We start from the raw sequence: 144179 nt of genomic DNA, 5'->3' as shown, positions 1-144179 counted from the left end.
AATAGAATGGTCTGAATCTAAAAGATTAGTTAATAAACAATTTATAATAGTTACACAAATATCTGCTCTAAACTCAATAAAAAATTATAACGTATTTGCATACTTGACATTGTATTTTATTATAACTACATTCGGATATTTTTGGAAAAATGATAATTAAATATCCGTTTTTTCGTTTTTCTTTGTTATGTACTGTTCAAATTTGAATAACGCTTTATTAAAAGTTCTTCAATAGAGGACTTGTTTCACTAAGAATGCTATTACATGAAAAGAAAAACTTTTTCAATCAATGATGAATTTCCAGTAATGAATATATACCACAAGTTACAGTTTTTAATAAAAAATATACTAAGATAATAAAAATAAATATTCACATCTTACTAAGTATCAAATCGATATTGAAATTTTTAACAAATCGTTCAATTACAATTACATTCAGTTAAATTGAGATATAAATATAAAGAAGAATTGCTGAGCTAGTCCATAAAATTATTCTATTTTTCTGCCGTTATTAAAAATTTTTTTGAAAAATTGAATGAAAGCTCAGCGGTTACTTATACAAGAATATAACCAGTTTTGCACAAGAACTTGAGAATTTTTAACTTCCCGCTCAGAAAATCGACGATTTTCAAAAAATTGGGAAGTTATTGTTTTCACCCCGATTTGCGAAAATCGAAATTTCATCAGATGTCGACGTTTAGAGGTCCTAGGAAGCTATTCTGACTATTTTCAGAATGATGTCCGAGTGTCTGTATGTATGTATGTATGTGTGTGTATGTATGTATGTATGTAAACTCTTTGTAACTTTTTAACTAATGAACCGATTTGGATGGTTAAGGCGGCAATCGAAAGAGCTTGCTGGCCATCAACTTTCCTAAAAATTTCAGATAATTTAATCGAGTAGACTCGAAAATATTGGCGAATTACGAAATTTTTTTTTTTCAGTTTTTTATTGATTTCTCAGAAACGACTTAAACGATCGACCTCAAAATCTAATCAGCTCTAGAAGTTAATAAAACGCATCGATTGCCGCCTTAGCCATCTCAATCGGTCAATTTGTTCGAGAGACATCGTGGGAGAAAGAAATGGTAAAAAACAGTTATTTGCGAATATCTTTGAAATAACTCAACCAAACAATTACAAAATCTGATCAGCTCTAGAACTCAATAAAATGCATTGATTGCCGCCTAAACCATCAAAATCGGTCAATTGTTGGTGAGATATTATGGGAGAATGAAATGCTAACAATCGGTTTAAATTCGGCCAATAACTCCCCGAATTTTTGAAAATTTTCAATTTTCTTAGTGGGAAGTTCAAAATGGTAAAAAAAATTGTTTTTTTAATATCTTCCTCCTTGAGCTTGAAAATAACGGAAAGTTTTGAGGCTCTTTGAGCTCAAAAATTTGTTAGGCCGGTAAACCATACCTTTACTGAAAAATTATAATTTTTGTCCGACGATATCTTTGGATGAAATGAACCGATTTGAACGCTCTTGGTGGAAATCGAAAAGGGTCAACAAGACTTAAAACTGATTACATTTTAAGGTGAATCGGGCAAGTGGTTTATGTTATACCCAAAAAAACAAAAAAACTTTTTAATTTTTATTCTTTGTATAACTTGTAAACTACATGACCGATCTACCCCAAAATCTTATCAATTCTAAGTTTTAGTGAGCTCTTTCGATTGCCACCAAGAAAGTTCAAATCGGTCGATTCGTTCCAAAGATATCGTCGGACAAAAAAAAGATCACACACACACATACACACGGACGTCCATCCGGGAATAGTCAGAATAGCTTCCTAGGACCTCAAAACGTCGACATCTGATGGAAATTCGATTTTCGAAAATCGGACCAAAACCAATAACTGTCCTTTTTTTGAAAATTTGCAATTTTCTTAACGGAAAGTTAAAAAAAAAAAGGTTTCAGGTATTTGAGTCTCCGAAAACTTGGTATTTCCTCAAGTACCCCGTTTTACCCTCCTTCTCTATATGTATAGTCAGTGGGAGACTAAAAAACTAATAACGATACGAATTAAATAGATAAGTTATAAATGTTATGAGAATAACATTTTTTTAATATTCGTATTGAATAATGAACTGCATAGTTGAGCGAAAAGTTATAATGAGGTCAAACTTTATTTTTCAACTTTAGATTTTTTCAGGTAAGGGCAAATTTCCATGTGTACTCTTATAAATTAAATCAACGAAAATTTAGTATACATAGAAAGAATTTTTACTGATTTGTTGAAAGAGATTCGTGAGCCTTTTTTACACACTATGTATTATAAATATATTGAAACTTTATCTCAATCGAGTCTTTCTGAGACGCGTCGGAACTTATTCCTTCGTGTACTTCAATTTTTTATTTATTCGGCAAATAAGGATGATTTAGATTTCAAATTATGGTGTGGTATAAATGTTTTAAAACATGGCTGTTACCTGATAAATGTTTTTTTTTTTTTTTTATTTTAATTTCATTACCAATAGGTTAATTAGGAATAGGTAATATAGGCATTGAAATATGAAATATTGTTTGTAATAGTTTATAATAAAATTACTTCCTGCATATTTTTAGATTAAAATTTTGGTCAACGAAAGCAGTAAACGGAAAGAAAATGCAAGACCAGTTGAACACGCTCTAGAGAATTAAATAAAATCAAAATAAGATGGTATCTTTGTTTATGTTGTATACCTTCTCAAAATTTAGTTATCGTTAAAACTTGCTAATTTTTGAAACATTAACCTCCTTTAAGCAGTATCTAACGTATCTTTAGAATAAAGCAGTATTTCAATTTTTCCAGCTTTTCTTTTTTTCTAATATATATTAGAGTGGCCCATGCAGGAGCTGCCAGAGTTGAACGACGGGGCCCTATTTGGCTCAGCACTGGGGAACCTAGCTTTGGCACACCTACATTGGCCCATGCTCGGCTCAAGATTGGGTACTCAGTCCTGGCCGTTACAATGATTACCCGGGCTTGGGCCAAAACTGAGTTTTCTTTCTTGGCCGTCCAATGGCAACCCAGACTTGGGCCAAGGTAGAATTACCCAAGTTTGGCTATACTTATAGTTAAACAAGTAGATCATATAAATGTATCAGTTCAACATTAGTAAGTTCGTCCAGTAGTTACCGTTCAGACCCAGCAATCAGAAAGACGGCAGTTTGCGCCCAGAGCCCAGCAGAATTTTCACCGAGTTTTTTTCACATCATTTACCTTCCTTATATAGTTTAAACGTTAATGTTCCCTCGATGTATGGGTCAGGTCTGGCAACCAGGACTGGCCCTATGTTATCATTCAAGATTTATTCCAAGGCTGGCTTACAAGCTTGGCCCAAGGTTTTACATACTCGGGCCAAGCCTGGGCTTGTCGTACTTTCCTCTCTGGGGACCCGAAAAAAAATCGACTCATTTCTTTCGAGTGTCAGGAATTTGTTGGTTTAATATGTTTTAAGAGTCCTCTCCAATATGTTCGATAATAAATTTTCGAGGGGTAGCATAAGAATTTGGAAAATTCCAAAAATCATTGTAATTCGGTTTTTTTTTTAAATCCCTTCTTTTCTTCTGGCGGGATTGGGTTTACCTGTAACATCAATACCATGCTGAAAATTTTAGCCCCAGATGTTGACCATGGAACGTCGCTCAAAAATTTTGAATATTAATTCATAATATGTAACTAATGCATTAAATTAATTTTTGTATCTTTTTATAACTCAATGATTAATATTCCACTCAAATATTATTTTTGCATAACCGAAAATATAATGGGCAGTCTTGAACAACAAAGTTGGGTTTCGATTTAAATAACCAAGAAATCTCAAAATTTGATTTGAAAAATAAAAAAAAAGTAAATAACTAATTTTTTCTATGTCTCGGGTTCTAGTTTCATTCGTTACGATACAAATTGCTAGTGAATAAATCGAGAAACCTTAATAATACTCTGTAACAAAAAGCGGTGTTCAAAAAGAATAACACCGGTGTAGTGGTGCCACTTAGTGGTGTCAAAACGGGTATACATGTGGAACAATTCAACTTCGAACGGAGTATGAGAGTATGAGTATAAGTGTTTTAAAGTCTACAAAACAGAAATAAATAATAAGAATAATATTTCGTTAAAATTACGAAATTATCGTTAATTGAGATAAGAACAATTATATTACCTATAAAATAAGAAATGTCACTTTTATTTAACTTAACAAATTGCCGAAATTTTTGATCACTTATTAAATTAAATATTTAGGAACAATATTACATATTCATTTTTACTGTTACTCTGATGTTTCCCATAAGGTAATAACTGATTTAAAGATAATACATTATAATAATTGATAATTTTATTTTCTTTTTTTCGCTGATTTGGTTTGCAAAGAGGCTTGATCCATAAAAATCTGTTTTCCATATTTTATACAATAGCAATAATATGACATAGTGGACAAACATTCTTTAGACTTTTTCATTAATAGGTAAATTTGCCGTATGATGCATTTTTGGAATTTCAAAATATTTTTTTTTTTTTTCATTTGAAATACAATTCGACTTCTGATACTTGAAAAACAAAACTATATTTTTTTTTTAATACTGGGAAAAATCTTAACACCGCTACCGGTGTTATTTTAAATCCGGTTTTGGGATTAAATTTAACACCGGAATTACGTGAACTTATACGGGTTTTTTTTTTTTAAATGTAATACTTAAGGATCGCACCAAAACTTTCAAATACAGTGCTCGGAAGGATTCAAAACTCTTGAGCGATGTTTAAATATTAAAATTTTCAGCATATTCACGATTCTTTATGTACAAACTATTGCTACCACAAGAAAAACAAAATTAGCAAAAAAAAAAAATCTGAGATTTAATCATTTTTGAATTTACGAAATTCTTGAGCGACCTCTTACAAATTTTTTATCGAGCTGATTTTTGGAGAGGGTTCTCAAAACGTATTGAACCAACAAATTTCCATATGAGGCTCAAAAAAAAAAAAAAAAATGGTCAGTTTTTTTTTTGAGCTACTCATATATATCAAATGCAATACATACTTAATGTGTTTGTAAGTAATGATAAATTCTCATAGCTGTATGAATATGGTTTATACTTGCCTGTACAACTTTCTCGCAGAATTTATTCATTCTCAATAAATGGAAATTCAATAAAATATCATGAGAGTTTCTATGATGTGGAAAAATTACAACTTTTTTTGATGTGCTAAACTATATTTCGATCAATCGTAATTTTTATATGATGATAATAAACTAAGCACTTTTTTGATAACTTTTTCTGTTGGTACTTGAATCATTGAAAGAATAATGAAATCTAAAAAGTATGATTTATTTTTTACTTTTTCGAAAACATACACTTGACTATATTTAAGGAAACTTATTAATATAAAAATGATATGGATGTCTATGCACATAATAATTTTAAAGGAAATAACATTTGAGATTAACTGCGAGATGGAATGTTAAGTATTTTGTACACAAAAGCTTACAGGATTGATCGAAGTTGTTCAATCTATTAGATATATACACACTATAACTCTTATACAACTAACAAAGTGTCCAGCTTCATCGACAACAGTAAACCTGATGAGGGTCTTTGCAGTTTATCCGGAGCACGTGTTTCAAAAGCAGATGTGGTTCAATCTCAGCCTCGGGTAGTTTTAAGTGCGGAGGATACAAACCCGATACGACCACCCAAGCAACTTTTGACCCTTTGAATACTATCTAACTACCCTCTCTTATTGACAATCAAATATTCAAAAGATTCACTTAAAGATTATATTTTTAAATTTATCTAATAACAAAATTATTTTTATAAAATTTTTTTTTACAAATTTTAAAACATTTTGAATTTTTTGTCTGAATATTATAGCTATCAAATTATATCAACAAGTATTATAAAAGGTATTAATATTCCATTTAAAACTTTTTTTTCATTTAATGAGTGTATGTACGTATGTATATACAAATAAAGATTTTCATAATTGAGAGAGTATATAAATGATCGTGGTTACAATAATACATCTGTATATATAATTTAAAATTTTTAAACAAATAATAAGTTATTTAATTTCTTTTTAATATCGAACTGAAACAAATAAATGAACACATTTTTCTTTTAATTCAATTTTTATTTGGAATATTCACATTAATATGCGAAGTATTTTTAATGCATATGCATATATATATATATGCATATATGTATAATAATAATAATAATAATAATAATAATAATAATAATAATAATCAGCCTCACAACTTGCGAGACATTTATGTGCACTTGAAATTTTTTATTTGTTTCTTAAAAATTATCGTATCATATCTTTATCGTTTTTTTTTTCTTTTTTTTTTCTTTTTTTTATAATATACAAACTATTGAACATTTCTACACGCAAAGAACCGAACATGAAAATTCGTGACCGCTCAATAACTAATAACTACATCGTCTATGTCCAATATTTTATTTCTACATAAATAATTATAATGATTTAATTTAAATCTATTTTCTATTTATTCACATTATTTTGAATTAAATATTAATTTTCTTTTGTATAGACTATTAATAAATATATCTCAGTTCTTTTATGAACATACTGGTTATAGACATTTTCGTAATATAAATAAAACAAAAATGATTACTATAAATATAAAAATTAAATGCATCATTAAATAGATAAATAAATAATTAATGAAAATCAGATAAAAGCTCCATAACAATTGATAAAGGAATGACTTTGATTCGTCCTTTTAAACGCATTTTTTTTTACATCCGATTCTTCATGATATCGAGACAGACGATTGGTAAACAAAAATTTAAAAAAAGTGTCATCACGTTGATTTATTTAGTGCCATGTTGTCCTCTATTTACACAGTTATTATTTCTTACACTCGACAAGTATAACAAGAAAAAAATTAAGCAAGATCATCGATATGATGTAGATAAGGTGATGGTAAACCGGAAAAGAAAGAGTATCTGCAGATTCAATGTCAGTATAATAGCGTACGTATTTTAAAGTATTGTTTGACTTAGGTCAAAAAACTCGTATATTAATAAAAGCCTTCGGAAACCTCCAGTTTACACAGTTGTCATATCAATCTTGACCTTTAAATTATATTAATTACTTTATTCCACAATGTTACGCGCAAATATATACTTTTTTTCTCTTTTTTTTATGTGTTTAACATTAAGTCACGTATAACTTATCAGTGCCATTCTTTTGGAAGTTCATCAGGTGAAATCCACTCTTGCTTAATGTAAACTAAATATGGATCATAATCTTCATGCCTCTGTTGATGATAATGATTGCCACTTATCGATGATACAAGGTCTCTTTGAGACCTTGTTCGATAATCTCAGTACTTATGTAACGTTATTGGAAGATTACCACTAGTATTAACTGCATTGCAATCCTGATAATATCTATGACTGTGATACAATGGCGGCGAAGGAGCCGCACTTGAGGATAAAGGAGTAGGTGGGCTCGACCTAGAACCAACCGAGGAAATACTTAATTTTATTATTTCATCTATTAAATTATTCGGTTATCCTAATTATAGAATAATAACTACCTGTATAATTGACAGCTCGGTGATTGTGTATCCTGATAAATAGTTGCGGAATCGGGACTTGCAGCCTCTTGATACCATTGGGAATGTGGTGGATTATGGTTTCTGGCCGCAGAAGCATTGTAATCCGTATGATCCATTATATATCCCGAAGAGCTTGGACAATAGGGAGAATACATTGTCCCAGATGGACTAGAATTACCTCTCGAGGGTGTTACATGACTGTACCCAGTGGAAGGCATCATTGCGACTGCAGCAGCGGTTGTCGTGCTAGTTGTAGTGACCACTGATGTAAGATCTCTGGTACCGACGGTAGTATTAGGATCTCTTGATGTCGTCATTATAGACGAATGCGAAAGCCCAGAATGCCCATGAGAATGCTGAATTGAATGAGGATGTTGTGAATGATGATCACGGTTCATTAAAGCACTATTTTCCCTCGAAGTCATCAACGCATCAACACTGAAATTCGCTGGATCCAAACCAATATTTACATCAGTTACTGCAACATCTTGATGCACTTGATGTGGTTGATGTTGAATTTGCAGACCAGATGCATGTCCCAAATTCGTTTGAATTACACTTGCAGTTGTTGTTATTGCTTTACTATCTTGAATGCTTCCATATTTAGCGACTGAACCGTTATTACCCATGCAATGAGGCTGGTCATTCAACGGCTCTCTTTTCGGCTGCTTGCACTCTGATGATGACAATTTTTTAGTTGAATCTATACTGTGATTAGATTTGATGTCATCACGTTTATCTAATACGATCCCTTGGCGTTTTAATGCTTCTTCTTTTTCTTTTAATGCATCTTTTTTCTTAAATCGCCGTCTTCTTCTTAAATAAGATCCGTTATCAAACATATTGTAACTATCAGGATCCAATGACCAGTAACTTCCTTTTCCTGGTTTTTTATCATCCCGTGGAACTTTCACGAAACATTCATTGAGACTCAAGTTATGTCTTATTGAATTTTGCCAACCTTGCTTGTTTTCACGATAATAAGGAAATCGCTCCATAATAAATTGATAGATTCCATTTAAAGTTATTTTTTTATCAGGTGCATTTTGTATCGCCATAGCTATCAATGCTATATAAGAGTATGGTGGTTTCACCATATCTTTGGCTGGATGATGCATATGCTGCTGTGATATTCCAGCGACGGGATAACCCGCTGTTGCATAACCACCATAACGATATTGCTCGTAGTAAGCCGGTGCTGCACCAACTCCTGGATACGACGAAGTACTCATACCAACTGGAACACTCGTTGCATGCCTGTAATAAGCATTTTGTTCACCAAATAAAGTATGCATCGTATTGCTGTTTATATTCGTTCAACAACAACTTAAACTTCACTCACTAACCACTAAAATTATCTTTTAATTCTTATATCACCAGCATGTTATTAAATATCGTTAAACATTTAATTTAAATTATTTTCATTCACATAATAATCACAGTTCACAATTTATAACGAGATTCGAAGGAGGAGTGTTTTCTTTTTTTTTGGCGAAATAGAAAGAAATGAATTTTTCGCGTTTAAGTGGACGGAAGAAACGAGTTAGAGTCAGTTAGTAGGTACAGCAGCAGGCGTTACGGGTATATTATGATACACAACAAGCGGCTCGTTTACTCAGCCCCGAGTAAAAACACACTGGGGGCTCGTCGTTGCTCGTGGCAGAAACGTAGAGTGTCGAGTTGCCTCTTTCTTCTCTTAGCTAATGTTACTTGCTAGTAGAGTGAAGAAGATGCGCGGGCAGAGCCTCCTTCAATTCTCCTAACCAACACTTGAGTTGTGTTTCAGGATCATTCAGGCATTTTAGAGGTGGCACGTTACGAACTAACTCAAGGAAAAATTTGGAAAATCCTGAGAGACGCCCCTTTGTAGTGGGGGTGCGCTTTATCATTGGCTGAGATATTTAGTTAAGCCACGCCTATGTGGTTAAATTCAGCAATCAGATTCACCAACAGAGGATTATTCGCAAGAATATGCAACGCCCATTATAGTTGATGCTATGGAAATGTAAAAAGTACGCCCTGCAGTTATTTCTAACATCTTCGGATCTTATAAAGATGTATACGTAGAATAGAAGTATGTTGCTTGAAAAGATTTCTGGTATTTTGTAATTTTTTTTAGTCGACGCTGTGATGTATTTGTGGATTATATGTGTGGAAATTTTATTTTATTTTTATTTAAAATTATGTAGAATGCGAATACTTATGTTGTGATTTATATTATTTTTAATAATTATAATTATGGATACAAATGTGATTTATTATTTCGAAAAAAGAAATAAAAAAATTTAACGCGACTATTTTTACCACAAATAAATTTTTTATGAACATTTATTTGGCGATAAATCCGTGAATTAAATTAAAATTAAGTTCATTAAAATACCGCTTTCATAGAGAAAACTCCAGTTAAAAATTAAAAATTGAAATAAATCAGAACGTGAGTCTAAAAATAAATTTAGTAGTATAGAAAAAATGTTTATGAGGTTATATATTAGTTGTTAAACAAGACATAAAGTCATCAAAATCATAAACCAAAAGTTTAATAAAGTATAGTGAAGCAGATAAATAATGAAATGTACCGGAAACACAGATAGTCTCAAGTGCAGAAAAGAGAAAGATAATAAAAAAAGTTGAGAAGAGTATTTCATACTCAAGGGATTCAATTTTGACAGTGTTATTTCAAGGGTTCGAGTCCCGACTTGCACAAACACTCAAAGGACACTTGGTCCTAACCACACCATCTTCTTCATCATCCTTATTTCCATCCCTTCGTTTTGATCTTTGTCTTCTTAACTTACTTCTTCACTGTTATTCCATACACCTACTAAATTCTCTTACATGTAATTTCGTACCCAAGTGTCTCTATTAATGTAACGTCTAAAGTCGCCATCAACAAACTTTTGGAAATAAAGAACTTGACTCACCCATCGTCGAGTTTGTAATATAATTTCAAAGAAAAACGTTTTTATTCAAGTTTCTCACCAAAAACTAATGAGTGAAAGTCAACTGATCACTTACATCAAGTCCATTCGAGTTTAATCTTTTTTAACAAAAACAATTTGTTGCTTTTTTTATTGAGTATAATCAAATGGCTCATGGTAATATAAAAGTTCTATCAACTTTCATTTAAATGAAAATGTTCTCGAAAAGGTTCTAATAGAGTGCCCTTGGGCTACTGGCTAAGTATATTGAATTATCAAATTCCTTTCCAAGTTTTAAACAAACTTTAATTGTCTTTTGCTTTTGTATCATATAAACTATATCATTTATGTTTATATCTTAAGAATAAAATTTAGAGAAAGATAGCCAAGCCATTTACGTCCTTTTATTTTAATTTTTTCAAAACATCTATAAATGGGAGATCATTATATTCTATTATAATTGTAGACATTGACAGTCCATTAATGATAAGAGCAATTTGTTATTATGTATACTCTGGACATTAATTTTTGTTTTACTTTACATATTAATTAATAGAACTTTAAATTAATTTAACGTTTACTTTGCAATAAATAAATATTTGTATGGATAACAGTTCAAATGTCGTTAAAGAAAAGTTACCGATAGCCGTGCAGTAGTCCGATGAAGTCATGAAAGTTCATATTTAAACAAATTTTTAGGTGAATTAATTGAGTAGTTCACAAGCTATTGAAAAAAAATAAAAAATTGAATTTAATAGTTTGTTTTTTTCGTTCGCGAAATCTTTCGTGTGAATTATTAGTATATTGCACAATAAGGGAGGAAAGTAGGACATTTTAACCCATGTGTGTAATTGCCTACCTGATCGAGCCAAAGACATCCTACCTTCCTCCATGGTGTGCATATTTTTTTCCACTAGATCTGCACCTGGAAGTTTAAATTTTTATTTCTGTTTGTAAGAAAAAGGGCGCATGTGCTAATTTTTATCATTTGTTTTCAATGTTCTCATAAAGGAAAAGAACGATTTTCTTCCCTCTGTAAGCAGGGCAGGAATTCAAACTTTTGACGCAAGTATGTATGGTGAAAATAAACTTGAACCGTTCTTATAATTCAAAGATAATCTAACTATAGTCAGTATTTTTTTTTATTGACGCAATAATAATAAGCGGACGGCGTGCACAAACAGGGGCTTTATTTTACAAATCAACCCAATGTATACAATGTTATTTTTTCAGTTTTCGGATTATGACACTTCTCAAACATATTTACCGATCGGCCTATAAGTTCTTACAGCATTCAGTCTATTAAAAATTTATAATTGATCATAATTACTATTTCACTGGACTAGTAAAATTTAAGAGAATTGAAAAAAACTTGTTTTCTGTAAAACTTAAAATGTACATTGCTCTCCAAACCTCTGTGAACGTATACCTGCACAGAAAAAACAGATATCTTGAGTCAAGAAAATATTTTTGAAGACAAACGTTTTCGGGAACCGAGTCAAGATTTTCTTGAGCCAAGAGAATTCGTCTTGGTTGAAGAAGATTTCTACTTTATCTGAGAAAATCTTGGTCTTCAAAAAAATTTTCTTGAATCAAGAATATTTACCTTCAGTCGAGAATTTTTTTTTTTGTGTGTGTGTAAAAAAAATTTTGATCAGTTATGAATTTCATTACGAAATTCAGATTGTGAAACAAATATGACTTTCAAAATAAATTTGTGAGAAAATAATTATAACATTTTCTAAAAAAATTACAGGAAAAAACAGTGAGCTGGATTTTATAATTTTCTGTTTTCATTTTAGAAAAAAATAAATGATTTTGTATCAGAATCTAGTTGAGATTTGCGTAGAATTTGATAGTGGTTAATTCAGTGTGGCTATTAAAAAACACAAACTGACTTTGCAGGAGAAAAAACGGGAATAAATTTGAACCAATATCAAAACAATTCATTAAATGAGTAATTTTTATGAACTTACCTTTCTCTTCAGATGAATGATGAGTATTTTAAATAATTATTTACTCTCGTCACGAGTTAAATAAAAGGACATTTTCAAATTTGTAATATGAATTTCTTAAAATCATAGAAATTCAGACAGCGAAAATAAGTAATGTATAATAATAACTGATAAGTATGTTAGAATATTGTTACCATAGTTCAATATTCATATTGAAAAAGTAATGAGATAAATATGAAATTGACTGAGAAATAAATTTTTTTTTTTCAACAATGATAAATGACGAGGAATGGAACTTTTTGAAACTTCTTTCTATTGTAATAATATATTAATTGCGCTTTCAATACTAATCTTTAAAAAAAAATTAGAAATGATTGAGCTGAATATAGAGAATGTTTGTGATCAGTTTTTAGTGTAATTTAGCATTAAGACAATGTGAAATTCATATTGAGCTAATAATATCTTGATTAAAAAACTACGATTTTTAAAATATCATATCATCCCTTGGAAAGCATTAACGATTGTCACCAATTGACTTTATTGAAGTATACCAATTGTAACTATCTTCTGAAGATGGTTTCAGTAGATGTTTAAAAAATAGAATATTGTGCTAAATTCTTTAACGACTTGTAATAAATTTAGTTTAATTTTCAGTTAAGAACGTAAGTGGTACGTGTTAAGTTAATCCATTCAGCTCACTATTTTTCTTTATGAAATTTTTTTAAAAAGTATTATAGTTATTTTTTCACAACTTTAGTATGAAAGTCATATTTGTTCCACAATCTGAATTTCGTAATGAAATTCATAACTGATCCAAATTTTTTTTACACGGGTAGCGAAAATTGTCCTAATTTTATAAGTACATTTGTTTGAAAGACATATTGATTATTTATATATGAATAACATTCAGAAAAGTCGTGTTAGAAATATAGTTGAAAAAAAAAATCCCATAAACTTTAAAGTACTGATATTTGCTAAAAATCGTAAAACTGAAGAGACCCAAATCAATAAATTTGTGTCAGTACAAAACATCTTCATTTAATATGATTTTACAGTTGAATTATTTCTAGCTGACTCTTATTGATAACACGAATATTAAGATCATGATCTTAATATTCATGCACAAAGCAGCAAGTGGAATTGAGTCAACAGTAATAATTGTACATTACACACTATTCAATGTAAATGTATATATATTTTTATATATAAATATCGCGTTACAGATGCCGTCAGGGCGTATAAAAATTTTTTTTTACAGGAATTGACGTAATTATATTCTATAAGTATAATAGGGACAAAAAAATTTTTTCCCAACAATCACATTTTTTAACTTTCCGCTAAGAAAATCAAAGACGGCAATCGAAAGAGATTTGTTGGCCATAAACTTTCCTGAAAACTTCAGATAATTTAATCGAGTAGAACCGAAAATATTGGCGAATTACGAAAAAATAAATTTTTTTTTTTAGTTTTATATTGATTTCTCAGAAATGACTCAACCGATCGACTCCAAAATCTAATCAACTCTGGAACTTAATAATAAAACGCGTCGATTGCCGCCTTATCCATCTTAATCGGTTAAATTTGTCTGAGAGATATTGCGGGAGAAAGAAATGGTAAAAAACAGTTATTTGCGAATATCTTTGAAATAACTCAACCAAACAATTACAAAATCTGATCAGCTCTAGAACTCAATACACGGAAAAAAAAAATGTTAAAATGTACTCAGATTTTCACTACTTTTTATTGTTTCAAATAGTAAAGCGGCGCCCGGGTCGGATTTTATTGATTATTACTAAGTATCAAGTAAAAAATTTATAAGTGATTTTCTATAATATACTTATGTTACAAGATAAAAAATATAGATAAAAGATGAAGTTTTTAAAGTTTCAAATAGTAAAAATCACCATCTACATGTATATAATTTCATATGAGAATCAGTAACTTGTTAAAGTCACTATAGTAAAAACTCAACCTCAAACTTAAAATTTTATTATTTCAAATAATAAAAATCCCTGATTAAAAACAATGATTAAAAATGATTTCACACGTTAAATGTCCATAAGAGACAGGATTAGACATGATTTGAAGGATTAAAAAGTATTTAAAATGATTAAAAAACAAATCATTTTAAATACTTTTTAATCATTTTTTTTAATCAGGGATCGCCACCTAGATTTATATAATTTCATAAGGGAGCTAGTTATTCATTTAAATGAATATAGTAAAAACTCAACCTCAAACGTAACATTTTATTGTTTCAAATGGTAAAAATCTTCATATGAGATATGTATAATTTCTTATACATTATAGTATATTTCATAACGTAACTATAATAAAAATTCAGTCCCAAGCGTTAAATTTTATTGTTTGAAATGGTAAGAATCAATCCTATACTATTTAAATCTTTACTACGTAGAACTTTAATAATTAATGATTAGTTCTAAACTTTTTTAATTCTTACCAGTTATTTTTTAATAATATGTTTGACATAAAATAAAATATATTATTATAAATTTAACAAATGCGATTAGTAAAAAGTAAGTTGTCTATTGGGTTGATAAATAATTAACTTACGAATGATATTTTTGTTTTTTTTATTTTTTATTTAAATAACATTAAAAACTATTACATGTTTAGTTAAATACAAGTAAAAACAATGTTCTCAATCGAAAAACATTAAATTATAATAAAACTTATACACTACAAACAATTTATGAAATGAAATAAGTAAAATAACGTGAGCTAAATTAAATGAGATTCTCAACAACCTTTCTTACCAATAATTAACAATATAATATTTTCCATTACACTGTTTAACCTTATACGAAATGCCATCAATTTCATCCAGTGCGTGGCAATTAATAATTCCAATACCAGGATCTACAAAATATGCTTGAATTTTTTGCTACAAAAAAAAATACATAAATGCTGTAAACAACTTAGTATGCAACGAAACTATATAGAGACAAAAGGGATGATGAAAATAAAGTGATCAGTGTTTAAACAATAATACAAAAGTATTTTCGAACTCGCCCAGAGAGGAAAGTACCACGGGCCCAGGCTTGGCCCAACTTTGTAGAACCTTGGGCCAGGCTTGTAAGCCAGTCTTGGCCCAGCCTTGGTAGAAGCCTGGAATGATAATCTCGGGCCAAGCCTGGTTGCCAGACCTGGCCCATGCTTGGTTACCAGACCTGGCCCATGCTTGGTTGCCAGACCTGGCCCAGGCTTCCAGGAAACGAATAAATTTAATTAAAAAAAATTTATTATTATCAACCTCGTAGAATTCATGATCATTAACGTTTTAATTATCTAAGGGAGGTAAATGATGTGAAAAAAACTAGGTGGAAATTCTGCTGGACTCTGGGTGCGAACTGCCGTCCTTCTGATTACTGGGTCCGAACGGTAGCTACTGGACGAACCTACTAACGTTGAACTGGTACATTTATATGATCTACTTATATAAACCATAGGTATATCCAAACTTGGGTAATCCTACCTTGGCCCACGTCTGGGTTGCCATTGAACGGCCAAGACTAGGTTACCCAGTCCTGGCCCAAGCCTGGGCCAATATAGGTGTGCCAAAGCTAGGTTCCCCAGTGCTGCGCCAAGTACGGGCCCGTTGTTCAACTCTGGCAGCTCCTGTATGGGTCGAAGAGCTCGAAAATGTCTTCACAACAATGTTTTCAAGCTCAAGGAGCTCCTTGAGCTCGAAAATAGCGGGAAGTTTTGGGGCTGGCCCGCAGGGTCAACCGATAGACAGATTTTTTTATACGCCTTTATGGCTCCCGGCATCGGTACCGGGAGCCGTAAGGGCGTATAAATAAGTTTATTTTTCCGGAATCGACGTAATTATGTTCTAAAATTATATTAGTAAAAATCAAAATTTTCTTTAAAATTTCATTCTTTATCATACTTAAAAAAAAACTTTTCATTTTTCAAAATTCACATTTTTTTTTAACTAACGAAAAGTTTTTGTTTTTAGTCCGAACGTTTTATTTCTTATACTCTTAAGTCATAATTACATGGGTTGTGGAAATTAAATTTTTTCCTCTCTATTGTACTTATAGAACATAATTACGTCAATTTAAAAAAAAAAAAAATTTTACGCCCTTATGGCTTTTCAGCGGTATATTTTGTAGGTATACACCCTTATGGCATCTGTAACGCTATCTATATATTTTCATTTATATCAAGGTTTATTTTAAATACCTTTAGTATCCCAAAGTTGCTCTCTCCGTCCAGGACCATTATCCAAAGTTGCTTTTCCCCTTATCCATACTCTACATGCTTTCTAATATAATTGTTATCCTATGCGCGTTCTGATGCGTCATAGAAATGGAAATCTTTATCGATATTCAAATATAGCGCGCGAGAATCTCGTATTCTGATTCGTTGTGTAAATATTGCAGTGTGCACTCCCGAATAAAAATTTTGGTGAGGCTTGTCGAAAAATCAGTTTGGCCCAAACTAGGCTTGCCTAGTAAGACAAGCCTAATTCGTACCTTATCAGATCTTCATGAGGCAAAACAGAACATTGGCATGCCGAAAAAATTCCAAATTCGATTGTGAACACGAAACCCTGTGACATATTTCCGAAGTACGGCATACTATTGGAATTCCTATCTCGTAAGTAGCAATGGTAGCCTAAGGTTTGCCGAAGTTTGATATGCCAAAAGCAGACGAAACTAGGAACATTCATGTAAAGTTATTACAGTGTGAGATTTTAATTCCTAAATTTCTAAGAAATTTGTTTTACCATAAAAGACTGAAAAATGTCTTATTTGATAATGTAATAGTTGTTGCAGCGACAAATGTTGTGACTTTTACAGTTTAATTTGCGAATCAACAGTTACTGCTTCGAAATGTAATGAATCCCCAGTTGCAACATCAATAGTTCTAGCTTTATTTTTTCCGTGAACCCTTATCTTTTTCATTAGTAGCAGGTAAAAATAATTAAAATTTTTTATCAATGTCAAATACATGTATAATACTTAGATATGTAAGGATGGTTTTTTCTCTTTGATGTCAAAATTATGTTTAAGCTGTAAAATTCATCTTAAATCTATAACGATTTTATAAGTTGAATCTTGATAGACACGAATAACATTCTGCTTAGGGTGTGTGAAGTCAAAGAACATTTGTTTGTTATCTTGGTATGTCTTTCGCGTCATATCTTTTGCAGTCTGAACATAGAACATAAGTAAAATACAGGAAGGTTAGCATCAGACTTAATAGAAAATCTTCAAGTTATGAAATAAACCGTTGAATAATGTCGAATCAAGACATGAGCCAGATATTTTGACTATTTAGAAGCCACGCAGAAATTTTTCTGATAACTAATAAATATAGGGGAGGGAGGGGCAAAACGGGGTACTTAAAGAAATACCAAGTTTTCGAGGACTCAATTACACTAAAGAATCAAATACACTAATTTTTTTTTTTTTTTAAGATTTTCAAAGTAAATAGAAATAATTTTCAGTTACCGTTAAAAAAAAAAAATTTTCCATTTTTGCGGGCAAATAGGGGTACCCTCTAAAAAAGGTAAAAAAAAAATTCTGGATTTTAAATGACTTTGATTCAGTCAAATTTTTTTATAAGTAAATTACATGAAGAAATAGTATATTACATCCCAGAGAGGAAAGTAGGACAGGCCCAGCCTTGACCCAACTATGTAAAACCTTGGGCCAAGCTTGTAAGCCAGCCTGGGCCCAGCCTTGGTAGAAGCCTCAAATGATAACACGTGGCCAGTCCTGATTGCTAGACCTGGCCCATATATCGAGGAAACGAATGAATTTAATTAAAAACAAATTTTATTATTATTATTAACCTCGTAGAGTTCATAATCATTAACGTTTAAACTATCTAAGGGAGGTAAATGATGTGAAAAAAACTCGGTGGAAATTCTGCTGGGCTCTGAGCGCGAACTGCCGTCCTTCCGAACGGTAGCTACTGGACGAACCTACTATTGTTGCGCTGATACATTTATATGATCTACTTATCAAACCATAGGTATAGCCAAACTTGGGTAATCCTACCTTGGCCCAAGTCTGGGTTGACACTGGACGGCCAAGGCAGGGAAAGTCAGTCTTGGCCCAAGTCTGGCTTGCCATTGGGTAGTCAAGACAGGGGAATATAGTCTTGACCCAAGCCTGGGCAATCATTGTAACGGCCAGGACTGTTGTTGTGAGTACCCAATCTTGGACCAAGCATGGGCCAATATAGGTGTGCCAAAGCTAGGTTCCCCTGTGTTGGGCCAGGTAGGGCCCCGTTGTTTAACTCTGGCAGCTCCTATATGAGTACCCCAAAAATTTTATAAAAAAAAAATTTTACATTTTAAATGGTTTTTAAACATTCCACAATCACTTTTGTAAATATATTTGAGCGTTCTTTTAAATTGTTTTTGTTAAAATTTTTCAAAACTCAATTGTCAGTTGAAAAATTTTAATGACTTTTGTTTTATAATAAAAACTACAAAAAATTTGTTTTTCGTCTTTTGCATCCAATAATCATGTGAAATATAATTTTTCTCCATGTAACTTACTTATGAAAAAATTTAATTAAATTATTAAGTTAACTTGATCAAATTCATTTACAATCCAGAAATTTTTTGTTATTTTTCCCATGCAGGAGCCGCCAAAGTTGAACGACAGAGCCCTACTTGGCCCAGCACTGGGGAACCTAGCTTTGGCACATCTATATTGGCCCATGCTTGGCTCAAGATTGGGTACTCAGTCCTGGCCGTTATAATGATTACCCGGGCTTGGGCCAAGACTGGGTAATCTAGCCTTGGCCGTTACAATGATTACCCAGACTTGGACCAAGGCTGGGTTCTCCTGTCTTGGCCATTCAATTGCAAGCCAGGCTTGGGTCAAGATGAGGTAACCTAGCCTTGGCCATCCAATGGGGAGCCACACTTGGGCCAAGACTGGGTAACCTAGTCTTGGCCATTCAATGACAACCCAGGCTTGGGCCAAGACTGGGTGCCCCTGCCTTGGCCGTCCAATGGCAACCCAGACTTGGGCCAAGGTAGAATTACCCAAGTTTGGCTATACCTATGGTTTAGTTCAATAAGTAGATCATATAAATGTTCCAGTTCAACGTTATTCCAGTTCAACGTTAGTAGGTTCGTCCAGTAGCTATCGTTCGGACCCAGCAATCAGGAGGACGGCAGTTCGTGCCCGGAGCCCAGCATAATTTTCACCGAGTTTTTTTCACATCATTTACCTCCTTTAGATAGTACAAACGTTAATTATCATAAATTCTACGAGGTTAATAATAATAAAATTTTTTTTTAATTAAATTTATTCGTTTCCTCGAGGCATGGGCAAGGTCTGGCAACCAAGCATGGGCCAGGTCTAACAACCAGGTCTGGCCCAATGTTATCATTCCAAAGTCCTACCAAGGCTGGGCCAAGGCTGGCTTACAAGCTTGGGCCAAGGTTTTACATACTTGGGCCAAGGCTGCGCCAAGCCTGGGCCCGTCATACTTTCCTCTCGGGGTTACCTTTTTTAGGAGGTACTCCGTTTTGCCTGCAAAAATGAAAATTTTTTTTTACCGGTAACTGGAAACTTTTCCTATTTACTTTGAATACCATTAAAAAAAAAGATTTAGTGTGTTTTAGTCCTTGAAAACTTGGTATTTCCTTAAGTATCCCACTTTGCCTCTCCCTCCCCTATAGCTTAGTCATGTTTTGACATAAATCAATAATTTAATGACCAAACTCAATAGTTTGCTCTCGTTTTGTGATTGATATACGAATATTATTTACATTTTTCTAGGCAGCCAATTTCAAAGCTGAAAATTAGAAAATAAATAACGAATCAGGCTTCATTTTTTTCAATCTTCAACTAACTTCATGATATGTACTTTTATTCAGCAAGATGTTTATTCACAATATTTGTTGTGTACAGAATAACTGATTTCAATGGTTTCTGTGAGAATCGGAAACTTTTATTAAATTTTAAAACTGTAAAGTTTTGTAATTTTTATGGAACCAATTTAAAAATTTACAAAATATTAAAAGAAAAATCGGTTTTGTTTTTTTATATTTTTGAAACCACCCATTCATGTTTAGATTGTATTACATCTGTTTATATCGTAATATTTGATCTGCAGATATACCCATGGAGATGTATACGAGTATATATTTTTATATATTTATTTAAAATCTCCAAACATATATATTTAGATCTTTTCGGATAGAGCTACGGGTCGATATACACTAGGGTGTTTCAAAAAAATAAAAACAATTTTTTTTTTTTTTATGGTATCCAAAAATTGGAAGTATAACTAAAATTAAAAATTTTGGTACCATTCCGAGCTCTTGATAATCATATTAAGGTTTGCCTCAATCCATTTTTCTATTTTCCATTTAAATAACACCGGAAAAAAAATTTGTTTTTTTTAGAATTTTCCAGCTCATAAACCAATCAACGGATTTTAATGCACTACAAAAGTTTTTGTAGGAAATTGAACGCTCTACAAAAAAAGTCTTTTATCATTTTTTGATAAATCCCACTGTTCAAAAGTTATTTAAGTTTCAAGTCAAATTTATAGTAAATTTTGAGGTCTTTTCACTTTCTGGCGAAACTATCAGTCTTATCAAAAAATATCACAGGAACTGTTTTGTAGATAATTTTATTTCTTACAAATTATCAGAAATAAAATTTTTCGAAATTCTGCGTTGTTTTCAAGTTATTTCCATTTCAATGTCAAGCTCTTAAAAAAATAGATTTCTGATTAATTTTAAGAGCTTGACATTGGGATGAAAATAAATTGAAAACAATGCGGAATTTCGAAAAATTTTATTCGTAATAATTTTTAAAGAATAAAATTACCTTCAAAAAAGTTTATATGACATTTTGTAATAAGACTGATAGTTTCGCCAGAAAGTGAAAAGACCTCAAAATTTACTATAAATTTGACTTGAAACTTAAATAACTTTTGAACAGTGGGATTTATCAAAAAATGATAAAAGACTTTTTTTGTAGAGCGTTCAATTTCCTACAACAACTTTAGTTGTGCATTAAAATCCGTTGATTGGTTTATGAGCTGGAAAATTCTAAAAAAAAAAAATTTTTTTTCCCGTGTTATTTAAATGGAAAATAGAAAAATGGATTGAGGCAAACCTTAATATTATTATTAAGAGCTCGGATTGGCACCAAAATTTTATTTTCAGGTATACTTTCAATTTTTGAATACCAAAAAAAAATTTGCTTTTTTTGAAACACCCTAATATACATATACATATACATATATATATATATATATATATATATATATATATATATATATATATATATATATATATATATATATATATATATATTAGGGTGGCGCGAAAAAAACGAATATTTTTTTTTTTGATCTTGCATAAAAATTTGTTGGTTTCCGATGTTTTGAGAAGCCTCTCCAAAAATCAGCTCGATAAATAATTTTCAAGAGGTCGCTCAAGAATTTTGAAAATATCAAAAATAATCGAAATTCGGATTTTCATTTCTAAATTTTTTCTTTCTCGTGGCAGCAATAGTTCATATTTGTGAAATCATGACTACGCTGAGAATTTCAGCCCAAAATTTAAATATTTAAACCTCGCTCAAAATTTCGAATATTAACTGATAATATGTAACTAATAGTTTGAATTAGTTTTTATAACTCAATTATTGTCATTTCACTTAAATATAACTTTTGCATGACCAAAAATATAGCGGACAGTCTTAAACAATAAAATTTGGTAAGTTTTGAATAAAGCGAAAAAACCTACAATCAGCTTTAGAACTTAATAAAACGCGTCGATTGCTGCCTTAACCATCTCAATCAGATAATTTGTTCGAGAGTTATCGCGGGAGAAAGAAATGGTAAAAAACGGTTTTTTCCAAATATTTTCAAAACGACTTACCCGATTGATTTCAAATTTTAATCAGCTCTAGAATTCAATAAAACGCGCCCATTGCGACCTCAAACGTTAAAATCGGTTAATTAGTTCAAAAGCTATCGGCGTTGAAAAGTCAAAAAAATATCATTTTATGTTGTTTTTTCCGGATAAATCATAATCATCATATAATGTACTAACATGTATTTGAAATCATACAAACTTTTCCTCTTTGTAGTCTTTTTTGATCATCATACATATAATGTCATCTAACTTGTTTTTTAGTTTAAATCATATTATCAACAAAAAAATTGAAGAAACACAGTTTTTTTTCTCGGATATTTTATATTTTATTGCTCTGACATGAGCCAAAACGTTTGTAAATCTCGATTTTGATCACTGACAGTGATTTCTGCCTCAATACATTTATTTCATTGAACATAACCACGAATACAAATTTAAAACTGCTACTTCATCAATGATTTTCGATTCTTAAATTTTCAAACTTTAGCATAGAACATAACTTGTTAGAGCTTAAAAAGCTCATAAAAAAACAATTCCATGCAATAGGATTTTCGAGCTCGAAGAGCCCGAAAATATATTCGCACTAATATTTTCAAGCTCTTTGAGCTCGGAAACGGCGGGAAGTTTCGGGGCTGGCCCGCAGGGCCAACCGACTCTCGGATTTTTTTTTGTCTCTTTCCACATTGTTATGTCAATAAATGAAATTCTTCCTGCTGAAATTCACGAAATTACATTATTGCTGAACTTGACTTACGAAAACAATTAAAAAAAAAAATTTTTTTTAATAAAATTCAATAATTCATATTTTTAAAGTTTTAAATTTTTGAACAAAAACATAGTTCTTAAATCGATCGTCATTTTTTACGATTTTCAAAAATTCAAAATTTGACAAATTTGTCATATTTAAAAATTTTTTTTTGAATATTTTTATTATAGCCCCGAGTATCTCCTTCAAAACAAGATTTGGATCATTTTTGGTGACTATCATAATTTTCAAGATATTTGAAAAATAAAGATGGAAAACTGGAAAAATCGCGAAATTTTGAATTTTGCATAACTTTTGAGAAAGAATTTTCAAATTTTTCTTCGATTAACATTATAAGAATATTAAATCAAAATCAATTCAATTTTAATCTGAGTAAAATAATCTTGATTTAAGAATTTTCGTTTTGTTTTTTACCAAACCTGGTATAAATGATTTCAAGCACTTGACTAGACTTTATATAATTTGCCCAATTTAAAATATCGTTCCGAGCATTAGCTTGACTAGAATGTAATGCGTTTTGAGATAGCCTCGGCAAAAAAGCCCGGTCGGGTAAGTAGTCGGGCAAACAGAGGCTAACAACATTCTCCCTGACTAGTTACCTAACTGGGATTTCAATAGTTGGGGCACCCTCTCAGGTACATGTCATCGGGCTGTATTTTTACTTCCCGACCGTATATTGGTCAACAGTCGGAGGCAGTTGTCGGGCACTTTCTATCAGGGTAAGTAAATAAAAAAAAAAATTGTCTCAATTTTTAATTTTAATCTTGATTTAAGTAAATTATATTCTTAGTTTAATAAAATAAATTTTCTTGAATCATGTAAACATTTACTTAACTGAAGACATACTATTCTTACATTTAATGTAATGATAATTTTAGATTCGCTAAATTATTACAATCAGTAATGTTCGTGTTATTAAGATTATTGGTATTTCTGTAATGATTATTTACTTCATCTAAATATTCTTTAGTATTGAATACGTGGATCAGCAGATTCGTAATAGCCTCGACTGACATGCAGTAAAGGTATCTATATAAGATCGAGCCTCATTGAACCTGAATAATTTTTATTAATGAAAACAATGATTATAAAGATACAATCATAAATAAATAAATAAATGAATTGTATTCTGTATATCTTTCTATACTCTCTTAAATTAAAAATAGTGAAAATAGTGATTATTCACTATTTACTAGTAAAAAGTATGTCATTAATTCAAATAGTGGTTTACTTTTTAACATAGCAATCAGTGATTATTTACTGCTAAACAGTGATTTTTACTAATTCGTTTTTAGAGAGTAGATCAGATTTGATCTCAACAGATATTGAGAAAATGCAGATCTGTTTAGGTCTAGAAAATTAGATCGAATTTTATCTGGACATCTAAACTTTTTTTGCCGGGATATGCATACAACTTAACGCACACTATATTTTGATGAAAAATAATGAAGTTAAATGAAAAAATTTGTTTTATTGTAGTTTATATAAATGATGAAGTTGAATGTATACTATGACGATGTATGTATGTTCTTTGGAAGCTGGAGAATGGTGATAGGATTGAAAAGTAATGTTGAAGGGAGAGGTTAGTGCATTAGAAAATTTCCACAGTGATATAATAAGCAGAAAAAAAGCATAGAACAGAATAAAACAGGACAATGTAGCGTACCGACAGGCAATTTCACGCGACAAGTACGAGCATCAGCATATCAATAGCCCGACTAGGATTATCTGGATGCAGAGTAGATATACTCTGCGGTTGGTGAGACCAGATAGGGTTGCCTATATTAAAGCTTTACATTATATACCACCCTCTTGCATATTTTCTTCCTGTGATGAATTTGTCCGAAACTCGTCAATTAAAATTGCTATAACCCTATATATTATTTCAAAAAATTATAGTTATATCATGTACTGATATTATTTTTATTACTAATACCGTTATTCAGATAAATAATTGTGACATCTTTAAGTAAACTAGATAATTATAAAAGGTATTATGTATATAAAATATACCTATTGAAAAATAACTTTTGCATTAAAAATAATAAATATATAAAGATAACATTTCAAAGATTTCCAAGTATCCTTGAACTTAGTATAGCTGATAAATGACAAAAAAAAAGTTATCATACGACATTAAAAAAAATATTTTTTTACTGTATGTTTAAAAAAATAAATAATGAATCCGACTTGAAAATATAAAAAACGACGAAAAAATGACGCAGGCGAACTCTTTTGCACCTGTGCACATGTACATAACGTATGTCGTCATTAATTTATTTTATTTTTGTTATATATCTATCTCTTAAAATCGAATACTTAAATAAAAATAAGCGTAATCCATATTTAAGAGAAAATGCTTTCATTACTTTAAAGTATAGTTCTTGTATAATAATTATACTACGAAAGAGTTTTTCAACAAAGCATTCTCATGATACTCTTTAAATAATTGCTTGTTATGAGAACTGATCAAGCTTTCGTCGCGTTAACTTTATTATTTATATGGATTATTATAATGTTAATAGTTTTTATATTTTGTAATAAATCCATAAAGACTTTTACCAGTGACGATGTGTTGTCAGTAAAACAATTTTAATTTAATCTGTATAAACACATACATTGTAAATTAAAATAAAACAATTGGCACTTTTCAAAAATTGTCTTGACATATTCTCTTACTGTTTAAAAACCCAACGTTCGTCAGCCCGCACACCATTTATTTGTCTTGAAAGCCAATCGGCCATGTTTTTTTTTTCATTGTGTCTAAAAAAATAAATTGACTGTCAATCAGATAAGATCGTCATCTCAATGAGACTTTACTCATTTACGTAGCGTGCAAACATTTAACTAAATATTTTCTTCTTGTTAATGATTATATTTATGTGTTTTAAATATAAATTTATGATATATATTCATAAGTACAGTTTTTTAAAAATAGAAAAATAAAATATATATAATGATGAAAGTGAACGATTTTTAGTTGTGAAGCAAATGCCGTAAAATGGACACGCTTATATTAAAATACTAGAGTCTTATTTTTCAGTTGAATTTAAAATTAAAGTAATAATATTGAAAAAGTAAATTAATATATAACTTTAAAATATATATTTTGGTTTACGCATATTCTAATGTTGATAAAATTTCTTGAACGAAAAATTTCGTTGTACCAGTAAACCTGTCATAGTATACAAAAGATTAAAGTTGCGGCTGAACAAACATTCTGTTTATTCTTTCTTTTTTCTTACTTATTCTTTCTCTCGCCTGCGTCCCTAGTAAACTACTGAAAGTGTTGCGTGACTGTCAATCGTACTAGTTATACTGTGGGGAAGGGAAAAATAAATGATTAAATTTAAATAACATAAATAATACAAAAATACTTCTTTCTACCATTATAGATCTGATGAGATTTTATTAGATTGTTATAAAAGCTTTCTAAATTAAAATGTTATTGAAACGCACTTGTGATAAATAACATCAACGCATCATTAGTTTACCGACGGCATGCCGAAGCCGTAAAGATGCTCTATTTTGCCGAGGGGATGGATGAAAAAGTACTTGGTGTTCCTAATTTGAGATGTTTATCCAAGAAACCGACGTTATACCTTCAAGGCTTCTTTTTGTACTTTCTTGCCCTCTTTTTCTTCCTCTCTTAATTCATAACCCAACACTGTTATTCCAGCTTCAGCGCCAAATTTATTAAGACAGTTTCTGCGGCATGACAGTTTTACTTTAATATTAATCATAATTATTAAACTTATAATCTTTATAATATTACAAATAGATTTATAAGAAAAAAGTTATATTCAACCTGATGATGTCTAGAGTTTTAGATTGTTAAATTCTTTTAATAATAAACAAAATTATTGCTTACGTGAATATGGGCATATATGATAATAGAAAAAATCTAAATGTCTACATCTCAATATGACTAAACTAATTTATTTAAACTTGTAAATAAAGCCTTGAGGACGTTAATTTTATACGTTAATCATTTTTCGTTCGATAAACATTTGACGTCATCCACAAATTTGTTAATAGGAATAGTTCTATATTTCATTATTAAAACAATGTGATGTAACTATACTACATTATGAAAAAAAGTGATTAATGATTGATTTTAACATTGCAATTATGTCCTAATTCTTACAATTTCAAAATTTATCTAAATAGTATATTACATACCTAGGCCAGTAAAATAAGAAAAGTCTCAGAGCACATGTAATTGTTGGCCGAGGCGAAGCCGAGGTTGACAAACATGTGGTCTGAGGCTTTCTTTTTTACTGGCCAAGGTGCGTATACTATTTTTCTGCTCGACGAAGCTGGAAAGTTGCAACTTCGTTCAGGGCAGCGGCCCGAAAGTTGCCACTTTCCGGCCGGAGGGCAGAAAACATTATTTTTAGAATAAAATTAGAAATTTACCTTTTCCTTCCAAGTATGGCTGAATGACAAATTTTTTGTTATTAAAATACGTAATGATTTAAGCAATGAAATTTTTACAACCCGGGACAAAAATTTTTTTACAAAATTTTTCAAAATTTAACAATCGTTAGGAAATTGTATAAAATTTCGTGAAATTTAAAACTATTTTATGACCTAAAATTTTTAGAGTTCTTTAGAAGTATACAGAATAGATGTTCTATAAATAGAGTATATATTTTTTGTCGTTTCGTAAAATTTTGCGACCCAAATTATATAAAATCCTATAGGACATTAATGTCAATAACATTTTATCTAAATTTATATGAAATGTTATTGAATTCCATAGAATAAAAAAAAATTCTATGTTTTTATAGGAATTTATAAGTTTGAATCCAGTATTAAAGAAAATGAGTTTATAAAAATGCTGTAATATTATACAGTTTCATGGAATTTTATAAAATTGTAATTTGAAATTTCGTATCTCAAAAAATATACTATTTATTCTAGTATACTAGAGCTAGTTCCGAACCCAGCAGTTTTCAGAATTTTTTCATCAATACAACACATACTTAATCCGTCTCAGTAATTCCCTCATCCATTCGATCAATTTACCCGAGTCGAATTGAAACTTATAGTTGACCAGCCCGTGGCTAACAGATTTGAGTCATATATGAGGTATACCTCAGCACTGCCTGATAGAATTAGCCAGCCATAACCTCATCGCGTAACGACATCTCAGCCTATGGCTGACTGATCAGAACTAGTATACTAACCAACTAGGGCAGTAAACGGCAGTGTTGCCAAAAGGTTACATTTTTTAAATTTTACGTAACTTTTGATCATTCCATGTAACATGTATGTAAAAAACAATTTTATTTATATATAAGTAACTTTTCAAGGATCACATAATAGGTAAATATAAAAAGAAAATCTTTAAAAAACGAACAAACATAATGCAATATTTACGGCAGCATTAGAAAATTCATAAAACCCGCTTAACTGTTTTCAACATTCTATTCGTGGTTGTCACGCAATAGAGATGGTACTCCTGTTAAAATACTGAGTTATGTATATTTTTATAGGACTAAATCACACCTACTATATTTAGTGCTGAAGAAATAATTATAAATAAACAATTTTTACGGTACTGATTAATTTTGACTATACAACTCAAAGTTTATAGTATAAGTTTATACACATTGCTTAGTGATAATTATCTTTTGATTATCTGTGACAAGTTAGATTAAAAATACTAAAATAGTAATAGTTTCTTACTATTTAAAGTAAGTGAATGACTTTTCAAATACATTATGTTTCTGAATGATGTAGTTATTTAAAATACTTCGAAGTAAACTTTAGTAGATATTTTATTTTATATTGAATATTTTTTTTTCTTTATTTGTTCCATAGTTGACAGATGAATATCTAACCAATCGTTTTCAACGGGTTCTAAACAAGATGAAGAGATTTTTTTATGCCTCCATCGTCTACCTCATGTGTTGATAGTTATAATAGTAGTCCTATAGACGGGGCCCTACTTGGCCCAGCACTGGGGAACTTAGCTTTGGCACACCTATATTGGCCTATGCTTGGCTCAAGATTGGGTACTCAGTCCTGGCCGCTATAATGATTACCCGGGCTTGGGCCAAGACTAGGTTCTCCTGTCTTGGCTATTCAATGGCAAGCCAGACTTGGGCCAAGGTAGGATTATCCAAATTCGGCTATACCTGTAGTTACTCATTCTTAGACCAGAACTGGCTAACCCAGGTTTTCTATGAATTTGATAGTTTAAACGTTAATGATCATGAACTCTACGAAGTTAACAATGATAAATTTTTTTTAATTAAATTTATTTGTTTCGTCGATGTATGGGCCAGGTCTGGCAACGAAACACGGACCAGGTCTAGTAACGAAGCATGGGCCTGGTCTAGCAAACAGGACTGGCCCAGTGTTATCATTGCAGACTATTACCAAGGCGAGGCCAAGGCTGGCTTACAAGCTTGGCCCAAGGTTTTACATAGTTGAGTCAAGCCTGAGCCTGTCATACTTTCCTCTCTGGAAAGACTGTAAATATTTTTTGAACAATGTCAGCTGTTAACTAAGACGAAAATTAATTTTTCAGAAAATTTTTCTGCTTTTAAACTCAAATTATTGACTTATTTGATGTTCGATCTATTGATACCAGCATTGCTCGTGAAAGTAAATTTTAAACGAGTGTTCGGCTTGTAATCCGAAATAAAATGAGAATCTCTGAAACCGCTATACTCTCAACGTTGTAGCATAGAAAGATAGAAGAGGGGAGCTCAATGGATTTTGGTCATACTCTGGCGCAGTCTGGCACAAGTTTTTGAAACAATAATCTGGAGCAATAATTGTTCAATTCTTGTGCAAGAAATCTGTTTTCAGAGTCTTGTACAAAATTTCAGTTAATATTGTTTATCCTATTTTCACAATATTGTGAACGATTCTTTTGCAAGCATCGATCGATATTGCTACTAGGAGAGTTTACAGTGAGTCGTTTTTTGAATTGAAAACTGTGTTATGAATAAATTATTATTGTGAGCCAGCTGTAATGTAATAACGAGTCAGGATTTCATTCTCGTACAGCGCCATCTGTAAGTAAGAGATAATGACCGCAGCCATCAGCTTATACTGAACCATCGTTTGATTTGAAAACAGCGCCATCTAAAACCAATTATTTTGAGCCAGCTGTGAGGCAATGGAGTTAAGATTTTATTCTTTTACAGCGCCATCTGTAAATAATAAATATTGTTCACTCACGAGATATCGGTGAGCTAAAAACGTTCTTGAAAAAAAAATTAGCCAACGAAGAGCTTGTTATTAGCTAAATCTACTAGCTACTAATGCTGAGCTATAGTGCATGGTTCTAAATTCATCACCCGACTAGAAATTCCAGTTAGGCTTGCCGAAAGACCAATTTGGACCGAATAAGGCTTTCCGAAATACGGCAAGCCTGATTCGCACCTTATTCTGGCCTCATAATAAAAACAAAAATACGGCAAGCCAAATTCGAACCTTAAGGTATTTGTATGAGGAAAATCAAAGCTCGAAATGCCAAAAACATTCCAAACTTGGTTGTTATTGGGAGAAGGTGTGGCATGGTGTTAGTTAGGAATACTTTTGGAATTCCTGACTGATATTTAATAGCGATGACCAAATGCTTGCTGAAGTCCGGACTGCCAAATCAGGTAGTTAGTAACAAAGTGAATGGCTAAGTTAACTTCGGCGTATCTTCGGAAATTGATACTGCTGCCTTATGGTGATTATCAAAGGCTTGCTGCAGTCTGGTGTGTCAAATGAGGGCCTGACTGGAATTCCAGTGCGGCATGCCAAAATACCAATTCGGGACAAATGAGCCTTTCCAAAATACAGTAAGCCTAATTTGGACCGTGCTCCGTCCTTATGAGGAAAACCGAAACTTGATATACCAAAACTTTTCCAAACTTGTTTGTCATTAGGAGTTTTCGAAAGGTGTAAAAGTTTAGTGAATCTTTGGAATTCCTGACTAAAATCAGATTGGGATGACCGAAAGCTTGCTAAAATTAGGTATGCCAAATTTGGCTACTATTAGGAAAGTCTTCGTCATTGCCTAAGTTAGGTATATCTTTAGAATTCCTGGCTGATACCGAATAATATTTTAATACCATAACCAAACTTAAGAGCCACAATCGGTAGAGTAGCGCAGTAGTTAAAGCGTCGGTCTTTCGTCCGTAGGGTCCTGGGTTCGAATCCCACAACAGCGGTTGTTAATAAGTTTCGCGTTTTTCCTTGAATTAAAAATTTCTAATTTGATTGGAAATTAATGTAACATTAAATTGAAATATCTAATGATATACTGCTTTGCAAAAATACTTTTAAACGATAAAATTTTTTTTTTTTTTTTTTTAATGTAGTTAAACAAAATTATATTATTACAATCATAAATGACCATATATTGCTAATTTCTATGTATAATCATTTTTCACAGATAGATTACGGTTTTTCGGGGTGACTTCGGTTTCTGAATTTGTGCCGAATTCAGCTTTCCTAATTATGCAGGGTTTCGGACGTGCGTTGTTTTTGTGATGCGAGCCTTATGCAGTTGCCTCATTAGGCGCGAACTCGGAATTCGGCATGCCTAATCCGGAGCTAATAAAAAACAAACTGATATTTCTAGTCGGGATCATTTTGATTAACCAGAACTCTACCCGGGTATAGAATCTAGTTGAATTTTGTTTTTTCGAGATTTAAAATTTTCATTTTTAATTATTACTGCCTATAAAATTTCATAAAAAGAATTTTTCACGAGAAATGGTATGAATAAATAAATACGTACACAGAAAAAAAGGATTTCTTGGCGCAAAAAATATTTTCTGGGGCGTGTAAAAAGTTTTTTGCGTCAAGAAAATTTTTTTTTTTTGTGTAGATAAATGAATACAGCACAATGGAGAATAATTATATATATATATATATATATATATATATATATATATATATATATATATATATATATATATATATATATATATATATATATATATATATATATATAGATATATATATATAGATATATAGATATATATAAAAAAAAAAAAAAAAAAAAACGATTTTACTCGTGTAAGTTAAACATGATTCTGCATTTCTAAGTCGCGATTGCTATGTTGCTTTTGGAGATGAGTTGCCTGTTCCAAAGTCAATCGCGTTTGGTTCATAGGCTGTTTTGTGTCCAACGACAAATGTCACTGTTGTTGTACGATAATAAATCACGAAATATTTGTCGCGTTGATTGAAGACTTGGTATGGATCTTCGTTTGGAGATAAAAATAATGGCCTGACTCAGTCGTAGTGGACTAAGATGTCAGAGCAAGTACTCACGTTCCTGAAACAAAAAAGAAAATACTTACCTTGAAACGACATTTTGGCCGATGTCAATTAATCGAAATGACATTTAAAGGTGTCAAGAAGATCACCTAGTAAAGTTGTGCTTCTGCAAGTGAGTAACTCACCAGATAACCGAGTATGGGCTCGATATATACCAGTTCAGCTGAAGCCATCTCGATCTTGTCTTTCTATGCAGCTTGCATTTCATGTGAAGCTGTCGGTAAGGCATTGTGCCAAATGTATAAGTGATTATGATTATGAGCTCGACTTTATTATGAAAATGTATATGACCATGAATAGTCTAGTCAAGCCATACGTAATCATATATGGTTTATTAAATAATATAAAAATAATATATGGGAATAAAATATATGGAATTTCTACTTGAAAGGAAAGGACATTGAAAAATATTCAAATGGTTGATGTCTGTATGGACGATTAAAATAAAGCTTGTGTACAAAAGAGAAGCAAAAATAATGGAGTAAAAAACAATTACGATAACAAAAAATAAAAAATACGAGAGTGAAGGGAATGTACAGAAAATGGTTTGTGAAAGTGTTCGATGTTGCGAAGACTTCAAAATGCACTCAATTTGCAAATCGGTTTAACAAACATACTAGTCGGTATATATCTATATCCTTTACTACATACGTTTGATGCATAGAACGAAATAACACTAGCAAAAATAAAATGTTAACACTGATGTTAATTCAAGGTAAGCTCAAAAATAGGTTTTTATCGGGAGAAAACTCACATGATACATAGCCTGTAGGTGAAAAGTATTTTATATATACTCTATAAACATGAGTAAGTGAAATAAGTGAATATTCACTAATTCTGAGTGCCAACCGAACCACTTTTTGAAATTAGTGGTTTGTTTTTACAAATTTATATTCCTTTTCTTTTTAAACTTAACAGGTACAAATTTTGATATTGCACGGAAAGAATTTTTTGATAAAAATTACTCTGTAATTTCGAGTAATCCTGGGCCGTTGCAAAAAATTGGTATTTTTTGTTTTAAATTTAATATTTTTTGTTTAAATATTAACGTTGATAGACCATGTTTTACTCTACTACTGAGTAATTTTTTAAAAGTCTTATATTTAATCGATTATTGTGAATATCTCATCTTAATCTATTAATTTTTACTCCATGTGATTAATTTTTACTCCCCAATATACCATTCTTTTAAACCCATTAACTTTTTGATGATAAACTGCTTATAACTCAAATAAATTTTCTTATCTATGAAAATAATTTTTACTCTAAACTGCAAAGTAATATTTCAGTAGTTTCCGTTTTTCTTCGGTTAATATCGGCTTCAATTAAATGTCTTTTATTTTGCTCGCGACAACTTACATGTTACGCACACAAACGTAGGGCTGGAAAAAAAGACGATCTCTGTATCTCTTTATAACTTAATATTTATTTTAAAATTAAAAAAAAATTTGTATCTTTTCTTTTTCAACACAATAAGAGTAATTTTTTTTTTATTATTTTTCAAAATATTTATTTTAAGTCATATTCTAAAGCAATTAGATGATTCCTAGATTTTTTATAAAAATTTCAGCCAATTAATTGTAATTTTTATTGTAATTCAATATAAATTTTATAAATTGAATCATCAACTTTTTATCATAACCTACGAGTAAAAATTGAATTAGAGAGAATTTATTTAGACAGCCGCTAGGTGTAATTTTTACTCGTAATTGTGAGTAAAAATTAATCTGATTGATTTTTACTCACTGAAAGAGTAAAATTTCGTAACTCGAAAGTAAAAAGTCGTAATGGCCCAAGATTACTCGATTTAGAGTAATTTCTAGAATAAATAACATGACAATATTCATACGAAAATTCTTTCCGTGTGGAACAAATGTTTTTATAAATCATCGAACTGGAATATCAATCAGTTTCCAAATTGGAAATATCACAACAAAACTGATCTTTTATCGGCTGATAATCTATAATCACGCATCAAAAAATTAATCGATATTTTATAATCAGAGCGGCTTTATAGAATATCAAGTTTGAAAATGTGATTTATTCTAATAAAAAATGGAAGTCTATTATTGTTTTAGTTATTAGTTAATTTTGATAAAATACTATGAACATGTTAAATTTCACACTCGTATGGAAAGACAACAATAGTAGGTTTATATATATGTATATACATATATAATAAAAATGAGCTTGAAAAATAATTTCCTGTCAACGATATATAGATCGTGTGAGGGGGAGAAATATGCTTGAGGCTATCAAAATATTATTGGAAGGTGTACAAGAGATATAGCTAGAGTGCAAGTATAATAGGATAGTTGCGCATTTTCACACTAGTCATATAAAAAAAAGCCAACTGTTTATAGTTAATTGTCAAATAAAAAAAAGAAAATTGTTCAAAATCTTCACTACCAAATTTGTTTTAAGTTTAAAAAATTTTCATTTATTTGGCGAAATTCTACATAGAAGGATAGGTGAAATTAGTGAGTTTGTTGTTGGAGGGTAAAGGGGTGAAGAAAAGAGACGAGCAAAAGCGTGACTCGGTCGATACGTGGACACAATGGAGGGTGTGGCGTTCGACAACGAAAACCTAATATTCACTTCGGTATTTCATCCATTGGTTCCCCAAGTAATATTACAAATATGTGGCCTTGTATATTCATTATATTAGACCATGTTAACATTTTTTTGACTGGCGATTCTCGTATTAACAATTTTATATCTTATAAAACAATATTTTTTTATAAAATTTAAACTTTTGATGATATTGTTCAAATCCATTGTTGCTACAATAATTTTCAAATAATTTCCTATTGAAAGAAAATATCCAATTTACTCTCGAGAACTGAATTAGTGAATTAATATTCACTATTTGCTAGTGAATTTCGCTTATTCATTTTTAGAGCGTAAGTCTGTTATTATTATAGATTGCCTGCATAACTAAATTTATGAGAATCTGGGAGAAATTGAAAAATTTTTGGATATTAACTGAACAATCAGTCTTTACAAGGAAACAATTGTTATATCCTGACTAGAATTTTTCATAAGGACCTGACGAGGTCCTTATCGGGTTAACCTTATTTCAGATAAGGTCCCGATTAAGGTATCCTGACGCGAATCCTAATGTGGATGTAACGCTTAAGACCCATGAGGTCCTTATCGGGATTGCCTTATTAGTAATTATTTTAAAAAAAATATTAAATTCCAAAAAAAAAATAAGAGAATTTTAATTCGATCGAGAATGTTATCTATTGTATTGAGAGCATTAATTAGAGGAAGTGAACATATTTTTCATTGATGAAAAAATCCTGATGACTGCTGGACTCGAACCTGCGTCCTTCCGATTCAAAGTCCTTGATGCTATCCACTGCGCGGACATACACATGTGATCTTGAAGTGTAAATATAATATTCATTATGATGTCAAAGAATGACTGATGAAGAAGTAAAAAATCTGTGCTGCAATGATTGACGTGATTTTTTATATAATATTCTTTTGTACTTTGTTTAATTTTTAGCCTGTGAATGAAATATTTAAAGAGATGGGATAACTTTTTTTTTAATAAGGATATCCTGATGAGGTCCTGACAAGGAACTTGGCAGGTCGACCTGATAGCAAATATCTTTTTTTTGAATAAGAACATCCTGACGAAGTCCTGATCAGGAACTCGTCAGGTTGACCCGATGGCATATAACTTTTTTTTGAATAGGGATATCCTGATGAGGCCCTGATCAGAAACTCGTCAGATTGACTCGATAGCAAATAACTTTTTTTTAAAGAAGGATATCCTGATGAGGTCCTGACAAGGAACTTGTCAGGTTTGCCCTAATAAGGCGAACCTTATATTAACCTGATAAGGTCCTTATGGTACTTCAGGCAAATCAGGAAGAAATTCTAGTCGGGATGTAGTAAAGTGCTAATCCTCGTACTCTAGAGGCTCCAGGTTTCACTTCTTGATGAGCTCAGCTTGATTTTTTATTCTCTATTATAGCACGTCTATTATAAGTTTTATTATTTCTAAAAAACTTTTATTCCTCGTTTAATTAGTTTTTTTATTCAACGCATGCATAGTTATTCTGTTTTACCATAGCTACACAGCGAACCCTAAGGAGCCGTTTATCAACCAGCGAATTTCTAAACTTTCCATCGGTGTAACATAATGAGCTCATTACGGCACTCTGTTGACGTCAATATTGAATATTTTTTTTTCATCTCATTTCTCAAGTTTCAATGCTTTATTTAACAGTTGAAACAAGCCAGTTTTAGACTACTGCGGTTTATCGGGTAGAAACTGACTAGTTTCTTTCCTTATTGGAAGGCCCAATAAGTTTTAGTATTCATTTCTTTTCTGTCAGAATCGCATTTGTTTATTAAAAACCTTTAAATATTTATGTCGGTCTATAAACCAACCAAACTGACAGTTGTGTTTGACAAATTTAAAAAGTAAAGTAATAAAAATGATAAAAGTTTCATCAATAAAAGAAAAAAAAGTGATAAGAACATTTCTTGTACAGTTCAACACCTTGTTGATAAACCTCAAGTTCCATCCCTCAACTTATTGCCAGAGATATCCAGAGAACGATATTTATTCGGCTATAATACATTCGTAAACAGAAAGAAGCAAAAGAGACTACATCATCATTTAGTAAGCTATTTCGATGATCGACCTACAAAATATGCACATCCACGGAGAAAAAAATATTGTTCCTCGAACGATCTAAAGTATAGCAACTCGTAGATCGTTACCACAACAATATGCAACTTATGGTAACAATGCCGTATCGTTCCTGTAACTATCTATTAGATAGCTGTGAGCCCTATACGACTTTCCGTAGTCGCCACCTCACACGGCACCACCTAACCTATTTAAGCATCCATTTTCGCGTGTATTTTGTGTATCGGGTATAATTGTTGCTAGCAGACGCTTAATAAATAAAGTATTTTATTTAATCGAAATTATTTATTGATCATTTATTTATTAATGATAAAGATTTTTAAAGGTCTCATATCATTTGCAACGCAGGTGACGTCAGATAGGGCTCAGAACGATACGGTTTAGCTGTCAGAACGATACGGTATAGGTCTCAGAGCTATCTACCGTATTGTTGTCAGAACGATACAGTAGATCGCTACAGTAACAAAATCTAGTAGATAACTTTTTCGTATTGTTACTGTAACTATACAGTATACTTCTCAGAACGATATTTTTGTCTCCGTATACTATTTGGTCAATTTTCCAGATGTTTAAGACAACTATAGATTCAGAGCACATTATCGACGTTAATGAATATTCTTAATTACAGGCTTTAAAAAAAAAAAAAAAAACTGGATTCCAGAGTGAAAAATCCAATGCTTCTTATCTACTGAAATAAATAAATCTTTTAAAAAAACGCAAGATCAACAATATAATCTTTAATATTAGGAAATATATGCACTTAAATCATTAATTTTATAACTATTATTTTATTGAACTACGCATTTATTACAATATCAAGTTGTAGCAATTCTTAGAGTTGTTGAAGCAATGTAGAGGAAATAGTTTATTGTGTGACAAGGGATAAAACAAACGATTTCAGACTAGGCGGGCTCTAATCTTTCATCGCTGACATCACCCGCAGTCTGAAATCGTGTTTCATCCTGAATCACACTCTATATTTTTCATGATTGCCTGCATCGGAACTTTAAGATTCAGTGTCAGCAGCCAGTAAGAAACAAGTTAATTTCAAGCCGATGATGCGGAGAACTGTTAGAGAATGAGAAATCTGTTATTTACAGTCACCGATTAAATAGTAAATAAGACAAAAATATTATTTTCACTCATTTTTAGTAATTTTATTTGGTTAATTAAAACTGTCACTTAAAAAATGAAATGAGTAAACCGAAGTGACAAGTAAACAAATGAGAGTTATAAGGCTGCAAATGAACATTAAATATAACTTGCACCGGGCAGAAACAATTGTGTTTCTTCCCAAGAGAACAAACACGCATGTTTCTGCCCGCTGTATGAAGGTATTTGTGAATGACGAATTCGCTAGCAGTTGTTTGCGGCATCGGGTTGAAATTAGCTTGTTTCGGCTGGCTGTTAAGACACTGAAACTTTGTTTCGATGCTGATATCATGAAAAGAATTATGTGTCATGACACTGGATGACTTAGAAAATCTTGAAGGTAAACTAATGAAAACCCCAATTCCAATGAAAAAAAAACTCATATGAGTAGGTTATTCACAATTGGAGAAAAATATTACAGCGTTGTTAAAAATTACTTACATTTAAGACCAGTAAACTTCGAATACTCCTGCCGCTTTCTTTTTTAATTTTCAAAAATGTAAGTGTACTTGACAAATTGCTGGCAAAAACAAAATTGCTGAGTGTTCGAAGCAAAAATCTCAGAGTTTTTTAAATTGTCGAATACTAATACGGAGCTCCCTTGCTCGCTGACTGAGTCAGCCTAACTCTGGAGCTGATGCAACAACCATTAAATGCCATGGTGGTTGGAAGTCAACAACTACTGATGAAGGCTACATTCAAGACTCGACTAGAAACAAACGAAAAATATCTAACCACAAATAACAGAATTTAGTGGTCAATTGTCATTACTTTCAGCAAGAAATAAATCTGTAACACTAGAAAAGAAAATCAAAAAGTAAACAACTAGAAGATGATTCTGCAGAACGGGAAATATCATCATCAGGAACAGGAAGGTCCAAAGCCGTGTACTTTTTTCACAATCGTTCAATCACTATTTAATTTTAAGCTAACTGTGAAACAAAAATATGGAAAACGGTTGACCCCGTAGGCTATCCCCAAAACTTCCCGCTGCTTGAGCTAGAAAACATTATTGCAAATAAATATTCTTTAGTATATTGGTCTCTTCAAACTCAAATGAAAATGTCTTCCGTTCATCTTCAAAAGTTCAAAAAGTCTAAGATAATTTAAAAATAAGCAGTTCTTAAATTTTTGGTTACGATTATTCTTTATAAAACACTCAGATTCGGACAGAAATAAATATGAAGTACTTCAGATAAAGAACTAAAGAAGTTTTGAATAGAACCACACGGTCAAATCCTGGAATATTTGAAAAAAATTAAGAAAAGAGTAATTTTTCAAATGCTTCGGTGCCGATACCCGACTAAAAATTGTCCCAATACATATATTGGGTCCCAATTGAGAATCGCTGTGGCATGCCCAGTAGGTTTACCCCAGTCGGAACCCGATCAGGAACTTGTTGGGATAGCCCAATGCAAAAATGATTATTATTTTAATAACTTTTATGATTCATATACAACCTGAAATGCTCAAAATTTGTTATTGAAATTTTTATTTTCAAAAAGTTAATAATAAAACAAATATATTTTTTTCGCTCGTTCACAATATTTATGTTAAAATTACTTTTTTTATCTAAATTGTTTATAAACAATTTCATTTTATCCGATTTATTTAATTTTCTAATCAAATTATTTTTCACTTCTTCTGAACAGGATATTCTGTTTTGTGTCCCTCCCTCCTCTATTTTCTATTTTTCCTAGTATAAATTTAATTGATTGAAATTTTGATTAAATTAATTTTTTCTTGATTTACTTGAAGTACCCTGAGGTTTTAATTTGGTAATTTCGATACAGACTTTGTGTAACCCTTTTTTAACACAAAAATTATGTTGAAATATCGCCATAAGAGGGCGCAAAGAATTCTACTGTAACACACAAAATGTGTTAATAAAGAGTGTATAACACATTTTTTATGTTACAAAATAAAGTGACACAAACTTTGTGTTAGTTTAACACACTACAATTTTTAACACAAACCGTTTTCGACGCAAATACACAATATTTTTTACTGTGTATATGAGAAACAAATAGTTAACAAAAAGCAAGATTATGATTATCACATACAGATGGTAATGGTGATAGTTAGCATTTTTTTCAGCGTGTAACTTTTTACCTGTTAGAATTACGATAAAACCATTTAAAAAAATTTTTTCACATGCTATTTATGTGTAAAAACAAAAAATTATTGAGCGCCTAGTAGAATTGAAATATCAAGCTTTCCTTTGGTGAGGATTTTTTTTATACCATAGAGAAACTTTTGAGATGATAGAACTAGAAAAAAAAAATGTTTTTTTTGGACCAGTCTAATACATATTAGTATATAAGAAACCTAATTATGCGTAGTTTAATACAGTAACTTCAACAACAGTATATGTATTTGGATTGACTGTTAAAGTATTTACATGAATTATTTGATAATATAGAAAGTAAAAAAGTTACTTATACTTAGTTTATTGGTGGGAATGAATTAAACAGGTATTGTTATTATTATTGCTTAAGCGTAAGTTATGAGAACTAATATTTTCTATAGTTAGCACAATGAAATAAAAAATTTTAGTAATATATAGTTGATACTAACTATTTTCGATTAGTTTCTTGTTCAATTTTACTAAAATTAACTCCTTATAGTACAGATACTTAATGAATAACTTTCAAAAATGTGACAATGGAATTAACCGGTGGACCAGTCCCAAATATCAGAAATAACGTTATTTTTTGAATCTATCGTCAATAATATTTCTCGAATAAATCAAAAGGTTTAGTTATACACAGCATCAGATTAGATTTTGAAAACAATCGATTAAAGAGGTTACAAGCCAAGCAAAAAGAACACTTATATTGAATGTGTTTTAAATTACTGTAAAAATTATTTAGATTCGGTAATGTTTTGAGACATAAAATAAATGAACATTCATTTATTGCAATATTCATACTCAGACAGTCTTGTAAAAAAACTTTATATGTATTTCATTTGTTTTATTTTTTAATATTTTTACCGGAAAGTTAAGAATTATTTCTCGTATACTATTATTTATGATATGCTGTCAGAAAGATATGCACACGATGTGAATGTCAATATAGTAATATTTTTTCATACTTAAAACGTGACGACAAATTTTACTATTTACATTTCTCTCTACCCATAAAACTCTTTTCTGCAAGAATGAACTAAACTTCGGTCAAACGACATTCGAGTTGAATTGGCCAATTGTTCGATCGAAAAAACGCAATGTTATTGTTATAATTCAATGAACGCCCTCTCATTCCCTTATACTGGGGAATCGTTCCATTCTCCAGCTATTCGCCCTTTTGTCCTTTATGCGGTAGGGAGTTTGCGCAGAAAAGAGGGAGAGAATGAAGAGCTGGAGTGTTGTTTTTATTGGCCGCGTTTAGGGAGAAAGCTAGTGAAAATGGGCTGTTGTTTCGCCCCATTTCACCCTCTTCTCGATCTCTCTCTCTCTCTCTTTCTCTCTCTCTCCCTAGATATATATATATATATATATATATATATATATATATATAGCTTCAAGAATCGAAATGCCTTGGAGAACGTCCTTGTCTCTGTGTAAGAATTCGTAGAGTATAGAGAAGACGATTGTTAATGCCGCTCAGTTGTTATTTCAGAACAAATTTCCATTCTCCGTCTCTTTATCTTCATTTCATTTAATATTTCTCTCTTATTCGCCTCTATCGTCAATTTTCAATACACGACTTGAAACTCGCAATGTGAAAGACATACCATACACTATAACGTTTTGTCAACAATCGTTATCTTGATTCTTAACTAGAGAAACGACCCAGTTATTAATAGGATGTCAATTTGTCAGTTGACACTTTGTAATTTAATTCAATTATTTACTTAACTTCCTGCAACATTTTTAGAAGTTCTCAATATTTTCATACATTTTTTGAAATACGTAAAGTGCTGAAAAACCTCACTTTTAGTTTATAATACAAAAGGCTATATGATCTGCAGACGAAAACACGACAAAAGCACAAGAAACTTGTGAATTCCATATTAACGGTTATGTAACGTGTCACTAATTAGTACATTTGAGTGACTATCTAAAATGCTCTATAGTTATTACAAAAATTTCAGTGATTATCCGTACAAATAATTGATTGATTGATTATCAGCTAATATTAACATTGAAAAGTTATTTTAAAGAGGAAGAAGATAAGTTTTAATTTAGTGTTTAAAAATCAAATTTTTGGAGATTCCCCATTTTGGTAATAATACATTTTAAGATTAGATTAAAAAATCTAACAAATGGAAGAAATAGTCGTCACCTTCGAATAAGATATATTTTTTTTATTGTTATTAAAATTTTACGATACCGTTAAAATTGGTTATTGAAAAATTTTCATTCTTCCGGTTCACTATCATTATATGGGAAAAGTTTCTTTGTGCCTGAAATACACCCTAGGATCTAGCAAGATGTGGCATCTGTAATAACAACCGATGAGATCTTGTTCGTTTCCCATTATGGACGTCATCGTCGTCACTGTTATAGACGGCGACGTCAAGTTGATGCTTTCGTTTAAGCAGCCTCGGTGACTAGTTTATGAGCTCAAAAAAATTATTGACAATTTTTTTTTTAAATTAAAATATTTAAAGATATGTACATAATCAGAATCTTCGAATCTATATTAATAAATAAGAAAGCGATTTTTATGTTCGAATCAACTGCGAAAAACTACTGAATACATGAACAGAAAATCTATACTATTCGAAATTCAATTTGCTTTGGAAGAAGATTGAGTATATATTTTATCGTAAATTTCTCATTAGTATCAGATTTTGTTGAAAGTTTTTTAGTTATTTTCATTTAAATGCCAATTTGTTCCAAGAAATCGTATTTTAACTGATTTTAATTAATTACTTTTAAATACAAATAATTTTCTAAAATTTTGAAAACTGTAATAAATAATATGTGCAAAATAAAATGATCTCCACACAATGTCCTATATCATTTTGAGACGTCTCATAGTTTTGCCGGAAAATGTCACATAAAACTAAAATTTACAACTAATTCAACTTTGACCTAACATAACTTTTGAAAAAGTAAAATTTTCGGAATATAATAAGAAAACTTTTTTGTAAAGCGTTTAACTTCCAAAAAACTATATCATCTCGACCTTTTCAATACACTGATTCGCTGACGAGTTATAAAATTCCAAATAAAAAAAAATAGATTTTTCCTTATTATTTGAATGGGAAATAAAAAATTACGATGAGCGATTTATTAATATTAATTATTAAGCGCTTGAAATTTAAGAGAACCATTTATATTGGTATTTTCTACCAAATTATGTATTTTAGATGGCCGTAAGGAGTCTCGACTCTATGGCCAATTAAATAAATGAATAATAATAATAAAATTTTAAGACCATTCATAAAAAAAATTAGTTGGTTTTTGTGGCACGGTCTAATATATATATATATATATATATATACAACAAGAAACGTTTGAATAGCATATACAGCACTTATATACTACTAAAGTATTGTTTTGGTTATTTTAGCAAACCTAACACAACACAGTTTGTTATTTAACAAAATAAATGATGTCGTAGCGTTCTTTTTTTTTTACTTATATTCTCTCGCGATTCCGCTACTTAGTACATATACAAAAATAAATTCATTCAAGTTTGTATGTTAGTTAGTACATTAGATTGAGTAGATTTCTAAATCGTTCGGTAATATCGATATGGCTTCTGTTTGTCGACTGTAATAAATTTTGTACTTAAAAAGCTCAATAATCAAATAGCCAGTAAAACTTTACAATAAAACTTTTCGTGATTTTAATGCTATTTTATTATTTAATAAAACATATAAGATGTATGAGTCAGTGAGTGATTGAAAATAAAAATTATATGTTGACCGCTAAAATGCAAATAGCTAATACTTTAAACACCCATAAAAAAGAAGGAAAACAATAGGATGGAATTAGCCTATAATTGACGGAAACTACATATGCCATTTAATTTAAGCAGTAAAATAATAAACGACAGCTATCTAAATTACGATTTTCAATAGAACTCTACTTGAGGTTAATTATCACCACCAAATGTAGAAAGAACAGGTATATCTATTGATTAAACGCGGGTATATTTCTTACATTGCATATTGGGCTAATTGCTATTTGTCTATAGATCTTCAATTTTTGGATTATTATTTTCGTAACAATTAAAATTATTTCCTTTATGAAACTAGTACTATGATCTTATAAAATTATTTACTACAAAAATAGTAACTTATCCTCTGATATTCCTATATCTTTTCTTAGCACGGCAGTGTATTAAATTTCGCTCATTATTGTATGTTTATTTATTAGAACAAACAATTAAAATTTTAATTCATCAAATTCAAGTTGAATAAAGTTAATTCGATTTTTTAGACGAGTATATACGTTATCTAATGTATGCCAACTCCGTCGCATAACTAAATAAAAGTTACCCTCTGCTTCATGCATGATATATCTTAGACAAGATTTATGGCAACTATATTTCTATTGATTCAACTGGATATTAGCAAATTCCTGGCGGCATTAATGAATTTTTTGTTTAGTGTAAAAAATACGCAAAATATTGCATTATTTACAATTTAATTCATTTCAGGTACATCATTAAAGAAGTTAGATTTTTACAATTAAATTGAGTTACCATCAACAGTTGCTGAATAATAAAAAATGTCAAAAAAAAGATTCAAGTATTATTTTAAAACTTAAGTGCTAAAATTACAGTTCATGGATACCTTTTTTTGCTAAATAAATTTTAAAAACTCTGGAATGGCCTCTATGATATATTCGTTCCTTTAATTCATACACTCCTGGGAAAAATTGCACTAATAGAAGGATTTTTTAGCATTTAAATAGATTTCTTAATATATAAGAAATTATTTCTTAGACATCATTTGTTTGTATTTAACAAATATGTCTTCAATAGTAAGAAGTGAGTTAATTTAGATACTTAATTAGATATAGATTCATGAATCGATGTATATGAATCCAAACAAGATTAGATCTGGTTTATTGCTGATTTGGTGTCGAGTTATAGGTGTATTTAGTCACTGATGTGATCTTATGATATTATAACTGAGATAGGATAATATCTGAGTATACCAGAAGTAGATATGCCCAGATTTATTCACATATAACTTTTTACCTAGACAGCCATGATCTAATTATAAAACTACATAAGTATTCTTTATAAAATGTAAAGTCTTGAAGGATGCTAAAGGCCTATATGTTCTATAGGAAGCCCTGTAAAAAATCTATCTGATGCGCTATAGCTATAGCTATTCAAAATTTACAAGTGGTACTTACTATCTAAATTTTACCCTTAAATTTCATAAAGTGGTTCTCTCCCGTTTGAAAACTCTCTATAATTTTGACAACGAGGAGCTTGCGATGCCTGAAATCAAAATTACAGAATGCACAGCAGTGGATTAGGGGTGTGCGAATCTTGTTCGAATCGAATCGAATCGAATAGTTAGGTTCAATTCGATATTCGAGTCGAATATCAAATAGTTCGAAAGATTCGAATAGTTCGGAAGGTTCTAATAGTTCAAAATTTTTCTGAACCTTCGGTAAATATTATTATTGCATCTGACAAATTTAGTATTTATGGCTATATTAAATTAAAAAACTATTATATTATTATATTTGTACCTGAAAAATAAAGTTAATGAACGTGAGATTTAAAAAAGTTCAAATCTTTCGAATTATTCGAATCTTTCGAACTATTCGAATATTCCGAACTATACTCAAACGTTTCGAATCTTCGAGGCGAATCTCGAATCGAATTGTTCGATTCGATTTGCCTCGAATAATTCGAAGTTTCGAGTATTCGCACACCCCTACAGTGGATGGACACCTTCTAATTTTTTGTAAGGAATAGGAAGAATCCAAAGTCGGGAGTATAAAAGTGAAAAATTCCACTATCATTATGTGTGGGATGCACATATAGCCATATATGAACCTGTACACTGTCTACTTATAAGTTACGAGCTCATACTAGCTCTGTATTGTCAGATTTGATTATGCATGAGCCCATATACATGCAATTATGTATCAATCTCGATATGATTATGTATACATGATAAGGCTAATTTGTTTTCTCCAGTCGAGTCAATATAAATATGTTATTGCTTAGTATGTGTGTTCGACTTCTTAACACAATAAAACTCAAAAAGTAACAAAATTATAGAGTAAATTTAGTCACATTATACTTTTTAATTAATTTTAATAATTAAATTTTCTTTTGTTTACATTTAAAATATTTTATCATTGTTAATTATTGACACTAATATGATGATATCTCAATTTAGGATACTATATAAGTGGTATTCACTTTATGAAGGAACAAATGTGAGTGACGATCCATTAGCTGGGAAGCTTCATCTGACGCACTTCGACGTTATCAAAACACTGTCTTAAAACTTATATTCCAGTTTGTATTAACCAGTAGTAGTGGAAAATCTATATGGGTGAGATAGAATAACAATGTATAGATATAACAAGTATGTACTAAAAATATTCCTAATGTCATCAAGTTTCTCTTATTTGTTATTATTTATTTATTTTATTTTAACTAATAATCGAAAGTTATAAATATAATTATTTCCATATAATTAAACTCTATTTTCAGTTTTAAAAAGATGTGTCTTCTTTTCGTACCTCACACGTTATACACATACGTATAAACAAAACATTTTTTGTTTTACTTATACCTGGGTAAATGAGAATTTTATTCAAGTTGTTTTCTGGATAAATTAAAGTTTGCAAGTGAATAAAAAATTTATTTGATAATTGAGATCTTCATAATTTAAATGACATAATTTTATATAATGGTTTAGGGTTTTATCTGCGAGTACGTTCAAACTGACTAGTTTCTGTCTGCTAAATCGTATATTGGCCTGAAATTGGTTTGTTTCGACTGGTAAAACGAGCATTGAAACTCGCAGTTTTACTAGGCAGATGATATGAAAAATTCAAATTTTAGTAAATAGTATGAAGAAAATTTCTTTAATCGACCGGCACCCCTGGACTACCCGGGTACTATACAAGCACCATCACGTGAATGATTGAATTTTGTTAGACAAATAAACTTATCAGTTTTTAATTTTATAATTCAAAATCATTTATGAATTTCTGTTCATTATTGCGCGTTTCAATTGAATATTGAATTAGGGTCTTGACCATTCTGATTATTTTCGACAGAGTAGGATGACTTTAAACGTTTAAATTGACTTCTAACGCTTAAAACTTTTTTGAATCTACGAAATGTCTAGAAGTCGATCTGTTGACGTAAAAATTTTGAAACAAGAAAATGACGTTAATACTAAAATTAAAGTTTCTGGTAATGTTTGAGTCTTTTTCGAACATACAGGTCTATTCAGCGATTCCTCATTAGTCCCCAGTAATCATCGCAACTCTAAAACAATCTGATAATAGAAAATGAGTTTATCTTTCGATTCAGAGTGTACTGTTCGTGATCCAACAGGAAATTCCTTAAATATTGCATGTAGACCACGGGAACGGTCGTAAAAGGCTCCTGAATCATGAAAACTAGAATGTTTTCTTAAAATCTAAGAAATTTTTTGTGATGACACGTTTTTATCGACTAAATAGTACGTCTGCGTGTAAGTCTTATATTAGTTAACCGACGTCGCGACAACCAAGAGGCATCAAGCTATCAGACGACCCTGAGTCGTTTTCAATGTTAATCTCGCTCCCATTACTTCGTATTAAGCGAAGTCTGAATATTCTCAGGAGGCACACGCCCCACCTCAGAGCCCTTAAATCGACCCACTGGAACTGACTTTGGTCCGATGCTCTGCAGACCACTTTGCCGAGACATACGCGGCTGGATCATTAAAAATGAGACCAGTTTAGCCTATGTAGCGCCATCTCTGAGAGGGAAGTAGATAAATATAAAATTGATTTACTTCCCGAGCGACAGAGCGTGGATTTGCACAACGTTGTTACAGATCACGACTCAACCAGAAGTGACTCTACCAAAAATAAAACTGGCACCTTTAAACGTCGACATATGATGAAAACCCGATTTTTGAAAATTATCGATTTTCTCAGCGGGAAGTTAAAAAAAAATTCGGTTAGAAAAAAAATTACAAATTTATTTAATATCATTTAATTATATACATTAATTAACTTATTATAATAATACAATTCAATTATTTAATTTTAATTTATTTCAATAAAAAATGTGGACTCGGTATTAATTTACTGTACTAGTGCGAGAAAGAGAGAGTAAGTTAGAATTCATTCCTTAAGAACAAAATTTTCTTCAGCCAAGAAAATTTACTCTTTGCTCAAGTCGGTCATACAGCTTGTCTAGAGAAACTATATTACCAACAGGAGAACAGAATTTTGTTGGTACAACGAATTTATTTTCTTCCGTCAAAAGATATTGTTATTGAATGAAGTAAATTAAGGTTCTTGTTTAAAAAAAAAATTATTTAACTTAATAAATGTATTTACTTCGAATAAATAAGTTCACTTTTAATACAAGTAAATAGCAAATCTTGGATGAATAAAATTCTTCTTTAATTGAGAAAATCAAGTATCTTGAATTAATAAGTAAGTATTTTAATTCAATCGTAAAAGAGTTTTTGACTTAAGAAATGATTTATTGACGTAAGATTTAAAATTCAATACTTGATTGAAGAAAATTTATCTTCAGCCAAGATAGTTTTTTTTTTCTGTGCAGAAGTTCTACATTAAAAGTATAAATTATATGTTGGCGCGTGTAACGACTGAGGCAACTGAGGTGACCTTGATCATGAGACAAGAAAATGCGTACAAATGATGGGAAAAAACCGTTGTTTTTTTCATTGTAAATTTACTTAAGGTGTTGTCACTATCAGTTATTGACATATCATATCTCTTAATTATGGCTTAGTGATAAGTTTTGAGAAAAATATTTCATATATTCTTTTAACTGTTATTGATATTAACAACTATAAATGTCGGCCACCACTATAGACAGTTGGCAAAACAATTAACAACATATCTACTGTAAACTATGACTCCTGTCTCATAATAATAAATTTTTTAAAAATGTGTCTAAAAAATTTATTGATTGTCGTGGTCGTAATGTCGTTCGCCGGAATAAAGGTAATTAATTAAACAATTTAAATAAAAAATATTGTTAACATGTCCTACAAACAAAATAAAAACAGAAAAAATAACAGATCATTGCTTCAAACTAACGACTGAAAAAACGACAGTTTCCAAAAAGAATGTCAGGATTTTACTAAAATATTAACAGAGTCCATTTTAAATTTTGAAATTATTTTTTGAAAATTGCATTTAATTAAATTCCCGTGAAAAAAAAAATTCATATAATTACATGTTAACTTTAACACGATATAATTTTGTAAAATTATACAAAGAGAAAATATGTTGACTGAGATTAGTTTTACGGTGACAGTAATTAGTCGTCTTTATCGATGAATAAATCGCGGCGTCTGGACTCGATACTGGGTTGTCTGGGTCTGAAGTCTAAGCTGTTTACCACTGAGCCAAACTGCGCACGTGAGGATGCGGTCTCAATTTAATATTTATTTTGATACTGAATCTTGCATGTATGATTTTTATAAAATCCCTTTATCTCAGCGATTATTTCGTAACTGAATTATTATACAAAATTTCACAAAATTCAAGCACTCAAACGCCATGATATGGACTCAGAAGTTGTCATTAGATAGAGTTCGATAAAAAATAATTATATAAAATTCTATATGATTCTATCTGATTACATAAAATTTTTTTACCGGGTTCATTCTGGAAACTGTAATTTTACAGAATTTTGACACTTTTTCAAAGCGTCATGCTACTACATAAAATTGTTATTTTACCTGTTTCTTATTTTACGAATAAAATTCTGACGTAATTGGATAATAAAAAAATTTTTAATTTATTGAAGGCATATTCAATTGATAATAATTCAGAGGGAGAAATCGAAGATTCTTTGTGTACCGCAGAATTATCCAATGTCGGACCAGTTAAAAATAATAAGATAAGAAGTGTTGCTGACAATAATCGCCAAAAAATAATAATTCATAATGTTGCATATGAAGTTATAACATTAAATATTCCTAATAATGATGCAGGAATGTCTATTACAAATGGATATAATAATGTGAACACCGTCATTATTAATAAGAGTAGTGGTACAATTACTATTGATAATAATACTAACAATGTAAATACATTTACTATCCAAGGTACTAGTAAAAGAATTATTATTAATAATAATAGTGATAATGTGAATACCTTTACTATTAATGGCGATAGTGTATCGATTACTATCAATAACAAAATGACACGAAATGTGAATATCGTTACTGTAAATGGAAGAAGAGGACGGATCACTGTCAATGATAGAAATCCCTCCAATAATGTTAATACAATTACTGCCAATAATTATTACTGACATACTTGTGAAAAAAATTGTAGATATCAATAGTAATATTTTTGACGTCATAATTAATACGGAAAAAAATAAAATGACTTCTATTAAAGGTAATAATATTAATTATTGTCATTATTATAGTTATTAATTATTGTTGCAATAAATTTTTGTTTATATTAACTATAAAAAATATATACTTATATATATAAAAGTATATCATTGTATTTTGGAATTGTAGTTAATGAATAGATAGCTACCACAGAAAGTACTGCAAAAATTATTTCATTTTTCAATCTCCTATAAAATTTTTTTTTTTAATTACGTACACGGAAAGAAATGTATGGTGCTTATCGCCATACTCTTATTATAATATTGCAGCAAGTACCATAAGTATGGCGTTATCTACTATACTGTATAGTACAAAAATCTTTGCGTAGTTTACATGTCTGTATAGCGGGATAGACAATATCAGTATGGGCTTGAGTCCCACACTCCATTGAAGAAACGGCAATGCCACTAGGCTGTGTAACAATAGATCTTTGTGGAGTAGTCAATACACTATCGGATTACCATCAATAGTGCATAAATGTAGTTGCTAATTTTTTATATAATCTTTATTAATATCAATAATGCTGTAAATCAATCAAATTAAAAAAGAAATCATAAATAAATAAATTTGAAAAAGAAATTAATACTTATTTTCTTATTCATCTTTTAAATTTTACAAAAAATGATGCCTCATAATTTAAAAATTAATTTTTCTAAAAGATATATTTTTATTATTTAAAGCAATATTTCAGAACATTTTTATCATATTTTAATTTCTACTGAATCCCATCGAGAATCTTTAATTGGTATAAATTGATTTCAATCGGGAATAAAAAAAAATCATATAATTTATACTGAAAATAATTAATATTAATAATAACATAGATTTATCATTAATACACTGAAAAAAATAATCGCTAGCTGCTAGCGATTTTTTTCTTTAGCAGCTAGCGATTTTTAATCGTTAGCTGCAAGCGATTATTTCGCTAGCTCGAAGCGATTTTTTCTTTAGCAGCTAGCGATTAAAAATCGCTTGCTGGAAGCGATTTTTTCGCTAGCCGGAAGCGATTTTTTCTTTAGCAGCTAGCGATTACAAATCGCTTGCTGGAAGCGATTTTTGCGCTAGCCGGAGGCGCTTTTTTCTGTAGCAGGTAGCGATTAAAAATCGCTTGCTGGAAGCGATTATTTCGCTAGCCGCTAGCGATTTTTTCTTTAGCAGCTAGCGATTAAAAATCGCTTGCTGGAAGCGATTTTTTCTCTAGCCGGAAGCGCTTTTTTCTGTAGCAGGTAGCGATTAAAAATCGCTTGCTGGAAGCGATTATTTCGCTAGCCGCTAGCGATTTTTTCTTTAGCAGGTAGCGATTAAAAATCGCTTGCTGGGAGCGATTTTTTCGCTAGCTCAGGGTTGCCAGATGGGGCGACTTATCGCCATTTAGGCTACTTTTAACAAGGCTCGGCGACTAAAATGTTACTGAAGGCGACTGGTCGCCGATGGGTGACTTTTGAAATTAAACAATACAATGAAATTTTTTTTTATTTTTATAAAAATTAAAGACTGTGAAGAATTTTATCATAGTATATATGTATTTAGATACGCAGATCGAACTTTATATAAATACTAAATATTTGAATCACGCGCTACGCAGGCACCTACATTTTGACCAATGGTAAATCGTCTCCCCTTTTTTATGAGTTTCGACTAACTTCAAGACTTTCATAAATTTTATTTCATTTAAAATGTTTCAACTCTAACGCCCGCCAAAACCTGATGGATCTATTTACGTAATTATCGTTATCAATAGAAAATTTTAAGTAAATAGTTCTAGTGCGCCATGACAAACGCGAAACATTACCGTGAAGCATGGGAAAATCAACCTATTTTCAAAGGTATGTAATTCTAACATAATTAAAAATAATATTATTCTGTTTATAGGTTAACTGAAACTTAACAAATGTTTTTATTTAATTTTTTTAATTTTTTTTTTTTTAGGTTGGCTGACTAAAAATTCAACAGACTTAATTGCAGCAGGTCATGGCGAAGCGCGATGTAAATTTTGTAAGGTTTCTCTAAGAGCTCATGCTTCTGATTTGAAAAAGCATGCCGGTACAGGATCTCATTTAAATCAAGCCAAGTCATGGAACCGAAAAAAACAAACTTCTTTGATAAGTCACAGTACGTTCTTGCCATATTATAAAGTAACTATAAATTTTTTTTTAATATGCAAGTATAAATATATTTTTATTTTTCAGTTAATTCATCGCAACAGAAAGAATTGAAAATTGCGGAATTAAAAATGGTTTTATACATCGCTAGTCACAGTTCGGTCAAGAGTGTTGATCACTTAGGCGAGATTTTAAAAGAACTTGGGAAAGGAAATCAATTGGAAAAACTACGCCTCCACCGGACCAAAGCTTCCAAGCTTATTTTGAATGTTGTGGCACCGGCAATGTTAGAAGAACTTATAGATGATATTGGTGAACAAGATTACTCCATAATCCTGGATGAGTCAACTGATGTTTCAACTATTAAATATATGGCATACTGTGTTCATTACTTCAGTCGGTCCCTAGATCAGTTTGTTACTGATTTTCTAGGTTTTGACGAAGTGTTTACTGCTACAGCTGAAAGTTTGTTTAAAAATTTTAAGGAGTTTTTGACAAAAGTAGGTCTGAATATAAATAAACTTTTGGCTATTGGTACGGATGGAGCTAATAATATGTGTGGTGTTAAGCATAGTTTGTTTACTCTGATCCGAAAAGAGTATCCTAATGTTCAGATCATGAAATGTAGCTGCCATTCTCTCAGTCTATGTGCTTCGAAAGCAAGCGACGAATTGCCAGCATCGGTTGAATTTCTCTTACGAGAGTCGAGAAATTGGTTTTCACGAAGCCCGTTACGACAAGCTACTTACAAAAAACATGTATAAAAAGTTGAGTAGTTGTAAAAAGCCTCCAAAATTGGTACAGCTATCAGATACGCGTTGGTTAGCGTGGACAAACGCAGTTTCAGTTGTTTTGAAGCAATGGGATGCCTTGAAAGGTTTTTTTGTACAGGTAGAAGCTTCTCAGACAAACAAGTGTATTATCGCTCGAAATCTTGGCCAGATGTACCGAGATGACAGTAATCTTCTCTATTTAATTTTTTTAGAAACTGTTCTAAAAGAAGTAACAGACTTGAACATAGCTTTTCAAAAGGCAAATGCTGATATTACAAAATTATATTCTGAACTCAGAAGATTACTGTTATCTGTTGCCCGACGCATATTTAAACCAATTTACTTGAAGCCTATTGCTCCTAAAACTGCGTCTACAGCGATGTTACATGAAGCAGATATAAGAGCTGTAAACGGAGCTTTATTAAAAGCTAATTCTGAGTTTGGAGATTCCTTATTGCCCTTAGATTCAGTTGACTTTGGGACAAAGTTTTCAGAGTATGCGAATAAATCAAGTATTTCTGCTGAGAGCTTAGCTACTGTAAAATTAAGGTCACGAGCATTCATGATTAAGCTATGTGAAGAACTGGTTAAACGTTTTCCCGCCAATGTTGCGGTACTCACTAACTTACGGTTTTTTACACCAAAGACTTGTATGGACCAAACTTCAAATCTATCTGTGGAATGTTTACCGTGGGATCTAGCAGGTAATATTTATATATATACACGCTTATAAATGTATGGATAAATCATTTATATGTACATTTAATTATATATATAAAAATTTATTTTGTAATCATAGCTAGTGATACCAATAAGGATGCGATAAGTATGTGAGTATCGACATGAAAGTGTGAGCACAGTTGATTTTTGGACATCTGTAAATAAAATTGAAAGCGCTGATGGATCGAAGACTTGCAAAGATTTAAGTGCATTTGCATTACGTGCATTGTCTCTACCAACCAGTAACGCAGACGTTGAACGCGTTTTCAGTGTTATGGCTGTAATTAAAACTAAGCTTAGAAATCGTATGTTAATTCCTATGTTAGTAGCTCTAATGCGTGTACGAATTCACATGCGCGTATTTAAAATTTGTTGTAAAGATTATACACCCTCGGAAAAAATGCTTAAGCGTTTTACTAGTCAAATGTATCAAAACCAGGAGCAAGATAATAATTTAATTGATAACAATAAGACTGGTGATGATCTTATTGAAGCAATGTACTTGATTGAATATTCTGAAGACGATAATGATAACTGTGATCTAATTAATGACTGATTATTGGTATGACTTAATCTTAAAGTTAAAACTAAAAGTTTTAAATATGTTGATTTATCCAAAGTAATTTTATGTTTCTAAATACTACTGTATGGTGATAATTTCTAGTTGCAATACGTTTGATTGCGCACTTATAAAATAAGAAAGATAATTGTCTTAATGCTGATGACTGAGTGTGATTACCTGAGTGATTTAATCACAAAATTACTATTAAAAGTTTATGTTAACCGACCTAAACAAATTTTATGATGAAAATTTTACTTCATAAAATTTAGTTTAATTTTGTATTTTAATTTAAAATTTTGTTAAATGATAATAATTTTATAATTCTTAATAAAACAGAATTAAAAAAAAATTTATTTAATTTTTACTATTTGAATCGATCGCGGCGACTTTCGGCGACTTCAGCGCCGTGGGTCGGTGACACTCGGAAGAAAAAGTCTGGGTACCCTGCGAGTCCATAATAAACGGAAGTAGAAAAATAACACAAAGGGGTCTAACGGATCAAATCAAAAATCTGTCTGATGTGGTGCCGTATCAAATTGAAAAATTCAATGATCTGCAAAAATACTTTTAACGTATGACTTACCAGGCTTTGCTCAATGCTATAAAAATAACAGAAAAAAATGGGACATGGACGTGTCACATGTGTTTGAAAAGAATTGACGAAGATACTGAGAACAGTATTGAATGCGACAAGTGTTGGTATTGGTACCATTACAAATGTGCCAAAATACATCGTAAACCTTCAAAATCTCGCGAATGGGTTTGTCCATGCTGTACGTAACCGGGATGAAATTGCATTTTTGAAATACAACATTATAGTTTTATACATTACAGCACGTCGAAATATATTTTAATAAACAAAATATTCTAATAGTCTACTTGCCCTACTACTAAACTTTGTGGCGAAAAATTGCCATAGTCAAATAAAAAATTGAATAAAGTAGAGAAAAATCCCGTGAATCTCCCGGTACTTTTACCCGGCAAAAATTCGTGTAACTTTTTTTGTTATTAACAAAGACGTTTTGCAAGTAAGCCTCAGTCGATTTTAACGGAATACTGGAGAAAGATTTTTCTCATGCAGTTAATGAAATGTACAAAATAAAATAATTCAATATTTTCTGAATCGTTTGGTCACAAACTTTATACGAAAATGTTAATTATTAATTATGAAAATAATTATTTAATTTAATCAACAGAAAAAAATACTAGCCTAACAGCTGCTGTTTGTACCGACTTGGTCTGCGCATATCCATAGTGGGGAGAAGTTGCGCGCGTCGCCATGTCTTATTTAAAATTCTAAGCGCGTGAATTATTTTATTTCAGGCAATTATTTATTTTAATACCATAAATTCAATTAATAAATGAGAAATTTTTATAACAATTGATAAAATTATTGAAATTATTAATATATACTGTGCTTGGAATTTTAAATAAATCATGGTGACGCGCGCAACTTCTCCCCACTATGGATATGCGCAGACCACGTCGGTACAAACAGCAGCTGTTAGGCTAGTATTTTTTTCTGTTGATTAAATTAAATAATTCCGTTAAAGTCGACTGAGGCTTTACTTGCAAAACGTTTTTGTTAATAACAAAAAAAGTTACACGAATTTTTGCCGGGTAAAAGTACCGGGATATTCACGAGATTTTTCTCTATTTTATTCAATTTTTTATTTGACTATGGCAATTTTTCGCCACAAAGTTTAGTAGTAGGGCAAGTAGACTATAATAAACGTTTCAAAAAACAAGAAAAAAAAAGTTTTAAATACTTTTTTATGCTTTTGAATACTTTTTAATCGCCCTTCTTATGGGCATTTAGCATTACAAATCGTTTCGAATCATTTCCATTAATTAGCGCTCTGTGGACTCGAAAACAACAGAAAGTTTTGAGACTGGTCCAGAAATCAACCGTTTTCTAGATATTTTTTACTAAAGTCAACCCAAATCTTATTGTTTTAAAATACTTATTGAAATTTAAAATAATATTTCTAGGAACTACGCAAAGTACTACCTGAGCAACGGCGATTATCACCTGAACTGAAACACCAAGTTGGAGTGTACATTAAAGTAGGATGCAGCAACAAAGAAATTAGACATGAAATATCACAAAAGTATAATATCTACCTCCTATCAAAAGATATTTCAAGTATTGCTCAAGCATTAAAACCACCTAATGGTAATAATTTAAAATCATTTTATGCACTTCTGAAGAAAGAGTATGGTAAATATTTCTATGATTAGCTACAACGTACCTTTCGAAGTTATTAAATATTTTAGATTATATTCACCACAATCACAAAGGAGTAGTTTTAAAGTTACATTATTCGCATGCATTTTAGAAAACGGTATTATATTGCGTTACAGATTCCATAAGGGCGTATTAAAATTTTTCATCGGGAATTGACGTAATAATGTTCTATAAGTAAAATAGAGACAAAAAAAAAATTTTTTCAAAATTTCAATTTTTTTCATACTCATGAAACAAAATTTTTTCATCAGTCTTATCCTTTAAGATCACATCATGTTGATTTCGGATATTACATTTTTTTTGTACGCCCTTATGGCTCCCGGTACCAACCTCGGAAGCCATAAGGGCGTGTAAAAACAATTTTATTATTGAAAAAGAATATTTTATCTTTATGATACTTACAGAACATAATTACATAAATTCCCGAAAAAAAAATTTTTATACGCTCTTATGGTTCCCGAGGGCATCTGTAACGCAATATTTTAAACTATAATTATGCATAACTAACATCCTGTAGTTCTCATGTGAGTGCCCAAGTATAAATATATCGGGATGGACAATTATACTAGTATAATTTAATGTACTACAATTATTAAGTGTAACTTAATAAATAGTAATAATATAATAATTTTTTTAAATTATTTTTTTCATGATACCAGCATCGAAACTTGAAGTTTCAGTGTCTCTACAGCCCGTCGAAACAAGCTAATTTCAAGCCAATCCTGCAAACAACTGCTAGCGAATTCGTAATTCAAAAATACCTTCATACAGCGGACAGAAACATGCGTGTTTCTGCCCGGTGTCAGTTATATTTAATGTTCATTTGCAGCCTTATTACTCTCATTTGTTTACTTGTCACTTCTGTTTACTCATTTCGTTTTTTAAGTGACAGTTTTAATTAACCAAATAAAATTACTAAAAAATTAGTGAAAATAGTATTTTTGTCTTATTTACTATTTAATAAGTGACTATAAATCACACATTTCTCATTCTCTAACAGTTCTCCGCATCATCGGCTTGAAATTAACTTGTTTCTTACTGGCTGCTGACACTGAATCTTAAAGTTCCGATGCAGGTAATCATGAAAAATATAGTGTGTGACTCAGGATAAAACACGATTTCAGACTGCGGGTGATGTCAGCCCTCGCCTACGGCTCGAGCAGACGACCTCACCCTAGTCTGAAATCGTCTTGTTTCATCCCTTGTCACTCAATATGCTATTTAATATCTATATCATAATTTAAAATAAAATGACAGTAATGGATCGTGTTTGTCTTCTATAATATACGTTCTCAGAAGGGATAAAACAAGCCGATTTCAAACCAGGGTGAAGTTTGCTCCCCGAGTCGTAAGCGAGGGCTGACCTTACTCACAATCTGAGATCAGATTTCATCCTGTATCACTGATAATATTTTTCATGATTATTCGCACTGGGACTTCAAGTTTTGGTGTTAGTAGTCAGTCGGAAACAAGTTAATCTAAGACCAATGGTGTAATCGACAATTGGCGTACGTTTACGTAAGCGTACATTGTGATTTCCAATTAATTGTTGGTTAGAGACAGTACTACCCTGTGGAAAAGCTCTCATAAATTCTGATAAAATATTGAATATTTTTTATGAGAATCTATGAGCTTCGAAAATATCTATGAGATTTAAAAAAATTCTCATATGAATTTTTATGAGAATCTATGAGTCAAAGCTTTTGATGTTTTCCTATCATGATTTCCGTACTAGATTTTTAAAAGAATGAGTAAGATTTTTTAATTTATGAGATTTTGTGACTCGAATTCCGCCAACGATTATGAGATTCAATAAGTACTTTCATTTCTATAAGATTGTTACAGTTTATTCTAATGTATTTTCAATAAGAATTGATCAGGCGAATTCCGATGTTATAATACTTACAAAATCTCAATAAGATTATTTTTTTATACGAAATTTTCAGAATTTATAAGTTTTAGTAAGAGTTATCCTAGGAGATAATATCTTATTGAATATCATAAAATATTTGTCATATTTTATGAGAAAATATTTAACATGTATTTCTTCGAAATTTTATGAGATTGAATCAGGAATCACATGGACAAATGCAGACCTTTTTCTCATAAAAATTTTATGAGAATTAGTAAGAAAATCTATAATCGAATTAACTTGTAAAAACTTAAAAGATTTAATTTTAATTTAAAAGCTATGTGATTTATGAGTTTTTGTAAGTTTTAGTTAGAAGGCTATTACTTATAAAATATTATGGAGTACTTATGAGATTTTATAAATAATTTCCATTCACATAAAATATTAATTTTATCAGATTCATTCAAAAATAATTGCTTAACTTCATTTTTGTTTTATAAGAATTTACACCCAAAATACTAATATTATCACTATTTCTTGTACTTTAAGTATTTTAACTGTTCTGAGATGAGTGAAAATATAAGTTTTTATGTGATTTTTTACAAACCCAGTAATGTATCTTGCCCCATTTTTTTTTTTTTTGGTGCAAGATACATTATTTTTTTGTAGTGATATTGCATTTTTTTGGTTCAACAGAATAAAATTTCTCGGAACAAGTACTATTCTTTTCACGCAAGTTTTTTTGTATTCTCCGACCAAAATAACAAAAGTTGTTTAAGCCAAGAGAAAAAATTTCTCGGGAGAAAAGATCGATATGGAGAAGGGGAAAGTCACCGGTGCTAGGCAGCAGCAGCGGGAGTAGTTCGGTGCTCGCCACGAGATCGCGCCTACGATTTGTAGTGTCCCTGGTAAGACATTTATTTCAGAAGTGTTATATTCCAAATTTCAATACGATTTTATTCGAGTACTCCTGTCATTTGACAGACCAACAAGTACCTGTTTGGGTTGTACTATGGTATATCCCATAATACATCATGACTTTAATATTTAATATTAATGTTTACTTGAGTAAATTTGATGAATAAATAAACGGACTCAATTTCATAGATTTTTCGTGAATAGATTGCTAAAGATTTTCCGCGTAAATACTCATACAAATATTCTTGAGTATACATAATAGAAACTTTTTGAATTCATGCTAAAAAATTCAATAATTTAGCATATAAACTATATGGAAAATAACTGTACTCACATTGATTAATCAGTATCAAATCTTGTATGATTACTTTAGAAATCGTCTCATACAATCTTATTCATTTCCAAAATCTACTCAATTGTAAACTTTACATTTTTCGAAAACTTATAAATACTTATAATTACAATATTACAGCTTCTGTTTCTTATAGATTCTGATAATTTATATGAGAATTTTAAGAAAAAAATTTTTTTGATGCACCATCTATGAGAAAATAATTGTATCAGAATTTTTGAGATTTTTCGTGGACAAATACTGATCGTTTTCTCATAGCCAATTTTTTTTTATGAGATTTTATAAGACCTTTTCCACAGGGTATTCATCGCTTACATTTTGTTTATAGAACTTAATCACAATGTCAGAATTGTCACTTACATAAATTAAATTAGTAATTTGAAATTTATTACGAATAAACAAATGACAGGTATCAGAGCTAAAATCACAGCGAAGCTAGTTATCAGCGGACAGAAACATTATTTGTTTCTGTCTACTGACTGAAGGCATTCATAATTTACGCATTCGGTAATATTTGTTCGCGGCATCGAGCTGGAATTAGCTTGTTTCGACTGGCTATATATATAGACATAGAAACTCAAAGTTTCGAAGCTGTTATCATGAAAAGTACAATGGCAAATACACTTATTCAAAAAATTAAAGGAACAATTTTTAAATCTAAAGAAAATTTTATAAATTTTTTTGTGATTTTTGGAAGGCTGTATTTTCGTGAAAAATGATCGTATCGAAAAAAAAAAAAAAGTAAATTGAAGCATGAAATCTCTAGTTTGAAGATCTTTCAGCAAAATAATTTTTTGAGCCACAGTTGTTGCGGAATCATAAGAAAAAGGTCAAGACAAAATTTTTTCAAATTTTTTAGTTTTGTTTTTTTAGGTCTACGGAGCCGGGAAAATTTTTTTCGAAAAAGACAATTCATGGCTCGTTTAGGAAATTTAATCAGCTACAATTTGTTTTTTTTTTTTGTTTCTCTGTACGACAATTTGCTGCTGAGATATCAGCCTTCAAATGAAAAAGTATCCTTTTGTCTTTGATTATCGATATCTCAGCAACTAATGGTCACACAGTATTTTGAAGGACAGTTTGAGAAACTTAAATAAATTCTCTACAAGCTCCATTTTCGATTTAAAAAAAAAAAATATTTTTTTTTATCCTTAACATCAATTTGAAAAACCCACAAAAAATGGCCATTTTCTGGTTTTTTAGTCAACTCATCGCTACTTTGCAAATATTGATGGAAAGGTCAATTTTGCCTGGTGATTTTTTCAAAATTCGATATTTTTTGAACCGGTTATCAAAAAAATCTCAACATCTCGGAAAAAGAGTCTTTTGATGGGTACAAAAAAATAAAAAAAAATTGAGGAAATCAAAAGTTAAAATTTTTCAAACCGTCCGATTTGGCGTGGAATGCCCCATATACAATTTCTACCAATTTTTTCACACTTATTTTTTAATTTCAGGATGTACTACAAGAATCAATGTAGATGATAAAATAATTTTCAAAGCACTTTTCTTTACTAACGCATCCATGTAAACATCAATGAGCAATTGGCCTGAAATGCTATTCATTGATGGTACTTACAAATTGTTTAATTTAGGATTTACTCTATATTTAATAATGGTTCAGACTGGTAGTGGAAGAGGTAAAATTGTCGGAGCAGCAGTACTTGAATTTGAAACAGCTGATAATATAAAATGGGTCGCCAAAAATTTCCGTGAGTTGAATGAAGAAGCTTGTAAAAAAACAACTTGCATAATGACAGATAAAGATCTAACTGAAAGGACTGCTTTCACGGAAATTTTTCCTGATGCTCGATTTTTATTTGGTTTTTTCTATACTTTGAAGACTTTCGATAGACAAATTAAATCTATGAAACTTAACAAGGAAAAATGAGTGTTGAGTTTTGGATTACTCAGAAATTTAGCCTACGCTGAATCGAAAAAAAATTACGATAATTTATACCAGGAATTGGTAAATTATTGTAAATTATTTTAATTGTAACTGGCATAGCATTTATGATGAATGGACAAAGTTTTCAATGGCAGCATTGAATTATGGAAATAATACTAATAATATTGTTGAAAGTACAAATAAACAAATTATGATGTTACTCAAATGGCAGGTGATGTTAAATATCCAACACTGTCGATGGTTAAACCATTGTTATATGATATTACTAATGGCTTAAAGAAAAGTGAATTTAATTATGAAGATGAAGCTGAAGTAGGAAGAGTATTCGCGGATACCATTTTGAATAATCTCGAGGTTAGGTTCTCAGAGGTAGAAGATAATATTGTGTTTAAAAAAAGTACTTATTTAAATCCTAGATACAAAATTTACTTTTATAATGAAGACGAGGTAAAGGTTATTGAAGAGGCCATTAAGACAGAAATTATGCAGTTTTTAATGAATGACGACGATTCTGAAGAACGATCTCCTCTTACTAGAGAACGTAAGTATTTGCAATATCTTACTCACATTCATTCGTTTTAATATCGCCTCATTTCTATGTAAACCTCGTTACTACATTTTTTTGTAAATTTCAGCTATCGGAAAACAATATTTTGATTTTTGGAGTTTCATGAAGAAACCAGCGGTTGATATTCGAGACAAAAATTTACACGATTTGCGGAAAGAAATTTCGCAAGAAATGTCATATTATGTTAACTCTGAACTTATAAATCCTCATAGAGATCCTCTTTTACGGTGGCAAGAGGAGAATAATAACAGAATCAATTATATATGAGTGCATCAGGCTATCTCGGCTTTTCGACAGTAGAACACCCTCAACGCTTTCACGCTCGAGGTGTACAATAAACATCCTCGATTGTCAACAATGGCAAGAAGATATTTGGCTATAACCTGCACTTCTGCTAAGAGTGAGAGACTATTTTCAACAGCTGAGATATCGTCACGGACAAACGTACGTCATTGTCACCTGATTCAGTGTCCTATTTATTATTTTTAAACAAAAGTTTGTAATTTAATAAATTTGGATTTCTAATGGAACATCTTCTGCTTCAAATATCCTCTATCTTTATTCAGATTAAGTAACACTGTGAGTCATAGATTTATCTATGAATTGTATTTTTAATATTTTAAATGAAAATGCTATCAGTTGTTTGTAAAGTACTTAAAATGTTCAGAGTGACGAATCCCACGTGTAAACGTTTAAAAATTTGAAAATTATCTGTAAAATTGACGAATAGTTCGAAAATTCTAAAATTATTTATCAATTTACGAATTATTTGTAAATTTTCGAATAATGACGAAAAAATTTTCTACAGAAACAATTTTTTTTTTCTAAACTAAAATGAATTTGAAAAATTTATTAATTAAAGCTCTTTTAGGTCAGTACAATAAAAAAAAATTCGCGAAGTGTTTAACAGTTTAATATAAATTCATTGAAATGTTAAAACTCCGGACAGGAGTGAATTGGGAGTGAAATAAAATCCACTTCACTCCGAGATCACTCGGCTAAAAAAAAAACTCACAATTTCCCCGCAAGAAAAAAAAATTTTTTTGTAATAGAATTTTTCATACAATCTATCACTAGAAGTATATTTCTATACTATCTTTGTGTATTCATCAGGAATTCATCCGGAATTCATATTTGTGTCAAAATATGACTTCCACGTGATATTCAGCGGATCACCTGCGAAATACCGCAACTTTTTTATACGGGTTATTCACGTACGTTTCTGCGTAAAATAGCATCCTAGCCATCATTGAACTTTTTTTTTTTTAGGGCATTCGCGGACAGTAACTCCCAATTTTTAAAAATATGCAATGACTTTCAATTGTTATAACCGTATTAAAATTTAATTAATTGATAAAAAAAAATCGAAACATTAATTGAAAAAAGGGGGCACTGCCTGAGAATGGATTTAATAATATATACGACATTGTTTTTTTGTTAAATTTAGAACAAATGACAGTCAAATGATTTTTCACTGTATTCGTGGTAGATCTAGATAGATAGACATTGTTAATGCTGAAACCTGCTGCCCGGATTTGCCGACAATTTCACAGCAAAAGTTGAAAAGAAAAATTTGCTGTTAATTTTTCTTCAATTTAGAGGTAACTTTTTACGATAAAAAAATATCGGTGATGTTAATTCTTACCATTTCAGAAGGTAAGCAAATTTATACATAAAAATGTCTGCAATTTCAGGGTAGAAAAATACTTGACAATTATTCAAGTCAAATTAACAATAAGTTGACATAAAATCGACAACTTTTTTCTAGTCAACTTTTGCAGTAAATTTGCATTCTAATTCGGGCATTAAATTTACGTCAAATTGTAGAGGAAGTTGCATACAAATTGTCATAAAAAACGGAAAAGTTTGAAGTTGACGGAGATTTGACGAAAAATTCAAGGAAACTTTTGCTAAAGCAAACTGTGCTATTAGGGTAATGACAAGTTTCTGGCAAGCCTTGGCTGGATAATACTTGCGTGCAAGTTGATGCAAATCTACTGTTGTCATCTGAATGTAATTTGACAGAAAAACTTGCCGTCAATTTGTAGTAAAACTTTCAACCAATTTAACGTCATTGTCTGACAGTAACACTTGTAGTCAAATTGAATTCAAGTTACAGACAATTTACTGTCAACTTAAAGGTAACTGCTTGCTCTCCAACACTTTCCTTTAAATTGGCTTTAGAATATACGGCAGTAGGTTGAAGTTAACTTGTGGATAAGGTGGCTATCAGAGCAGTTATCAGGGGAGCTTCAATCACTTACTTGATTGACTGTAGAAAACGAAGTTTATTTCTTTAGTAATTGACAGCAAAAAACGTTTGTTATGCATTTCGATATCAGTTAATAAAAAGCATAAAAAGTATAAATTTCGGCTTATACTTACACTCATTGTTATAAATAAAAATAATTTCATCATTTAGTGTAATGTAGTAAATTAAATAGTTACTAAATAATATGTTTGTGTGCTACAGTTGATAAATATATGACATTATAAAAAAAGTTATTAAAATATTAAGTAAACTATTAAAAAAAAAAAAATAATGATCAGCTCATAACCTGACTTTTAACTTTTTTTAAAAAATAAAAAATAAATTACAATGCAAAATTTATCAAAATCATCTTGTCGGCATTTACTTTTGCCGAAATATCTCATAAGTTCAGTTATACATCTTAGAAGTAAAGAAAAAAAAATTTTAAATCGTAGATTTTTTAAATTTTGGAATGAATCAGCTCGTAATATTTTTCCATCATTCTCGTCTAATGTAAATTATTCAATACATGAATTTTATTATTAAACTATTTTAATTTAATTCTGTATGATATTAAATAATGAATGTATTTTTTCTCTTCAGGATTTATATAAAATTTCTAGGGAATGCAGTTCAATGTGTTATTGTATATTCTCACAAAATCTTTACAACAAACAATCGGAGATTACTAAATTATTAGAAAAAAAATTTAGTACATCTTCATCTAGTAATGGCAGGCCATCATCTGATGATTCTTCGAAAGATTCCTCGAAAGATAAACCGCCGAATAAGGGTGACGAAAGAGCTGCATTTATTAAGCTCATTCTTATTTCATTATTTATTTATGGAGTTTTTATTTATCCAATGCAAAGAATGGCTTATAAAATTGAGGTACTTTCATAATATTCTTCTCTCACTCTCTCTTTTTACTTTTAAACAATACCCTCGTGGTTTTATGTTTAAATGCGATACTGTTTAAATGCAGTAATGATTAAGTACAAATAAAGTAGATTTTATTGAGTTTATGAATTTTATAAAATGATTGAAAAAATATTAAATTGTGAAGAAAAATGGAAAACTCGAATTATATCCATCGCTTGAATAAATCGATTAATGTTTTTTATTGATGAAAAAAACCTGGTAACTGCTAGACTCTAACCCGGTTCTTTTCGATTCTAAGTCTCTGCTGCTATCCCTGGTGGAACTTTTTCGAACTTTTCTCTGAAAAAGTCTTTAGAACTTTGAAAAAATTTTTATAATTTTAGAACTGAGTTTTTCAGAGAAAATTCCGAAAAATATCCACCAGGGATCCACTGTGCTTGCCCACGTACATTATCGCGTAAGAATAAATAGTAAGGTAAGAGACCTAGTACCCGATCATTCGATGTATTTGTATATATATTGAGGTGTTTCATATTTAGAAGATATTTTTTTTTTCTGTTCTACCTGAAAAACTAACAATTTATAGAACGAAAAAAATATTCCCACATGAAAAAAAATTCAAAGTCAATTAGGGGCTTAGCGCATCGAAAAATTCGATTTCCCATTTAAATAACATGGGAAAAAAAATTTTTTTTAGTTTAGAATTTTTTACCTCGGCAATAGCTCCTTGTACGAATAAGCCCAGTATACATTTTTGTAGGGAAATTAACGCTCTACAAAAAAGTGTCGTATCATTTTTTGATAAATCCATCTGTTCAAAAGTTATTGGACCTCGAAGTCAAAATACAAGAGTATATTTTAAGATCTTTTTACTTTTCCGGTGAAACTATCGGACTTATCACAAAATGTTATGAAATCTTTTTTGTAAACAATTTTATTTCCTACAAATTATCTTGAATAAATTTTTTTCAAATTATGCATTGTTTTCTAGTTATTTCCATTTCAATGCCAAGCTCTTAAAATCGATCAGAAAACTTTTTTAGGAGCTTGGTATTAAAACGGAAATAACTAGAAAACAATGCAGAATTTAAAAAAAAATTATCAAAAATAATGTGTAGGAAATAAAATTGTCTACAAAAAAGATTTCATGACATTTTGTGATAAGTCCGATAGTTTCACTGGAAAAGTAAAAAGATCTCGAAATATACTCTATCTTGACTTCGAGCTCCAATAACTTTCGAACATATGGATTTATCAAAAAATGATAAGACACTTTTTTTTTTGTAGAGCGTTAAATTCCCTACAAAAATGTATGCTGGACTTAATCGTACAATGAGCCATTACCAAGGTAAAAAACTCCAAACTAAAAAAATTTTTTTTTCCCATGTTATTTAAATGGAAAATCGAATTTTTCAATGCGCTAAGCCCCTAATTGACTTTGAATTTTTTTTCAAGCGGGAACATTTTCTTTGTTCTATAAAATGTTAGTTTTTCAGGTAGGACAGAAAAAAAAAAAAAAATATCGCCTAAATATGAAACACCTTAATAAATATATTTACTTAATTCTACTATATATAGATACAAAAATACACGAGTGATCGGGTACCAGGTCTCTTACCTTATATTTAGTAAAATACCAAAGAAAAATAAAATAAATTATAAACCTCGCAATGTCAATTACACTGTAAAAATAGCATTTTATCAAAACCGTGAGGGTATAAATGAATTTAATGATTATATTGGTTTAATTATCGTTTTTATTTATATTTATTAGGAGTCACCATTCGTTTCGTGGAATGAATTTGTTCACAAAATGTTAGCAAAAGGTGAAGTTCAAGAATTAATTATAAAACCAGAAATGGACTGGGTGACAATAGTTTTGTACGACGGTGCGATAATTAATGGAAAACGTAGTAATCTTCGTACGTATCAGATGATTGTAGCAGATGCAACACGTTTAGAAGAAAAACTACGTGAAGCTGAAAATGCACTTGGAATAAAAGCTGGTGATGGAGTACCGATAGTTTATGAGCGTGTAAATGAAAATACTGCTTTCTTTATTATGCTCGCTGTTGCAGTGGGTGTATTGATAGCAATAAGTAAATCTGGGAATAAAGCTGGTTCAATATCAAAAGATTTATTTGGTGGAATGACACGAGCTAAATTTACTCTAGTTGATCCATTGACTGGTGGAGGTAAAGGAGTTAGATTTGCAGATGTTGCTGGTTTGAAAGAGGCTAAAATTGAAATAATGGAATTTGTTGATTATTTAAAACGCCCAGAACATTATAAAACACTTGGTGCTAAAGTTCCTAAGGGTGCTTTATTACTTGGACCACCTGGATGCGGTAAAACGATGCTAGCAAAAGCCGTAGCTACAGAAGCAAATGTTCCCTTTTTATCTATGAATGGTTCTGAATTTATTGAAATGATCGGAGGTTTAGGAGCTGCAAGAGTTAGAGATCTTTTTAAAGAAGCTCGTAAAAGATCACCGAGTATTTTATACATTGATGAAATTGATGCTATTGGAAAGAAACGATCTGGTGGAACTGATAGATCAATGACCAATGAATCAGATCAAACTTTAAATCAATTACTTGTTGAAATGGACGGAATGGCAACCAAAGAAGGAGTTATTGTTTTAGCATCGACTAATCGTGCTGAAGTACTAGATAAAGCTCTATTACGACCTGGACGTTTCGACCGACATATTTTAATTGATCTTCCAACGCTTCCCGAGAGAAAAGAAATTTTTGAAAGACATCTCAGTACTATTGTTCTTGAAAAAAAACCACAAGTTTATTCATCCCGACTTGCACAGCTTACTCCAGGATTTAGTGGTGCTGACATCGCTAATGTTTGTAATGAAGCAGCTTTACATGCTGCTAGATTCAAAAAAAAGTTTATTGATGCTAGTGATTTATCTTATGCAATTGATCGAGTTCTTTGTGGTCCAGAAAAAAAAAATCATGGGGTGTCACCAGCTGAAAAAGAAATTGTAGCTTATCATGAAGCAGGGCATGCATTAGTTGCTTGGTTATTAGAAAGTACAGAAGCTCTATTAAAAGTAACAATTAAACCCCGAACAAAAGGAGCTTTAGGCTTCGCTCAGTATACACCAACAGAGCGAAGAAATTACAGTAAGGAAGAATTATTTGAAATGATGTGTGTCGCTTTGGGTGGTCGAGCTGCAGAAAGTATTATTTTCAATCAAATAACAACTGGTGCGCAAAATGATTTAGAAAAAGTTACTAAAATTGCATACACTCAAGTAAGACAGTTTGGGATGAGTGAGAAAGTCGGTTTGGTTTCATTTTCCGAAGAAGAAACTGGATTGGACACAAAAAAACCATACAGTAAAAAATTAGCAAATTTAATGGATCTAGAAGCAAGACAGTTAGTGGCCAAAGCTTATCAAAATACTGAAAAGTTATTAAAAAATAACGCAGATAAATTAGAAAAAGTAAGTGTTTCTTTTCTTTTTTTTTTTTATCTCAATTCACTTACATAAACGTTGCAGCAATTAATGAAATTCATTAAGATTAGATACATTTTAATTTTTATATTCTGATGGCAAGACTTTTTGGTCAAAAAGTTGGTGTCAATTAATTGAGACCAAATTGCCGACTTTAACTTTGAAGTTGCAGCAGTCAGCTTGGCTATCAGGGTAGACTTATTAGAGTATTGAAGTGATTGATAAAACCTGACATGATTTTTAAACCAATCATACACGTAGATTATGAATTTTTTCGAAAAAGTGTGAAAAGTTTAAATGTTACTCGCCAACGATTTCTCTTAAACATTATAATATTATTTAGGTTTTGTAAAAGTCGGTAGAGTCTTTTTAGCTTAAAAGTTTTTAGGATCAATAGGTCCAGCTATTAAAAAGTTTTTAAATAAAATTTGACAAAAATTTTAGTTTTAAAAAAATTCAAAATCTATTTAATCTCTCCCTATCTACCCAGGACACACGCACCCACTCAGGTATAATCATAAAAATGACCGAACTGATTCTATAGGATCTCAAAACATGGAAATTTTCTCAAGGGATTAGGGATTAAATTAATAAAACTGATATTTATCAACTTGTAAAAAATTAATGAATATAAATTTTTTTTAAAGATTTCACAACAACTTTTGAAGCAAGAAACTCTAACATATGAAGAAGTTGAGGCTCTAATTGGACCACCGCCTTTTGGTAAGAAGAAAAAAGTTGATTTCATAGAATTTGATGTACCAACAGCAACAACAGTTGAAAATGCAGCAACTCCAGAAATACAAACAACATCGTAATTATTGTAAAATGATGAGTTATAATTTTTATTATGAAATTGGACATTTAAGTGCAGTTCGCATGTGTGATTTAAAATTGGTATATTTGTAAATTTAAAAATTTGAGAAAATAAATAAAATACGTTCTATATTAAATTGAAATTTATTTTTTACATTTTCATAATGTAATCTACAAAAAGTCATCTTAAATTTATAGCCGAGGATATTTTAATATTGATTTGAAGATTTGAATTTTTACTTATGACATATCACTGCTATTATTATTATTATTATTTCCTCGTAGAATTTTCCCACATCACAATAATTAAACTAGATAAAATACAATGACATATTACATCTTTTTTTTTTTTAATAGTTTGACTAAGTAAAAAACTTTATTCATTCTCTAAGCGTATACTTATTTGAATATTAAGTTAAGTCTAAATAATAATAAAAAAAGAAAAAAAAATTTATTTTAATTAAAAATTCGGTTTAATTATTCTAGTGAATAATTATAGTGAGATTTCAGAGATTAAGTAAAATGAATAAATCTTTAAGTATTTAGAGAAATAGTGTGAGGCTGCTAGCAACTTTTATAATAAGCTTATTCGATATCGAATACTGAATATCAATTATTACCACATTGCACTTATAACCTTATCTGAATAAGCTGAATAATCATTTGAAACATTCAAAATATCATATCATTAATCTCACAAGAAAAAAGACCTCACAGAGATCTGAAATAAGTTTTTTGTAACATTTGATTAGCTGTACCTGTGTACACAGCTAACATAAGATAAAAACATATAATATGTTTCAAGTAACAAAATATATCAATATATTTATATAATATATATTAACTAAACTAAGGCCCTATAAGATACTTAGATGTGGTTGATTTTTAATAACCACATTAATAGCGTTTACTATCTACTTATAGTAATAGTAAGATAAAAAAGTATAATCAACTAATCCGATATTATTTATATATTTTTAACAGTCAATAATAATTGGATAAATTAAATTACCTAATATAGAAAAGACATTAAGTTATGGTACGCGCTAAATATTTTTCTCCACCTTTATTGTAATAAATAATATATTTTGTGAATAGCTAATAATGTACCCGCAAAAGTATAGTTCAATTAGCGAGAGGTTGTCATCCGTGTTGCCATAAGCTAACATAAAATCAAATTGCTTTAGATAAAAAAAAAGATACCCGATTGTTCTTCATCTCTCGCTAATTTAACTATAGTTTGACAAGCTTTATCGTAGGACTACACGAAAAAAAAAAGAGATTTCAAAATTTAGTAATAATTATTATGTGGAAAGTAACCCGAAACCATTGATGGATCCGATAGCTTTTACTTTTGGCATAAGTAATAAATTACTATTTCATAAGTACAAGACTTAAATGCTTAGTATTTTTTTTTAAATTTACGATAGCGTACATTACTTATGGAATAGTAATTTTTAACTTTTGTCAAAAGTAAAAGTATAGAATTCAGTTAGTGGGTTTGTATTGGGTTACTTTCTACATGGTAATTTTTGCTTACTTTTTTTCCCCGTAAGCAAACGTGTTTGTGTTGCTTGTCGTCAAATAAATTTATCATATTATTTAGCTCTACTACTTTTATGTTGCGAATAGCTGTATAGTCAAATATTTTGAAAATTTGATATTCGCAGCTGAGAAAACTGCAAATGAAGTAAAAATGTATAGGTGTCATAATTAATGTCCGATATAGTTGATACTTATAGTTGAATTAAGTGACATGTCACCACATTGAATACGGATGTTTTGCTAGAGAGTAGAAGGTACGCGAATCCAATTCTCTCGCTTGTACCAGGTATTAATTATGATTATGGCACCCATGTAAAAATACATATTATTGAGAACAGTGACGAAAAAGATTTTAAAAAAATATGCAACCACGTTTTCGAACACCTGATTAGTTATTCACGATATATGCTGTAGATCAGAACATAAAAGAAAATAATTACACGAGCGGTCATACCATAACTAAGTTTTGAACTAACTCAGAATCGTTGAATAATTATTCTGCTATTACTTATTAATTTATTATTGAACACAAGCTGTTTTTGTTTATTTACGGACAATTAAGTCTTTTAAAGTACCATTTAAAGTAAGCTCAAAATGAGTACCGTCCCAATATACTTTACCACATCGTTCGCATATGAAAAACTGTGGAATTGTTTTACAAACAGATATAGGAACCTGGTCCACTTGAATCGGCTTATCATACTTTGTTTTACAATTTGATACATTTGGAGTTTCTACTGATAACAACCATGTACGAGTATTACTTCCATATTTAATGTCAGGATACTCAATATTGTCCTGACTTGAAGGATGATCATATTCACGTCCAAAAAACCTAATAAAAAAATTTTTGTTATTTTTAATTTAAAAATTTATTATTTACTTGTTTTGTTTTTTTTTTTTTTTACTTTTTATTAAGTTCCCACATTGTAGTATTAGAAATTTGAACAAATTCATCGCAATTGCAAATTTGGCAACGACTGAAAATATCATTTTCGGTAACAAAAATATTAAAATGTTGTAATACTTCTTTTAATTGCTCATCAGATTTATCACTTTTGACAATGTAATATTTTTCTGGTGGAAAACCAGCCAATTTTTCAAGCTAAATAAATGAAATGTAAATGAAAAAGTTATTTTATTAAAATGAGAAATAGAAACAATACCTTTTCTGGATTAGGATTATGTGTCAGAAATACTCTATGGTCTTGACGAGCCACTTTAATTGATCTATTAGCACCTCGATCATTTTCTAAATAAATACAATCACAGCCACACATTCTTAAAGGTCTCACTAAATTATCCAACACTGGATCACAAACAACTCTCCATTTGTGTACAAGAGTTTTTTTAAATTTAATTGTTGGCGCAGTCACAGCAGCAGCAGTAGCAGCAGAATTGAGATGATTATTTGTCGATTTTTTTTCAGTTTTTTTAGTATTTTTCTTTGGTGACATGCAAGATCGATATTGAAGTTCATAACAAATTTCTAGTAAAGGAATATTACGTTGATTACAAAGATCAATAAATATGTTATAAACTTCAATTAAACAGTAGGCATCTAAAGCAGCATAAGTGATTTGATCCTCACGCAATGGTCTTCTTCCCCAATTTGAAAATTGATCAGCTTTATTCAATCTACTTCCTAGACAAATTTCTACTAATTTGCTAAGACTTTCACCGGTAAAATTTTCATCTCCTTGATAAGGAAAAGTAAAATTATATTCTTTTACAAGTTTAACCCATAAATTATGAACATCTAAATAATTTGAAATGCCTTCTTTAGTATCAAACATCGCGGGTAAACATTCTTTGAACATCAAAATATCATGGGCTATTCCAAATCCAAGTTTTAAAATATTATTGTTACCGAATAATTGACTACCAAATTTTTCCCACAATTTTGTTTTTTCTGGTCCTATTTTGATAACATCCAAAATAAATATATTTTTTTCAGTAGCTATTTGTATTAATGCCAACTGATTTTTTTTCAAGACTTCGAAGCTCGGTTTCCACTCGGAATCAATTCCAACAACTCTGAATTCAGGTAATTCTTGGGTTATAAATTTTTCAAAGTCATCTGGATGATCTACAAGCTGGATAGAATCTCTTGGTATACGCAAAGAGTGATAATTTATTACACTCTGATGTAAATCTTCCCAATTATTATCAGTAGTATCCAAATTGGATACTGACCAAGGCCATTTATCTTTAGAAATATTAAATATTTGTATCCAGTATAAAGCTTCTTCGGGATCATATTGTGCAATCATTGTTACTAAATCAACTTTAAGATTATCGTCTACAAGTGATGTTTCACGTACCATTTCTCGCCAGCATTCAGAGCTTATACTTCCTTGTACAAAACGCTTGTAAATAAAAAATTGTAGTGTACCTTCTTCGCGTTTACGATGCAAATTAGGACAGATGTCTGGTGATAAATTGAATATTTTAACCAGACGTGTAACCAATTTAGTCATTGCGCGTGATTGCAATGTACACATTTTAATATCTGTGATATTATTAGATTCTATAAAACCATTCAATGTATCTTGCATTTTTTCCTTTGGCATAAGTATATTGTCTAGATATATAACTATTTTTTTTTGGATTTCTGGACAATTTACAAGAAAATCTTCAACTACTGTATTTTTATTTTGAAGAATCAAAGGTAATAATATTGATTCAGGATCTCCAAAGTGTTGTTGTAAATTTAACATCGTTGCATATTGAGCTACTTCTTTGTACTTTTTTTCATTCAGCATAATCTATAATAAAAATAAACAAAATTATAATTTATTTTTACGGATAAAAAATTAAAAAAATTTCCTACCTGTATAAGAGGCAAAAATATTTCTTTGTCAATTAAAAATTCATATGCATCTGATACTAATTTAACAAGTTGCATATTACGTTGCTTGCAAACACCTTTGAATGCCCCAATTTTCAATTCAGAACAAAGACATTCTTGATGTTCGTTTTTATTAACTGAGAGCCATTTTTGAAAGTCTTCAATAACTATTGGTAATTAAATTATTATTTAGAAAAAGTTAAAATTAATAAAAAAAATATTAAATATTTAAAAATTTTTCAAAGTACTTGTCATTGATATGGAAGATTTTGGTTTTATGTTATTAAAGTCTGCGGCATTAAATAAAATTCTGAGAGTACTCAAATACGGATTGGGAGCGGTATCAAAGTATTTATAGAGTACGTCAGTAACTGCTTTACTTTTTTTCCCTAAAATATACAATAAAAAATAAATATAATAATTCAACTATTGCAACATAATTTAAAAATGTTAAAGAAAAATTATTTACAATGATTCCAAATACTGTGTAATTGCTTAAGCCAATTACTTGTGGCTTCATCAATTGAAGTATAATAATCTAATTCTTTAGATTCTGTGTAATTAAGACTACCATATCCAGCTGGATATTGTTTATTTGCTTCTTCATTCATTATTGAAAAAATTATGTATTTTTATCCTATAAAAAAAAAACTACTTATATGTGAGTATGAATGCTGCAGATATCAGACAAATTTAAAATTATAAATAAGTAAAGTAAAGTAAAAATAATTAATCAAATTAAATTTTTAAAAAATTTTGAAATTAATAAGTGCATTTTTTGTAAATATTATTTTTTTAATCATTTCCTCTATTTATTTATAATTTTAAATTTGTTTGATGTCTGCTATATTTACACTCATACTTTTATTTTTATTTCGTAAATAAGAAAAAAAGTTAACAACTAACCTAACAAAAACAACATAAGAGAACTTAAATGTCACACTCGATTACGGAACAATAAAATTTTATTCAATAGTGAAAAACATTGAAGGAAAATAAATTATTTTCTTTTTTTTCTTAATGCTATATTGTTTAAAAAATATAATTGAAAAACGTCTTATTTGAACACTTCAAAACGACGATTATCGAAATCCTTAGATTTATTATAAAAAGAAATGAGAAACACAGTCGCACATAGGGGATGTACGGGAATCACTTAAATTACCACTTGTGAAAAGTCCCGGGTAGTGATGTAAAGCTGACCGTCAGGTCGTCTTTTGACCGTCACGTCACGGTCTCAAGACACCGTCAGCGGACCGTCTTGTGACCAAAACTCAAAATGACGGTCATTCCGCATCACTACTGAGCCAGTTGAGCTCAACCAACAGTCAAATTCACCGTAAATTTGACGTCAAATTAAAGCCGCTATTTGACGTATACGAGATATCAAAAATTGAGTAGCAAAATTTGACTGCAGTAGAAGCTCAAGTTAACCTACCCTAATAGTCACTTTAGCTTGAAATTGACAGTAATTTGATGTTGAAATTACCTGAAATCTGCTGCTCGAATTTGCTGACAATTTGACAGCAAAAGTTGAAAAGAAAAATATGCGGTTAATTTTTGCTCGATTTAGAGGTAAATTTTTTTTACTAGAAAAAAAAGTTGGAAATGTTCATTGTTACAGAAGGTAATTTATCAACAATTTTGTTCGATAAGACAGTATTTTTGATTATCATTCGAACGTTTGTAAGCTAGGATAACTAGATGGCGTTATTCGTACAAAAAGCACATTTTTTATCATAACCGGTGACCATGGCCGAGCGGTCTAAGGCGTAAGACCTAGGCCTCTCGAACTTGATCACTGGCCAGGCGTGGGTTCGAATCCCAGCGGTTGCCGAAAGAATTTTTCACACGAAGAGTGTGAGGTCTTTTCGGCCCTGAGGTTCATCCCGTCGTCGATCCATGAATTCGATCTGGTTTCAAAACTGAATTTGATTTGGTTGAGGCGTGAATTTGATTCTGATATGAATTCAACTTGATTGCCAAGATTGGGTATGTCCAAGGCCTTAATACATATGGGGCATTCCACGCCAAATCGACCACTTTTGAACCCGACCCCTTGAGATTAGGCTGAAAATTTTTTCTCTTTTTCTACCCCATCAAAAACGTTTCTCATAATTTTTTCAAATTTTTTCACCCAACCGAAAAAAAGTTATAAATATATTTGAAAAAAAGCCTTTTTTTTTTTTAAATAGCTATAACTTTTTCAAAATTCGACTGATCGGGACGTTTTTTTTTTTTTTTTAATTTTTGTTTTTAGATGTACTTTTGGAAAAAAAATACAAAAAAATTATTGCAACCTATCATCATTGTTTTTTTGTAGATTTTTAGAAAAAATCAAAAACTTTTCGATTTTTACCATTTTTGATTTTTTTTTTTTTATATCAAACTTTGACATTTTTTGCAGATCCTCAAATTTTTTCAGAGTGATGTTTTTTCGATTTATATTTTTTTTTCCAATTGAAAAAAAAATTTTTTATAACTAGCCTTATTTCTCATAACACCATGCTTAAAATTTTTGAGAGTGCTCAGAAAACTTTCAAATTTAGAAAAAAAAAATAAAAATAATAAATTTAAATGGTAATTCTCGAAATAATTTGAATTTTGTTCGAAAAATTAAGTTTAAAAATAGAAGGACCTTCTGAATAATTTTTTTGTATTTTTTTCTGAAAACTACGTTTAAAAACGAAGAAAGTGAAAAAAAATTATTCAGAAGGTCCTTCTATTTTTAAACTTGATTTTTCGAACAAAATTCAAATTATTTCGAGAATTACCATTTAAATTTATTATTTTTATTTTTTTTTCTAAATTTGAAAGTTTTCTGAGCACTCTCAAAAATTTTAAGCATAGTGTTATGAGAAATAAGGCTATTTATAAAAAATTTTTTTTTTCAATTGGAAAAAAAAAATATAGGGGAGGGTGGGGCAGAGCGGCCCCCATGGGGCAGAGCGGCCACCCTGAAATTTTGACCAAAAAAAATTTTTTTTTTTTTCGACTAATTACTATAAATCCGATATGTTTGCGCATTTTTACCCCTATGCATGATATTTGGGGCAAAATGGACAAGCCCAAAATTTTGAAAAAGTGATTTTTTCATATTTTTATCGTCAAATTAAAAAAAAATTATTATAATTCCACATTTCTAGCCCTACGCATAACACCTGGGGCAAAATGGACCAGCCGAAACTTCCGAAAAAATTATTTTTTCATATTTTTCGGCCGTTTCTCTATGTAAGAGGCAAATTTGGTCACTAAAAATTTATAAAAATTAAATTTTTTTTTTTAGTTGATAAATTTTTGAAATAAAGTAAAATTATAGAATTGATTTTTTTTTTTATTAAATAACAATTAGCAATTAAGGTAATCGAGAGTGAACGATTTTTTACGCTTTAAAAAATTTTTTTCGAGTAATATAAAACCAAAAATAGTTGTCAAGAGAAAGAAATACATTTTAATGATGAAAACAATTTAAAAAAAAAAAACACGAAAAAAAAAAATTTTTTTTATCACTTTTTGAAGGGGGGCCGCTCTGCCCCACAAAAAAAAATTTTTTTTTTCAAAATTTTGGCAAAATGTCCACAAATTTGTTCGAAATAGGACAAAAGTAAAGTGATCTTATGGTTGAAAGCCACAAAAAATAATAATTGGCTTAGGGGGGCCGCTCTGCCCCACCCTCCCCTAAATCGAAAAAACATCACTCTGAAAAAATTTGAGGATCTGCAAAAAATGTCAAAGTTTGATATAAAAAAAAAAAATCAAAAATGGTAAAAATCGAAAAGTTTTTGATTTTTTCTAAAAATCTACAAAAAAACAATGATGATAGGTTGCAATAATTTTTTTGTATTTTTTTTCCAAAAGTACATCTAAAAACAAAAATTAAAAAAAAAAAAAAAACGTCCCGATCAGTCGAATTTTGAAAAAGTTATAGCTATTTAAAAAAAAAAAGGCTTTTTTTCAAATATATTTATAACTTTTTTTCGGTTGGGTGAAAAAATTTGAAAAAATTATGAGAAACGTTTTTGATGGGGTAGAAAAAGAGAAAAAATTTTCAGCCTAATCTCAAGGGGTCGGATTCAAAAGTGGTCGATTTGGCGTGGAATGCCCCATATATATAAATAGTGAAAATTCTACTTTTTACACAGTAGATTTAAAACATTACTTTTTAAAATCACTGGGTAAATGAGTGTATATGCACTAATTCCAAGTGGTCGACTTTTAGCTGTGGCAAATAGTGAATATATACTGTGAATTAGTGATAATTCATTATTTCAGGTTTAGAGAGTATAGAGCTTTTGGATGTACATTGAGCCTTAAAATCACCTAGCAACATAAACCTTTCCACCAATATGTGCAAAGTAACGGTAGATTCACTAAAAAACTATAAAAAGTCAACTTTTTGTACGTTTTTCAAATCGATGTTAAAGGTAAAAAAAAATTGCGACTAGTAATTGCTGAGATATCGATAATCAAACACAAAAAGATCCTTTTTCATTTGAAGGCTGATATCTCAGCGGTAAATTGTTGTACCAAGAAACAAAAAAAGCACATTGTAGCTAAATACATTTTCTAAACGAGCAATGAATTGGTTTTCTTGAAACGAAATTTCCCGGCCCCGTAGACCCAAAAAACAAAACCAACAAATTTAGAATATTTTTGTCTCGAGCCATTTCTTATTATTACGCAACAACTGTGCCCGGGAAAAAATCATCAGACCTGACCATGCCTATTCATGTATGATCAGGCCTGAAATTAGACCTGATCATACCTGTCCATGTCTGTTCGTGTCTGAAGCCTTAAATACGCTTAGACCTGATCATAACTGTCCATGCCTGTTCATGTCTGATCCAGTTTGATACATGGGATTAAATTTAACGTCTTAGTTATAATTAAATATAACTAACTTAGTTATAATTATATATAGCTAACGTAATTATAATTATATATAACTTATGTATAATTTCATATAACTATAAATTAATAATTAATAAATTAGATATAAAATGTTCTTGACTAAAAATCTATCATATATAAAATATAAAATTTTTTTGACCAAGAATCGTTCACGTATAAGATTTTTATTACTTGAAGTTCATACGAACATTACTTTTCAAGTCAATCTTTTAGGTCAACGGGTAGCGGGTCAAACTAAAATCAACGATCCGAGTTGTCTTAATAATTCCTTTGACATCAACAAAGCTGCTCGTGTTAATGATGAATTTCTGATCGGTGATCCAATAGACAAATTAAATGTCATCGGTGAATTCTACCAGTCAATAAATGCTCCAAGATATCTCAATGAAGGCTCCAGACACAAAGAGCTCGTTGACAAAGAAGCTGAGAATATCAAAACCCTACTGGACAGCAGAAGAGCTGCTGACACCACTCTTACAACTTTTTCGAGTAACAACAGTGCCCTGAACCCAACAACAGTAACTGAAGAAGAGCTCCCCTTTACGAATTACGCCCAACTGCACAGTATACTCAGGAAGCTGCCGAATAAAACCTCAAGTGGTCCAGACGAAATACCATTTATCATCCTCAAGCACCTGCCACCAAGACTTATCAGAGACCTGGTCATAATTTTCAATAACGCAATCAATTTTACCTACTTTCCTACTGCTTGGAAAAGTGCTAAGGTCCTGCCAATTCTAAAAAAGGATAAAGATCCTGGTAAGCCTACTAGCTATAGACCTATCAGTTTGACCTCAAATCTGGGCAAAGTATTTGAAATAGTTATAAACAACAATGTAGTTAAAGTCTGCCGTGACAAAAAAATAATGCATGATCATCAGTTCGGCTTCAGGGCAAAACACAGTACAACTCATGCTATCCATAAGATCCAGGATCTACTGGTGAATCACCTAAGTGAAAATCTCAGAGTAGCAGCTGCCCTAATAGACCTCGAGAAGGCCTTTGATTCAGTCTGGATCAACGGCCTAATATTTAGGCTAAAAAAATTCGGCTTTCCTCTCTGGCTAGTTCTACTGATTGTCGATATGATCCTGGGAAGAACCTTCCATATATGGGATGGCGTCAACCGCTCCAAAAAAACGTACAAAATCCTCGAAGGTCTTCAACAGGGTACGGTGAACTCACCAGTACTCTTTTGTATCTTCACGATGGCAATTCTGAATCTATTTGGACTAAATAAGGACCCTAAATTATTTGCTGTGGCGTATGCAGACGACCTAATAATTGGAATTGAAAGTAAAAACCCAGCAACCTTACAAAGCAACCTAAAAAACCTGGTAGATAAAATAAATACTTTCTACAGAACCTGGAATCTACGCTTGAACCCGGATAAATGCGAAACGATCGTCTTCAGACGCGTATCCAATCATTTAAGCAAAAAAGCAATGATACAGATAAAAGGCTTTCAAATATCCACACCATCCCCAAATACTGGCGAAGAAGTAATTATTCCACATAAAACTACTGTCAAATACCTAGGAGTCCATATAGACCATCTGCTGAGACTAAGAGACCACCCAGACATTCAACTGGCCAAGGCAAAGGCAGCATTCAAGGCGAACAGCAGAATTTTTCACAACAAGAACTTAACAAGGAGAGCAAAAATCATCTGCTACCTTCTTCTAGTCAGGCCGATCCTGACATATGCGGCTCCAATCTGGTGGAACACCAGTGCGGCAGTCATGGAAAACTTCCGCGTTTTTGAAAGGAAGTGTATCAGAACTTGCATCAGGGCCCACAGATCAGCAGAATCAAATTTCAACAAGTACATCAGCAACAAGGACATTTACAATATTGCCATGATTCCCAGAATAGACAATCACATCATCAAACTCATCAGAGACTATTTCAGTAAGTTACCGCAAATAAATAACACCGCTATCAATAATCTAGCCATCTTTAGTGAAGAAGATTTAAACAAACACAATGAAACTGGACTTCTCCCTCCTCAAGCATTCCTTCTGCTTGATCATAAAGGTATAATCCAGGATGAAAATAATGTACCAGTTATATATCACTGGAAGCGCCATAAAGCTCGAAAGAAAATTGAGTTCTCCGCTGATGACATTAAGAAAAGATGGTTTGATTTTAATTACTCAAGGGCACTCCCCTTGGTCGACAGTCTGGACGCTCACCGTCTGAGCGACAAGTATTGGTGGTTAACCGAGGAGTCAAGGCACCGCAAGGAGCTGAAAAGACGTCTACGTCGTGTTACTGCCTAATTGGTAGTGTTTTGTATATAGTGTATATAGTGTACATAGACTATTATTATCATTAATATTAAGGAAAAAAAAATTGTAACTAGTAAGTTAAAGTGGTTTATTTTAAGGGGATCGTCTTTTCCACTTATTTATATAAAAATAAAACTAAACAATGTGTGTTTGACTATAACAATTAAAATAAATAAAACTCAAAGAAGTACATAATTATAAACCTCACAAGAAATCAGTATTGGCCCTAAGCTGCTCCAATCAAGGAGACGAAGTGGCCAAAATATATTATTAATTCTTTTTTAATAAAAACATGTATGGCTAGTTTTTAAGTAAATTTTGCTGCCTGTAATATATTAAAAATTTGTATTTCCCTAATCGCAAATAAACTTCTTTATAAAAAAAAAAAAAAAGTAGCGGGTCAAACTTTCGAGTGCGAGGTTCACGGTTCAAATCCTGCACACGCCCGAATTTTTTTATTTGTTTTTATTTTTATAGAAATAATTATATACAATTGTATACAGTTATAGATAATTATATATAATTATATATACAGTAGAACCTCTATAACTCGAACTCCAAGGGAGAGGCATAAAAATTCGAGCTGTAGAGTTTTCGAGTTATAGAGGATTTCGAGTTAGGCAGCAGGAGCTGTCGAAATTGATGTGTATTGCATTGAATCCTAACTAAGTCTAAAGGTATGATAATTTTACAACCGCCAACAGAAAACCTGATGTCAGCTATAAATTCCATTACCATTTCGTAGAACTGGTAATCCTAATAAGATACTTACATACGGTAATAATTTTAAATTCGAGATAAAGAGGTACAAGTGTATGTATTCGAGTTATGGAGGGTAAAAATGAACAGAAATAGCTTGTAGGGACTCACTAATTATTTCGACTTATAGAGGCTAAAAATTTCGAGCAACAGAGGTTTTGGGGCTTGGAGGGAAGGGGATGGAACATTTCTTCGAGTTTAGGAGGTTTTCGACTTATCGAGGTTCGACTTACAAAGTTTCTACTGTATTTATAAAGGGCAATTTTTTTTTATCTATAATTATAATTTTTTTACCCGGATGGGCATGAACAGACATGAACATACCTGATCAGACCTGAACATGCCTGGCCAGGTCTGGTCAGAACCGGTCATTTTTCATGTCTGATCAGACCTGAAGACTTATGCCTGTTCATATCTGATCAGATCTGATCATTTTTTCCCGGGTGGTTAAAAAAATTATTTTACCAGAAGAACTTCAAACTAAAGATTTTAAGCTTCGAATTGCTTTTTTAATTTTTTTGATACGACCATTTTTCATGAAAGTACAGCCTTCCAAATATCACAAAAAATTTTGTGAATTTTTTTTGTTCCTTTAATTTTTTGGATAAGCGTATTTACAATCATGCAAAATTTCGAAGCATGTCTATAATGACGTATCAATTTACGGAACTTTGACATATTGCAAATGCTATCCATTTAAATGTTGACATCAATCGACTATCAGTTTTATTTAGATAGCTAATCTCTTTCTGTTAAATATTCAAAAATGTGACTGATTATTAACACTTATCAACTGATTACTACGTTGTATAAACAAATAAAGGTACTGTTTCTGATTTATCAAGACATAACTTGTAATGAAATAAGAAGAATTATTTTGGAGTCTTATGTGTTGGTTAATTTAACTATTTTCAGTTAAGACGTTTAACATTTGTTTTCATGTTTATTTTAGCCGATGTTTCATAATCTTTAATTTTTTTTTTTCTTTTGTATATACATTTAGGTGGTTCGTTTCAGAGCAATATTATTTTTTTTTCAAGGTCCTGACTCGAAATCTGGTAGAATATGTAGAAAATAAAATTTGGTCAAAATTTGAACCCTTAACTACTATTTTTAGAGGTCGCCAATTCATTTGCCAGTTTTCTCATTTAAATAACATACAAAAATCATGTTTTTACACGTTTTTTCACCGTAACCTGTGAACAAATTTTTTTTCTACCTAGATCATAATTTATTCTTATACACAGAAAAAAAGGATTTCTTGGCGCAAAAAATTTTTTCTTGTTCTAAGAAAATTTTTACTTGACCCAAGAAATTTTTGTATTATAAAGTGAAAACAAAACTTTTCTTGGAGTAAGATAAAATTTTCTTGGAACAAGAAAAAAATTTTTCAAGCGAGAAAAAAATTCTTGAGCCAAGAAAAATTTTTGTCTTCAATTCATAATACAAAATATTTCTTGCGCCAAGAAATTCTTTTTTTCTGTGTAGAGCATAAAATTCTCTAAATAAAAATATCTCACGAAAAAATTGTCTGACGAATATTTTTATTACGTAATTAGTCCTGAATGTGCTTTATATGAAAATTTATCTTTAATTGGATTCAAGGGCTAAATTATTGACTCTATGAACAAAAGTCAACTGACAATTTTGTAGGGCACATTGAGCTTTACAAATTTGTTGTATAGGACTTAATTATGTTATCAATAGGTCAACAGTTATGAGCTATTTAATATAAATTTCAAGTATAATATAATAAATATAATATAATTACGTAATAAAAATATTCGTTAGATAATTTTTTCGTGACAGACTTTTTTTTAGAGAATTTTATGCTCTATAAGAATAAATTATGATCTAAGTAGAAAAAAAATTTCTTCACAGGTTACGGTGAAGAAAAGAGTAAAAAAATGATTTTTGTATGTTATTTAAATGGGAAAACTGGCAAATGAATTGGCGACCTCTAAAAATATTGATTAAGGGCTCAAATTTTGACCAAATTTTTTTTTCCATATATTCTACAAGATTTTAAGTCAGCACCTTGAAAAAAAAAATATATTGCTCTGAAACGAACCACCCTAATATACATATATATTAGGGTGTCCCAAAAAAAACAAATATTTTTTTTTTTAACGTCTTATAGGCTCAAAAGTTACTTTATATTATAAAAAAACTTCTCACCGAATTTCAGCCAGATATCTTTAAAATTGAGCTATCACAAAGGGGGGTCCCCTTTCCCATTCAAAATACATGCGAAAATTTTTCATTTTAGTTTTTCGTTATGAAGACTACGAAAAAATTTTTTTTCAAATTCCGCTCCGTATAATTTTGTAGGAAATTAAATTCTCTACAAAAAAGTCCTGATGCATTATGTACGTCAAACGAACTGGAAAAAAGTTACGAGGCTTCAAAGATCAACAAAAATTTAGTTTCGTCAGTGGTAAATTTTTTAAAATTATTTTTCATTTTTATTCTGTCAAAAAATTTTTTTTTCTAGTTTTGACGAGCACGTTCTTGTAGAAAATTAAATTTCCTACAAAAAGTACCTAATATCTCTTATACGTCAAATGAATGAGAAAAAAAGTTACAGATCTTGAAATGTTAACGAAAAATGTAGTTCACTTTCTGTTAACATTAAGTTCAAAAAATTAATATTTTTTAAACTCCACTTTTCGTTGACATTTAAAATCCTGTAACATTTTTCTCATTCATTCGACGTATTTAAGATATCAGGCACTTTTTGTAGGAAATTTAATTTCCTACAAGACTGTTAGGGTGAGCCAAAAAAACCAACCTATCGAATTTACGTCTTAAAAAGGATCTATATATCGAAAAAAAAATTCTCCAATTGAGCACAATTTTTAGCTCAATTTTAAAAGGTGTCAGTAGCTATTTGAAATTTCCCATTTAAATAACATGCAAAAAAATTTTTTTTGATTAAAAATATTATAACTTTTGAACCGTGTGAGATAAAAATTCGGCTCTAGATTATTCTTGTATGATATTAAATTTCTTCAAAAAAAGTCCTGAGAGTCGAATTTGTAAACTTGATATTTCGTATACTAACAGGCCATCAAAGTCTAGAGTGAACAAAATTATACAAATTTAAGGCTTTATTATTAAAAATATCAATACTACAAGGAAATTTGTTCTACATGTAGTGCAATGAAATCACCAACAATATCCACGTTGTAACAAATAATATTTTGTTATCGATCACAATAAAAGAAAAGTATTTGGAAAATCCAAATAAAACCTTAAATTTGTATGATTCTGTTCACTCTAGACTTTGATGGCCTGTTAGTATACGGAATATCAAGTTTACAAATTCGACTCTTAGGACTTTTTTTAAAGAAATTTAATATCATACAAGAATAATCTAGAGCCGAATTTTTATCTCACACGGTTCAAAAGTTATAATATTTTTAATCAAAAAAAATTTTTTTGCATGTTATTTAAATGGAAAATTTCAAATGGCTACCGGATTACCTGACCGTTGATCCGAGGACAATTGACCCGCGACAATTAATCCGCGACAATTGATCCTTGCGACGATTGATCCGCCGATAAAATATACTCACACACAAATTTTTCACATTTATATGTGTGTGAGTATATTTTATCGGCGGATCAATCGTCGCAAGGATCAATTGTCGCGGATTAATTGTCGCGGATCAATTGTCCTCGGATCATCGGTCGTGTCACCGGCTACCGACACCTTTTAAAATTTTGCCCAATGGGAGAATTTTTTTCTCGATATATAGGTCCTTTTTAAGACGTAAATTCGATAGGTTGGTTTTTTTGGCTCACCCTAAAGACCGTGCTTGTAAAAAATTGTAAAAAAAAATTTTTTTTGATTTTTTGAGAATAAAAATGAAAAATAATTTTAAAAAATTTACCACTGACGAAACTAAATTTTTGTTGATCTTTGAAGCCTCGTAACTTTTTTCCAGTTCGTTTGACGTACATAATGCATCAGGACTTTTTTGTAGAGAATTTAATTTCCTACAAAATTATACGGAGCGGAATTTGAAAAAAAATTTTTTCGTAGTCTTCATAACGAAAAACTAAAATGAAAAATTTTCGCATGTATTTTGAATGGGAAAGGGGACCCCCCTTTGTGATAGCTCAATTTTAAAGATATCTGGCTGAAATTCGGTGAGAAGTTTTTTTATAATATAAAGTAACTTTTGAGCCTATAAGACGTTAAAAAAAAAAAAATATTTGTTTTTTTTTGGGACATCCTAATATATATATATATATCTCAACATATTAAGTTTTCAAAAATTATTTGAAAATGATTTATTTATTTTAATTATCGGTCGGGAAGCTGCTGCTCCATATATATGATCATAAATTCACAATATTAAGTTACATATAATTTATAACAATTAAGATATTAATAGTTACTTTGAAACAATAATTAACTTATAATATAATGATAATTATGATTAGTATTCATCTTACAGACATTACCTCTAATTACTCAAGATCACTCAATCTATTTAGCCCTTCTCCTCTCTTTCTAGCAAATATAAATAACATTTTTTTCTGAATTCAACTAAAGTTTCTGATGACGTTAGACTCGGTAGTAACGCATTTCAAAGTCTACAACCTGTTACGATAAAAGAATCAAAATATGCATTTGTTCGTGCAAATGGAACTTGCAAAATATCAGTTCTGTTTAGGTTTCGTCATGACGCAATATTAGGCCTTAATTTTAAATCAGAACTAAACAAACTAGGTCTGTTCTTAACCATCCTGAATGCCCTCTGCCTTGAATTGTGAACATCTTGTCGCATCCACAACACAAATCTCACACAATTATTTACCAATATAGACAGAGAATTACCAAGTTCTGCTTTTAAAATAAAAATAGACATGTACAATAATAAAAAATTGGTTTAATAATCGAAATTTTGTAAATGATATCAAGAAAATTTTTTAAATTAATGTAATTGATAAATCGATTAACACCAGCATTTCTTTTATCATGTGAATGATATGACTGAAGAGATAGGAATTTTTTAAATAATTTCAACAATCACGAATGAGTAAATCTGCGGGTGTATTGGTCTCGTGTGCACTTGAGAGTTGGTAAATAAATATCCTTGGTTTTACAGAGATCTGCACAATTGAGTTTCACACTTGAAAACAGTAAGACGTATTTAGTTTGTAAATATCTATATATTCATTTAATAGAATATCGTAACAAAATTCAAGTGATTCAGTACTTTCGTTATTGTCATATTAAATATTCGCAATATACCTTTACAATTAAAATCTTTAAATATTTATAGTTAAAAATTTTTTTTTCATCACTGATTGATGACTGAATAATATTTATCTTGATTGTTGTGAAAGAAAAATGATGCAGCTTGGAATATTCATGAGTCTGATAATATTGGTAATGAGTCAAACCAGAAGGTATGATAATTATCAAGTATTTAGAGTGGTTCCCAAAACTGTACAGCAAAATAATATACTACTCAAGATGTCAGAAATATCAGGGGTAAGATAAATTTCATTTTTATAAAAATAAATATTATAGTAGGATTTTATTGTTAAAATATATATTTATGAAAAATTAATTTTAGTACTCCTTTTGGGATGGTCCACATTTTGTGAATAATTCTGCCGATGTGATGGTTTCTCCTAACAAATTACATGAATTTAAGCAATTAATGAATGTATCGGAAATCGTTTATGACTTACATATTAATAATGTTCAAGATTTAATGGAATCTGAAAATTTGTCACACAATAAATTAATCAGAGCCGGATTTGATTGGAAAAATTATCATACTTTAGAGGAGATTTACGACTGGCTAGATACCTTAGCCAAAGCTTATCCAGATAAGGTCCAGATAGTCGTAGCTGGTAAAACCTATGAAGGACGAGATATTAAGGGTGTTAAAGTATCATTCAAAGAAGGCAATTCAGGTATTTTTATTGAGGGTAATATTCATGCTCGAGAATGGATTACCTCGGCTACTGTGACCTTCATACTAAATGAATTACTCACTAGTCAAGAAACTGAGGTCAGAGAATTAGCAGAGAAAAATGATTGGTATATATTTCCGGTATTTAATCCAGACGGTTTTGTATATACCCACAACAAGGTATGTGAAATTGCTGGAGTGAATAAAAATTTGTATATACATGTATAATTTCTCATTAGTACGCATACAAGTATTCCCCTGTATATATTTTTATCTAATAATGTCAATGCCGATTCTATTCCTTTCTATTTCTAGCAATTATTATTATTATTATTATTATTATTATTATTATTATTATTATTATTATTATTATTATTATTATTATTATTATCGTTATTTTGTTTCTTTAGGATCGATTGTGGCGTAAAACTAGAAAACCTTACTCTCGTCTTTGTTATGGTTCAGATCCTAATCGAAATTGGGGTTACAAATGGAACCGTGAGTGTTACTGATATCTTCAAAAAGATAAACGTCAATAATTCAATTTTATGATTATTGTGTATATTTTTTTTTCTATTCATTATAGAAGGTGGAGCAAGTAGTTTTCCCTGCGCTGAAACTTATGCTGGGACGGCTGCCTTTTCTGATGTAGAGACCCAATCAATGTCTGAATATATTACATCAATTGCTGATAAGTTTTATGCCTACATAGCTTTCCATAGTTATTCACAGTTGCTTCTCTTCCCGTATGGTCACACTACAACACATCTTGATAATCACGATGAATTGGTAAGCCACTAGCATTTTTTTATATATCAACGAAATTAGAGGATGATTTTTATCTCAATAATAACTATCAAGATTCGAAAGATGATAACTTGAATAAAGATTATCGTACTGAGTTAATCATAAATCAGTTTATAACTGTCAGTTCTAAGACTTTAGATCTATATTTTAATGTAAACACATATCTTACAAAGTTAAACTGAAAAAAAATATTGCTATAATAGCAATACCGTTACGTTATTGAAACCGTCTAAAGTTTAACATACAGCAATACTTTATTTGCGCAGTCTAGATTGCTTTATTGCCCATACAATGTTTTTGTTAAGTTAACTATCTTTATAGATGGTTGCTACGGTAATACATCTTGCTATTGGAAATATTTACCATTACGCATTGTTATACACTGAGAGAAAATCATTTCTTAAGGCATGATTTCTTAACTATTAAAAAATGATTTCTTAAATAGTAATAAATATCTGTTAAATACAAAGAAATTATGTTTAAGAAATGGTTTCTTAAATACTAAGAAATCCTTCTATCAGTGTGCTATATAGAGGATCAAGTGATCATAACGTTAGGTAGATTTTTTTTAAATCTAACCATTGTATTTGTCCTCATGGTTGATTTTTCAAGGAATTTTGTCAAAACTATCATCATTGGTTGAGTAGGATTAAACAATACCACTCGTTAAAAAAATTAGAAACACATATATAAATTATATATATATATATTAGGGTGGGTCAAAAAAAATAATTATTTTTTTTTTACACATGCCATCAAAAAATGGGTTGCTAGACACCTTAAAAAAATTCTCACCAAATATGAGCTCTTAATTTTAATAGGAAGATCCTCCGCATCGCAGTTTTTTTATTTTTTTTCAGTCCAATAGAAAAAAAAATCATACCTCATCATTAATTGATTGTACAAAAAAATGTCCTTAAGGATTTTATAGAAAATTGAATGCTCTACAAAAAAGGTATCATATATTTTTTTCGTAAACCTCACCGTTTTAATGATATTAACGATTTAAGTTAGATCATTTTAAAACAAATTTAATTATTGTTTATGAATTTTATAACTCGACAATAAATGACTTTTATAAAATGCGCAATACAAATTTTTGTAGGAAATTAACTGCTCTATGAAAATGGTGTCCTATGTTTTGGCGATTAAATTAAGCGTTCAAAAGATATTCATCATCAAACTTTCATGTGTACTGATTTTAAGAGTTTTTGATGAGATAATCGGAAAATTTCAATTCAATTTATGAATTTCATTCAAATTTTATTTTTTGTCATTAATATAAGTATTATTTGACTTTAATTTTCAAAATTTTAGAAAATTTTATATCAATAATTCTAAACATTATATTATTAATTATTAGAAATCACGATTATGTTGTTTTTTTTCGATATTGTCTTCAAAACGGCTTTAAAAATTTTTCCACTATAGCTAGATATTGTCCTAGAAACATTTTTTTCTATAGAGAATTTTTGTTTTGTATTATATTTCTTATTGCAAGTTGTTAAAGAGCATCGAAAAAATGGTTGCGTAACAGTTCAACCAAAGACTAAATAACCGAACGACAAAATAACCGCCCTTTTATCACGGTTTTTGTGTGTTTTATCGTCGGTTATTTTGTCTGCTGTTATTTGAGCGTGACACCGAAAAAATTACCCTACTTACAATAAAAAATTGTTTGAAAATTAGAAATTCCGTTGAAAATTGAAATAAAAAACTTTTTTTTAACTAATTGAACATTTTTTTTTCTCTAAAACTGAAACAAATCATAATATATTTATAATGAAAACTTTGCTTTTTGTATTAATAAATGATTAACTAAGCGATAAATAATGTACAATTAATTTTTTTAAATGTAGACACAGATACTTACACATAAAAGAAAACTTGAAAAATATTTTGAAGTTTCTCAGCTGATAAAAACTAAAATTCGGGGAAGTTTTCTAAAAACTTATAAATTACATTGAAATTTTTCGATTATCTTACCAAAAACTCTTAAAATCAGTATACATGAACGTTTGATGATGAATATCTTTTGAACGCCTAATTTAATCGCCAAAACATAGGTCACCATTTTTATAGAGCAGTTAATTTCCTACAAAAATTTGTATTACGCATTTTATAAAAGTCATTTATTGTCGAGTTATTAAATTTATAAACAATAATTAAATTTGTCTTAAAAAGGTCTAACTTAAATCGTCAATATCATTGGAATGGTGAGGTTTACGAAAAAAATATGTGATACCTTTTTTGTAGAACATTCAATTTCCTACAAAATCCTCAAGAACAGTTTTCTGTACTATTAATTAATGATGAGGTGTATAATTTTTTTTCTATTGGACTGAGAAAAAAATAAAAAACTGCGATGCGGAGAATCTTCTTATTAAAATTAAGAGCTCATGTTTGGTGAGAATTTATTTAAGGTGTCTAGCAACCCATTTTTCGATGGCATGTGTAAAAAAAAAAATAGTTGATTTTTATGACCCACCCTAATATATATATATAATTTATATATGTATATATATATTAGGGTGGTCCGTTTGGAACGACTATTTTTTTTTTTCGCTCCCACTGAAAAATATTGTTGTAGACATTGAAAAAAAAATTCTCTGAAAGTTTTAGCTCTTAATTTTAATTCTAAGTACTTTACATTTGATTTTGAAATTTTCCCATTTAAAATACATAGGAAAGTTGGGATTTTTTTTTTAATTCTCTATAACTCAGCCGCATTTTAAGTTATCGAGTCGCCGTTTGCGGCATTTTTTAGGTAATTTGATACTCTTCAAAAGTCTCCTTAATAGTTTTACTCGGACTCTAATTGTTTTTTCTGTATTGGTTCTGAAAATAATTTTTTTAATAATAATTCGGGTTTTTAGTTGATATTAACTAAATAACGAAAATTGAAGAAAAAGTGCAGATAACGATTTTTTAGGAAATTTTATTCGCTACAAAAAAGGTCCTTTTAGTTAAGTGGCTCAAGTTCTTCGTTCACGTGATATAGAGATTTCAGTAATTTTGTAAATAAAATATTTGTCAAAAAATTCCACCAAATGCTATTTCATTTCAATTTTAAATCAGTAAATAATTTTCCTTTCATTAATTTAATTCAGTCATTAAAATCAAAAGGGGTCAAATTGATGAACTTCTGAAAAATTTTTGACAAATATTTTATTTACAAAATTACTATAATCCCTATATCACGTGAACGGACAACTTAAGCTACTTAACTAAGAGGACCTTTTTTGTAGCGAATACAATTTCCTAAAAAATCGTTATCTGCACTTTTTCTGTAAATTTCGTTATTTAGTTAATATCAACTAAAAACCCAAATTATTATTAAAAATATTATTTTCAGAACCGATACAGAAAAAACAATTAAAGTCAGAGTAAAACTATTAAGAAAACTTTTGAAGAGTATCAAATTACCTAAAAAATGCCGCAAACGGCGACCCGATAACTTAAAATGTGGCTGAGTTATAGAGAATTAAAAAAGAAATCCCAACTTTCCCATGTATTTTAAATGGGAAAATTTCAAAATCAAATGTAAAGTACTTAGAATTAAAATTAAGAGCTAAACTTTTCAGAGAATTTTTTTTTCAATGTCTACAACAATATTTTTCAGTGGGAGCGAAAAAAAAAAAATAGTCGTTCCAAACGGACCACCCTAATATATATATATATATATATATTAGGGTGTGTCATTTCAAGGCTATATTTTTTTTTTTACTGTTATACCAGAAAATCTGGTAGTATATAGAAAATAAAAAATTATGCCGCTGGGTTAAAGGGTTTAAGTCCAATAGCGGCTTAGCTCATCAAAAAATTCGATTTCCCATTTAAATAACACGGGAAATTTTTTTTTTTATCTTTGAGTATTTTTAACTCGTGAACAAATTAATAGATTGAATTAACTAATACATATTTTTGTAGGAAATTGAACGCTCTACAAAAAAGGTCTCTTTTCATTTTTCGATCAATCCATCTGTTCTGAAGTTATTGGAGCTCGAAGTCAAGTTATAGTAAATTTCGATATCTTTCCACTTTTCCGGCAAAACTATCAGACTTATCACAAAATATCATAGTGTTTTTTTTGTAGACAATTTTATTTCCTACAAATTATTATCAGTAAAGTTTTTTCAAATTTCGCATTGTTTTCTAGTTATTTTCATTTTAATTTTAAGCTCTTAAAAAAGTAGTGTTCTGATCGATTTCAAGAGCTCGACATTAAAATGAAAATAACTAGAAATCAATGTGGAATTTGAAAAAACTTTACTGATAATAATTTGTAGAGAATAAAACTTTCAATAAAAAAGACCCTACAACATTTTATGATAAGTCTGATAGTTTTGCCGAAAAAGTAAAAAGATCTCGAAATTTACTATAACTTGACTTCCAGCTCCAATAACTTTAGAACAGATGGATTGATCGAAAAATGATAAGAGACCTTTTTTGTAGAGCGTTCAATTTCCTACAAAAGTGTGTATTAGTCAATTCGATCTATTAATTTGTTCACGAGTTAAAAATACTCAAAGTTAAAAAAAAAAATTTCCCGTGTTATTCAAATGGGAAATCGAATTATTTGATGAGCTAAGCCGCTAGTGGACTTAAACCCTTTCACCCAGCGGCATAATTTTTTATTTTCTATATACTACCAGATTTTCGGGTATGGCAGTAAAAAAAAAAATATAGCCTTCAAATGACACACCCTAATATATATATATATATATATATATATATATATATATATATATATATATATATACATATATATATATATATATAATATAACTAATTTTGTCATCACGATTACGCCCACAATTCTTATCGGATCCTAATGAAATTTTCGAAACTTATTCTACAGACGATTATCAGGGTTAAGTTTGAAGATGGGCTTAGTCGGTCAATTATTTTAAAAGTTATGGCTGTCGGCAATTTTCACGATTTTTCGAAAAAATCAACTTTTATTCACTATTAAAGTCCATATAACTTTAAAACTAAAACTGATAGACAATTTTCGTAGAAATTAACTCAAAGCTTCTACCTTAAAGTTTCTACCTTAAACTTTATGTTTCGACTATTACTTTCAGTAGTTCGATAGTCTTGAAAGTTTGGATCGAATAAAAGAATCTAGAAAATATGGTTTCCATTCCGGATAACTTCTGTATTTCTCATTATAATCTAATTCCATCAGTTATATTTTGTTGTGAAAGAAATAATCTTCAAATTTTGCAACTATTTTATAATTTTTAATTTTAATTGTTTTCTAGTGTATAGCCGCAATTACGGCCTTTTACACTTTTTGTCTTTATATCGCAACTGCTTTACTTTTTCCTGCTTTTCATTGTGCGGCTGTGGCCCGACTTGTGCTTATACTGTACTGTACCATTACGGTGATACCTAACCCCCACCTTGGCTGTGGGAGTATAGAGACAAGGGAAACCACAGAGAAAACCATTGCCAGTACAGTTCGGTTTGGGTGAGGCTCTAGTGATTGATAAAATTCCCATTTTACTGATCACTAGATCCTCATCCCGCGCCTAACGGTCAGAGATCTCCGATCAAGCTCAACTCGTGGCTAAGCGGTCACCCAACCAAGTAGCGATCATGCTCGATGCTGCTTAACTTGGGTGATCGCCCGAGCCACTCGAGAACCGATCGGCTGCCTATGCCCCCTCTACAACTATTTTATAATTTCAAAGTATTTCGTTTATAACTTTTGATGTTTCAAACGTACCTGTATGCCTTATAATTATAACTGGTCTCGTCATCACGATAGCGCCTACAATTGTTATCTGATCCTGATGAAATTTTCTAAATTTAATCTATAGACGATTATCTCGATCAATTTCGAGGATAGGCTAAATCGGTCAATTAGTTTAAAAGTTATCACTGTTCGAAATTTTGACGATTTTTTGAAAAAATTTCGAACAGCCATAACTTTTAAATTATAATTTAAGCGAAGGTTTGCGATATACTTGTTTCATCCACACTCGTCTCAGGTTATGCTACATTATCAACGAGAACGGGTACCTACATATATCTCATACGAGCGAGGCTCAGTTGCAATTTTTTTATTGTTTTTAATTTTTATTTAAGACTTCAAATTTGTTTTTTAATTTTTTGCAATGAACATAATGATATTATTTTGTTTTATGCAGAAAGCTATTGGTTTAAAAACTATTGATGCACTTTCTAAGAGATATGGAACAAAATATATCACAGGAAATATTGCTGAAACTATTTGTAAGTGTTACAAAAATTGATTAATGAAACTTTGTAAATTTTACATCATCATAATTTTCATATTCATTTAGACATTGCTAGTGGAAGTTCTATGGATTGGGTAAAAGCTAACTTTAGAACTAGGATCTCATACACTTATGAACTACGAGACAAAGGAAACTATGGATTCTTATTACCTGCGAATCAAATTATACCTACAGGACAAGAGACATTAGATTCACTAATTGCACTGTTTAAACAAGCTGAAGCATACGGAATACCGCAAAGATAATAAAATAAATAAGCATGCATATATATTTCAAAATTGTTACGAAATTCTATATTATTAATTTCGTTTTAAATAAATAATTTTTGTTTGTCAATGCAACTAGTTTATATTGACTGTAGTCACTTACTCTGAAATTGTGATTTGTATAGTTACATTAAAAAATGAATATGCAATAACACAAAATTCGATTATAATTTATTTAAAAGGGAAGAGGTCATTTGAGCAGGTACATACGATACCTATAAAAATAATTGAATAATATTAAAAGTTAATATATTTATGATAAAGTAAATATAATCTACCTGAGGCGGAAAATTTAAGCCTGGAATAAATTAAATGAATACCTTTACAATTAAAACTCTCCAGTTCCTTTCCTGTAGTTGTATTGGTCCTATGTTTTGTCCTGGTCTCGTTCGGTGTGACGCTTTTTGGGACCAAGACAATTCATTCCCGCGACAATTCATCCCCGCGACAACTGATCTCCACGAATATAACTCCCAATAATATAATTTTATACCCAAGATAATATAAATTATAAGAAAATTAAGATAAACGCAAATAATTAATTAAATAAACGAAAAAATAAAATAAAATCACCAAGAAAAATATAATATCCGTGAATACGATTATATATATTTTGTGTACGTGTGTAAGTGTAGAAATATACCCACACATAAAAAAGTGTGAAAAATAGCGCCCTTTTTTCACGAATTTTGTGTGTGGGCAATTAAAAAAATATACCCACACATAAGAAAGGTGTAGAACAAAGTGCCCTTTTTTCACAAATTTTGTGTGTGTGCAATTAAAAAAATATACCCACACATAAGAAGGTGTAAAACATAGCGCCCTTTTTTCATGAATTTTGTGTATGCGTAATTAAAAAAATATACCCACACATAAAAAAATGTGAAAAATTGCTCTAGGCCCCAGGACCTTTTTTTTTATTAAATTTCGTTTTTTTTTTTTTTTTTATTATAATTTATTAAAAATTTCTTGATTTCTATTAAGACTATCAGAATTAAGTAATGAGTTATCAAAGGATGAACTGTCGCAGGGATGAATTGTCCGGGATGAATTATCTTGGTCTCAAAAAGCGTCACACCTTTGTTAGGTCTCGTTCTAGTCTTGTTTAATCCCTGTACTCTCTTTCTCACTCGTCTTAACTCTCGTACTCTCCTTCAACCTGTTATTCAGACGCAATCAGTAACGTTGACAAAAGGTACCGGCTACCTGCCTGGTATCTTGTAACAATTTTGGATTTAATTTATCGCTTGGTTCCATAATAGAAAAACCAAGTCACAATTAAATAATTACCTGATAATACTTTTGCGGCGTCTGAGTGTTGGCGTCTACTTGATGTTAGCTTTGGCTCTGCTCCGTCTTAGACAACGTCTATCCAGTCCAGTCGTTCTGGTAGAAAGTGTCCGTTTCGGTTCCGACCAACGAGCCTCCAATTTTCACTCCCCGGTCGACTAGTCGCATCCTACCCCGGATAACCCTGGGTGGTTTTGCAACATTATCGGCAGTGTGCATAATAGATTTATTTTAACTTAAATTGAACGCGGTAAATCGAATTTACCCCGTTACACTTCCAGGATAAAAATTCTCTGTATCATAACTCATATTTTTTTTTTTAGACTTTCCTGGGAGTAAATTTTGGGTGATAAGTTGTCCTTCTTCTTCTAAATTTCTTAGTATTTCTTCTTCCCCCAAATCACTATCACTGCAGCCGTCTGAACCCATATTTTAGATATTTTTAGTTAAACAAATTTTATTTAGTTATCATTAATTAAATTTTATTATAAAAATATAGTATTTTACACCTAAATAATATTTTTAAATTTTATTTAATGTGATCGTGGTAGCTTTCATTAATTTATTATTTTATTCAGTTATTTAATCTGTCAATATATAAGATTTACAAATATAATTAATAAAATAACAAGTCGTTGCATGCGTACTATTTTTTCTCAAATTTTTATAGGGAGGGAATATGGCACTTTCCTCCCTGAAATTAGGCCCGAATATCGAACTTTTTATCAAGGTGTGAAAAAAAATATTGTTTAAGACATAGGTTAATAGTCTATCGATAATGAAGTATAATTATCAATTGATTTTTAGCTGAAGCTAACTACAATCGAAACACAACAGAAGTGTTACCGCATCCTACCAAGTTAATGAAGAATTTGTGAATATAAGATATAAACTTTTCTTAGCATACACACTTTATTGAAACAAGAAATAATAATATGAGCAATAGATGAGTGATTATTATTGAAATAGTTTGACTAAAAAATAAATTAATTGAATGATTACAAATATAAAAAATAAGAATGCAAATAAGATATTTGTAATGAATAAAAATAAAGTATGTATTATGGAATTAGGTTACAGATCAGATAATGTGGTTAAAAAGAACATTTTTTAACAAACACATGATATTAAAAAATATAATCAACGGAGGAATAATAAATTAAAAATTGATCTATAGATGATAAGTTATTTGAATATTAACAAAGAAAGAATCAAACTAAATTGTAAAATATGAGAGAAATAATGACAAAAAATAAAACTATGCTGGATAATGGTTATTACTTGGTTGAGGTTGAATATTGCATACGATTCTAAGAAAATTTATAATTCATTACAGTTGAATTCCATGCGCATTATAATTATTTAGTATTTTGATTTTATAAAAATAATCATAATATAATACACGGAAAGAAATTTTTCGCGGATACCACTATGCTGTATGGTCGATTCCACCATACTGTATGGTAGCAAGGATTTTTTCATTCGTTTAAAAATTGTATGTATAGATGATTTGACCATACGGGAATGGTTACATTCACAATAATCATGACTTATGAGTCTATGCCAGTATGGGCGTCGGGCCAATACGGATTGGTGGTTTCCACAATACTTTTGGCAGATAACCATATTCAATATTGTAAAATTACGTATGCTTATATTGCAGTAGTACCAAAGTTGATTGAAGTCAAAACATAGGCTATGTTTGGTTATAGTTTTAAATGCATTATCCATAAATATTGTAAGATTAAACCCAATATATATAAGTATAGTCGTCCCGGAAAAAGCTTGGGATTATTTCCCACCATTGTAGTTTCCCCCTCTATTATAATATTCTGAAAAAGATATTCTGCGCATGCGCAAATCCAAATATTGTGGTAGAGGAGGATAATTGCGGTAGAGCAAAATCCCAAACTTTCTATGGGACAACTATAGAGAAATATATAAGAACATAATATTAATGATAAATCTATGTTAATATTAATATCATATTATATTATATATAATATTATTAATATTAATTGTTTTCAGTATAAACTATATGATTTTTTTTTAATCCCGATTGAAATCAATTCATACCGATTAAAAATTCTCGATGGAATTCAGTGGAAATTAAAATATGATAAGAATGTTCATAAATACACTTATCCAAAAAATTAAAGGAACAAGAAAATTTTATAAATTTTTGAGTGTGTAACGATCGTTACAAATCGATCGCGATTTAACCGTACTTTAACTTATCAATTCTTCTAATTTTTTTCATTTTTATTAAAATAGGAATTTGACTGCGTAGTTCAAAGCACATCCAATGACATGTATAAAAATGCGTGTACGTATATGTGAGGGTATATTCATGTGTATATTCTTTCACACCCATATATTCATCTAGCTCTTTTTGGGTTTGTTCTGAATTCTTACTGAAAGAGTATGTGAATACGAATGGTCAAGTCAGAAGAGTGAGAAAGAAAGGAAAATAAGAGTAACCAAATAAGAAAACTCTGTATATCTCTTTCCCGCTATGCACAGCTGCACCGCTACGGCTGGTCCCTTACGAAGAGCTCACTGACTCAATGTTTTTCACATGTCCAACGCGAGTCCCCCAAATCATCATAAATGTCACATAAATTCATTAAGATATTTCCGTGATCTAGTTTGAATCAAATTTTTACATCTGTTACCAATAACTTACATGGTCCCCCGCGGAACCTCTCTGTTCCCTTTTTCTATCACCCAAATTTTTCCTCTCGATTTTGTTTTTCTTAATTATATTTTTCTAGAGTACAAAAATATGTTGACCATAAAAGTCATCATATATTTGTCAAAGAGACGTCGTTTTTAAAGCCCACGATTCCGCGTGGATCCTCACTTCCCCGTTTACTACCATGGAAGAACTTATCTCTTAAATTTTTAATTACATTTCTCAGCAAATGTCATCATATATTTTATAAAAAGTTATTTTCGAGCAGCCCACCGCGGACTTATTTTTCTATTTCACATCCTGTTTACTACAAAATACCAAGAACTCCCGCAATAAATATGTCATTCTCAGCTGCCCAAAAATCAAACCCTTATATATAATTTTTCCTCCTTGTCTTTAAACCATTCTCTGTTTTATCTTCAGCCCCACTTTTCTTTCAAACCTTTCATATATAAACCTAGAAAAATAATCAAATTCAGTCATTACCGCCGCAACTAAAACCCTTGTCGGATCTATCCGCGAGTAAGATTCCAAAGTTCGTTCTCGTAACGCTCCACAGCCTAGGCAACCGTGGGTCCTAAACTGATAATCGGACTTCAATTTTAAACATCTAATAGTCATTGCTTCTACTACCGAAACCCTTGTCGGATTTATCTAAATCCGTGAGTAAGACTCACTGAGTCGATTCCAACGTTCGTTCTTGTGACGCTCTACGCCTAGGCAACCAGGGGTCCTAGATCGATAATCGGAATTCGATTCTTTTATTTTAAAATTCAACATCTAAAAGTCATTACCGCCGCAGCTAAAACCCTTGTCGGATCTATCCACGAGTAAGATTCCAAAGTTCGTTCTCGTGACGCTCCACAGCCTAGGCAACCGGGGGTCCTAGATTGATAATCGGAATTCAATTTTTCTTTACTTCTGTCATTAAAACCTTTGTCGGATCCATTCGCGAGTAAGACTCACTGAGTCAACTTCAAAAGTCGCTTTCGTGACGCTCTACGCCTAGGCAATCAGAGGTCCTAGACCGATAATCGAGTTTCGATTCTTTTATTTAAAATTTTAGTTCCGCGACTTAAAGTTTTATTTTTAAAACCTTTCCTCGTGAGATCCTTCGCCTAGGCATCTGGACTCCTAGGTTGGATACCTAAGATAAAATCATTTGAGTTCGCATTAAAATTAACTAAACTCCCTCACGTGACGTCCACCGCTTAGGCAATCGGAGTCCTTGTTCGGGAATAGTTAATCCTTTTAATAAAACCCTAAAAGAAAATATATATATTTATATATATCATCATAAATTCACTCGACAGCAAAGCCGGCCTTTCGGTTCAGCGTGCAGTGCGTTCGTGTGAAAAGATTCAACCTGTGAATCTTAATTAAATACTTTCATAAAACATTGTATAACTCCTGTGTACACAAATTCAAACTGGTGGATTTGGAGTGAGTGTGTGTGCAGGTATATCAACCCTTCTGGGTAAGTCTAAAATTCTAATATTTACATGCAAGATTTAACCTGTCAATATACTACACATGTTTTTCTTTTTATACATTCGTCTTTTCATTTACTGTCCTTTTTCTCCAGCATTCAAGTGCTAGTAAATTAAGTCATAGTAAACCTAAAGTAAGACGGAGAAAGAACACGGTCTTCTCGAGGGCCCATATTCACCGACCCAATATCCCTCTCGCTCAAAAATCCCGGGTCTACCCTAACGCCACGCAGGTCATTGAACGGGACGGTCTATATCCCGACTAGAAATTTTTCATAAGGGCCTGACGAGGTCCTTATCGGGTTAACCTTATTTCAAATAAGGTCCCGATCAGGGTATCCTGACGAGGATCCTGATATGGATGTAACGCTTAAGACCCATGAGGTCCTTATCGGGATTGCCTTATCAGGACCTTACCAAGATATCCTCATCACGTCCTTATCAGGATTGCCTTATCAGGTCCTTACCAGGATATCCTCATTAAATCCTTATCAGAATTACCTTATTAGTAATTATTTAAAAAAAAATATTTAATTGCAAAAAAAAAATAAGAGAATTTTAATTCGATCGAGAACGTTATCTATTGTATTGAGAGCATTAATTAGAGGGAGTGAACATATTTATTATTGATGAAAAAATCCCGATAACTGCTGGGCTCGAACCTCCGTCCTTTCGATTTAAAGTCCTCGATGCTATCCACTGGGCTGACACACACAAGTGATCTTGAAAGTGTAAATATAATATTTATTATGATGTCAAAGAATAACTGATGAAGAGGTAAAAAATCTGTGCTACAATGATTGACGTGATTTTTATATAATATTCTTTTGTACTTTTTTAAATAATAGCCTGTAAATAAAATATTTAAAGGGATGGGATAACTATTTTTTGAATAAAGATATCCTGACGAGGTCCTGATCAGGAACTCGTCAGGTTGACCCGATGGCAAATAACTTGTTTTTTAATAAGGATATCCTGACGAGGTCCTGATCAGGAACTCGTCAGGTTAACCCGATGACAAATAACTTTTTTTTGAATAAGGATATCCTGACGAGGTCCTGATCTGGAACTCGTCAGGTTAACCCGATGACAAATAACTTTTTTTTGAATAAGGATATCCTGACGAGGTCCTGACAAGGAACTTGTCAGATTTGCCCTAATAAGGCAAACCTTATATTAACCTGATAAGGTCCTTATGGTACTTCAGGCAAATCAGGAAGAAATTCTAGTCGGGTATAGTACATCCGCTCGGTACGAATAGACAAATATGTTATAAAACGATAAGAAATTAAAACATTCTTATATCAGCCACATGACGCCAATTCCTTGGTTGGATGACAGAATAAAAACAATTTTATATTATAACTTATAATTTAATGATCAGTACCCAATCACTCATAAGTTCTCACACTAACCACGTGACGGTTCAATCGAACTCCTTGGCTGAGTTATAGAATGAGGTAATTCGGTATTCCGATATTAAATAATAAATGAAATAACCCTTTCGCCCGTCGCCTTCACTCACTCCGATCGTGACAAGTGATTTTTGGAAGGCTGTATTTTCGTGAAAAATGATCGTATCGAAAAAACAAAAAAAGCAAATTGAAGCTTGAAATCTCTAGTTTAAAGATCTTCCAGCAAAATATCTTTTTGAGCCACGGTTTTTGCGGAATCATAAAAAAAATATCGAGACAAAATTTTTCTAATTTTTTTGGTTTTGTTTTTTCAGGTTTACGGGGCCGGGAAAAATTTTTTCAAAAAAACGAATTCATAGCTCGTTAAGGAAATTCATTCAGCTACAACTTTCTTTTTTTTGTTTCTCTGTTCGACAATTTGCTGCTGAGATATCAGCCTTCAAATAAAAAAGGATCCTTTTATCTTTGATTATTGATGTCTCAGCAAATAATGGCCGCACAGTAATTTGAAGAGCAGTTTAAGAAACTTGAATAAATCCCCTACAAGCTCCATTTTCGATTTTTTCAAAAAAAAATTTTTTTTCATCCTTGATATCAATTTGAAAAACCCACAAAAAATGGCCATTTTCTGGTTTTTTAGTCAACTTATAGCTACTCTGCAAATATTGATAAAAAAAATAATGTTGCCAGGTGATCTTACAGCTTAATGTACCCCCAAAAACCCTGGAAAATTTCAGATTGATCCATTGAACCGTTCGTCCGGTCCGATTGCTCGAAGTTTTGTAAAACAATTAAAGGAACAAGTTTTGTTCCTTAAATTGTGTAATCGTTATCAAAATGAAAAAATCAATTTTTTTCGGATTTTCTTTCATTTTTGCGTTAGTTATTCAGTAAATGTAAGGTAAAGAGAAAAAAATATTTCCAAAATCAAGATAAAACAAGAATTTATTTTACTTCTTTTTTTTACATTTTACTCGGGGGTTTTTTCTCTTTACCTTACATTTACTGTAAATTTACTAAAAAACCAGAAAATGGCCATTTTTTATGGGTTTTTCAAATTGATATCAAGGATGAAAAGAAATTTTTTTTTGAAAAAATCGAAAATGGAGCTTGTAGGGGATTTATTCAAGTTTCTTAAACTGCCCTTCAAATTACTGTGCGGCCATTATTTGCTGAGACATCAATAATCAAAGATAAAAGGATCCTTTTTTATTTGAAGGCTGATATCTCAGCAGCAAATTGTCGAACAGAGAAACAAAAAAAAGAAAGTTGTAGCTGAATGAATTTCCTTAACGAGCTATGAATTCGTTTTTTTGAAAAAATTTTTCCCGGCCCCGTAAACCTGAAAAAACAAAACCAAAAAAATTAGAAAAATTTTGTCTCGATTTTTTTTTTATGATTCCGCAAAAACCGTGGCTCAAAAAGATATTTTGCTGGAAGATCTTTAAACTAGAGATTTCAAGCTTCAATTTGCTTTTTTTGTTTTTTCGATACGATCAACTAACTTTTCAACTAAATCTCTTAGGTCAGTGGGTAGCGAGTTACACTTTCGAGCGCAAGGTCCACGGTTCAAATCCTGCACACGCCCGAATTTTTTATTTTTTTTATTTTTATAGCAATAATTATATACATGTATAATTGAATATAGTTATACATAATCATATATAATTATATAGGGCCATTTTTTATATATAATTTTTTTACCCGGATGGGCATGAACAGACATGAACATACCTGATCAGACCTGAACATGCCTGATCAGGCCTGGTCAGGCATGGTCATTTTTCATGTCTGATCAGGCCTGAAGACTCATGCCTGTTCATGTCTGATCAGGTCTGATCATTTTTTCCCGGGATGAGACGATTTGAGTATAATCTGGGTATGAATTGGGTAGAGTTCTTAAAACATACCGAAATATTTATTAATTTATACTATACCGGAAATGAACACAAAAGAAACTTTAATTTTCGGTATAAACAAATTCGTTAGGGCATTAGACGACTATGAATAACATAAATATTAAATCAAAATTAAGATGACTAAATTTAACTATTCCGAACCTGACTGAGTCGTGTGCACACATCACTCAGTCCGGTGGTAATTTAATTTGCTTTTGAGATAGTAATGGTTATTATTTCGGATAAGAATGCTTACCATCTCCGATAAGAAAAGCTAACATAAAAGAATAAGAATCATTAAAATGTGAAGATGGGAATAGTTACTTCGTTAAGATAGGAAGTATTAACACTTTTTTTTTTAGCGTGTAACTGAAACTAATGAATCAAAACAGACGTGAAATTTCGAATCGGGAAGATATTCTAATTTCATAGCAACTGTTGGTAAGCTAAATAATATCCAAAAAAGTTCATCATAAGCTAAATATGATCTCTTTAGCAACCATTGCTATGATAAATGATCCGTGCAACACTTAATGCTAAATATCAGTAGTGTCATCTCATGTTGATCACGTTAATCGTCTTCATAGTGCTCAGAAGGATGAAAAATAATATTTACCCCTAGGGAGGCTCATAATAAGTTTCATTCTGCGTGTTTGCTAGCCTTACCTGTAGCTCAGGTAAGAATATTGATAAGCAAATTGAGATGTCAAATTTTCTCTCCAGATTTAGTTCCGTAATCACTATTTCTACCCTGTGGAAAAGCTCTCATAAATTCTGATAAGATATTGAATATTTTTTATGAGAATCTATGAGCTTCGAAAATATCTATGAGATTTAAAAAAATTCTCATATGAATTTTTATGAGAATCTATGAGTCAAAGCTTTTGATGTTTTCCTATCATGATTTACGTACTAGATTTTTAAAAGAATGAGTAAGATTTTTTAATTTATGAGATTTTGTGACTCGAATTCCGCCAACGATTATGAGATTCAATAAGTACTTTCACTTCTATAAGATTGTTACAGTTTATTCTAATGTATTTTCAATAAGAATTGATCAGGCGAATTCCGATGTTATAATACTTACAAAATCTCAATAAGATTATTTTTTTATACGAAATTTTCAGAATTTATAAGTTTTAGTAAGAGTTATCCTAGGAGATAATTTCTTATTGAATATCATAAAATATTTGTCATATTTTATGAGAAAATATTTAACATGTATTTTTTCGAAATTTTATGAGACTGAATCAGGAATCACATGGACAAATGCAGACCTTTTTCTCATAAAAATTTTATGAGAATTAGTAAGAAAATCTATAATCGAATTAACTTTAAAAACTTAAAAGATTTAATTTTAATTTAAAAGCTATGTGATTTATGAGTTTTTGTAAGTTTTAGTTAGAAGGCTATTACTTATAAAATATTATGGAGTACTTATGAGATTTTATAAATAATTTCCATTGGACATAAAATATTAATTTTATCAGATTCATTTAAAAATAATTGCTTAACTTCATTTTTTTTTTATAAGAATTTACACCAAAAATACTAATATTATCACTATTTCCCTAGTAGAAATAATCGAGTTTTCACTCGATATAAACCAGTAACTGGCCAGTGATATCGAGTAAAAACTCGAAATCGCGCCACCTACAACTAAGTCATAAACATTGGTCACACCGACACTGTACCTTTACTAGTGTGTGTGTCTGTTTATTTTTTCCTGTTAACCTGTACGCGCTGTTGTTTTAAAAAATATTAAAAAACAGAGTGAATTAATTAAAATTTGTGTATGTTAACGTGGAAATATTTTACAAAATATATTACAAAATGGATGCGGTAAAAAAAGTTGACACAATAAATGAATTGCGACTGTGGGCGATAAAATCAAATATTGCAGATTGTTATTTAGACGAGTTGTTAAAAATTTTGCAAGCTGGAGTTCTTCCTGAGTTACCAATAACGGCAAAAACATTTTTAAATAAATGTAGTGTATCTTTTGAAATTGAAAAAATGCCGGATGCTGATGAAGTTACTTTAATGTCAGATTTATTGTTGTTATTCTATTAATCTAATGATGTTATTTATTTCATAATGTAAATAAATATAAATTAAACGTTTATGTCATATCGTTTATTTAACATTATTTTTATTTTATTTGACAATTTTTTATAACCCTTGATAACCTCAATATTCAAAATTGATAGTTTCACTGAAGCCGCCATGTTTTGCTCGATCTCTAGTAAAACTGGCCAGTTACTTGACAAAAACTCGATATTACACTGGCCAGTTACTGGTTTAAGTCTAGTTAAACTGGCTAGTTACTGGCTAAAAACTCGATATCATTTCTACTAGGGTTCTTGTACATATTTTAACTGTTCGGAGATGAGTGAAAATATAAGTTTTTATGTGATTTTTTACAAACCCAGTAATGTATCTTGCCCCATTTTTTTTATTTTTTTTAGTGCAAGATACATTATTTTTTTGTAGTGATATTGCATTTTTTTGGTTAAACAGAATAAAATTTCTCGGAACAAGTACTATTCTTTTCACGCAAGTTTTTTTGTATTCTCCGACCAAAATAACAAAAGTTGTTTGAGCCAAGAGAAAAAATTTCTCGGGAGAAAAGATCGATATGGAGAAGGGGAAAGTCACCGGTGCTAGGCAGCAGCAGCGGGAGTAGTTCGGTGCTCGCCACGAGATCGCGCCTACGATTTGTAGTGTCCCTGGTAAGACATTTATTTCAGAAGTGTTATATTCCAAATTTCAATACGATTTTATTCGAGTACTCCTCTGTGATTTGACAGACCAACAAGTACCTGTTTGGGTTGTACTATGGTATATCCCATAATACATCATGACTTTAATATTTAATATTAATGTTTACTTGAGTAATTTTTAATGAATAAATAAACGGACTCAATTTCATAGATTTTTCGTGAATAGATTGCTAAAGATTTTCCGCGTAAATACTCATACAAATATTCTTGAGTATACATAATAGAAACTTTTTGAATTCATGCTAAAAAATTCAATAATTTAGCATATAAACTATATGGAAAAAAACTGTACTCACATTGATTAATCAGTATCAAATCTTGTATGATTACTTCAGAAATCGTCTCATACAATCTTATTCATTGCCAAAATCTACTCAATTGTAAACTTTACATTTTTCGAAAACTTATAAATACTTATAATCACAATATTACAGCTTCTGTTTCTTATAGATTCTGATAATTTATATGAGAATTTTAAGAAAAAAATTTTTTTGATGCACCATCTATGAGAAAATAATTGTATCAGAATTTTTGAGATTTTTCGTGGACAAATACTGATCGTTTTCTCATAGCCAATTTTTTTTATGAGATTTTATAAGACCTTTTTCACAGGGTAGCTTGAAAAGCTTAAAAAAACGTATTTAGCATAATGATTTTAAGCTTTTTGACCCTGTCGATAGCGAAGAATTCCAAAGGTGTATTTAACTTTCAAGCTTTTCAAATCGTCGCTCTATTTCTAAAAAAAAACAAGTCAGTGTAGAATGGCTGTAGACAATATAACACAGTTACAATCTTAATTTTTGGATGTTTGATGCGTTATTTTTATTATTGACGCTCATCAATAGCACTTGACCATAAACTTATGTACATTAGATGTGTAATATATGGATTTTTTTTACTGTTTATTCACTAGTTTAATGACGTACATTATTAGAGATAGATTTTGGTGAACAATCTGTTACGTCTAGCATGAATGAAATGACCCTAAGCGTTTCCATCTGGTCTTTTCAGGAATATTGGAAAAATAATGTGTGCCATCGTATATATTAAAAAAATTACGCCGTCACGAAATCAATACTGGAAGTATACATATATACAAAGCTGTAGAAATTTCATAAACATTTTCATACTTTGATATACTTTCTATAGCACAAATAATTGATTACTCGTATAATATTTTTTATAATTAATGAATGCGGTAGCTGACATACTTTAGTTTATCAAATATATTGTGTATAAATTGAAAATATATAATTGTCTATGTATATAGTATAAATATATAATTGTCTGTATATATGAATGTATTCAAATAATCTACTATTTATGGCTATTTTTCAAATTTGGCGCAACCAATTTAAAGACATTGTTTAATAACATAATATCATAGACGAATGTTGTTTAAAAAGTTGCATTGGATTACAATTACTTATAATGTGTAAAATTATTAGTGACAAAAAGATTGAAATATCTTTCGTTATATAATATAAGTACTTGTACATTTGCATGAAATATGATAGCGCGTGCGCTGTTGATAAATTTTCTTACTCTGTCTTTCTGTCGAGTTACGTTTTTCCAACTACCGTCTAAATGCTCACCGGTTCACATACATACATTTAACTAGCCAGTATGACGCCGGGAATCGCTACGTCATGACGGAATCACTTCCTTACACTGTGATCTGTCTTTTATTTTTGTATTGTGGTAAAAATCAAGTGAGTGCAAAATGTGCTCATATAAGTTTATAAATGAAAAGTCCTCTGATTGTACTAAAAAATAGTTTTCATCAATGAAACAAAAATAAGCAATGCAGTTTGTGTTGTTTATGAGAATTAATTCTTCAATTTTATCATAGTAAAAAGTGTCACACCCCGTGAGAACGATCGAGGTCCTAATAACAGGCCAAGGACTAATGTTTAGTGCACGCGGTAATGCCAATTGCTTAAACTCTGATTTTAAACTCTTCTACGTGTACTGAAGTGATATCTATGTCATGCATTCCTTTGTAATTGAAAATATTATTTGTTCTATTTAATACGTGCAAGTAACGGGAATGATAATCAATAAACTAAAATGTTTAGTTGAAAAATTTAATATTGTTATAAGCCAAACAAACTATTTGAACAAAATGTAACTTAATAGATTTTAAATATCAATTATTTTCTAATAATCGATCTGAAAAATCGAAAAATTGAAACGTTTCTCTACAATCACTTCATAATAAGATACTTGAAGGAAAAAGTGAGATCACCTTTAGTTTTTAACAATTAAATGATGCAAAATATATATGATATTTAAGAAATACTTAACTTTGAACATAAGTATATACATACTTCTCTGAATATAGGATCTTCTCATTCATAAATTTGTTTTACTGTAAATATGTACATTTCGCTTTAACAACAACTTATATATTTGATCCTTAAATTTATACTAGAATCCGGTACATAGAACACAGACTTAAAATACCAAAGTAGGAAATGAAAAATCTGAAAATTTTTATATTATTAATGTTAAATCAAGTCGTATTAAGAATTAAAGTTATATTTTTGAAAAAAGTATCATGAAGTCCATAACAAAAGTATAAAATATTTTAAATTCTAAGCTTATAACCTAAAATGACGTACCAATAAAACCAAATTTTTGTGCATAGTTTTTCTGTTTCTTTTTATAGTTAAAATATTTTTAAATCTTTCCATTTTACAAAGGAAATTATAATAGAATATTTTATCAGTTAAATACTATGTTGAACTGTAAATTAGTAACTTAAATTTTCACGATAGTTATTTTCGAAATAAACAGTTTTGTCAAACTTATCTAATTAATATAAAAATAACTTGCTCACAGGAATTGATCATTTTCTTTAGTTTATAGCTTTGCCTACTCATCGATGAATTTTATTTCGAATGAAACAATCTTTTTTAAATGAAGTAAAAACGAGATTCCCTCCGTGGTATAATAAAATTTTTTGAGCAACGTTTTCAACGTCTCATTAATTTATTATTTTCTTTTCTCATTGTAAAAATAGAATATTGAAAAACATAAGAGATGCTTTTGCTTAACAGGTAGGATTGTCTCCCAATAGTGCGACTATCGGGACTCAACGCGAAGTTGAAAAATAAAAATGTTACAAGTAGATATTTAAATGTAGTGTTCATGATCATGGTTGAAACGTAAACAAACAAGGCGTTAGTACCTTCTATCACATTTTAAAGAAGAGGATCAAGAATGAGATAACGTAAATAGCTCAGCAAATAAGAAATACAATTTTGTAACATATAAAAAACACTATAGCCTTAACTATATTAGGTTAAAGCACATTGAAAGTAACTGAAAAGAGTTAAATTAACTGTTACTACAAGTTTAGTTACTCAAGTGAACATGGGCAAGAAAATCAGCAAACTCAAGCAGGACACAATCGATAGGCTAACTACAGATACATATTGTAAGTATTTTACGAAAAAAAATATTCCCAGTTTTTCTTTTTTTTTCTTGATATAAATATCTTGATAATTATTCGTATTTTTTTTATATAATATGAGGGTTTGCGAAAACACTTGTTTACATTTATGAGAAGAGAAAATTTATTCTTTTCTAAACAGAATAACGTACTACACACATTTTTTCGATGTACTTTGTCGTTAGAGTAATTATTAACGTCAATGTGTATGAAAAATTCCATAACCTATCTCAAGAAAATTTTAGAAAGAGTATAATTATAGTATTTTATTCAATTCTCAAACATTATATCCTCAAACTGTCCGCATAATGAGATAAACATCGCTTATGATTGATTACAACATGAACGGTTTTATATATTTGTGAGCAAGTAAATTATACAGTTCCTCATGTAAGCTTTTGAAAGGATCAATATACATTCAGATGATTCCTGTAACAATCAACTAAGTACGAGATTTAGATCATGATTTAACTTCGAAATTAATCGAGTGAATAGACTTCAAGTTTATCCTATGAGGTATAGTACGACATGTGTCCTAAAATATTAAGCGTTATTATACTTTAACGTAAATTTTTTTACTTTGGATAAAAGCAATGTCTTACAAGTATTTTGGTATACCCTTCATCACCATTACTCGATTTGAACATTCTCTTGTAATGCGAATTACCGTAAATTAACCACGAATTTTCTGTAATTTACAGTAAATGCATCGCATTTTACGACAAATTTACTATAGTTTCATCTACCACAAAATACGGTAAACTTACACACATACATATACTCGGACATCATCGTGAAATTAGTCAGGATAGCTTCCTAGAACCTCAAAACATCAAAATCTGATAGAAATTCGGTTTTTGCAAATCGGACCGAAATCAATAACTTCCCAAATTTTGGAAAATTTTCAATTTTTTTAGCGGGAAGTTAAAAATTTTTTTTTTCTGGGGCAAAAAGGCCCCTTCCGAAAAATGATAAATTTGTTTTCTCTTTTTCTTTAAATTGCATTCATTGTTAAGAATGTATTTCTTTCTCTTGCCCAGACAGGAAAGTACAACGGGCCCAGGCTTGGTTCAATTATGTAGAACTCTAGGCCAAACTTGTAAGCCAACCTTGTTCCAGCCTTGGTAGAAGTCTGAAATGATAACATCGTGCCAAGCCTGGTTGCCAGCCCTGACCCATGCTTGCTTGCCAGACCTGGCCCATGCATCGGAAAAACAAATAAAATTAATTAAAAAAAAATTTTATTATTATTAACCTACTAGAGTTTGTGATTATTAACGTTTAAACTATTTAAGTGAGGGAAATGACGTGAAAAAAACTCGGTGAAAATTCTGCTGGGCTCCGGGCGCAAACTGCCATCCTTCTGATTGCTGGGTCCGAACGATAGCTACTGGACGAACCTACTAATGTTGAACTGAAATTTTTATATGATCTACTTATTCATTTTACTACAACCACTCGGTTATATGAAATATAAAGAACAATTTAATTAATATTTTCGGTTAAGAAAAAAAAATAATAATTTCCCTTTATATTATAATCACATAATTTTTAAAAATAAAATTTATTAAATTTAATTGATTATTTATCAAGAACCCAGCTTAATTATCTTGCTCTAACACCATTATTAAAAATAACATTTATTATAAAAATTCATAAGTTATTTCTTAATTAAATTAATTTTTATAAGTAAAATTATAAAATTACGGTTGATGATTGCAAATAATAACGAACTTAAAAATGTATTAATTATTAGTTGTAAATAATTTCAATCGGAATGTTAAAATATTTATTAATTAAAACTTATTTAAATTAAAAAAAAATCATTATTAATTTAAAAAACTATAATAATAAGTTAATTGAATAATTAATAAAAAACCTGGGTTAGCCAATTCTCCCCCAAGGATGGGTAACTATAGGTATATCCAAACTTGCATAATTCTACCTTGGCCCAAGTCTGGGTTGCCATTGAATGATCAAGGCAGGGGAACCTAGTCTTGGCTTAAACTCGGATAATCATTGGGTCGACCAAGGCTAGGTTACCCAGTCCTGGCCCAAGTCTAGGTTTCTATTGGATGGCCACGACCGGAGTACCCAGTCTTGGCCCAAGCCCGGGTAATCATTGTAACGGCCAAGACTAGGTTACCCAGTCCTGGCCCGAGCCGGGGTCACCATTGAATGGCCGAAGCTAGATTACCCAGTTCTGGCCCAAGTGTGGGTTTTCATTGAATGGGCAAGACAAGAAAACCGAGTCTTGGCCCAAGCCCGGGTAATCATTGTAATGGCCAAGGCTAGGTTATCCAGTCCTGGCCCAGGCTCAGGTAATGGCTGGGATGGCCAGGATTAGGTACCCATTTTTGACCCAAAAATGGGCCAGTATAGATGTGCCAAAGCTAGGTTCCCCAGTGCTGAGCCAAGGAAGGCCCCTTCATTCAACTCTGGCAGCTCCTGTATGGGTGACAACTATTTTAACTTTTATATTACTCAAAAAAATTTTTTTAAGGTTTAATAAATCGTTTTCTCACGATTATATTAATTACTAATTATTATTTAATATGAAACGATTCCATATATCTCACTTATCATTATTTTTAACCCAAAAATCGTGTTATTTAATTATTTATATTATAGATAACTCAGTTTTATTTTAAAAATTTATCAATTAAAAGAAAAATTGTTTTTGAATATTTTTAGTGGCCAAATTTGCCCCGGGCATAGAGAATCAGCCGAAAAATCGATAAGTATATCAAATTTTTTATAATTTGACGATAAAAATATGAAAAAATCATTTTTTTAGAATTTTTGGTTGGTCCATTCGGCCTCAGGTGTCATGCGTAGGGCTCAAAATGTACAAATATCTCAGATTTATAGTAATTAGATGAAAAAATCTGTCTATCGGTTGACCCTGCGGGCCAGCCTTAAAACTTCCCGCTGTTGTCGAGCTCGAGGAGATCGAAAACATTGTTGTGAATACATTTTCGAGCTCTTCGAGCTCTAAAATTCTTTTGTATGCCATTTTTTTAGAAAAAAAAAACGTTTTTTAGCATTTCCTTCTCCAACGATATCTCGCGAACGAATTAACTGATTTTGATGGTTGAGGCGGCAATCGACGTATTTTATTGAGTTCTGGAGCTGATCAGATTTTGGGATTGTTTAATTCAGTTGTTTCAAAGATATTCTTGAAAAACCGTTTTTTACCATTTCTTTATCCCACGATAACTCTCGAACGAATCACCCAATTTTGATGGTTGAGGTCGCATTCAATGCGGCTTATAAAGTTCTAGAGCTGATTAGATTTTGAAATTGATCGGATGAGTCGCTTCCAAGATAATAGAAAAAAATCGTTTTTTACCGTTTCTTTCTCCAACGATATCACTCGAACAAACTAACCGATTGAGATGGTTGAGGTCGCATTCGATGCGGCTTATAAAGTTCTAGAACTGATTAGATTTTGAAATCGATCATTTAACTCGTTTCTGAGAAATCAATAAAAAACTAAAAAAAAAAAATTTTTTTTTTCGTAATTCGGCAATATTTTCGACTTTACTTGATCAAATGATCTGAAATTTTCAGACAAGTTGATGGCCAATAAGCTTTTTCGATTGCCACATTGATCATCCAAATCGGTTTATTAGTTAAAAAGTTATAGACCGGTCACATACACACATACACACACACTCACACATACATACATACAGACACTCGGACATCATTCTAAAAATAGTCAGAATAGCTTCCTAGGACCTCAGAACGTCGACATGTGATGAAATTTCGATTTTCGTAAGTCGGGGTGAAAACAATAACTTCCCGAAATTTTGAAAATCATCGATTTTCTTAGCGGGAAGTTAAAAAAAAATTGTTTTTGATCAAATTTTCAGGGAGCTTTCTTGTCCCGATCTCCCCTACCGTAAAATACATCGATTTTTTAACGTAAAATATGATCTATTTTCCAAATATGGTAAATTTGCCAGCTGTTTCACGTTAGGTTTACCGTAAATTTACAGATATTTTACTGAATTTTGGTGGTTAATTCCCTATAACATAAATGCGGTAAACCAACGGTAGATTACGGTAAATCACATGTGCCACACCCATACGAAGTCTCCGTTAATGAAAAAAATGCCGTAGGTTGGCTGATGTCGGACAGCCATCACTCAGCCAAGCATTGACAATTCGTAATGGCTCAAAGCTGATTAATTACCAGTAGCTGGTTAATTTTTTATCAAGATAGCGTAGTCAAATCGAAGTAAGTTTATATTAAAATTTTTGAATGTATATGTCATGTCATTACTGGTTTCATATCAGAGTTCACTTCCCGTAAAAAAAGCGCCAGTCATACGACGCTGCTGATGGATGGCCAATGAATGGCTACTTATGACTGGTTCGCAACATTGGGCCATTGTTGGTGAATCGGAGGTCCATGATTGATTTTTGTTAAATGGAAATTTCTACTATTCAATTATTAACTATTAAAATGATTTATTTGTATAGTTTTTTAGGTAGATTTTTCTAAAATCTAACTATTGTATTTGTCCTCATGATCGATTTTTCAAGGAATTTTGTCACAACCTATCATAAATAGTTGAGGAAGGTTCAAAAATACCATTCTTTAAAAAAATTATATATATATGTATATACAATTGAATTCAAAGCTGGGCTAAATCGGTTGATTAGTTTAGGAGCTATGGCTTTTTGAAATTTTCACAATTTTTCGAAAAAATTAGTTTTTATCCACTTTCAAGTTCATGTAATTCTTAAACTAATATTCATAGACCATTTCCGCAAACAATATCTGAAAGCTTGTCTAATAAGCTTTAATTTTTTGCTTTAAACTTTATGGTTTGACCGTTTCTTTCAAAAATTTGATAGCCTTGAAAATTTTATCGGAATCAAAAAATGTTGAAAATATGGTTTTCATTCCACATAACTTATGCATGTCCCATTATAATCCAGTTTCGTCAGTTGCAATTTATTGTGAACAAAATAACTTGTAAATTTCACAGCTATTTTATATTTCAAAAGTATTTCTTTTATTACTTATTATGTTTCAAATGTACCTGTACGTCCAATAGTTATTACTGGTATTGTCATTACGATGGCACCCTCAGTTATTATCGGATCTTAATTAAATTTTTTACACTTATTTTATAGGCGATTATCTTGATAAAATTCTTTAACAAAAAAAAAATCGATTATCTAGATCAAATTCGAAGATGAGCTAAATCAGTCGATTAGTTTGAAGTAATGGCTGTTTGGAATTTTCACGATTTTTCGTAACAATCAGTTTTTAATCACTGTTAAATTTTATATAAAGTTAAAACTAATATTCATAGACAACTTCCGTCAAAAGTATCTTAAAGCTTGTTTAGCAAACTTTAATTTTTTATTTTATACTTCATGTATTAACTATGTCTTCCAATAATCCGATAGTCTTGAATGTTTGGACATAATCAAGAAAATTTGAAAATGTTGTTGTCATTCTGGATCATGAATATTGTAAAGTGAGTGAATGAACAAAAGGAATCTGGTTTAGGTGTGGTAGAATTAAACAACTAATAATTACTCAAAATTAATAGATAAATAATTTAGATCTTTACTTACACTTTTTTGTAATAATAATAAGATGCATGCCAGGACTGGTTGGTGGTTAGGATGTTGGAAAAATACGCATATTTAAAAATATAACAATAATTTTATTTGTCACAGCACAATATATCACTGGGTTACCAATTAAATCGTCGATTTAATTTAATAATACTGTTAAATGTCTGAGCTCATGAATACGTAAATGATTGAATACAAATTATTGAATTGAGCTCGAGTGAATAAACGAATTAAAATAATTAAGTTGAGTTTAATTGAACACTGAGTTGATCGCAAAAATGTCAGAATGAAAAGTAACATGAAATCAGAGGTTACCGAGCGAAGCTAATTATTGAACACATTAATAACTATTTTTAATAGCACTGAATGCATAACTAATTTAGTTATTGAGTTTTAATAATAATAATGATCACTTAATTGAATTGAATTGAATGAGCTCATAATAAATTACACTGATTTTAATTTATTTGTTGAACACGTGGTAGCATGATAGCAGAGACTACCGAGCGAAAAATAACTTTAATTTAAGTTAGAAATTGAGCATAATGATAATTAAATAAATAATAAAACTGAGTCTTTTAATTTTAATGAACACTTGAATTAATTTATGAAATAGTAGTTAAGCACCTGTACGATTTTCCGTCGAAATAACCTCCTCAGGAACAGGTTGTAGATCACTGGAATGCTTGATGTTTTTATTATTTATTTTCTGAGCTCCGGTGCTCGCAATTATAAAAACAATTATATTTTTATATAGAGTTACGAACTCTTAATGTAATTAATTAATTACTTTTAATTATTTACTCGAGATGAGTGCAGATTTAATTGATTATATAAAACACGTGGTGTCACTTGAAATTATATGAACGCAAGAAGCATGGCGTCGGTCTTCTCGACACGAGGCAGGAAATTCATACGCGCATGCGTTGCACTGCGCAAGTCAAGTTTTAATTGCTAGACACTAGGCCCAGTAGGTGCTGCCTCTATTTGCCGGAAGTGCAACTACATACAAATTTGAATGTAGTTGTGATTACGCAACAACTTTATATACTTGAAACGGTGAGAAGTTAATAGTAGAGAGCGAATGCAACTAGAGTTATACACGGATTTAACCGGTAGCGGTTAAACACGCGGTAATTAATTTGTAATAAATTAGACGAGAGCGACAATCATTTTATCCTCAATAAATAGTAGCTTTAATGTACTATCTAATTATTGAGAATAATTAAGACAATAATTCAGCGGAATTATTATTTTAATAGCTGTTAGCAACACAAGAATACATATCAAAAATGAAGCGGGTTGAATGCACGTGGTAGTTAGTACGACTGCACGATGTAGAAAGAGATGTTGAGATGGCGTCTTCTTCCTTTGTTGCCGTTCGGTGAGGACGTGTGCAGCATGGCTGCACTAGCGAATTTTTCCATTGGCTTAAATGCGCGGCAACAGGAAATAGGTAGCCGACAATTTTTTTGATTGGCCAGCTGGTAGCGGGGGTCTTATGCCGGCTTGAAACCGCCATGAACGAGAATTGTATGTGCCGGGCCCCAATAGTGAGTGACCCGGCACTTTTCTGACCTTGAAGTTAGTAGCGAGTTCGGCAGCTCCCGGACGTAGTGAAAGTACACGAAGCTTTCAAACTGATTATGCTCGTGACTGAACAAATATATTTTCCATTATAATTTAATTCCGTCAGTTATATTTCGTTGTGAATAAGATAATCTGTAAGCTTCAAAAATATTTTATATGTTCCGAGTCTATATAAATATATATATATATATATACATATTGTAAAACGTGGAAAATTCGACGTTGACCCGTGGTTTAAAAATTATTTGAAAGAATGACTGGTTATCCGTTGAGCAATAGATTTGGTGACATCAATGACGAAAATTTGGACTTTGATCGAGGAATTAATCGAAAGGAGGGATTGAGGGAGATCCGGTCAAGACGTTGATCGTGACGGACACGTTTCGAGATTTTGAAAAACTTCGAGTGGTGATTGAAGAACAGTTGAATCGCGAACAGTAATCAATGATGAACAATGAGCCGTTTGTTTTATTGAACAATTGAATTGGCCGAAGCATCGGCGCGACGTGATTAAGTGACGTGGTAATATTCGCGCGGAACCATTTTTTTTTGTGACGAACAAGCGAAGTGCGCTGTTGTGCGTTTATTTCATAATAACGAATATTATTTAATTATTTACCTATGGTTAATGAACGGTGATAATTTGAACGAGTGATTGTAATAGAATAAATTATATTATTTTATTTTATGCGAAAAATTTCGGAGAACCGCGGATTATCTGTCTCTTGTCCGTAACGACAGTTGAGTCTTGGTCGAGTCAAATACTCTGACGTCACCCGTCAAGTATTTTGCTAAGACGTGCAGTTGTATGTGTATGATCAATTTGTATGCCGAACAGGAATGAACCGTAGGATATATTGAGTTGGTTTTTTTTTTTTGTTTATTTTGGTTTATATCGAGTCTTAAGCCGAATTCCGGCGACTTTTATTTTGTTTTGCTTTATAAACTGATTATGTTTATTTATTATATCGATCAAGTTGGTATTTGGTTGAATATACGCTAATTTTATTTTTTTTTTTAAATCTGAAAAATTATTTTACCGTAATCGTAAGTGCCTGACCTTTTCCCGATCCGCTACCCTGAGCCGTATTATAGGAAAACTGTCTGTTGGTGGTTATTGAATCACCTTGCACCCAACTTTAAATAATTTGAACAAGATTGCCAACTTGTAAGTGTATTCGGACCTCACTCCGGTAGACTCCTAGTAGTGAAAATTCAGTTACAATATATATACAGTCATACCTGAGTAAGAGAAAACTGGGTAAGCGAGAAAACTCTGTAAGTGAGAATAATTCTCGGGTCCCGGACTTTGACCCCCCAAAAACCTCTATAAGTGAGAAGCAAAAACCTGTATAAGTGACAGTCATTTTTCTCGCCCTGACCTCTATAACAGAGCCTCTCTTGCCTGTACCTCTATAAGCGACATTTTAACACTGGCAATGTATGACTCATTCTTTATTTTTCAGGAACTGTGTGTGTTTTTGTTTTCTTTATAGTTCGTAGAACTCATAATCAACTAAATTAACTAATTTGTAATGCTAACTACAGTTGATAAATATTATTTGCAACGGAGGGTTCGGTACAAACAATGTCAAATCAAAAAATAAACGTCTTGTCATTAAGTGATAAACTTAGAATTGTGAATGCTTTTGAATCGGGGAAGTCACGTCATGGAGTGAACTTGGATTACCAGAATCTACCTTTTATAAGATTATTAAATTTAAAGATTCAATAAAGTCTCAGTGCTCCGAGGGACACGGAAATATTAAGAGGAGCCGGCTTTCTGAGTTTCCTCACGTTGAAAAAATTAAAGATTATTTGATTTTATTATAAACTTATCACTCTAATAAATTATATTTACGTTGTTTATAACTAAATATTTTGCATATTATTAAATAACCTCTGTAAGTGAGACAGACTTTTCCTATACCTCTATAAGCTAGAAACTCGGATTAGTGAGAAACCTCTATAAGCGAAAAAAAAAAAAATCACGGTCCCTTGAATTCTCTCTTAACTAGGTTTCACTGTATATATTGTAACATGATGAAAATTCAACATCGACCCGTGGTTCAAGAATTATTTGAATATAAAATTAACTATAGTGACATCTATGAGAAAAATTTAGACTTCGATCGAGCAATCGATCCAACGCATGGATTAAAACAAGAGGTTCGGAATAGACTCTGTACTGAACGGCCACGGTTTTGTTTTTCAACGATTCGACCCTGACTAAATGAACAATTTTCGACTCCGACGTTTGAGCAATTTAAATTACGACTTTTAAGATCAATCCGAGAATGAACAACGAACAATTAATCGCGACAAATAAATCCCGAGTGAACAATATACCGCCTACTGTGAACAAACCGAAGCAACGGCGTGAATCAGAACAAAGTGTACGAGTGAATTTATTATTGAACGAGTAAGACGCGTTCGTGTAATAATTATTAATTAAATAATTGATTACGCGTAATGATTGTATGATCATGCAATTTAACGCGTTACCAAAATAAAATATTATTTTATACTTTATTTAATTCATTCCAGTATTTCTGAGAATTGCGGATTATCTCTTTCTCATTCGTTGCGGCAGCCTAGTTGTTACACCATATTTTGAGATCCATTCTCGAAACAGTGCAAGTGCGACAGTATCTGCGTCTCCATTTTTAAGTGCCACGGCTTCTGGAAACCGGGTAAATCTGTCGACGATCGTCAGACATTTGTTGTAGCCGCGAGATACTGGTAAAGAGACTAAATCGATGTGGATATGCTCAAAACGTTGCGTCGGTAATTTAAAACGTGCGAGAGGTGATGACACGTGACGATGAATCTTGTTTTGCTGACAATTTATGCAAGCTTTTGACCCTTCTCGACAATCTTTCTGGATTGATGGCCAAACGTAGCGTTTACTCACCAGTTTCTAAGATGCACCATCCAAATAGAGTGGAAACCTAAACATGCAAACCTTCTCAATAAGACAAATTATAGATAAATTGAGAAAAATATAGATAGTCCGAACTGGGAATCAAACCCAGACCAATTCGGTATCGCGCCGAGTGCTCTACCAGTTGAGCTATCCGGCACTATACTATATTTCGTTCAATTTGATCTATAACTTATTGAGCCACACCGTCCATCGTACGGTAATATACAATTTGTGCCAAGGTGTGCCAAAGAGTGCAGCGCATTGAAAACTTTCTTTTGAAGTTGACCAGAAACGTATGGACGTGGTTTACCTGATGAAACATCACAATAAACTATGGCCGGATGGTCGTCGAAACAATACGTTGCCACTGTAGTGACGTTGCTACGTTGACAAAAAGATCTCCTAGTTCAGGATCGTTCTTCTGGGCGTTTACCAGCTCGTGCGTGGTAATCGGCGTTTAAATAGCTTCAACGAGCGACAGCGTGTCTGAAACGATGTTCTCGTTCCAGAAATGTGTCGAAAATCACTCTTAAACTGGCCAATAAAGTCTAGGCGACGAAATTGCCACGGTGATGCTCGTTCAGTACGTTGCTGAAAAGCAAAAAGCAACGGCTTATGATTGATGTAAATCGCAACTTGCTCACCTTTGAAAATATGACGGAAATGTCTGACAGCTTCGTAGATGGCGTGAAGTTCACGATCGTACGTCGATAATTTTTGAATGGAAAGTTGAAGTTTTCTGCTGAAGAAAGCAAGCGGTTGCCATTCTCCGTCAACTAGTTGTTGCAGAACTGCCTCAATGGCTGTGTTTGATGCGTCAGAGAAAATAGCCCAAGTTGCGTCGTCGTTTGGACGCACAAGCATTGCAGCGTTGGCTGATGCCTGCTTTGCGTTGTCATAAGCCTGTCGGAGTTCTGGTGTCTCGACGATCAGCGTTGGTCCTTTAACTTTTGGTCCCTCGAGCAATTTATTCAGCGGCGCAAGGATTTTTGCAGCATTTCTGATAAATTTCCTGTAGAAATTTATGGTACCTAGAAAACCACGTCATACATAGATCGTACTAGGGAATTTTAGGTTAATAATTGCGTCTACCCTGTCGGGCAACGGCTTGATACCTTTGTTGCTGATGTGATGACCTAAAAATTTACCAGCTCGTCGTCGATATACGGGAAGACAAACGGTAGGTCTCGTGTGGCCTCATCGATGAAACTTTGGAAAGTTTGCGCGGCAATTCGAAGTCCGAACGTCATGTATGGGAATTTGAACAAGCCAAAAGGTGTGATGATGGCTGTCTTCTCGATGTCTTCTTCGGCGACGGGAATTTGGTTGAAGGCTCTCACCAAATCTAGCACTGAAAATATATTTTTACCGTGCAGGGTTGCGGTAAAATCATCGAGTCGTCTGACTTGGTAATTATTGTGTATCGTGCGCGCATTGAGTGGTCGATAGTCATCACATGGTCGCCAGTCTCCAGATTTCTTGGGTACAAGATGGAGTGGAGATGCCCAAGGACTGGTCGATGGACGTGCGATACCCAGTTGAACCATTTTGCGAAGTTCTTCTTGCGCAATTTTCAATTTATTTGGCGCAAGACGTCGCGCTTTACACGATACTGGAGGTCCCGATGTCGTCATGATATGATGCACTGTTGAATGCTTCTTTGCTGAAGTAATTCCTTCATGGTAAACTGTATCACCTTCAATTAATTTGATGCATTTTGCATCCAAGCGTATTGAATCCACGCGAGTTGGGAGACCAATGGAGCCATAACGTAATTATTTGTGTTTGGGGTCGATTAACAAGTTAAAATGACTTAGAAAATCGGCTCCAATGATTGGTTTCGTGACTTCAGCGAAGATAAATCTCCACGTAAATTCTCGACGTAAACCGAGGTTTAATGAGAGTGATGCAACCGTATGTTTCGATCAGCGAGCCGTTTGCTGCATGAAGTTGGTATCCTACTGGTGTAGGCTTGCATTTCATCCGCCTGTATGGATAAACAGAAAGATCTGAACCAGAATTCACGAGGTATTGAGTATTCGTGGTTAGATCAATGACGAATAGGCGGTTAGAGAATGCGAGAGAGTCGCTTTCCGCCACTAGTAACTCTCGTTCACGTTTCCCGAAAACATGCAGCCTGGCGTACATTTGTACGCGGTTTTACCATACTTGGTGTGGCAATAACAAATACCCGTTTTCTCAAGCTTGCGTGGCTTTGATTTGCTTCGGGGGCGTTGGTTTTGTTTTCGAGCTGGAGATCTGCCATCGTTCTGGTCGAACGCTGTCGTCAGTGCTGCTACCTGACGAGATAATTCACTCACTTGTTTCTGCAGTGCAATCGTCTCCTGCGAAGATGATGATGAAGCTAAAACAGCGGTGTGAGTCACCGGAAACATCTCGTGTAACTTGTCAGCTGTTTTGGTTAACTGGTCGATGGTGGCAGTTGATGGAGAGATAGCTAGAAGCTCTTGTGTCTTCTCGGGCAAGTTTGCCAGCGATTTAAGATGGCGGAGGAACTGTGATGGTGATCGGTCACCGATCGCTTCGCCATCTAGAAGCTGACGCAGTTTAGCTTCTTCTGATTTTGAATAACACGCGATGAGCGTGGCTTTCAACTCGGCGTATGGCGTTGTCGTTGGTAGGTTGATGATGAGGGTCTCAACCTCACAAGCATACTTGGTGTCGATGAGAAAAATCGCGTGGTTGAATTTCTCTCTCTCAGTTGCTACGCCGTGGATCGCAAACTGTGCTTCGAGCTGCGCGAATCATAAACTCACTCGCTTCGAGTGGAAGGGAGGTGCCTTGAGCGAGTTAACAATCATTGGTTTAGCATTAACAAACTCATCGCCTACCTTTGGATCGGACATAGTAAATGTATGAAAAACACTAACACAATAAAATTAACACCAAGCTTATAATACCACTGTAAGCGGATTAGCGTCCGTCGAAGCTGATTCACCGTTTAGGAATGTTCGAGACGCTTCGAGTCGCACGAAAATTATCACTGAACGAAAATTGAACGCGAAAGATAATTTTTATTCACTGTATTTTACACAGGAATTCACTGATCACTTTTATCACAATTTAATTTGCACCCTGATGGTGTTCCTTAAATTATAAACTAGTCCGGCATATGTCCAAAAAGCCCCGCAATGCACCAGCCGTGATAAAAAGCTTGCACAACACTTAATTTACGCACTTCACTGTTGTAAAGAACTCGCGGAATTAATATGTCGCGATCAGATATCAGTGAAGACGCGAAGTTGTACACTTAACAAGCTATTTGTCACGTGGAACGTGTGCACGAAATAGCGTCCTCTTGAGAATTACGTCGGGCAGTCACCAACCCGACTAGAATTTCTTCCTGATTTGCCTGAAGTACCATAAGGACCTTATCAGGTTAATATAAGGTTTGCCTTATTAGGGCAAACCTGACAAGTTCCTTGCCAGGACCTCATCAGGATATCCTTATTCAAAAAAAATTTATTTGCCATCAGGTCAACGTGACGAGTTCCTGATCAGGACCTCGTCAGGATATCCTTATTCAAAAAAATCTGTCTATCGGTTGACCCTGCGGGCCAGCCCCAAAACCTCCTGCTGTTTTCAAGCTCCTCGAGCTCAAAGAGCTAGAAAACATTATTGTAGATACATTTCCGAGCTCTTCGAGTTCGAAAATACTTTTGTATACCATTGTTTTCGAAAAAACCGTTTTTTAGCATTTCTTTCTTCCATGATATCTCACGAACGAATTAACCGATTTTGATGGTTGAGGCGGCAATTGACATATTCTATTGAGTTCTGATCAGGACCTCGTCAGGATATCCTCATTCAAAAAAAAAGTAATCCCATTCCGTTAAATATTCCATTTACAGGCTAAAAATTGAACAAAGTACAACAGAATATTATATAAAAATCACGTCAATCATTGAAGCAAAGATTTTTTACTTCTTCATCAGTTATTCTTTGACATCATAATGAATATTATATTTACACTTTCAAGATCACATGTGTATGTCAGCGCAGTGGATAGCATCGAGGACTTTGAATAGGAAGGACGCAGGTTCGAGCCCAGCAGTCATCGGGATTTTTTCTTCAATAAAAAATATGTTTACTTCCTCTAATTAATGCTCTCAATACAATAGATAGCATTCTCGATCGAATTAAAATTCTTTTATTTTTTTTGCAATTTAAAATTTTTTTTTAAACAATTACTAATAAGGTCATCCTGATAAGTATTTGATAAGGATATCCTGGTAAGGACCTGATAAAGCAATCCTGATAAGGATTTGATGAGGATTTCCTGGTAAGGTCCTGATAAGGCAATCCCGATAAGGACCTCATGGGTCTTAAGCGTTACATCCATATCAGGATCCTCGTCAGAATACCCTGATCGGGACGTTATTTGAAATAAGGTTAACCCGATAAGGACCTCGTCAGGCCCTTATGAAAAATTCTAGTCGGGAATTTAGTGACTGGGATAAGATTCAGGGAACTTAATCACTACGATAAATAATTTATCTGACTCCAATTATTAGTGTTAACAAAATAATAAACAATTAGTTTTATTTTATGAATTATATAATACAAGGTAATGCTAGTCGCATTAGATATGTGTTAGCTAGTTGCCGTGTGTCTCTCTATTGTACGTGTGTACTGTACTGTGTACTGGTGGGTACTGTTGCTACCAAATATCGTATCCGCGTGGGGGAAATATTTGGCGATCGATGACGATCGATGATTGACGGACTTATCCAAAATTATGAATATCAATAATGTAAGTAGTGACGTAGTCGCTTCATATATATATATATATATATATATATATATATATGGGCAGATCCATTAATTCTCGACGAAAGTGTGCGCACTCAGGTCAACGATTTTGATGCCGATTTTTTCCTCAAAAGTATACCTTAAAAAAAGACGATCCTGAAAATTTTGGACCCGATATAATCAAATCTGGCCGCTGGAGAATTGTTTGAATTTTTAAAAAAGTCGATTTTTCACTGATTTTCGAATATTTGTATCTCAGCTTCTATATAACTTAAAGACTCCTGTCCAACGGCATTTTTCTCAGTAGACTCTCTACTTTTAAGAAAAAAATAAGTATTTGGTCTAAACTCAAATAGGGCTTAGCTGACAGCCTCTAACTAACGAACTGTTTTGGTTAAATTTTACTTATTTGTAAAACACTAGTATACGTACAGTGTTCGAAGTTGAGGATCGACCAGCAGCTAATGTCTTCTATTGGGGTATACTTTAGTAGAATCTATGCTATTTTTACTTCATTGCTTCTATTAAATAAAGTTATAGCCATCTGAAACCAATCAAATTTTAAAAAATTGCAGTTTTCAGATGGCTAGAGCTTTTTTCTCGGAACTTCGATTTCCTTCAAACTTTCAGGAAAGTTGCTTTATTATGTTCCTAAAAAGCCCTGAAAATCGGGGCTAGGGAATCGAGCTTGTATTCAAGTTATGAATTTTTTAATATTGCCAAAATTGCGTTGTTGAATATAATATTCGCTGATAATTTCTTACATATCTATCGAATTATTCATATCTTATAGACAAGTGAATTATTAATATTCTCTGTACATAGATATTGCTGCTGTCAGTAATCATTTGAGTAACGTCTCAAGTAAACATTTTACCCTCAAAAGCGCTATCGTTCTTATATTGTTTGAATTTGTTTCAAAAGTCGCGCTCGGGCTACTCTGTTACTCAATTTATCCGCCTCGTGGCGTGACTGAGGTACCAATGTTATCATACGCTCATGAAAGCATTGCAATCTACGTTGAAGTTCTCTAGGTATGAAGGTCTACAGTATTTAGAAATTTTTATGTGTTTAATTTGGAGTGTTTAAACTATCAAAACTTGAACCAATGGATAAGTGTTACATTGATCAGTCACGCCACGAAGCGGATAAATTGAGTAACAGAGTAGCCCGAGCGCGACTTTTGAAACAAATTCAAACAATATAAGAACGATAGCGCTTTTGAGGGTAAAATGTTTACTTGAGACGTTACTCAAATGGTTACTGACAGCAGCAATATCTATGTACAGAGAATATTAATAATTCACTTGTCTATAAGATATGAATAATTCGATAGATATGTAAGAAATTATCAGCGAATATTATATTCAACAACGCAATTTTGGCAATATTAAAAAATTCATAACTTGAATACAAGCTTGATTCCCTAGCCCCGATTTTCAGGGCTTTTTAGAAACATAATAAAGCAACTTTCCTGAAAGTTTGAATTCGAAAATCAGTGAAAAATCGACTTTTTTCAAAAATTCAAACAATTCTCCAGCGGCCAGATTTGATTATATCGGGTCCAAAATTTTCAGGATCGTCTTTTTTTAAGGTATACTTTTGAGGAAAAAATCGGCATCAAAATCGTTGACCTGAGTGCGCACACTTTCGTCGAGAATTAATGGATCTGCCCATATATATATATATATATATATATATATATATATATATATATGTGGTGGTTCAGCTTCACTCCGCGAGATGGTATCTACAACTCGCGCCTCTCGCAGTATCTCGTCCCTACACCTATTTCAATATATAACATTTCCAACATGTTACTTCCAACTCGGCGTCTTAGGTGGGGTAAACGATAGACACACCTAACTGAGGAGTCTCAGCTATCGTATACTTAGACGAAACGCCTCTCTCCCCACAAAGTCATTTTTCTATCTCTCCTCTTCTCATCCTCTCTCACAACGTTTCACTCTTTAGTAGTTGGCGACTTAGGCAGTGATTATTGCAATCTAATCCTAAAGTATCGTCGCCAAATATATATATATATATATATATATATATATATATATATGTATAAATTCTTAAACGAGTGATATTTTTAAAAAATCTACCTAAAAAGCAGGGAATACACGAAAAGAAACTGCTAGTTACATTTACGATGATAACATCGTAATTTTTTCTATCGATTATCATAGTGTTGGACTATACCTTTAAAATCATTATTTTTACGAGGTAGTATTGGAAATTACATTAAAGGAATAATACTTTAGACAAATAATACAGTCTTAAGCTCTTTAGTAAAAATTACGATGAGAACATCGTAAAATTTGAAGTAATAGAAATTTTAAATAGAAGTATATAATAATAATCGCTAGGGTGTTGGATTCGAACACGAGACCTTTCGAGTGCGAAGTGATCGACGCCTCAGACCACTCGGCCACAGAAGGGCCACCTAGTTTAGGTAGTTTTTAAAATCCATATGTAACATCGTAATTTCTATAACTCTCATCATATTAAAACAGAGGCAGCACTGTAATATTTATTTTATTCAATAGTAAATAGAAACATAGTTTTAGAAATGAACATGCATAGTCATTGAATTGAAATTTTTATTTTATTCTTTTTACAATGTTAACAGTGTAATTTTTGAAATAATTTTTCATCCAAAAAGTCTTTGTTGAAATGACGATGTTAAGTAGTAAAATAACCCTGATTAAAAAAAATGATTAAAAAGTATTTAAAATGATTTGTTTTTTAATCATTTTAAATACTTTTTAATCCTTCAAATCATTTCTAATCCTGTCTCTTATGGACATTTAACGTGTGAAATCATTTTTAATCATTGTTTTTAATCAGGGAATAAACCTACATAGTAAATTTTAAATTATGACATTTGAAAATTGATGCCAATAAAAGTATAGTCCACGATAACGCTGTTAACATCATTAATTTTAGTGAAACTTTCTTTCCGTGTAATATTAAAGATTCCGCTGTTCTTGATTTCTTTGTTTTATTACTAATGCTATTGCATGAATTAACTACGGACAATTTATAGAAGTGTCATCAAGTATTGATTTCAAAAGACTTATCGTAGTCACAAAGATTTACAGTGTTTATCATATTTTTTCCACTTTTGTTGATACTTTATCAGTGATTTAATGAATTTCGAAGATTATAATCCAAACATTGCTAAACAAAAATGGAATTTTAGAAATTTTAAAAATCTACGAAACTAACAATAACAAATGATAGCCAATTTCTTTATTCTGATGACTGCATTATTTGACTTCACCTCAGTCTGTCATGGATGCATATGATTTTTTTTTTTTCGTACATTTTTCTCGCCCTCTTAATTATCACATTTTCAAGAGCGGTAAAAGTTTCAACATCACAATTAACAACGTCTGTTTTTTTTGTTTCAGTTACTGAGAAAGAAATTCGACAGTGGTGAGTATGTTTTTACGTCCGCAAAAAAATAAAAAAATGAATAAATAAAATTATTTATTTATTAATAACTAAAGTCTAAAGTTAATTTTTTTGTTAGGCATAAGGGGTTTCTCAAAGATTGTCCTGATGGTCTTCTAACAGAACAAGTAATTTTTAGATATATATAATTTTACATGTATTTCTGAATATTATAACATTTTGACCATTTATTTTTAGGGATTTATCAGGATATATAAGCAATTCTTTCCACAAGGAGATCCATCGAAATTTGCTTCACTTGTATTTAGAGTTTTTGACGAGAACAATGTGAGGAAATATTATTTTTTAATTCAATCTTGTGCTATTTTTATAGTCAGTAATTTTGTACATGCTTTTAACTCGATACACACTTGTGACCAATTTTTTAATATTTTTTTTTTTTGACTATTTTTTTTTTTTTTTTTTAAGGATGGAACGATAGAATTCGAAGAATTCATAAGAGCACTTTCAGTCACATCTCGAGGAAATCTCGACGAAAAGTTACACTGTGAGTATTTAAAAAATCATTCGAGAAAAATGTAAGCAATATCGAGTAGACATTAAAAATTCTACTCTCTAAATATACATTGAAAAAATTCAACAGATTAATTTTATTGCTCCAACCAATCAATTTTGTTATTCCAACAACTCGATTTTGTTAACATAACAAACAAAAAATTCTGCTTTTTTTTGCAGAACAAATTACTCTTTTTTTTTTACTCTTTAATAACTATAATCATAATGATTTCACCATACCTGCACCGAAAGTTTAAATTTGTGTTCCGTTTAAAAGGAAGGAAGTGGTTATTTTCTTTTAGAAGTAAACAAATGATAAAAATTAGTGCAATTGCCATTCTTCACACAAACAGAGGAAAGAATTTAAACTTTTAGGTAGACATCTGGTGAAAAATTGTACACACACTACGGAGAAAAGTAGGACGTCCCAACCCACATGTTGGCCATCCTCGCCTAAGGCTCGGGTAGGCAATTATACACATGTGTTGAAATTTCCTACTTCCCTCCCTAGGTGCGTAATATACTATTGCATATGTGAGATGCATTAAAAATGATTAGCACGATTATATGAATCGATGTTTTAGGGGCTTTTCGTTTGTATGATGTCGATAATGATGGATACATAACACGTGATGAAATGTACAACATCGTAGATGCAATATACCAGATGGTGGTAAGCTTCCTTAACTTTTAATCCATTCAAATATTTCAAGGTTGACATTATAAACTGATATCAGTATTTGAAATAAGACATCTTTTCTGTGGCCGTTCAGTAATGAATAATAGCAATAAAAATTCAGACAGTATACGGGTCTGCCACTTTTTAGTAGAACATTGTCGATCTCAACAAACTGTTTGACAGCAAAATGACTTTCGAGCAGATACACAATTCACTCTTTAAAATCAGTCATCACATTCCATAGCAACAAAATGACAAATTCCAGCCTCTACACGTAGTGAATTTTGTAGCACACTTTTTGATACGCTTAAAGTATAAGAACTACAAAATTAATGTTAAAATTAACACAAAATTTATGTTGTTATCTCTCAAACTAACACAAAAAATATAATTTGAGTAATAAATTAACTACGATTGTCTATCCACTTAAGTCTTAATCCTATAAAAATCTATTTAACTAACTTTCTATATACTTGAAATTAAATTTTTTTAGGGTCAACAGCTGCACGCAGAGGACGAAAATACACCTCAAAAAAGAGTCGATAAAATATTTGATCAAATGGATAAAAATCACGACGATAAACTTACCCTTGATGAATTTCGAGAAGGTAGTAAAGCAGACCCGAGAATTGTTCAAGCTCTTTCACTTGGCGGGGGGGAACCTGGATAAGATTGATTTAAAACTCAAAAATCACATAATAATAATTCTTAGATTATTTATTATCTTTGTTATTGTTATCAACAAGCAATGTTTAATCGATTATTAATTTCTGAATTTAAGAAATTGAGTTTAAATATATCTCTACTAATTGAGAAATCTAAATCAAACATTAATTCTGTTATATTAATTCGTTTTTTTTTCTTTTAATAATCATCGTATAAATAAAAAAGCTCAATGATTTTAACTAAAAAAACAATAAATCAGTAAGAAAAATATAAAATATTCGTAACAGATGTAAATTGGAACGTAAAAGAAAAAAAAACAACAAATATCGTTGTTGACTTAAAAATTTATGTAGATAGATGATCTATTTTGGATAATTTCAAATTAATGTTTTTGACAAATTAAGAAAAAATGGAAATTGAAAACGATTTTCATTTGTTTGATAATATAGGGAAGAAAGTAATGACGTTACAAAGAAATAGAATAAAAAAAAAAAAACGAAAAATATCATTAGGAACAGTAATCTTGAAAAGATCGGCCTACTAATAATATATATTCGAAGCATTCAACTGAAAAATTAAGTATAAGAAGGTTAGAAAATACATTTTTAAAAAAATTATTACCATCCAATCAATGGGCTTTAATTAAGCTCAGGTTATGTTTTTATTTAAATCTCTACCTTAAGATTTTTAAAGTTAATGATCTCATATACACCCAAATCATGTAAACGTCCTTTATTTATATATACACTCGAAATCATTTTACAGCGCACAAAAAATTGATTTATATAATAATATTCAATATTTTTATTACATTAAATATAAATGTTCAATATTTTAAACATAGCTCATAAGAATAATTCTCATACTTTTTGTCATTTCAAAGAGTTATGAAAAAAAAAAATAAATAAATAAAAAAAATTACTGTCACTTTTACGACTATCAAGATTCAAAAATCTTGAACCTATCGTTCATAACAAAAATTAATAAAGTTATTGCGTGTTACATGCTTTTATAAAATAATAGGCTATACAATATGTGATATATTATAAAATCCGTTTTGTGTTGAATGGTTAGAATTTGATTCATTCTCAATTAATCTTATAAATTTCCGATATACTATGTCTTACACGCACTACACTTTTTAAATTTTTCTTCGTAACCATCGAAAAATAATTAATGTTAAATTTTTTGACTAAGTCCGTAGTCAATCGATAAGTGAAGCAATAAATCTTTTGAAAAGAGGAAATGTGAGAAAGTTTGAATTTTTCATTGAAACTCTTTACTTTTTAATAGTATTTAAGAAAATAAAACTACCAATTCAGTGATGATTCAATACTTGTGTACACTTTTATTACTAATGTCTTGAATTAATTTCAAATCAAATTATAATATATAAATATTTATTCTCTAAATATCTGGATTTGTTCGTCGATATTTGAATCCATACTCCAAATTATACTCAATTAAATAAAAAAAAGTAGAGATAAAAGCTAGAAAATTTTAGACGCAAAGATGTTTCATAATAGAAACTCAAATAATTGTTGTCTGCTATCAAAATCATTATTCAGTTAGATAAAATTTCTAAATTCTTAGAAATTACCAGTGATTGTGAGAAAAATTCAAACAGAGTGATGTATTTATTATGAAAGTTGTTATAGCCATAGTTATCAATGAACTAAGTAAGTCGATCATTATACTTTTTTATTGTTCTTGTAATTAATGTTTAAATATTTCAAATCTTATCTCGATTACGATCTTACAAAGATTAGTATGTGATATGCAATTTCGAATATTTGTTGTAATAGTCAATAATATAGTTTTCTTTATCAATCAGTAATTCTACTTTGGCTATTGAAGAAAACAAAAAATGTGTTTGGTTTCGTGTAGGAATTCCTGGATAAACCCATTGGAAATAGTTTTCTAATTCACAAACCTATGTAGTAAATTATGAGTAACTGAATTCATATAACAAAATTACATAGAAATAATTGAATATTTGAATGCATACATAGGAGGCTTATATAAGAATAAATTATTAAAGACCTTGTATAGTTTATACTCTACTTGAGACGGTATGCATTTCTATAAAAAACAATATGGGAATTCATATAAAAATATTATAAAAGAATTCATGTAAGAATTGATGATGGATTTCTGTATGCGACTTTTTGAATGTATGTGAAAACGTGTCAATTAGTTGACTTAAATAGCTCGAAGAAACTATAGACACACTCTTTAAATGAACAATACGCATTGGAAACATTAATTAAAAGTTATAAACCATTGTAAAATTAACTTTAAAAATTTTCATTAATAATCACAAAATATAAAATCTTTCAGTCAATAACTTTTTGAGAGTTTCGGGTGTATTAGCTACCTAAATATAGATAGCCACGAAAGTAATTCAATCAGTCTTACTAATGTCAACGCTTTACACACCCTTAACAGAAAGTAAATGTGGAATTATTATGCAAGTGGTTCATATTTTTCATTAATTTTGCAACCAATTTATAATAGCATTCGAATCTGATGAAAGGGCGTAGCAGGTTAAGCATATGAAAAGTGCCCCCACTCCGAATTGATTACCCTTTAGGAATGTTATGTAAGTATCTTTCATGAAGCTGCTTACCAATTTTTAGATAAAAATATTGATTTTTACACCAGATATAAAAAAAAACGAACAATCGTAAAAATTTTTTTTCTCGAGAACTACACGGAAAAAAATAAATAGAACTGGCTACCATGTCAGATAGTAGTCAGTGCCATCTGTAGAAAAAAAAAATCTGTCTATCGGTTGACCCTGCGGGCCAGCCCCAAAACTTGCCGATGTTTTTAAGCTCCTTGAGCTCGAAAACATTGTTGTGAGTACATTTTCGAGCTCTTCGAGCTCGAGAATACTATTGTATCCCATTCTTTTCGAAAAAAACCGTTTTTAGCATTTCTTTCTCCCACGATATCTCACGAACGAATCGACCGATTTCGATGGTTGAGGCGGCAATCGACGTGTTTTATCAAGTTCTAAAGCTGATCAAATTTTGAAATTGTTTGGTCAAGTCGTTTCAAAGATATTCGCAAATAACTGTTTTTCCGCATTTCTTTTGTCCGCGATATCTCACGAACGAATGAACCGATTTTGATAGTTGAGGCGACAATCGACGCGTTTTATTGAGTTCTAGAGCTGATTAGATTTTGAAGTCGATCGTTCGTGTCGTTTCTGAGAAATCAATAAAAAACTAAAAAAAAAAAAACATTTTTTTCGCGTAATTCGCCAATATTTTCGAATCTACTTGATCAAATGATCTGAAATTTTCAGAAAAGTTGATGGCCAACAAGCTCTTTCGATTGCCGCCTTAACCATCCAAATCGCTTCATTAGTTAAAAAGTTATAAGCCGGTCACACACATACATACCCACACACACACACACACACACACACACACACACACACACACACACACACACACACACACACACACACACACACACACACACATACATACAGACACTCGGACATCATTTTGAAAATAGTCAGAATAGCTTCCTAAGACCTCAAAACGTCGACATCTGATGAAATTTCGATTTTCGCAAATCGGGGTGAAAACAATAACCCCAATTTTTCGAAAATCGTCGATTTTTTTAGCGGGAAGTTAAAAATTGAGATAGCAGTGGGTCCTATCTACGTAGTACTGGCTACTCTATACATTGTACTCAGCACCATGTCGGATGTTGCTCACTACTACCCTACATAGTACACTCTTACATATTGCCCAGTTCTATGTACGTAGCAGCCAGTCGTATGTCAGATAGCAAAGGTTACTTTTTAAACATATTACCGACTGCTATCTGCAGATAGCGCCTGCGTCTATGTCAACATATTGCTAGTTACTGTGTATCATAGTAGAGAGTTCTATGTAAGATAGCAATGAGTACTACCTGAGATATTTTTTTCCGTAAGGACTTAAATAATTTTTTTTAGGGATGGCGCTAGTATTTATTATTGACAACGAACAAATAAAATTATTACCATAACTAAATTAATTATGACTTATTCAACTACGTTTACGTATTTAAATATATAATTATTAATTATATATGATATTTTTTTTTATTTGTTTATATTTAATTATATTACGTATTTAAAAATATAATTACATCATATGAGTTCGTTAATTGCTGAACACTTAAATTTTTAATTTTATTTTATAAAATAAGTTTTTTTCATTTATGGAAATAAATTAATTATAATAATAATTATTATTATTATAAATTTACTACCGTAAATCAAAAAAACTTATTTTATAAAACAAAATTTAAAATTTAAGTGTTCAGTAATTAACGAACTCATATGATGTAATTATATTTTTAAATACGTAATATAATTAAATATAAACAAATCAAAAAAATATCATATATAATTAATAATTATATATTTAAATACGTAAACGTAGTTGAATAAGTCATAATTAATTTAGTTATGATAATAATTTTATTTGTTCGTTGTCAATAATAAATACTAGCGCCATCCCTAAAAAAAAATATTTAAGTCCTTACGGAAAAAATATCTCAGGTAGTACTCATTGCTATCTTACATAGAACTCTCTACTATGATACACAGTAACTAGCAATATGTTGACATAGACGCAGGCGCTATCTGCAGATAGCAGTCGGTAATATGTTTAAAAAGTAACCTTTGCTATCTGACATACGACTGGCTGCTACGTACATAGAACTGGGCAATATGTAAGAGTGTACTATGTAGGATAGTAGTGAGCAACATCCGACATGGTGCTGAGTACAATGTAGAGAGCAGCCAGTACTACGTAGATAGGACCTACTGCTATCTCAATTTTTTTTTTCTACAGATGGCACTGACTACTATCTGACATGGTAGCCAGTTCTATTTTTTTTTTTTCCGTGTACTTGACCGACATCGTCTGTCCAGTGCAAGATTTTTCTTTGAGTTGCACTCAAATTATAGACAAGAATTTAAAAAATTTAAATTTCAATTTTAAAAATATAATATCAATTGTAATTTTTTTTTTTTTATATTATATTTTTCAAATTATTAGAATTACTATAACTCGGAAACTATGGACTTTAGCGACTTGACTCATAAGACTTTTTCTGAAGGGGATACAATTTTTAATGAAATTTTCGTTAATATTTTTTGTGTACTTGCATTGGCTTACGTTTTGCAAGCCAATAACAGTCTATTTCATAGAAAAAACGACTTCCGCAACGGACACAAGTGAAACAGCTGGAATGACAGCTAAGTAACTGTGGCCATTTTTGAAGAACACTAAATGCCCTACAATTTGCGACCAGAACCGCGTCGATATTATAAAACGCTGCTGAGTATTAGAAAGTTAAAAAAAAGTAATTTAATTTACGTGTATTTTAAATGGGGAATCTTTGAAATCAAATGGAAAGTACTTGAAATTGGAATTAAGAGCTCAAACTTGGCAGGAATTTTTGTTTCAGCATAAAAAACATTATTTTGCTTGATAAGCAACGAAAAATATACTTTTGCCTAAATGGAAACACCCTAATACCTATATTTGATAAAATAAAAAAAAAAATTGACTTTAATTTCATATATTTTTTTGATGATAATCTACCATTTCTTAAAATTTGAATAAATTTTTTTGATATAGATTAAAATGAGTAGAATTTATAGAAAAAATTGGAGGGGTATTATTTCAAAAATGAGAAAAAAAAAATTTTTGCAAACTTCAAAATTTTTTTTTTCTGCTTTTTCTTGGTAGGAAAATTTAAAATTTTTGTCTAAAATTTGAGTGCAACTCAAAGAAAAATCTCGCACTAGACAGACGATGTCGGCCAAGTACACGGAGAAAAAAAAATACTTTTATCAAGAACATTTACTTGAGACAAAAACATAAATTCTTGATAATTTTCAAGAATATATAATTTTGTCTCAAGAATTCGTAGAATTGAAGGAAATAATTTTTATTTAATTCAAGTAAAGCTATTCTTTTGTTTACTTAGAATATAATATCAAATTCATATAATAACAAAAATAAATTTGATGCTTTTTTCTCAATAAATTGATAATTAATAATAACAAAATAAATATTTTGAACGGATTTCTTGAACCAAGAAATTCTTGTTTGGAAAATAGTATTTTTTTTTCTCCGTGTAGTTCTCGAGAAAAAAATTTTTACGATTTTTTGTTTTTTTTTATATCTGGTGTAAAAATCAATATTTTTATCTAAAAATTGGTGAGCAGCTTCATGAAAAATACTTACATGACATACCTAAAGGATAATCAATTCGGAGTGGAGGCACTTTTCATATGCTTATTCTGCTACGCCCTTTAAAACATGCAAAAAAGATTAATTCGACTCATTGCACACTTATTATTATATTTTGCATATTTTAAACAAAGTATTTTTCAATAAAAATAACAGTACTCACGGTAAGCTCATGACTATTGAAGACTAAATTGATAACAATGATGAATTTATCTTGATTATTTACATCTGATAAATATAATTATTATTAAGAATTCCATACAGATCTAAATATAATCCTATTAGACATGATGATCAGAATAAAATCTATTATTAAACAAAGTTTGTTAAGCAATAATATATTCTCTGCTGGCCGCACTTTTCCAATGTCTGACATACGCTCTAACAACGTAATATTTTACGAACAAATCCATGCAGTTTCAGCGTCACGGTGAAAACACGGTAGAAGCACGGTGGTTTCAATTAAAATAATGGTGGTTTAAATTCATGAATTTAGTTAAAAAAAATGAGAAATTAAATTACAACAATATTAGTCAAGTTAGACAAATTCAAACTTCTCATTTATATTATTTACCAAACAAAGTACTTATTGTTCTGCTATTAGTACACAGAAAAAAATGAACTATATAAATTGAGAATGACAAGTAATATAATGATAACGTGATCACTAAATACCATCATTCTAAATAGTAATTTTTTTATTTATGATTAAAACGTGAATAATTATAGGATAAGTATGAAAATTGATTGTCTATGTAAGAAAAATTATTATTTGAACTTCAAAAATCGTAACTGATAATTAAAAAATAGACGACACGTATTATTAAATTTACTATTTGAATGTTAAAATTCCCCATATTGACAACCGGGTTCCGGGTTATAATTTCAAATAGTAATTTTTTTCCGTGTAGGTATACCGCTATTGGTCTCGTTACGTTATAAACATCAATAATATAATTGAATATAATCCAAATTAGAAAATTCATCATTTATTTGATATCTCTGATTTTCTTTAGTTTATTTGTGTCCAAATAAATACAATGAACCACGTTTTTCAATTTTGTGATTCGGAACAGTAGATAAAATATCAGACTTTGGATTCAAAGGTGTCTGGATCGAGCCTACGAGTTTGCGTTATTTTATTTTTTTTTTTTTTTCGTAATAAAGTTTGTGGATACATCACGGAACCATGAAGTCACCTCGGAAATACTGTGAATTCACGGTTAAAAAACCGTCAAGCCGTCGGTAAACCATTGTTAACTCATCGTGCAGATCGCTGAAAACTACTGTGAAGCTACCGTGGAATCATTGTGAGAATACTGTCAGCTCACAATTGAAACGCCGTTGAATTAGCGTGGAAACACTGTTGAAATTCAGTGGAAACGCAGCTGGAATATAGTGGCGCTACTGCTCAAAGAATACCGTGGTTCCATTGCATTACAACCACGTTCCCAGAGTCGTTCCACGCTGGTTCTATGATATTTCCACCGGGTGTACACCGTGGCACTAAGACCACAAGAGAACCGCTTATAATGCGACCAACATTGATCAAGTTGGGCGTTGTTAACTTACATTCTCACGATTATTAAATAAATGCTAGCTTCGATAAATAAGTTATTTTAACTTCCCGTTAAAAAAATCGACGATTTTCGAAACATTGAGTTTTCAAATTGAGTTCTGGAATTTTCAGAGAGATGTCTGTATACATGTGTGTGTGTGTGTGTGTGTGTGTGTGTGTGTGTGTGTGTGTGTGTGTTATCTCAATCAGATAATCCGTTCGACAGATATTGTTGACGGAATAATACAAAAAACCATGTTGTTTTCGAAGTGCTCGAAAATATAAGGGTACTCGAAGGTATTGTCGAGCTCAAAGAGCTCGAACATACATTGGCATTAATATTTTCGAGCCCCTTGAGCTCAAAAACAGTGGGAAGTTTCAGGGTTGGCCCGCAGGGTCAACCGGTTCCCAGATTTTTTTTTTTTTCACTCTCTATAAGACGTAAAATAATTTTTATGGAACATGCCCGAAGATACACCATCAAAATTCCTGAAGTCAGCCTCATAAAGTACTATATTAAAATACAGCCCATTCTGATTGGTCTAAAATGTGATCTATGAATTTTAAATCGATAATTTCATAATTTGTATATTGAATCACAAAGTTTGAGTGAAATAGGTAGAGTTACTCCCATTCAATGATTTAAGACACTTACAAATCTATTATCTCTCTCTTTCATGATGCTACTTTGTCTTTATAAACGTGATCAAAGTCTCTAGAGTGCACACTCAAATTTAATTAATCAGCACGCGTATGTGATCAATGGAACGCCAGTTGGAATTTATAATCTTACTTATCTTTATTAATTGATACGACATAACACTAATGCTTATGTATATTATTTTTGATAAGTCACTATTACTAAATAAATAAATTAATTTTATGCAGTATTAATCGTTTTTACAATAATAAAGTAAATAATTTTTATAACTTCGTCTGCATAGCGCTGTCTTTATAAGTTTAACGGTGTCGTTCTTCTTGGGTTAATTATATAAACTATTGTTTATATCGAGCGACATCAAGTATGACACTCGATGCCACAAGATATATGACATAAGGTAAAAGACCTAGTACCCCATCTCTCCATGAATTTGTATACATATATATATATATATTTAGTATAACTTAGTAAATATAGATATACCAATACATGAGTGATCAGGTAATGGGTCTCTTTCCTTAGTACAAATTTACTTTACATTGAAATTAACACGTAAGGTTAAAGACCTCGTACCCGATCAGGGAACTAGTATTCGATCGCTCCATGTATTTGTATATCTATAATTAATAAAATTTAGTACACTGTGACAAATTCCCAACAAAGTTTATTATGGGTGCATAGTAACACTGAACTATAAGGAAACTGATACAAAATTTACAGGTGTCCCATAGTAAACGTATGCGCAGACTACACGATTGTGGCCTATGCGCATGCGTTTACTATGGGACACCTGTAAATTTTGTATCAGTTTCCTTATAGTTCAGTGTTACTATGCACCCATAGTAAACTTTGTTGGGAATTTTTTACAGTGTAAATATAGAGCTAAAAATACATGAGTGAGCCGGTACTAGTTTCTTGATCGTGTACTGGGTCTCTTACCTTATATTATGAATACAAATCGAATCAATTGTTGAACTGCTAAAAGTGCTAAAGCTTAAAAATTATTAGGGTTTTAAAATCATGTTTATAAAACTATATTTTTAAAAGAAAAATTAAATACATTCGATTGAATAACAAATAACCAAGTTCGGTTATGTATTATGTAATTATTTTGATTTTATCATTTGAATTTGTTTTTATAATTATCGAAAAATGCAGCAACAATAATTAACAAAGTTTCTAGATGTATTTATTGCTTAAAATTTTTAAATCAATCTATCTGTAAAGTTTATTTAAAGTGATTGTTAATTATGTTAACAAATAAGATTAGTTAATCTTAGCCATTGTAATTATTGTTGTAATAATAATTGCGGTCATTATTTTATAAACGTTCTGTGATAACGATTAACAATCAGCAATTAATTACAAAAGATAATAAAGTTGAAAATTACGCAGTGCTTCATAATTGTTATGAGAAAGTAAAAGAATCATGTGGTGTAACATTCTTTTTCGTCAGGGGTGGTTAAGTAAAATTAAGAAACAGATAATTGAGCTGTAATTTGCAAATTGTTGTTAAAGTCTGCCGCTTAAGAATACGCTATAATGAATTATTTCAAGTATTCAAAAAAAAATAAAAAAAAAATTAAGGCGATAATTAAAGAATTAGAAAAAAATGTTGATAATATTTATACTAAAAAGTGATACCTTAGATTGTTGGTAATAATGTTAAAGCATGGAATGCGCTTTGTTATGTTGTATATTTATAACCATATCGTAATTCTATAATCAATGATATGAAAAATAATAAAAGTAATTTGAAGCACATAATGGAGATTTTTTATTTTATTAATTCCTCAAATACATGTATGGGGGAGCCTGGGGCACGAAGGCCCTCCTCAAAAATTAGGTAAAATTTTATTTTTTTTATTTCCCGTCGTTATGACCTCTATAATGTTTTTATCATCTTGTAGGCCAATATGTGATATGTGGGGCAAAATGGACCACTCAAAAAATAAAATGTAACGAAAAATTTTTTGTTTTTTTTTTTCCCGTCAAGTTAATATTTTCGTTACAATTTTTTTTAGTGGTCCATCTTACCCCACATATCACATATTGGCCTTAAATATGATAAAAACATTGTAAAGGTCATAACTTGACGGGAAGTAAAAAAATTTTATTTTTTTTATTTTTTGGGGAGGAGGCCTTCGTGCCCCAGAAAAAAAAATTTATTTCGATTTCTTGCAAAATTTCGACTGATTATTCCGAAATAGATGGAAAATAAATGAATTTAATAGTTGAAAGCATCAAAAAGAAAAAACCGGCGTAAGGGGGCCTTCGTGTCCCAGGCTCCCCTACTGTTGTATTTTTGTTTCTAAGAAATGTCCAATTTAGTATTAAATAGGAGTTATCAGATATTTTTAGCTAAGTTTTTCTTGAAAACAAAATCTTTAAATACAAATTACAGACCATATTGATACTCTAGTATCTAACCTAGCGAAATGTGCTTGAATTTTTTGGTAATATTCGTTTGTTTATAAGAAAAGATTGGCCAAAGTTTCTGATTACTGTATTCGTTCAACAAAAACAATTCTATATGTCTACTCGGGTGTGAGAGGGAAAAAAGTAAGCGCCCCTGTTAACCGATTATAATAAAAACAGTAGAGTATAGATTATTATTGCAACAAGAACTTTTTATTTTTACCTTTAACTTTTTTTTTTTTTTTTAATTAAGTTGTAAACTGAAAAATGCTTGGTAATAGAAACTATAAAGCGATCAATATAAAAATATAGTAATCGCAACTAATGTTTATAGTTACTTGTGCTATATCACAGTGCCCGAACGTAGGTGAAAGTAGTAGGATCAACTAAGCATGACTAACATTTTTTGTTTTAGTATATTAACTATAGAACATATAGAACTATAGAACAATGAATTTTTTTGGTTTTTTACTAAATCAACCGCTTGTTGACATTTTTCAAAAATTTTTTTTTTCTCTTTTCCACGCATTTACTAAGTATCCAACGCAAAAATTGAAGAAAACTCGAAAAAAAGTTATTATTTTATTTTGATGATGATTACACAAATAAAGGAACAAAGCTTGTTCCTTTAATTGCTTAGCAAAACTTTGATCTATCACCCCTGAAAAACGGTTTGATAAATCAATTTAAAAATTTACAGGGTTTTTGGGGGTACATGAAGCTAAAATATTATTAGCCAACCCTAGTGTTTTCATCTATACATGTAGAGTAGCGGCTGATTTACTGAAAAACCAAAAAAAATCATTTTTTTATACTTACTTCTAATGGATGCTAAAAATAAAAAAATAAAAAGTTTTTCTTTTAAAAATGAGGTATTGTAGGGAATTTATTCAAGTTTTCAAGGCCACTCTCTGATTTACCGTGCGATTATTAGTAGCTGAGATATCGATGATCAAACCAAAAAGGATCCTTTTTCGTTTGCACGATGATTTCTCCCCGACAAACTGTCCTACAAGGTTAAAAAAAAACCAAATTAAAGCTAAAGAAAATTTCTAACCAACTTATATATTAACTTAGCTGAAAAAAATTTTCCATAGTCCAAGCTGAAATTCTTGCTGAGTTCAATGTTCCGGAAACAACATATTATAAAATAACAAAAAGACATTTACAATGCTGACGAAACTGCTCTATTTTATAAATGCCGACCAGATAGAACTTTTATATTCAAAAGTGAACAGTGTCATGGAGGAAAAAAAAGTAAAGAACGCCTAACTTTTCTCCAATGCACGAATATGACGGGTACAGATAAACTACCACTTCTGGTCATCGGAAAGTCAAAGAAACCAAGATGTTTTAAAGGTGTTAAAACTTTACCAGTGGACTATGAAATTAATACTAAGGCTTGGATGACAAAAACAATATTTAAAAGTTGGCTGATAAAAATTGATAAAGATATGCGTAAACAAAAAAGGAAAATAATTTTATTTACCGATAATTGCTCTGCCCATGGTGACGTACCAACGCTTTCAAATGTTAAGGTTATATTTCTGCCCGCTAATACGACGAGTAAGCTTGAACTTTTGGATTAAGGTATTATACACGTATTTTAACGACTTTATCGCCGAGAAGTTGTAAAGTATATTCTTAAGTGTTTAGAACAAAGTATTAACCCTGACATAAATGTTTTGTTCAGAATGAAATTCGCTAGAAAATCGTGGTATACTGTTAGTGATAAAACTATTCAGAATTGTTTTGAAAAAGCTGGTTTTTGGAATAGTTTAGATGAATACGAAGATTCTACTTCAGAAATATATGATAATCCTACTACTGAGGAATGGACTAAACTCATGCCAAGTGAAAATAGTACATTACAGTCTACTTTTGAAGACTTTGTAAAGGTTGACGACGATGTTATAATTACTGGTGAACATACTGATGATGATATAGTTCATAATTGTTTGAGTACGTTGACATCAAATGTGAGTGACGATGAAGATCGTGAAGTTTCTGAAAAAACATTGACTGAAATGCCTATTATTCCAAAGAAACAAGAAGCCTTGAATATCTTAGAAGTACTTCATCAATATTTTCAATTTTCCACAAATAAAATGGATCAATCTATTTTTGACAAGATATACAAATTGGATAAATATGTTCAGAGTGATAAACAAT

At 31.0% G+C, this 144179-nt stretch overlaps 6 protein-coding genes and 1 long non-coding RNA gene across 12 annotated transcripts in view; 5 read left to right on the top strand and 2 right to left on the bottom strand.

Annotated features, from left to right (window-relative positions):
* The window catches only part of LOC130678235 (uncharacterized), a 125538-nt gene extending 78812 nt beyond the window's left edge, over positions 1 to 46726 (top strand). For both annotated transcript variants that reach the window (XR_008991776.1, XR_008991775.1), the window contains one exon: positions 46571 to 46726. This is a non-coding gene — a long non-coding RNA (uncharacterized LOC130678235). The remainder of the gene's footprint in view (positions 1 to 46570) is intronic.
* On the bottom strand, positions 5975 to 9377 carry LOC130678233 (fork head domain-containing protein crocodile). Its single transcript, XM_057485336.1, has 2 exons — positions 7561 to 9377; positions 5975 to 7477 (listed from the first exon to the last, which is right to left on the bottom strand). The coding sequence occupies exons 1-2, from the start codon at positions 8874 to 8876 to the stop codon at positions 7345 to 7347; spliced, it is 1449 nt and encodes a 482-aa protein (XP_057341319.1). The 5' UTR covers positions 8877 to 9377; the 3' UTR covers positions 5975 to 7344.
* A 15681-nt stretch (positions 46727 to 62407) lies between the features above and the next one.
* On the top strand, positions 62408 to 63226 carry LOC130675939 (uncharacterized). The gene is made up of 2 exons (XM_057481872.1): positions 62408 to 62765; positions 62860 to 63226. Exons 1-2 carry the CDS (start codon positions 62429 to 62431, stop codon positions 63057 to 63059), a joined length of 537 nt encoding a protein of 178 aa, XP_057337855.1. The 5' UTR covers positions 62408 to 62428; the 3' UTR covers positions 63060 to 63226.
* Positions 63227 to 65312: 2086 nt separating this feature from the next.
* LOC130665248 (paraplegin) lies at positions 65313 to 70359 on the top strand. Its single transcript, XM_057465576.1, has 4 exons — positions 65313 to 65556; positions 65647 to 65934; positions 67700 to 69388; positions 70048 to 70359. The coding sequence occupies exons 1-4, from the start codon at positions 65392 to 65394 to the stop codon at positions 70216 to 70218; spliced, it is 2313 nt and encodes a 770-aa protein (XP_057321559.1). The 5' UTR covers positions 65313 to 65391; the 3' UTR covers positions 70219 to 70359.
* A 34-nt stretch (positions 70360 to 70393) lies between these two features.
* Positions 70394 to 75763, bottom strand: LOC130665232 (exonuclease mut-7 homolog). 2 transcript variants are annotated; one of them, XM_057465564.1, is made up of 7 exons: positions 75519 to 75763; positions 75082 to 75263; positions 74861 to 75001; positions 74595 to 74779; positions 72928 to 74529; positions 72670 to 72866; positions 70394 to 72596 (listed from the first exon to the last, which is right to left on the bottom strand). In XM_057465564.1, the coding sequence occupies exons 2-7, from the start codon at positions 75221 to 75223 to the stop codon at positions 72305 to 72307; spliced, it is 2559 nt and encodes an 852-aa protein (XP_057321547.1). In that variant the 5' UTR covers positions 75224 to 75263; positions 75519 to 75763; the 3' UTR covers positions 70394 to 72304. The 2 variants fall into 2 exon arrangements, with proteins under 2 accessions (XP_057321547.1, XP_057321540.1); XM_057465557.1 differs by having other exon boundaries at positions 75082 to 75249.
* Positions 75764 to 87702: 11939 nt separating this feature from the next.
* On the top strand, positions 87703 to 96026 carry LOC130673801 (zinc carboxypeptidase-like). Its single transcript, XM_057479014.1, has 6 exons — positions 87703 to 88082; positions 88168 to 88692; positions 88923 to 89010; positions 89099 to 89301; positions 95478 to 95562; positions 95634 to 96026. Exons 1-6 carry the CDS (start codon positions 87939 to 87941, stop codon positions 95831 to 95833), a joined length of 1245 nt encoding a protein of 414 aa, XP_057334997.1. The 5' UTR covers positions 87703 to 87938; the 3' UTR covers positions 95834 to 96026.
* A 13019-nt stretch (positions 96027 to 109045) lies between these two features.
* LOC130672154 (frequenin-1) lies at positions 109046 to 134591 on the top strand. 4 transcript variants are annotated; one of them, XM_057476531.1, is made up of 8 exons: positions 109046 to 109350; positions 110488 to 110867; positions 129195 to 129219; positions 129317 to 129365; positions 129436 to 129525; positions 129667 to 129745; positions 130338 to 130426; positions 130926 to 134591. In XM_057476531.1, the coding sequence occupies exons 2-8, from the start codon at positions 110804 to 110806 to the stop codon at positions 131100 to 131102; spliced, it is 573 nt and encodes a 190-aa protein (XP_057332514.1). In that variant the 5' UTR covers positions 109046 to 109350; positions 110488 to 110803; the 3' UTR covers positions 131103 to 134591. The 4 variants fall into 4 exon arrangements, with proteins under 4 accessions (XP_057332514.1, XP_057332506.1, XP_057332497.1 ...); XM_057476523.1 differs by having other exon boundaries at positions 109046 to 109427; XM_057476514.1 differs by having other exon boundaries at positions 109046 to 109552.
* Positions 134592 to 144179: the final 9588 nt, after the last annotated feature.

Source organism: Microplitis mediator, chromosome 1 (genome assembly GCF_029852145.1).
Source record: "Microplitis mediator isolate UGA2020A chromosome 1, iyMicMedi2.1, whole genome shotgun sequence".
Taxonomy (NCBI): domain Eukaryota; kingdom Metazoa; phylum Arthropoda; class Insecta; order Hymenoptera; family Braconidae; genus Microplitis; species Microplitis mediator.
The sequence above is the reverse complement of the archived record's forward strand: the minus strand, read 5'-3'. Positions and strand labels throughout refer to the sequence as shown.

Coding starts and splice junctions, on each gene's coding strand:
- LOC130678233 (XM_057485336.1), bottom strand. CDS start 8,876: ATGCATACTTTATTTGGTGAACAAAATGCTTATTACAGGCATGCAACG. Junction 7,478..7,560: donor CCGAGCTGTCAATTATACAG/GTAGTTATTATT, acceptor GGTTGGTTCTAG/GTCGAGCCCACCTACTCCTT.
- LOC130675939 (XM_057481872.1), top strand. CDS start 62,429: ATGGCAGGTGATGTTAAATATCCAACACTGTCGATGGTTAAACCATTG. Junction 62,766..62,859: donor ATCTCCTCTTACTAGAGAAC/GTAAGTATTTGC, acceptor TGTAAATTTCAG/CTATCGGAAAACAATATTTT.
- LOC130665248 (XM_057465576.1), top strand. CDS start 65,392: ATGCAAAATTTATCAAAATCATCTTGTCGGCATTTACTTTTGCCGAAA. Junction 65,557..65,646: donor TTCCATCATTCTCGTCTAAT/GTAAATTATTCA, acceptor TTTTCTCTTCAG/GATTTATATAAAATTTCTAG. Junction 69,389..70,047: donor ACGCAGATAAATTAGAAAAA/GTAAGTGTTTCT, acceptor TTTTTTTTAAAG/ATTTCACAACAACTTTTGAA.
- LOC130665232 (XM_057465564.1), bottom strand. CDS start 75,223: ATGAATGAAGAAGCAAATAAACAATATCCAGCTGGATATGGTAGTCTT. Junction 74,780..74,860: donor ATCTTCCATATCAATGACAA/GTACTTTGAAAA, acceptor AATTACCAATAG/TTATTGAAGACTTTCAAAAA. Junction 72,867..72,927: donor ATAATCCTAATCCAGAAAAG/GTATTGTTTCTA, acceptor TCATTTATTTAG/CTTGAAAAATTGGCTGGTTT.
- LOC130673801 (XM_057479014.1), top strand. CDS start 87,939: ATGATGCAGCTTGGAATATTCATGAGTCTGATAATATTGGTAATGAGT. Junction 88,693..88,922: donor TTGTATATACCCACAACAAG/GTATGTGAAATT, acceptor TTGTTTCTTTAG/GATCGATTGTGGCGTAAAAC. Junction 89,011..89,098: donor TTGGGGTTACAAATGGAACC/GTGAGTGTTACT, acceptor TATTCATTATAG/AAGGTGGAGCAAGTAGTTTT.
- LOC130672154 (XM_057476531.1), top strand. CDS start 110,804: ATGGGCAAGAAAATCAGCAAACTCAAGCAGGACACAATCGATAGGCTA. Junction 129,746..130,337: donor TCTCGACGAAAAGTTACACT/GTGAGTATTTAA, acceptor TCGATGTTTTAG/GGGCTTTTCGTTTGTATGAT. Junction 130,427..130,925: donor ATGCAATATACCAGATGGTG/GTAAGCTTCCTT, acceptor AAATTTTTTTAG/GGTCAACAGCTGCACGCAGA.